Below are 121,896 nucleotides of genomic sequence, written 5' to 3'. Positions count from 1 at the left end.
ATGGTTTTCCCAGTCGGCCAGAATGTAAACTTCAAGCCTTCACCTCGTGGGTGATTGAAAACTGTTCAACCTTTTTAAATGGCTATTTTCTTTTCCAGCTTTTTGCTTTTAAGGTTTCAGTAAATCTTGGGGTGTCCAATCTCAACCAGGTCACCTTCAGGTACGTTGTGTTTCACAAGGTTCAATTTGAACTCCCATATTATTTGCATGTGGAGAGGGGCTTCACAACCCACAGGATTTACGTCCAGCCACAAAGAATCCCGGGGAACGCAGCTATTATTTCAGGGTGGTTTTGTGCCTGGGAGAAAAAAATTAGGGGTTCTAATACCATGTGAGAAGAGGAAAAGGATGGCGAACTAGCAGCGTTTGCCACTTTCAACCCCAGCCCCGTTCTGAAACGTTTAGTTCTAAACATGAATTTCAGCCCTGCCCAGTAACAAACTCTCTGGGAGGACAAAGAGAGTCCCCAGTTTTCAGTCACGGGTCAAGGAAAGGTGCGGGCGAAAAAATCTCACACATAACATGTATCTGCTGCGTACTAGACCGAGGATAGGTCCAGTAGTCTCAAAACCCCTCCCACATCGGATTCGGGTCTGAAGGAGGCATTTCCGGAACTAGCGCGCGGAGACGAGGGATGCCCCGGAAGTAGTTCCCTGTTGTCTTACGTAGGAAAGATGGCGGCGGTGCAGGTCGCGGGTTCTCTGTTGGGCGGACCGCCGCGAGAGACGCCTCGGGAACCACCCCTCGAGCAAGGTAGTGGGTTCCGCCGCTTGTCCGCCAGGCTCTGCGCCCTGCGCCCGGATGACAGCAGCTCCGGCCGCACCGAGATACACCTGCTTTTCGACCAGCTCATTTCCGAGAACTACAGCGAAGGCAGCGGCGTGGCCCCGGAGGTAGGCCCGCGGGCCCCGACCCCATCCTTCAGGAACCTTAGCTAAGGGCTCTCGCCCTGCCTTTCTGGCCTTTTCCCATCCTCCCTGTGCAGTGCTTAGTTCCAGGCTCTTTTTCTCCCTCCGACCGCGATACATTCTTTGCCCTCCTCTTTCTGAAAGACACTGCAGCGCCTGGCAAACGTGCATATCTCAAAAGCCAACTCGGTGACTTCTGTTCTGATAACATCAGAGGTGTCATCCCTGGTGCTACCTTCCCGTTCCCTTCCCGGCTTCATTCCCCTTGTTCAGAACACTTTGTGTATAAAATTTGCTATTACCAGTTCTTGAGTACGTGGTACACGGGCCACATACTCTGTTGTACCGTGCAGGGTTGCAGGGATTTTAGTGTGTATTACTAGTTCTGTTTTACTGATAAACATAACTGAGGCTAACAAAGGTTCAGTGTCATTCATATTGCTGGCAAAAGGCAGGGCTAGAACTGGAACTAAGTCTCCCAAAGTCCCAGCCGTTTTCTGTTTCTCCATGCTAGCTCCACCCTCTTTGCCTCCTCTTTGAAAGTACTTTAATATTCACTCACATCAGACTTTGCATACTCCTTACTGACCCAGTCACACCACTGTTATCTGGTGCCCAGAGGCACCTTAAACCTCACATTTCTTAAAATTAGTTCATTATCTTCATACACACCCTGCATCCCCCATCCGCCCCCGCCCCCCCCCCGCCCCCTCCCCAACACACACACATTGTCTGCCTAGCCGCAAAGGGACAGACATTGGTTCTTCCCCTTTCTTCTTTAGCCTGACAAAAAGCATTTTTTTTTTTTTGTCTTTTGTTGTTGCTATTTCTTGGGCCGCTCCCGCGGCATATGGAGGTTCCCAGGCCAGGGGTTGAATCGGAGCTGTAGCCACCAGCCTACGCCAGAGCCACAGAACGCGGGATCCGAGCCGCGTCTGCGACCTACACCGCAGCTCATGGCAACGCCGGATCGTTAACCCACTGAGCAAGGGCAGGGACCGAACCCGCAACCTCATGGTTCCTAGTCGGATTCGTTAACCACTGTGCCACGACGGGAACTCCCACAAAAAGCATTTTGATTTCATTCCTTCTAGATCCTGTCTAATCTAGATTCTTCAGAATCTGTCTCAGGGAGTTTCTGTCGTGGCTCAGCGGAAACGAATCTGACTGTATCCATGAGAATGCAGGTTCAATCCCTGCCCTTGCTCAGCGGGTTAGGGATCCTGCATTGCCCTGAGCTGTGGTGTAGGTTGCAGACGCGGCTCAGATCCAGCGTTGCTGTGGCTGTGGTGTAGGCTGGCAGCTACAGCTCCTATTTGACCCCTAGCCTGGGAAGCTCCATATGCCGTGGGTGTGGCCCTAAAAAAAAAAAAAAAAAAAAAAAAGAAACTGTCTTAGTCTCAGAAATATTTCTCAGTCCATCCCCTCGTTTCTATTCCCACGGCCAATGCATTGGCAGGATGAATCTTCTGGACTGTTCCACTGGGTCTCCTTTAACTTATCCCCAAACCATTCTTTGTTCTCCTGCTAGAGTGATCTTTTCCTTAGTGGGGGAAAAAAAAAATCAATTAGAAAAGTAAATCTCTGATTTGGAAAGATCTTCAATACATTCTTGTAAATGGTCAAAGCAAGTTACAGTGTGAAATAATAGGGTGGGAAGGGCTTGACATCATAGGTACCTTTATAGATAAATACAAAGAGTTCAAAACCACCTGCGGAAAAGTTTACAGTGGAATAATAGCATGTGTCACTAGGAGTAGTGTGGAATTAGGGGAAGAGTCGGGACTTTTGCTTTATTTGTACAATGCGTGCCTTTCCAGTCTTCTGTCTTGTCATTCCTGCTTTTGTGCCCCATGTGCCATCATTTAAAACTTGCTGTTCCTCAGGTGTTTCACCGGTAAAACATGTGGGTGTTCAGGTCTGCCGACTCCATTCCCTTCACCGTGTCTTTCAGTGCCTTGCCTGTCCGGCAGAGTTTTCATCCTTCACACCCAGATTCTGCTTAAAAATCACCTCCCTAATTACTGTTTCCCCACAGAGTTTCTTGCTTAATTCTTTCAGCAAGAAATTCACTATAATTGTGAGCAGTATTTCTGTCTCCTTCATTGGATTGTGCCTTTTTGAAGTTCAGAAGTATGTTTGTTCACTTTTGGAGCCCAAAGACCCAGCCTGCTACCTGGTACACAGCAGGTGCTCAGAGCCTTTTAATTCAATAAACATCAATAGATGAATAAATAGTGTGATTTGCAAATAGGTTATTTTTTTAAATAAACAGTTTATAATTTTACATTAAATTCATACAAGTGTCATTTCTGATTTTCGCGACGGCACTGCAAATTTAGTTTGCTTTCTCTTTAGTGTTTTTCAATTCAGTGTGTGCTTTTATGCTCTGGAATCCTTTCTTTGGTTATTTAATTGTACTGTCTCCACCTGTGTGGAAACTCTGGGGTCTTTAGCCTGGCAAAAATCATTTTGATTTGTTTCCTTCTTTTTTAGCACATGCTTTTTTATGTTATCATCCTACTTTCTGCCTCAGATTTCATCTTTCCCCATTTTGAGTCTGAATGTTCACTTTTATTTTCTCATTTGGCTGTGTTGGGGTATCTTCAGTTGACTAATGAGTATACTACCTTTTCATTGGCTTTTTTTTTTTTTTTTTGGTAGGATGTCAGTGCTCTTCTTGTCCAAGCTTGCCGGCTGGTACCTCTTAATCAGAATCATCTTGTCAGCAAACTGTGTCAGCTTATCCACCACTTGCTTAACACATTACAGGTAATCATGTAGGTAACATGTGAATTCACATCATGAATTTTGAGAATAAGTAAGTACCTTTGAAATACTACATTTGTGGTAGATATGTAATGCCAGTCTTTGAGGAAACTATGCACATGCAAAAACAAATGCTTTAAGAAGAGTGATATTAAAACAAATATAAGGAGTTCCCGTCGTGGCGCAGTGGTTAACGAATCCGACTAGGAACCATGAGGTTGCGGGTTCGATCCCTGGCCTTGCTCAGTGGGTTAACGATCCGGCGTTGCCATGAGCTGTGATGTGGGTCGCAGACGTGGCTCGGATCGCACGTTGCTGTGGCTCTGGCATAGGCTGGTGGCTACAGCTCTGATTCGACCCCTAGCCTGGGAAACTCCATATGCCACGGGAGCGGCCCAAGAAATGACAAAAAGACAAAAAATATATATATATATAACTGACCAAAATAAATATTCTGTAGGTTTGTCCATCAGAGGTATTCCTTTCTGTTTGGTTCAGGAAACCAGTATCATTCCAGCCCCCAGGTCTTAGAATTTTTTAGGAAAGATGTGTTTAACTAGGATATACCTTAAAATAAATTGAAATGTCCCCTACCTCTTTCTTACCAATATTTTTCCCCCTTTCCCAAACCTACCATTTTTTTGTCATCTACTTTTGGTCTTCATAAAACATAAGAAGTATGTTGGGGGCAAGGAGACAACTAGATAAAAGACCCTTTTATTTATATCAAAGTCTGTATTGTAGCTCTCCTCTCTTCAGAATTTTTTCCAACTTGCTAAATAAATCTAGTGTCTTTTAGAAACAGTTCAAAAATTGAGGCTGTTACTATAATGTACCACATGAGTATTTTAAGGTAGTTAGCACAAAACTTATCAACTAGCATTTTGTAATCTAAGATGCTTCTGGCTGCGAGAAATAGAAAAGTCAACTCAGAAGAGCTGAACAGTTAAGATGTGTACACACACACACACACATATATACATTTTACATTTCAAGCCCCAAGGGATGCAGCTTTAGGGATGCTTAATAATTAAGAGACTTTCTGGCAGCTTTCCATTCTGCCATTCTCCATGGTTGGGTTATTCTCAGCTAGCATCTCTCAGTTGTAAGATGCCTAAAATCCAGGCACCCCATGCAAAATAAATAACAGCCAGCAGAAGCAAAAAAACTATTTTCTGTCCATTTTATTTAAGCATGAGGAAGCTTGCCCCACAGACTCTCTAGCAGACTTTCCTTGATATAAGGCTGAAGAGACCTAGCTCATAGGAGAACCCCTCTACGGCAGTCTGATCAGAAGGGAATTACCATGAATGGCTTAAACCAGGGATTTCAACTTTCACCGAAAGAATTAGAATCACCTGGAGGACTTAAGCTCCCTGGGTGATTACAGTCTGCAGCTCAGCCCTTACATCAGGGTTTCTCAACCTTAGCAACCTTAGTTGATGCGGGATTGGGGTGCATTGGAAGATGTTCAGCAGCATCCTGGCCTCCACTAGATGCCAGTGACATCCCTGCAATTGTGATTATCAAAAATGTCTGCTGACACTGCCAAGTGTTCCCTGGGACAGAATTGCCCCTGGTAAAGAACCATTGTCTTAGCAGAATTAGGATTTACCTTTAGGTCTCATGTGGGGAGGTGGGCACCCAGATAAGATCAGTGCTCTACCAGCAAGGAAAGGAGATGAGTGCTGGCAGCAGTGTCTGCTACATGTGACTTCCTAAATGAAATAGGGCTATTTTGAAATTTAGGATTTTTCAAACTGATGTGGTGGCTTCTGAATGCTTTCTCTTCTCACCTCTATCGTCTTTTTAATACTGGCAGTTTGGACAAGTTCCTGATCACCTATGACACCCAAAGCCCTTAACCAACTTTCAAGCATTTGATGACAGTTTATTTCATTTGTCCATGAATTGGGACTTGGATAGCCTACTTTATCCTAATGAAATTATAAATTCCTGAAGGACAGGAGTATGCCATCTCTTGCTGTACTCTCCACGTCATGGCAGAGACATAGTAGCTGTGTAGCAGACGTGTTTAGTCTCAATGTATTTGTTGAGCATTTACTGTGTGTAAGGAAATTTAGTTGAATTATCATTTTTCAGTGGATTGAGTCTTACTGTCTGTGTATTTACAGCTGCCACTGTCTGGTTAGTTCAAGGAAAAGTTATAAGGACTTTCCCAGGTTCTACTTTGAGTGGAGGGAGTAAAGGGGAAGAATTGAGCAAGGCCTTGGGGCAAGGAGAAGGTCCTCTCAGTCAAACTTTCAGGGTCTTTAAAGGTGATCTTTTTGACACAAAAAGGTGGACACACATGTGCTCTCTCTCTTACATAGCTTGATTCAGGTGAGCATTCATGTCTGAAAAGGATTAAATATGATTTTAGAAATTGGATCATAAATATATTTTTCCTCTGTTGATAGGTAATTGTTGATGAACAGAACCTGGATTTTCTGTTGGCATATGCTATTTCTGCTATTCAGCAGTGTAGTTCCTGGACACACATGCAGATTCTTCAAGCTCTGGCAGCTCTGGTTTACTGCAATGGCTCAAAGTGTCAAAAGGTAGTTAAACTGTGTTCTGTCTTTCATTTGAGAGGTTGGGAGTGCAGGCTCTGAACCAGCAGGTCTGTGTTCAGGTTTCTGTCCTGCCATTAATTAGGTGTGTCCTGTCATTAATTAGATGTGTAACCTTGAGTCACCCTTAATTACTCTGAGCCTCATTTCCTCATGAGACTTCTGAGGATGTAGTCCCACTTGTAAAGTGCTTGGCATTTGGTAAATGTTAATTATCATTATTATTGTCATTATCCTTCAGCTCTGCAGCCAAGATGAAAGAGCTTCAGCAACAACCGAGGCTGGGAGTGCTAATCCTTACTGATTTTTTTTTTTTTTTTTTTTTTGGTATATTTTTGCATGCCTTTTTGAAGGATTTACCTAGCAGCTAGTCTTTCAGAACTTATATTTCCTTTAAAAAAATTTAACGAAATCTGTCTAAAAGGTAGTATTTTTCTAGAAGCTTTTTTTCAGCTGACATGGGCTGTTATTTTGTTTTAGTACCTCCCAGACTTGCTTGGCAAGGGTGGAATCTTGATGAAGTTGAGTGACTTGGCTCAGTCAGACCCTGAAGTTAGGAGAGCTGCAGTGCATTGTATGGCAAACTTATGTCTCAGGTATGTGGAATCAGTCAGATTTCCCAGTTGTAATTAGGTAGTAATTACAGTTCAATCTGTTTGAAGCCAGAGCCAAATTAGAAAAATAACCTACTTTGCATTTCTCATGGTCTTTGCTAATAAGATCATCTGATATTGTTTAAATTTTAATGTAGCATGTAAAGAAAGCTCATAAAAAAATGGAAGAAATAATAGACTAGGATCTTATTGCTAAAAAAATGGTAAAAATGATATATGTGCAGTATGTCAAGGTTTTGTTCTCTATTGGTGTAAATTCCAACCCTAGTAAGTCTTTTAGAAGGATATATTCATAGGACTTTAAGCTTTGTTGAGATATATCTCAACAAAGAAAGGCAAATTTCTTTTACCAAAAGAGAACCGGTTCCAGCTGCCCAGATCTGGATTCATGCAATAGAAAATGATTGGCACAGCGTTGATGTGTGCGGTCTCCATTGCAGTGTTGTCCAGTGGCTAAGAGGACAGGTTCAGCTGTGTGATTCTAGCTTGACAGCACCTGTCTGCATTATTTCCCTCTAAGAATCGAAAAGCAAAGAAAAAAGATTTCTGTTTCTGTATCCTTGTTTCACTACAAACTTAGGTAACTTCCCCCTGTGAAAAGCATTCTGCTGTTTTTTCCAGCCTCGTGCCTGTCCACGGCGATAATTAATTAATCCAGGTGCACTGTCTTCTATGATACAGGTTCATTCAAGGGTATATTCCAACTCCATTAGTCAGCAGTACTGCTACTTTTAATTCCTGTTCTTTTGCGAGGCCCATTGCAAAGGTAACTGAGTTTGGGTTGCTTTCTCTGTGTTTTAGTGTGCCAGGACAGCCATACTTGGAGGAGCCCTACCAAAACATCTGCTTCCAAGCTTTCTTGACTACTTTACAGGCTCCCAAATCATCTGCTATGGATGATATCACGTTTTGCATGGTAGGTGAGACTAGCACTAATCTTGTGATTGTTACAGATGGGTCTAGAAGCAGCAGTGGAATAAAAGTGGTTTATTAAAGAGTTTAATTTGGGGAGAACCCGAAACCTCAGCAGAAACAAATCTGAGGTTTCGGGTTCAATCCCTGGCCTCACTCAGTGGGTTAAGGATCCGGCGTTGCCGTGAGGTGTGGTGTAGGTCACAGACAGGGCTTGGATCTGGTGTTGCTGTGGCTGTGGTGTAGGCCCGCGGCTGTAGCTCCAATTCGACCCCTAGCCTGGGAACCTCCATATGCCTCAGGTGTGGCCCTAAAAAGCCAAAAGAAAAGAGTTAAATTTGGATGCTGTATTAGTTTTGTTTAAAGATATAGGCATAAGGGGAATGTTTATAACCCAAAAAGACTGAAGCCAAATCTTTCAGGTTTAAATTACAAGAAATTGTTTTTGCTTGTTTTGTTTTGCCATTGTTTGTGTTTTGCAATCCTAGGTTCTTAAAGAAAACTATTTTTTCCCTCCTGACTATAGAAGCAGTACAATTTCAGACTAGCAACTGTCTTTTATTTATTTATTTTTTTTTTGCTTTTTTTTTTAGGGCCGCATTCTCGGCATATGGAGGTTCCCAGGCTAGGGGTCGAATTGGAGCTGCAGCCACTGACCTACGCCACAGCCAGAGCAACATGGGATCCAAGCCACGTCTGCGACCTACACCACAGCTCACGGCAACGCTGGATCCTTAACAGACTAAGCAAGGCCAGGGATTGAACCTACAACCTCATGATTCCTAGTCGGATTTGTTAACCACTGAGCCATGATGGGAACTCCGCAACTGTCTTTTTTTTTTTTTTTTTGTCTTTTGTCTTTTTGTTGTTGTTGTTGCTATTTCTTGGGCCGCTCCCGCGGCATATGGAGGTTCCCAGGCTAGGGGTTAAATTGGAGCTGTAGCCACCGGCCTACGTCAGAGCCACAGCAACGCAGGATCCGAGCCGCGTCTGCAACCTACACCACAGCTCACGGCAACGCCGGATCGTTAACCCACTGAGCAAGGGCAGGGACCGAACCTGCAACCTCATGGTTCCTAGTCGGATTCGTTAACCACTGCGCGCCACGACGGGAACTCCCGCAACTGTCTTTTAGATGGAAGGGAAGGGAGTGGATTTCAACAATATCTTCAATATTTTCTTTTTTAAAAAAATTTGATGCCAATATGACAGTTTATTAAAAGATTTAAGTTCAGAGTGACCCATTTCAAAAATTACAAATAAGAGATGGCAGAAGTTTCTCATAGTCCCCTGTTTAGATAAAACCACTGGGAACAATTTGTTCTACATGCTTCCGGATTTTTTTTCTATATAAAAATGAGTATATTTATAATTTTTAAACGGGACCATATTTAATATGCTATTTTGCTACTCTCTCTTCTTTTTAAAGTTAATGTATCAGAAGTTCCCACTGTGGCTCAGCAGGTTATGAAGCCAACTAGTGTCCATGAGGATGCGGGTTCAATCCCTGATCTCGCTCATGGGTGAAGGATCTAGTTTTGCCCTGAGCTGTGGTGTAGGTCACAGATGTAGCTCAGATTTGGTGTCGATGTGGCTGTGGTGTAGGCCAGCAGCTGCAGCTCTGATTCAGCCTCTAACCTGAGAACTCCCGTATACCACAGGTGCAGCCCTAAAATATATATATATATATATATATTTATTCATCAGACATCTTTTCATGACTGTTGTACCTCATGCTTTCTCACTGCTGTAGCTGGGAGACCTTGGCCAAGTTCCTTCACTTCTTGAACCTACATGCTCCTCAACTCTGAAGTGGGACAAATGTAATTACCTTGTAGAGGTCTTATGAGGTGCATGTGAACTGAAATTCATTTACAGTGCTTTGGAAAGTGCTTGCTATTATTGTAAGTTTCATATGTAGTAGAGGGTTAGCTTTTTAATCGTTGTCATAATTGATGGAGAATTAAAGTTTTTTTTTCAATGTTTCTGCTATGGAGAAGGCTGTAGATCTTTTCCATATGGGGAATATTAAGAACAGAATCCTAGAAATGAGATTATTGCTCAAGAAGTTAATCTTGATCAGAATTACCCACCAGAAACCTGCTCGCACATACATTCCTCTGCCTTTAAGAGTTGCTAAGGTTACTGCATGATAGAGTTCCTGTTTCCTGTGTCTGCTGCCACATTTTTATTCCCATCATATTCTTCCCACTTAACATTTCTTTTTTTTCTTGCTCGCCATTAGTACATGCTCATTTACAAACATGTACGAAAAGACTACTCTTACTCAATAGGAGCACTCTGTTCTTCCAGAAAATAATTAGTAGTAGCTCATCAGCTCTCTTCTCTGAATCCTCATCTTCGCTTTTTTTTTTTCCCACTCCTCTGTTTAAAGTATTTTTCCCCATCATCTCAAGACTATTTCTGGAGTTCCCTGGTGGTCTAGCAGGTTAAGGATCAGGCACTGTCACTGCTGTGGTGTGGGTTCGATCCCTGACCTGGGAACGTCCACATGCTGTGGATGCAGCCAAAAAAAAAGATTTCTCTATCCTGCATGATACTAGAAAGTCGATCCCTGGATAAGGAAATTTCATTTACCTTTTAACTTGGTCTCCTTTTTCCCCTCTAGTTGTTACAAAATTCATTAAAAGGTATACAGTCTCTTCTAAATGGTGGGAAAATGAAGCTGACACAGACTGATGAACTTGGAGCTCTTTTAGCTGTGCTGAAGGTAAGGCATTGCCTGTTTAAACCCCAAGTCCTCACTGTGGTTAGCGTCTTTTCTATTTATACCCCAGACCCAAGGACCATTTTACATCACTACTGCAAGGCTAGCTTTAGGGTGTTGTATTTTAAGAGAGGAGAATTAAATGTTTATATTTGAACATAAAATTTAACATTAAGAACTGAAAAGAATAAATCTTGCTTTAGTGAATTTATCAAAATTCTGGGAGTTCTTGTGGTGGCTCAGCAGGTTAAGAACCTGACATAATGTCTGTGAGGATGGGGGTTTGATCCCTGGCCTCGCTCAGTGGGTTAAGGATCTGGTGTTACTGCAAGCTGTGGTGTAGATCACAGATACAGCTTGGGTCTGGCATTGCTGTGGCTGTGATATAGGCTGGTAGCTGCAGCTCTGATTTGACCCCTAGCCTGAAAACTTCCATATGCTGCAGGTGCGGCCATAGAAAGAAAAAAAAAATGCATCAAAGTTCTAAAATTTTATCTATGAAGTGAATTAGGAAGATAATAGGTTATAAAGCATGATCTGTAGATAACTTAAGTTTAGATTATCTTGACCCTGTTTGGACTTGAAAGAAGAACCAGCACTGCTTCTTTGCTCTCACTCTCATGTAGTAGGCAGGCCAATCAAGGCGTGTGTCATGAGGCTGCCATCCTTTGGCTTCTGAGCCTGCCAGTCAGTGGGAAAGTCATGTCAGCCTCTCTGGGGATCCAGCTGTGTCTTCAGTTCAGCCAGGAAACTCTGTGCTGGCCTCAGATCAAAGCCATGTATGAAAACCTAGCTTTATCATGAACTAAAATTTTAATTCTTTTCTAGTACCACCCCCACTACTCCCAAATAGAAAGAGAGCTAGATTTGGACATGGATATGCTAAATAAAAATGATAGATTGGTCAAAAAAATTATAGATAAAAAAATTGGATAAGACTGATTGGAGAAACTTTTTAAATTAATAAGTGAAAGTAGTAAGTAAATAAACTAAAATCTAAAGTTAAACCTAACCCAATCTGGCCAAAACAGATCCCTCTGGTCTAAATGAGATTAAACTCTTCTTTAAGCTCTAAACCTTCAGGGTATCTATTTTCTGTCCCATTTTAGTTTCCTTAATAACGCTTTTAAAAATGAATCTGTTCATCTCTGTGATCCAGAACGTGAATAATTTTGCTTTATGATTTGTTTCGTGTGTGTGTGTCTCCTTAATCATCGTCATTAGAAATCCATGTTCCATGGACTCCCTGGACTAAACATAGAGATGCCCACGGTATTATACCCCACTCCACTTCCTCAGTACGATGGACTACCACCCACCAAACCGCAGCAGTCAGAATCCAGCTCTTCTCGACCAACTGTGGTACATTTAACATCTATTTATTTATTTATTTTTTGATAGGCAAGAAATAGATTTATTAGGATGGAACACTTGTGAGAGATGCCAGTGAGCAGGCAAGGAAACTCTTAACATCTATTTAGATTTAAGTTGTGGATTGTTTTTAATTGCATCTTCATCCCCCAGAGGCTTAATTCTACAGGTGAACAGACTTTTTCTCCAAAAGGCCAGCTGGTGGAATTCCCATCGTGACTCAGTGGTTAACAAATCCAGCTAGTATCCATGAATATGCCGGTTCGATCCCTGGCCTTGCCCCGTGGGTTAAGGATCCGGCGTTGCTGTGGCTGTGGTGTAGGCCGGTGGCTATAGCTCTGATTTGACCCCTAGCCTGGGAACCTGCATATGCCGTGGGTGGGACCTTAAAAAGAGGAAAGACAAAAAAAAAAAAAAAAAAGAGGCCAGCTGGTAAATATTATAGGTCTCTGTTGCCACTGCCAAATTTCCCATTCTTTCCAGTCAGCTGTCATCTCCCTTGTGTTTCTGTCAGAGAAGCTAAAGCATACAGATGTATGGCTGAGGTATTGCACCTAGAAATGTAATGTCTAGTAAAAATGCTTATAATTAGAACTTTTTTTACTCACTTTCTCAACATTGATTGAGCATCTGCTATATCCCAGACATTGTGCTAAATATTAGGAACATAGACTCTGGCTTTAGGATTTTGGGGGAGAAGGCAAAAATGGATAAATAGACATCTACAGTGCAGTATTTTGATTTCTTTTGTCAGAATATTCACAGATTACTCTGAGAACACGTTCTAGGCACCCAGTTGAGGAACACTTCAGGGCAACCAATAGAAGAGTAAGGGGGTGCTTTTTAACAGATGTGTTGGCTAACCTGGATCTCAAGAATTAACAATAGTACAGAGAAGGAAGCAGAATGTTTTATTTGGAAGGAACAATAGGTACACAGGCATAACGAATGTGAGTGCACACAGCCCATGTGTTAACCAGCAGGCTAGAGTGTCAGGTGTGTGGAGGGGGAGGTGGGGCAAGTATGTAGCAGAGGCCAAATCCTGAGAGTCTTACATGGTATGCTAAGAAGTTATTGTGATCTTAGAGGTGGTGGAAGGCAAGAATCTGATCTAGGGAAGTGGTGTGATCCAATCTGAATTTCAGAATGATCACTGTGGTAGCAGGTAAGAGGGTGTGAGCTGGGAGCTTCGTAATCACAGGTAGAATTGATGAGCACCTTCCGTCCTCAAGGTCAGGGATGTGGAGAATGCAGAAAAGGGCACAGATTCCGAAGATGTTTGGGTGTCCAGAAGACGAAAGTAGGAAAAAAAGAAAGAAACTGGCTTTATCTACAAAGCCTCAGCGCCCCAAAACATGGATTGTATGTGATGAGCGTCTCTCCTATGCATCTAGAGTGGTGCTAGCTGTGTGTCCTACTTGGGAGAACCAAGAAAGTATTCACTCACTTCATATTCTGTAGACCTTAATCTCCTGCAGAACCCCAGCTGAGAAGACTGAATGCCTTCACCACTGTGTAAGGCAAGTAGCATTAGCCCAACTTAAACAGATGAAGAAAAAGCTAAATGATTTGCCCAGGGTCACAGAGGTAGAATTTAAACCCAAGCTATAAGTTTTGCTTCGTCCCATGTATTCCGCACCTTGTTTCTTAGAGTCCAGTAGTGTGTACGTAAGCATTTGGCATAGTGCCTGACACATAGAGTATCCAGTAAGTGCCACTTTTTTCTCTTCTCCTCTTCTTTATTCAGACTACATATTAATTATCAAATGAGAAGTTGCCAATAGCTATCATATATATGTGTTTTCATTTGCTCCTAAAATCAGAATAAAAAGAAAAAATCAAAAGTAAAACCGAAGAAAATCCAGCAAGGAGAGGAGGAGGAGGAAGAAGAATCCAGTGGTGAAAGAGAAGTGGCCCCAGTCTCTGGCTCAGGCAGACGGAACCTGCATAAAGGGGATGCTCAGTGCGCCCCCTCCCAGGGGGGTCAGAGTTTGCCATTAGCTGCAAGCGGAGCTGCAGGAAAAGATCGAGTCTCCTCACCCTTCAGTCCTTCCAGTTGGAAAAGGGTCAGCAGTAGTGAGTCAGACTATTCTGATGCTGAAGGAGGCATGCAGAGTAAAGTGAGGTAGTAGTATTTTGTTATATTTTTATGCCTCATCTTCCAAGTTGCGTTTATAAATTTATAACCTTGCTTCAACGTCTGTTGCATGAGATTTGTGAAGATTCTCATTTATGTGGGACTTTGCATTACTCTGCATTTGCCATGTTCTCTTGATCTGCCTTTGTACATGTGGTTCCTCTGCCTGAAATAGTCTTTCTTTTACTTTTTTTTGCCCTTTGCCTTGTTACACACTACTCATCTCCAGTATGAGCTCAGCAGTCGTATGCTCTGAGGCTTTTCTGATCCCTTGCTCCAGCTTAGGTACTCTCCTACGTGACTTACCTTTGCCTTAGTGGTGATCGTACTGTGTTGTAAGTATCTCTTAAAGCTATTCAGTAAGCTTGACAAGGACAGGGCTTAGTTTATGTCTGCCAGCCTCAGCACAGTGCCTGGCACAAACATAAGGATTCTTAGTACTATTTGTTGAATGGATGGATACTCTGTAGTAGCTCATTTAATACTGATTTCCTAATAACAAAATGTTGCCCTCCTATTCCCTATCTGGTTGTGTTTTTTAGTTGCCGACTTTATTAATTTGCTATATAAATAAATTGCTGTAACATTTTTTTCTTCTTTTTAGGGCCGAACCCACGGCATATGAATGTTCCCAGGCTAGGGATTGAATTGGAGCTGTAGCCGCCAGCCTATGCCACAGCCACAGCAACACTGAATCTGAGCTGTGTCTGCAACCTACACCTCAGCTCATAGGCAGCACCGGATCCTTAACCCACTGAGCGAGGCCAGGGATCAAACTAATATCCTCATGGAGACTAGTTGGGTTCGTTATTGCTGAGCCACAGCGGGAACTCCTGCTTTAACATGTTTTGATTGCATTTTGAAATAATTTTTAAAATGTTGGCATCTTTCAGACTTATTTGGAATGTTGAATTTCTCACTATATCATTTCAGGTGGCTGGAATAAATAGCATTTCATGCTAATGTTTTTAAAATAATTAAAAGACTTTTTTCTTCCTTCTTTTGGTTTTTAAAGGTCTTATCAAGCCAAAGTTCGCCAAGGAGCATTAGCTTGCTTTCTTTCTACTATAAAATCAATAGAAAAAAAAGTTCTTTATGGTTACTGGTCAGCCTTTGTTCCTGATACACCTGAGCTTGGAAGCCCACAGTCTGTGTCCTTGATGACTCTGACGTTAAAAGATCCCTCTCCAAAGGTAAGAGCATTTACATTCTAAGTATTTTATGAGGAAGAAAAGCTTTACAGGTCTTTCTTGTTTTCTCTGCCCTGTTGATCTTATCTGAAGAAGGGTCTTACTGATATTGACTCAGGCATGACTTGAGAACCACTAGATAGATGGGCAGGAGGCTAGGAAATGGACTAATGTGAATAACAAGTTGAGGGAGATCCCACTGAGTTTTTGCTTCCATGTTCTTCTTGAGCTCTGCTGAAGCAGCTATGCTTCTGTTTTTATAAAAATGTTGATTATCATGGTGTTTATAATAGAAAAATATGGCTTAAGTACTCACTGGAGTATCATGATGTATAATGGTTATGAAAAATGTGTAAGGCTTAGGGAAATGCTAATGATGTTTTATGGAAGTATAGGATATAGAATTATATGATCCTAACAGTTTTTTCTTCCAATTTTTCTATATTTTTCAAATCACATGCAATAGTATTACATAGTTTAGTGAGAAAAACTTATTTTTAACTTTTTTCTTTCTTTCTTTGTTTTGTTTCTGTCTTTTCAGGGCTGCACCCGTGGCATATGAGGTTCCCAGCCTAGGGGTCAAATCAGAGCTGTAGTCTCTGGCCTGTGCCACAGCCACAGCAACGCCAGATCTGAGCCACATCTGCAACCTACACCACAGCTCATGGCAATGCTGGATCCTTAACCCACTGAGCGAGGCCAGGGATTGAACCTGTGTCCTCACGGTTGCTAGTCGGATTCCTTTCCTCTGAGCCACAACAGGAACTCCAGAAAAACTTATTTTTAAAAAAGAAGAAAAAATAACTTGGTAGTCATGGGTAGCTGCAGTAAGGTAGCTGTGGCTGCTGAAGTGTTTGTCTCTTCTTGGGTATATTAACTCTTCTCCAGAAGTTAGCTTCTTACCCAAATAAGGACATAGTTTAGTATTTAGATTCCTGTTACGATACTTAACATTAAAAATGCATGTTGAATGGCATCTGGTGTCCTCAGGTCACCAGCCTATGCTCTCAAAGTGACTAGTTTCAACTAGGCCACTTAGTATTTTGTTTCTAGTTTTAAGATTTTTTCCCTTAAAAGCAGGGAGGAGGGCTAGCAATCCGTACTGCATTGGAACTCTCTTTGATCATCTTCTTGACTAGCTAATTACTATATAAGGAAATTTCTAAAGGACCCTTCAACGCTTTTACAGGGCAAAGAAAAATAAACTAGCCTCAAATATATTCCCTCAAAATGTCTTGTAGGGTATTTCAAAAACCCAATATCCTAAGTAGTTAAACCAGTAGAAATCTTTCACATTGACTAAATCAGTAGTGAATGAGAACCTAGGAGAAAAATGGAAAATGATGGTGGCATATAAATAAGTAATGAAGCTATTCCAGCAGTTGGAAGGAAAACTGCTATAAAGGTTGGGAAAAGTATATATATCTAGATAGATATTTATATTTTTGAAGACTCTCCAGCTGAGTGGAGCAGTTGTAAGTAGCTAAGGAAATGGAGGTGGTGCCATGGGGCAAGTAGCAGGCCAAGTAAGCCACCTGCACTGCAGCTGCCCAGATAAGGGGATTTGAGTATAGGGAGGTTATAGGGTCATATCTGATGAAAGTAGATTGAAATAATTTTCGTGATATTTTTGTCTTTATATTTTTCAAATGTTTATATCTGACTTTACCATGAGAAATTCCCCTTATTGCAAAGTGGTCCTCCTTGATTTGGGTACTTCTTAGATATGTTTTTGCTGTTTAACTTCATTGAATGTAGGAAATGTGCTGAGTGAAAAAAAAAGTATACGTATGTAGACCTTCCTTCTGGAGATGTCTTAGGTCCAGTACAAAAGCCACACAAAGGTCCTGGAGAAATGAAAAGCCAGTCATCATTTTTTTTTTTTTTAATGATTTTTATTTCTTTCCATTATAGCTGGTTTATAGTGTTCTGTCAATTTTCTTCTGTACAGCAAGGTGACCCAGTCACACACATACATATATACATTCTTTTTCTTACATTATCATGCTCCATCATAAGTGATTAGATATAGTTCCCAGTGTTAGACAGCAGGATCTCATTGCTTATCCATTTCAAAGGCAATGGTTTGCATCTATTAACCCCAAATTTCCAGTCCATCTTACTCCTTCCCCCTCCCCCTTGGCAACCACAAGTATGTTCTCCATGTCCATGATTTTCTTTTCTGTGGAAAAGTTCATTTGTTAAGTTCATATATTAAAAGTTCATATATTAAATTCCAGATGAGTAATATCATGTGGTATTTATCTTTCTCCGACTTAATTCACTTAGTATGAGAGTCTCTAGTTGATCCATGTTGCTGCAAATGACATTATTTTGTTCTTTTTATGGCTGAGTAGTATTCCATTGTGTATATATACCACATCTTCTTAATCTGGTCATCTGTTGATGGATGTTTAGGTTGTTTCCATGTCTTGACTATTGTGAATAGAGCTGCAATGAACATACCAGTGCATGTGTCTCTTTCAAGGAAAGTTTTGTGCAGATATGTGCCCAAGAGTGGGATTGCTGGGTCATATGGTAGTTCTATATTTAGTTTTCTAAGGTACCTCCATAATGTTTTCCATAGTGGTTGTACCAACTAATCATCATTTTTAAAAAAGATTTTTAAAAGAACAAAGTAATGGTTAAAATTTTTCAGTTTAGTGTAATGGTAAGTGAAATGATTATACTCAGTAGATTTTTAGCAGATACTAGATTTAAAAGGATGTAAATAAGTGTTGTGATATGGGCCCAGCACGTTTCCGCTGTGCAACTCTGCTAATGCCTAAGTGTTGTGATAATTGTCCATAATGGGCTTTGGTGCACACCTTGTGAGCCAAGGCCCATGCTAGAAGAAAGTGTCTTGTAGATGATGTCAGCGAGAGAGGCTTTTTAGAAAGACTTCTAGAAAATTATGTGCAAAAATTACAGTTACTGGTTCATGTGATAGGAATGTAACAGCATCGTGGATTGATCAGAGCTAGGTTAAAAGTTGCCACCACGTATAAAACTGGTCATCTTCTCAGGGGCTCATTGAGTATGGAGTGGGATAGTTTGAAGTTTCTCTTCACCAGGATGGAAAAGACAAGACAACAGTAGTGTATCCCCTTATTGGAGTGCACAGTGATGATGATTTTCAGTTCATGGCAGCTCTGATATGACCTGTGGTAAATTCAGTTGGAAACACAATCATCAGTAATATACTCAGAAATTCCCCAGAGAGAAATGGACGGAAGGCAAGGTGATTGGACTACTCTATTCAAAACACCCACAATGACAGAGATTACTTTTAGGAAACAGGAATGTAAAATGCTAGAATGGTTCACTGAGAAGGAGAAACACTTAGAAATTTCATTAGGTTTTAGTGGTGGAGGTACTTGGGAAATCGTCACCTGTTTACATGCTGGAAATGTGCTTCAGAAAGCCCATCCTGTGTTTGCAGGCAGCATGGAGCAATCAGTATAACAACACAACTAATTTGAGTTTCTTCCGTATGATTTACTCAGGTGCTACAAAGGTATATTGTGGGTACATAGCAGCAAGGCTTGATCTAAGGGATAGAGAGACTGCAGGGCAGACCTTCCTCTTGGTACCTTGAGAATTAACCAGATTTTCAGATTCCATGATGATTATTTTTTTATCGAGCTATGAAATGTGGAAACAAATCAAAATCTAGATAATAGATAGCATAACTAGGGAAGGGAATAAAGGGTTGAAATTTTTAGCTATCATAGAATGGTAGGAAATCAGGTTTTCTCTTATATGGCCAACCAAGAACAGGTGACCCTTGCTTGAATGTCTCGGATCTAGAGACCTTGACACAGTATTCACATGGCTCCACCTAAAAGGCACCCAGCTTTGGGGTTGTGATTAAGTGAAATTAACCCTGAACATATGTGAAGAATAATTAGTACTTGGATAAAACTGAAGACAAGCACAGCCAGGTACCCTGCATTGAAACCCCAGCAGTACCCACTTCCAGCAGTGACCTCTTTATCATACTCCCAGGAATATTCTGAGACCAAACATACACCAAAAAGGAAAAAATAAAGATTGAATGAGCCACTTCAGCAAACCTTTCTACTATATTCTTAAGTAGCAAAAAAAGGAAAAGTGCTTTCTTATTTCATTACCTTGAGCAAGCCTTTGGGCTGAATGAGGTAGAGCTACCTTCTAGTGAAACTGAGCACACTGATGTTGATAAGATTAAGAAACCTTTCATCCACCATTATAAATACTCAAACAATAAAAACTTAAAATGAGCTCTCTAGAGAGCTGCACCTCTTATGGTTTGCCATAAATCAGGAATTTTCTGCTGGAAGTGCTGATTATTAGAATTTAAACAATATGTAATTTTTTTTTTTTTAGGGCCGCACCCATGGCATATAGAAGTTCCCAGGCTAGGGGTCAAATTGAAGCTGCAGCTGCTGGCTTATGCCACAGCCACAGCAACGCTAGATCTGAGCCACGTCTGCAACCTACACCACAGCTTATGGCAACACTCGATCTTTAACCCACTGAGCGAGAGCAGGGATTGAACCTGCATCCTCATGGATACTAGTTGGGTTTGTTAGTACTGAGTCACAATGGGAACTCTAGCAATATATAGAAAATTGATATAAGAATAAATGAAGTGGAACCTGGGCCTGATTTAATGCCATAAATAGTATTTTTATAACAACAAAGATTCATTAAATGTCATTTAGAGGAAATAAATCAGAACCATGAGAAGTATAATTTGATATAGTATCATATTTCCATAAAGATTTTATACCTTGACAGTAAAAAAGAACTGATTTCAGTGATATTCCTTTTGTTTTCATCTGTGATAGTCATGAATGCCTTTTCTCTCTTAGGGTACCAAAATTAATCGAGCTGAAAATTTTTTACTTTTGAGTATTCATTTTTTTCTACATCTTGGCTCTTAATTTTATTTGGTTTGTGAGCTGCTAGAATTGTGATATTTAATTATGTTCTAAAGAAATGAGGGTTTACCATAACATCTGCCTTTTTCAGTTAAGATCAGCTAGCCGTCTAATCAGAGGTTGGTGGACTATGGCCTGTGAACCAGATCTGGCCCACTACCTGTTTTGATATGACCCATGAGCTAAACGTGTTTTTTATGCTTTTAAGTGTTTTTTTCTTAATCAAAAGTAATATTTTATGATATGTAAAAATTACATGAAATTGACATTTCACTGTCCGTAAGTAAAATTTTATTTCAACACAGTCACATTTAATTTCTTTATACAGTATCTGTACTAACGTAGCAGAGTTGAATGGTTGCAACAAAGACTCGTGGCCTGCAAAGTCGAAAAAAGTAAGATTTGGTATATATGACTGGGTCACTTTGCTGTACAGCAGAAATTGACACAACATTGTAAATCAACTATAATTTTAAAAATAAAATTTGGGAGTTCCCTGGTGGCTCAATGGGTTAAAGGCCTGGCATTGTCACTGCTGTGGCATAGGTTTGATCCTTGGCTTAGGAACTTCTGCATGCGGCAGGCATGGCCAAAAAAAAATTAGACACATACACACACAAATAAAATTTGTACTACTGGCCCTTTACAGAAAAGGTTTGCTAGCCCCTGATCTAACTACTTCTTGGATCAACTGATTTGTGCAAGAGCATGGCCAACTTCCTGACCTAAGTGTTTATGCTTAATTACAAAAAATCAAGCCATACTACAATATATATACTATATATATTATACTGTACTATAAAGTTCTCAAAACAATAATATTTAGTTTTTTGTTTGGATTCCACTCTATAAACATCTTGTAGAAATGATTTATTTCTTGATTACTTGGAGATACAGTTGGTGATTTTTCATATCCATCTAAGATTTGCTTCGTATTGAGTAAATGTTTAGATTACATTCCACAGTGTAAGTTCCTTACTTTTTAAAAATCTGACTGAAAGATTTAATTGGCATTTTTGGGTGAACTGGCCAAAGAGGATACAGTATTATTTCATAGGTCCTGCATTTATCACCTATATTTCATTTTGGTTAAATTGGCTTTTTTTTCTTTTCATTTCTTTTATGATTTTTTAATACCACAAAATCATCATGGTACCAATTGAAAGTAATCTTTTAATCTTATAAAGAAAACATAGATGCAGTGGCACTTTTCCTGTCATACACAGCAGTCCATTGATAAAGGTGCAGGTATTTCCCTTTCCATCCATAGGGTTATATTTAATAGTATTTCTTTGATTAGCAAAAATTCTTATTCAGGTAGGGTTATTTCCTATACCTAAGAATGTTCCTAAAAGTTGGGTCATTAATAGTGCCTGCCAAGCTGAGTATGTGCAAGGTTCCTAATATCCTATTTCATTAACCTTGAGCGCTCATGGATGCTTCAGGGTGGACCGTAAATCAGAATGTCCTCAGGAACTGTGATATGAAACAGACTCTAGATGTGTGTATTTTTTTCTACCCCTCAGGCTGTTTAATTCTCTTTTCAGTTGACGTTATGCTTGAATAAACTAGGCCTCTCATCTTTATTTTCAGGTTTTTATACTATGGTGTAGCTTAGACTTATTCCTTACAGTAAGAAAACCTAACAGGAATATGATTTAAGGTTTTTTTGGTTTTTTAAAAGTGTAGGGGTAGGGGTGTGAGTGACTTAGTTCACGGCTGGTTTTAGGACCTGATAATCTCATTGCCTTCATTCTTCTTAATTAAAATGATCCTAAATACTTTCAAAATAAAAAATATATATAGGAAGAAGGAGATTCAACTTCTGATTTTTAACTAACTAATGTGCATTATCCTGAAATTTCAGACCCGTGCCTGTGCCCTGCAAGTTTTATCTGCCATCTTAGAAGGCTCAAAGCAGTTTCTTTCCGTTGCTGAAGATACCAGTGACCACAGAAGGGCTTTTACTCCCTTTTCTGTAATGGTTGCTTCCAGCATTAAAGAGTTGCACAGATGTCTTTTGTTAGCTTTGGTGGCTGAATCATCCTCACAGACCCTCACTCAGATAATTAAGGTAAATGTGCCAAGTTAGCAGTGAGTTCCAGAGGCAGTTTCTCTGTTTAAATTTTGTGTAATGTTTATATTGCCCCAGAGTAAGAATATAACTAAGTAGTGATTTTAATTAAAGATATACTATTTGGAAATCTGTTGCTACTTGTCTGATCATACCTACAATCTCTGTATGTCCAAATAAATGATTTCCTTAAAATACTCCTTTATCTTTAGTATTAAGCTATACCAATGAGATTACATTGCTATTCCTGGGAGTGGGGGGTGCTTGTTTTTCATATAAGTAGACTTTTGTTTTTTAATTAAATGCTCTAAAATTTTATCTCTATGCTGTGGCTCAGTCAGGCCCATTGAACTATTCTTTTTGTGTTTTGCAGTGCCTTGCAAACTTAGTATCAAATTCACCTTATAATCGTCTGAAACTCAGCCTGCTGACCAAAGTCTGGAACCAGATAAAGCCTTATATCCGCCACAAAGGTTGGTGATAGTTTAAAACTGATTGCTTTTTTGTATCAACCAAATCTAGATAATTAGTTTAAAAATATTCAGAGCATTTTTTTAGCTCTAAGATATCTCTGTTTATTCTCGTAGGGTTTGGTGAGAACTAACTATTGCTAGAACCTCACTTTTGACCCCTGAAGCCCAAGGGGGCACCACTGGAAAGACGTGACCTGGAGAATTAACTGTAAAGTTTAATGCCTCTTCAATGCATCAGTGCAGTGACCAGAGTATCCCTTTAGAATTAGGATTGAGTGAAGGATTTGGGGTCCCGCTCTAGTGTGAAATAATTCATACCCTTTAGATATAGGTAGAGGATGGATGGCCAGTCAGATAGACAGACATCATCCTCTTTTGGGAAAGAAAAAGTGGAATATCAAACTTAACGTCTTTTAACATTATCTCCTCTAAAGTTGGAATAAAATTCCAGAACCTCAAATCACCGCTAACTAGTCTTATTTCCTGACGCTCCCTCATATAATATGTACGTGCTTACCTGTAGAACATTTGTTTTCCTTTAGTTTGTGAGCTTCTGGATCAGACCACATTCTGATAAGTTGAGTTTTTAGTTAGAATAGTAGAACTTGAAGGAGGCCTGGATTTTTTTTTTTTTGTCTTTTTGCCATTTCTTGGGCTGCTCCTGCGGCATATGGAGGTTCCCAGGCTAGGGGTCCAGTCGGAGCTGTAGCTGCTGGCCTACACCACAGCCACAGCAACGCTGGATCCTTAACCCGCTGAGGAAGGCCAGGGATCAAACCTGCAACCTCATGGTTCCTAGTCAGATTCGTTAACCACTGTGCCACAACGGCAACTCCGGGTTTCCCTTTTCTTTACATACTTGCCAACACTTTTTGTTTCTTCTCTTTTTGATGATGGCCATTCTGACAGCTGTGAGGTGATAGCTCATTGTGCTTTTGATTTGCGTTTCTCTAATGATTAGTGATGTGGAGCATCTTCTTAGGCGTTTGTTGGCCATTTGTATGTTTTTTTGGAGAAATGACTGTTCAGGCCCTCTGCCCATTTTTAATGGGATTGTTTAGTTTTTTTGATATTGAGTTGTATGATTTCTTTATATAATTTGCATATTAATCTCTTATTGGATATATCATTCGAAAATACCTTCTACCATTCAGTAAATTGCCTTTTTATTTTATTGATTTCCCTTACTATGTGAAAGTTTTTTAGCTTGATGTAGTTCTACTTATTTATTTTTGCTTTTTCTTTCCCTTGCCTGAGGAGACAAATCCCAAATAATGCTCCTAATACTGACATCAGAGTGTGCTGGAGTTCCCTCTATGGCACAGAAGGTTAAGAATCCGACTGCAACGGCTCAGGTTGCTACAGAGGTATGGGTTCAATCCCTGGCCCAGCACAGTGTATTAAAGGATCTGGCATTGCTACAGCTACAGCATATGTGCAGCCATTTAAAAAAAATAATAATAAGTGTATACTGTCTGCTTTCTTCTAGGTATTTTATGGTTTCAGGTCTTACATTTAAATCTTTAATCCATTTTTAGTTTATGTTTGTATGTGATATAAGAAAGTGGTCCAGTTTCATTGTTTTACATGTAGGTGTCCAGGCTTCCCAACACCGTTTATTGAAGGGGCTCTTTTCCCCATTGCATATTCTTGCCTCCTTTGTCGTAGATAAATTGACCATATAAGAGTGGGTTTATTTCTGGGCTCTCTCTTCTCTTCCATTGATCTATGTGTCTGGTTTTTGTGCCAATACCACATTGTTTTGATTACTATAGCTTTGTAGTATAGTTTGAAATCAGGGTATATGATAACTCCAGCTTTGTTCTTTTTTCCTCAAGATTACTTTGGCTACTCAGGTGTGTTTATGGTTCTGTACAAATTTTAGGATTATTTGTTCTAGTCCTCTGAAAAATGCCGTGAGTGTTTTGTGGTTTTTTGTTTTTTTTTTTTTTTTGGTCTTTTTGCCATTTCTTGGGCCACTCCTGTTGCATATGGAGGTTCCCAGACTAGGGGTCTAATCGGAGCTGTAGCCGCCAGCCTACGCCAGAGCCACAGCAATGCGGGATCCAAGCCACGTCTGCAACCTACACCACAGCTCACGGCAACACCAGATCGTTAACCCACTGAGCAAGGCCAGGGATCGAACCCACAACCTCATGGTTCCTAGTCGGATTTGTTAACCACTTGTGCCACGATGGGAACTCCCGTGAGTGTCTTTATTGGGACTGCATCGAACCTGTAGATTGCTGTGGGTAGTATGGACATTTTAACAATTTTAATTATTCCAATCCACAAGCATGGTATATCTTTCCATTTATTTGTGTTGTCTTCAGTTTCATCAATGTCTCATAGTTTTTAGAATACAGGTCTTTCACCTCCTTGATTAATTTATTCCTAGGTGGGTTTTTTTTGATGCAATTATCAATGGCATTGTTTTAATTTCTATTTCTGATGGGTTGTTATTAGTGAATAGAAATGCTGCAGATTTCTGTATATTAATTTTGTACAATTTCACTGAGTTGATTTATTCTAATAGTTTTTTTGGTGGAGTCTTCAGGGTTTTAGTATCATGACATGTGTATACTATATGACATGTATAGTATCTTGTCATATATAAAGAGTGACAGTTTTACTTCTTCCTTTACAATTTGGATGACTTTTCTTTTTCTTGTCTGCTGTGTCTCAGACTCCTCATACTGTGTTGGATTTAAGTGGCAAGAGTTGGTATCCTTGTCTTGTCCCTGACCTTAGAGGACATGCTTTCAGCTTTTAACTGTTGAGTTTATTAGCTGTGGGTTGTCATATATGACCTTTATGATGTTGAGGTATGTTCCTCTGTATCTACTTTATTGAGAGTTTTTTATTGTAAGAGGATGTTGAATTTTGTCAGAAGCTTTTTCTGCATCTGTTGAGATGATATATGATTTTTACCCTTTTTTTTAATGTGGTGCATTAGGTTAATTGATTTGCAGGTATGGTACCATCCTTGCATCCCTGGGATAAATCTCACTTGATTACATTGTATGATCCTTTTAATGTATTGTTGAATTTGATTGAGGATTTTTGTATCTGTGTTCATCAGGGATATTGGCCTGTAATTTTCTTTGTAGTGTTTTTAAGTGGTTTTGCTATCAGGTTAATGCTTGCCCCGTAGAATGAATTTGGAAGCATTATTTCCTTTTCAGTTTTTTGGAATAGTTTGAGAACAATTGGTATTAAGTCTTCTTTAAATGTTTAGTAGAATTCATCTCTGAAGCCATCTGGTCTTGGACTTTTGTTTTGGTGGAGTTTTTTTTATTTTTGATTTGATTTCATTACTAGTATTTGGTCTGTTCAGATTTCTTATTTCATTCTTGAAAGAGTGTATGTTTTTAGAAATTTTTTCTAGTCCAGTTTATTGGTTTGTAACCATTTGCAGTAATCTCTTATGATCTTTTGTATTTCTGTGATGTCAATTGTAACTTATTTCTGATTTTATTAATTTTATTTATTTTATTTTATTAATGCCTTCTATTTTTCTTGATGAGCCTGAAGGTTTATTGATTTTGTTTATCTTTTCAAAGAACCAACTTTTAGTTTCATGGATGTTTTCTACTGTCTTCTTAGTATCTATTTCTTTTTTTCTTCTTTTTCTTTTTCGGGCTGCATCTACAGTTTCTGGGCTAGGAGTTGAATCGGAGCCACAGCTGCTAGCTATGCCACAGCCACAGCAACGCCAGATCCGAGCTGCATCTTTGACTCTTGCCATAGCTTGCAGCCATGCTAGATCCTTAACCCACTGAATGAGGCCAGGGATCGAACTGCATTCTCATGGACACTAGTCAGGTTCTTAACCCACTGAGCCACAATGGGAACTCCTTAGTATCTATTTCATTTATTTCCACTCTAATTTTCTGTTTCTTCCTACTTTTAGTTTTGTTTTTCTATTTTTAGTTTCTTTAGGTATAAGGTGAGATTACTTGAGATTTTTCTTGTTTCCTAAGGTAGACCTGTACTGCTATGAATTTCCCTCTTAGAACTGCCTTTGCCTGTGTTCTATAGATTTTGAAATGCTGTGTTTACATTTTCATTTGTCTGAAGATATATTGAGATTTCCACTATGATTTTTTTCACTGACTTCTTGGTTGTTTAGTAGCATGTTGTTTAGACTCCACTTGTTTGTGTCTTTTCTGTTTTTTTTTTTTTTTTTTTTTCCTTGTAGTTGATTTCTAGTCTCATAGGCTGTGGCCTGCAAAGATGCTTGATACAATTTCAGTCTACTTAAATTTATTGAGACTTATTTTGTGGCCTAACATGTGATCTCTCCTGGAGGATGTTCCATGTGCACTTGAAAAGAATGTGTATCCTGCTGTTTTAGGGTGGAATGTAGTATAATGTGTCACTTAAGGCCAGTGTTTCCTTACTGATTTTCTATTTGGATAATCTATCCATTGATATATGTGCAGTGTTAAAGTTTCCCCTGATTACCAGGGCCAGGTGCTCCAGGATTGTTCCCCGTGAGGGTTGCTTGTGGCCTTCTGTTGTAGCTGGGCTGGGCTTTCTGCAAGTGTGCTAGTGTAGGGGGCTGGCTCCCACCATAGCTGGCTCTAAGTGGGGACCGCATTAGACTAGCATTGGCTGGATAGAGTCCTCAGGTGGACCCAAGGTAGGGTATGTGGTACAGTGGAGTCAGAAATGGTGCCTGCCAGTGCCTGGCCAGCTAGGTAGAAAGGGAGCCAAAGAAAAAAAAAATTTAAGTAGCACTTGCCATCTTCTTAGTATGCAGAGAAGGCTCCAACAGATCCCTGCCCCTCTCAGGCTCAAATCTTAAAATTAGTCACTGAATCGCCTTCATTTGTGATCAGGTGCTTTTCAAACTGCTATCACTGCACTAGGATCTGGAGCAAGTGGGTTTTGTGTACATCCTTTTAGAGTGGATTCTCCATTCTCTACAGCTCTCTGGCTCTCTCTTAGATATAAGTCCCACTGGTTTTCAAAGCTAGATGTTATGGGGGCTCATCTTCTTGGTGCAGGTCCCCTAGGCTGGGGAGCCCAGTGTGGGATTCAGAGCCCTTGCTCCTCAGGAGGATGTGAGGCTGTGAAATTCCTCCTGCCTGTGTTTTCAGCACTCAGGGTGACATGCCAGACCATGTCTCTGATCCTCTTGCTTGTCTCATTATGACTTTATCCTTAGTTATGGGAAATTTTTTTCTGCTAGAGTTGGGATCATTCTCAGAGATAGTTGCTCTGAATTCAGTTATTTTCCTGCATTTCCTGGGAGAAGATGAGCTCAGCATCTTCCTACTGTGCCATCTTGTCCTACCTCCTCACATTAGCCTTTTTGAATCTTGGGTAGTCCACTACCCTTTTTTTTTTTTTTTTTTCTTTATGATATTGATTTTGGAAGGGTCCAAGTCAGTTGTCTTCCAGATATCTTACTGTTGGATATTTTCTTTACAATGTTAACTTATACTTCTGTCCCATGTGTTTCCTATAAATTGGAAGTTAGGGCTAGAGGTTTAATTAGATTCAGGTTAAAAGCAAGGGAGCCATAATTATTTATTTTATTTTATTTTATTTATTTTACTTTTTAGTGCTGCACCTATGGCATATGGAAGTTTCCAGGCTAGGGGTCAAATTGGAGATGCAGCTGCTGACCTACATACACCACAGCCGCAGCAAGGCGGGACCTGAGGTGCATCTTCTGCCTACACCACAGCTCACGGTAATGCCAGATCCTTAACCCACTTTTCAAGGCCAGGGATCGAACCTGCATCTTCATGGATACTAGTCAGGTTCATGACCTGCTGAACCACAATGGGAACTCCCAGGGAAGCTGTAATTCTTCATTTCCTACAGTGATAATTATTATCCTTTTGGTAACTGTTCCCATGATGATAGGTTCTTACTGTTGCTGTTGACAGATGTTAATGTTCGTGTGTCAAGTCTAACACTCTTGGGAGCCATAGTGTCCACTCACGCACCTTTACCTGAAGTCCAGCTACTTTTGCAACAGCCCTGTTCTTCTGGACTCAGCAATAGCAGTTCATCCACTCCGCACTTCAGCCCTCCTGACTGGTGGAAGAAAGCCCCGGCAGGACCCTTTCTGGAGGAGGCATCGGTTAACACACCAAAGGGATCTTCTGAGCCCTGCTGGCTCATTCGCCTTTGCATTTCCATTGTTGTTCTACCCAAGGAGGATTCCTGTTCAGGTAGCGATGCTGGCTCTGCAGGAGGAAGCACCTATGAACCATTCCCCATGCGATTGGAGGCCTTACAGGTAGGAGGTTTCATTTCCTCATCTCTGAAGTAAAAGTAATCAGTCTTCCTTCATAGGGTGACTGCTTCCTGAGGAGTAAGTCTGACAATAATGTAAAACCAAGCCATGTGTCATTGGTGTTGATGGGAGTTATAGTTTAGGTGTGAATGCTTTGTTGGTTTGTTTGGGGGGTTAGGTGGAAGGGCTTGATTGTAAAATGTCAAATTTGTCCCTTTTTTTAATTTAATTTAATTTAATTTTATATATATATTTTTTATTTCCCCAATACATGATTATTTTTTTTTCTACTGTACAGCATGGTGACCCAGTTACACATACATGTATACATTCTTTTTTCTCACATTAGCATGCTCCATCATAAGTGAGTAGACATAGTTCTTAATGCTACATAGCAGGATCTCATTGCTAATCCATTCCAAAGGCAATATGTCCCTTTTTCTTACAAGCCACTTTAGTCACCTCAGGTATTGTATGGCAGGTAGGTATAATAGATTATATAATAATTCTGAAAGAAATTATGCAATCAATCTTTGATTTCTGATCAGAAAGTTAAGTGTTTAATTTTTTATAAACTTCTCTTTGGTTTTATATCTGCGTAGACGCAACAAAATATTTGCCCCTTTAGAAGAAGAAAACCATTTTAGATTAAAACATTTGCTTTTTGGAGTTCCTGTTGTGGCTCAGTGGTTAATGAATCCTACTAGGAACCATGAGGTTGTGGGTTCGATCCCTGGCCTTGTTCAGTGGGTTAAGGATTTGGCATTGCCGTGAGCTGTGGTGTAGGTTGCAGATGCAGCTCAGATCTGGCGTTGCTGTGGCTGTGGTGTAGGCTGGCGGCTACAGCTCCGATTGGACCCCTAGCCTGGGAACCTCCATATGCCACGGAAGCAGCCCAAGAAATGCAAAAAGACAAAAAAAAAAAAAAAAAAAAATTGCTTTTTCTATACTCAAATATGATCTAAGACACAGGTTGGGTCCTGGGGTCTGCTGTTAATTATCTGGTTAATATTAAACATGTCCTTTAGGGAGTTTCCATTGTGGCACAGCGGAAACGAATCCAACCAGGAACCATGAGGTTGCCAGTGTGATTCCTGGCCCCACTCAACGGGTTAAGGATCTGGCGTTGCCCTGCGCTATGGTATAGGTCACACACTCAGCTCGGATCCCACGTTGCTGTGACTCTAGCATAGGCCAGCAGCTGCAGCTCGGATTTGACCCCTAGCCTGGGAACCTCCATATGCTGCGGGTGCTGCCCTGAAAAGACAAAAAAGACAAAACATGTCCTTTAAACCTCTTTAACATTTAACTTTTTCAGCCTCAGTTTCTTTAGCTGAAACATTCAATTAATATACCTACCTGGGAAAAATTTCCCAAGCTTAAATGAGGTAATATTGATAACGAAACACATTTTATAAACTATAGACTTATCACCATAAAATTATACAATATACTTAATTGATTTTACTCATTAAATAAAGACTGTGGTTGTTCTTCATTTCATTCTACATCAGATCTCAGCTACTTTTTGAGTATGAGTAATTTCTGAAATACTGAAACACTTTTCTGGATGTTATTCTAGTCCTGCATCCAGGTTTTGGGGTTAATCCCCTATGTTCTTCACAGGTGTTGGCCCATCTGGCAAGGGGCTACTTTTCAACCACTCAAGTCTACTTGATGGAGCTTGGAGAGGTGATTTGCAAGTGCCTGGGAGAGGCAGATCCAGCCGTCCAGCTTCATGGAGCAAAGGTCATTTTCATTAAAAACCACATGCTTTTTTCTTCTCTCCCTTTTACGTTCTTCCCTCTGCTGCATGTCCATCACTTCTGTTTCTTCAGGAGGTTTCAGGTAGGGAAGTGATATATAGCTCATTTTTCAGCTGTACATATAAACCCAAAGAATATATTTGGGAGTAAATTAACAGTACATACCTGGTGATTTTGCTCCCAGAAAGAATGCCTCAGAGATAACAGTTACTGAGGAAAGAAAGAAAGTCAGTTGGAAATTATTTTTCCCCTTGATTTTAAGTTATCTCTAATGGAAGTGATTTTTTTTACCTCAATAGTTCTAATACTCGTCTCTGATAATCTATTTCTCTTATTTTGGCAGCTTCTCGAAGAATTGGGTTCAGGCTTAATACAGCAGTATAAACCGGATTCTACCATAGCACCCGATCAGAGAGTGCCAGTCGCCTTGGTAAGTCAATGCATGTTCATGGTTTTCTTTTTTCTTAGTGCTTCAGTCAGTTTTATTTTGAGGCTCAGTGATAAAGTGAAGCAGAGAGTATGGTTTCTTCCAGTGTCAGAAATTACGTTTTATAATCTAGGATAAATAGATTTTATTTGCATTTCAGCTTGCTCACAATTTGGTGGTAGGATTATGTGTAACACAGCCAGCAATGGAAGAACAGTTTTGTTTTGTTTGCACAAAACCTCAGCATGCCTGAGAGGCAGACTAGAATGGTGAGAAGAGCCAAGGATTTAGAATCAGAAAGCGTGAGATTAAACCATCTAATGAGTACGGGATTAGGAGCATAGTTTCCTGTTGTAAAGAGGAATAAATATCCTTGACTTTTGGAAGACTGAATGAGATGTGAAGATGCTGGCAAATAGTAGGTGCTCAATGAGTGTTAATTCCCTTAACTCCCTCACTGCCAGGCCCCTCCCCCCATTATTCCCATTGAATCCTATAACCTTAGGTTGCTTGTATTGCATCACTGTGCCAGTTATTCTTTGGAGGAGGAACCCATCAAAAAAGCCTTGTATTTAGTGCCTGAAGCAGAGTAAAGACCACATTGGTGATGTGTTTGTCCTCTGCCCTCATTTGCCTCTTCTTTTTCCCTTCACAATTTCTGCCATCCTTGCAGTGAATTAAGAAATCTGTTGATGACCGATTAAATTATCCAAAACACTTGGCAGTTTAGAACCACATCTGCCATTTATTCCCTGACATAGTTTCTGGGGACCAGGAATTGAGGGCAGCTTAGCCGGTGGTCCTGGCTCAGGTCTCTCATGAGGTTGCGGACAGGAGGGTGGGGGTGCAGTCAGCCGGCCTTGATGGGAGCAGAAGATCGTCTTCCGAGGTGGCTCACTCACATCCCTTGCAAGTTTGTCCTCGCTGTTGGCAGCAGGCCTCACTCGGTTCCTCCCTGTGCAGGCCTCTCCAGAAGGCTGCCTGAGTGTTCCCTTGACATGGGAGCTGGCCTCCTCCACAGCAAGTGGGTGAAGAGAGAGAGCAAATCAGAGCTGCAGGGTGTTTGTAATCTGGCTTCGGGAGTCCCTCAGTGTCATTCCCACAGCCCCTGTTAGTTACACAGGCCAGCCCTAGTCAGCGTGGGAGGGGATGGCCTCCTGACTCTTAGGAGACGAGAATCACTGTGGGCCGTCTTGGACGCTGGCGAGCACACCTGCCCACACTCTTCTGGTTCGGAGTTAGTGGGATCTAGATTGAGTGTCCAGGAGCTAGGATTGTGGAGGCGAAAGAACTAGCATGTGGGTACATGGCAGAACTCAGGATAAATCCATGGGCAGGAAGTGAAAATACCAAAACAATTCCAGTCAGACTTGCACACGGACGTGAAAGCCCAGGGTTTTCCTAAAGCATGGAGGAGGCTGTTAAGGGTGCCCTGCAGATGCCGACCAGGAGGGGCTTCGAAGTGAGAGAATTCTTCAGAGCTCTTAAAACAGAGCCAGCTGTTCAATTTAAGAATCTCCAGTGTGCACCCAGCACTGTGCTAGGGCCTTTTTACACACAGTCTTATATCTTATAACCGCACAAACTCTGCCTTGTTTTACTGAAGAGGAACCAAAGCTTAGGTTTCAGTGACTGGCCCAAGGCTGCAGAGAGGAAGCGGCAGCTGAAGGACTCAGCCCCAGCTCTGCCAGTGGATCCCATGCTCTTCGGACTTTTTGGCCTCTGGGCTGCCCTGGGGCCTGATCCCTGTGCCCACGAGGGAGCAGGCTGCAAGAGCCCTGGCTGGGTGTCAGTTGATCTGATTCTAGGCCAGCTCTGCTGCCTGCTAGCAAGTTACATTATCTCTTTGTGCCTTACGTGAAAATGGAGATAATGATAGAGTCTTCATTTTGTTGGGCTGAGGATTGAAAAATGAGTTGATAATGTGTAAAGCACTTAGAGCAATGCCTGACGTATGGGAACCTCTCTGGCTGTGGTTACTACCCTCATCTTCATCTTCCTGCCCATTATTATTGTCACTGTCGCTGCCTCACTACTGCAGACTGTACTTTCCTGATGAATGAAGTGGAAGCATTTAATTATTTTGCGTTCCACAGTTCTTTTCATTGCTATAGAAGAAGAGGTAGTAAAAGCATTTACAGTAAGTTACTGCTTCAAGGATTCAGCACCGTGGTCACTTGTGGTAGTCTTAGTGTCAAGCTGGTTTCATGTTGTCTCCTGGGCTGCAACTGTAACGTGCCCCTGTTGCAGGTGGTGATGTTCTGGACGATGATGCTGAATGGTCCTTTACCCAGAGCCCTGCAGAATTCAGAGCATCCGACTCTGCAGGCCAGCGCCTGTGATGCCCTGTCGTCCATCTTGCCAGAAGCCTTCAGCAATCTGCCGGTAACCTTGGGCGTATTTTCTTTTTTCTTTTCTTTTTTTTTTTTTTTGTCTTTTTGCCTTTTCTAGGGCCGCTCCCATGGTACATGGAGGTTCCCAGGCTAGGGGTCCAATCGGAGGTGTAGCCGCCAGCCTACACCAGAGCCACAGCCACTCGGGATCCAAGCCGAGTCTGCAACCTACACCACAGCTCACGGCAACGCCAGATCCTTAACCCACTGAGCCAGGCCAGGGATCGAACCTCATGGTTCCTAGTCGGATTCGTTAACCACTGCGCCACGATGGGAACTCCACTTGGGCGTATTTTCTCATCTTTAACTGGTGATGCTGAGCATGAGTGCTTGAGCACTAGACTTTGATGCTTTTTCATTTTGAACCAGTATTCCACACCATCTCTGAGGAAAAGGTGCTTGTTCTACTTGAGTGTGGGATGAGGGCCATGGGGAACCACACTTAAATCTTACTGTCTTGGGAGAGCATTTCCTCCCTGTGGCAGGTGGGAGGAGTGAGAGTAGCAGAGGCTTTGAAATCAGATTTCAGAAAGAATTCAAGCCTAAAAGTTGGAAAGACTTGGTTTAAGTCCTAGCTTTTCCACTTTCTACCTCTTTGCTTATCTTAACTTCTCAAAAAATTAGTTTTATCACCTATAAAATGGGAATGATGTGAGTAATAACATGAAACATGAAAATATTTAGCTTGGTGCCCAGCACACATAGCATTCAAACTGCTGCTTCCTTAAGTCCTTAACAGCATTTGCACCTGTTCTTATTTATATAAATCAGCTTTTATAAGGAAGGCAGCTTGACTGAAGTAGAAGAATGAAACCACCTGATTCACAGGATGGTCAAGGTTAAATGCAGTCATGATGCTCTGTGTGCCCTGTGCCAAGCGGGTACTCGGATGATAACTGGATCTGAGTTGAACCTTTGTTCTCTGCCAGGTTAGTGCTAAGGTCTCAGTTGTGTTCAGCTCCTGAATGTGAACTCAAACACAGACGTTGTCGAAGGCATTGACTTAGAGGTGTTTCATTTGCACTTTTCCTTGGCCAACCTTTCTCTTTGCAGAGTGACAGGCAGATCCTGTGCATCACGATGCTGCTGGGGCTGAATGACAGCAAGAACCGTTTAGTGAAAGCTGCGACCTCGCGGGCCCTGGGGGTCTACGTGCTTTTTCCCTGTCTCCGACAGGTCAGAGTGAGCCCATGTAGCTCTTCTGTGCCTCTTCATAGTCCATTTTATTATGCTTTTTGGTGGATGTAAATCTGAATTGGACAGTAAAGGAAACTAAATTGCTTTGTAATCTGGTTTCCTTAATTGCTACTAAAATATGCTAATGCCTATAGTTCATTTACTAGTAATTACTTAGCACACTGCCCAGGACTCCAGGCCAATAAATTAAATTAATGGATAATTGAAAATAATGGGACATTACCATATGATGATAATAATTTGGAAAGCTGTTAAAGTTTTTACTAAGAAGGAAATAAATACCTCCTTCACTCTTACTTGTGTCATTGAATCTCACTGAGAAGTGTGTACGTGAACAGGATGTGTTTTGGAAATATGTTTCATTGACAACATCTCTTCCTAAGGTGAAAATCAAGCTAAGCACGGAACCCACAGATGACTGTTACAGGCCAGGTTATAAGATGTTCCCAAGAGAAAAATCCGTAGGCTCCTCGGTGCATGGCCCATACCAGGATCCCCTGGGATTTTCATGAGTGTCCAAATTGTAATATTTAAGAACAGTCAGTTGCCTAAGTAAATGAATTTTGATTCCCAAATAGAAATTTGTAGAATAAACTGCAAATAAATTTGGGAGTTTTCAAGATAGCAATGTGAACTTAAGTAACTTCAGTGTTTTGTTTATCTTATAGGATGTCATATTTGTTGCAGACACAGCAAATGCAATATTGATGTCACTTCAAGACAAGTCTCTTAACGTCCGGGCAAAAGCAGCCTGGTCCCTGGGCAACCTGACGGACACTCTGATTGTCAACATGTAGGTGACTCAGCTCAGTTCCGCTTGGTGACTTCTGAGGCTGTCCTAAGATGTTATCTTTGATTCCTACTGTAAAAGAATTAGTAGTAATTCCCCTGTCTTATGTAGTCAGTCTTCCTGCTTTGTGGTGTTTTATATTCCTTCAAGTAATGTTAGTAAGCTTTTTAAATATACATAAAAAATAGTGTATGCTGATGTAAGTAATATATCCACATTATAGAAAATGTGGAAGATATAAAAGTGGAAAACCAAAACCTTAGTAATGGTTGCCTTACTTTTAACATATTGTATTTTTATTTTTTTAAATGATATATTCACATGTTAAAAAAAAAAATTCAGACAGCACAAAGGTATATGCAGTGTAAAGCCCTTTTCCCCTAGTTTCCCTCCCGAGAGGCAACTGCTCTTATTCACATACAGGTATCTTGCTTTTTGTCTTATGTGTAAGCATTCTCTTGACTTCCACTGACTTTTTATAGATGATTATTTATTTTTACACAGTCGTCACTATGTGATGATTCATTTAATCATTCTCCTGTATTTGAACATTTATGTTGTCTTAGGCTTTTATGTGCCTTGAACATTTTTGTTCATGAAGTCACCACTTTGAGATACCCTTTTTGGTTACAAACCTAAATGTGGACCTGTTGGGTCAAAAAGTATAAACTATAAATTTGTGGTAAATCTAAACAGATTTGTGTAGCTATTTTCCTGAAGGGTTGGGTTTTTTTTTTTTTTTTTCCCCTTCCTTTCAGGGCTGCAACTGAGGCATATGGAGGTTCCCTGCCGGCCTACCTCACAGCCACAGCATCACAGGATCTGAGCCGCATCTGCAGCCCTCACCACAGCTACACCTGAGCAAGGCCAGCGGTTGAACCCGCATCCTCATGGATACCAGTTGGATTCGTTTCCGCTGCACCAGGAAGGGAACTCCTAAAGTTTTTATAGCTACACTGAATGAATATATTTGCATATGTAGATATTTAAGTGGGTTTTACCTTTTAACATGCTTTGCCTGCTTTGGGTGGAACAGGGAAACACCAGACCCAAGTTTCCAAGAAGAGTTTTCTGGCCTCCTGCTCTTGAAGATGCTGCAATCGGCTATAGAGGCATCCAAGGATAAAGACAAGGTAGAGCAACAGCAAAGCCTAGTCTTTCTCAGTTAGATACCTAGTGTATTATAGTTTTGTCCCATCAGATTTTTTCCCTGTTCAGAGATTAAGAGTATATTCAGGGTGTATAGGGTACACGCCACACTTGTGCAGTTTCTTTCCTGTCTCCTAAAATATCAGTGCCTTTTGTAAGACTACTCCGTGATATGTCTGTATAGCTATTTTTTTCCAAAAATCTTTGAGTAGAATTGACAAGTTGGAAAGATAAGCAGCTTGGCTTTGAATATTCTGTTACTCTATTAAGTTGCAAAAGTGTAGACCTGGGCTTTAGGGTCAGACAGACATGGTTCAAATCCTGGCTTACCGCCTTTAATAGCTGAGTGACCTTTGGTGCATTATTTAACTTCTCTGGAGGTGAGTCTCCTCATCTGTAACATGAGCATCATTACATATACCTCATTGGACTTGAGGATGCCTTTTCTTATAGCACCTAGCACAGTACCTGACCCATACCAAGCGCTTGATTTAGTGCAGTGGTTCTGAACACCTGGAAATCCCTCCCTCAGACTAATTCAATCAGAACTTCTGGGGTAGAACTTGGGAATTGTTTTTTAAAACAGAAAGCTCCCCCAGATGATTGTAGTATGCTGCAAAAGTTGAGACTCTAATCAACTAGACTCTCAACAGCAGAAAAGTGTTGGGCTGGAATTATGAAACCTAGCTTCTCCTCCAAGCCATGCCGCAAACCAATAGTGTCCTCTTGCCCCTGGGCCTTACACACCATTTCTGTAAAACAAGAAAGATGGACCTCTCTGAAGTCCAGGGTAACACTAAAAAAATCAGAGCAAGGAGCTCTCTAGAAGCTCACCTCTCTGATGGCTCAGAATGTTAACCACACAAGACCTTGCAGAGCTTTGAGAACTTGCACATTTACAGGCTGCATTTTTCATTATGTTGGGCCTCATGGATTTTTTTTAAGTTGAAATTAATACTTTCTGAAACATCTCTTTAACAAAACAGATTTCTAATTTAGAAAATTAGAACATAACAGATTTTTTACATTTTATTCTAGGTAAAAAGCAATGCCGTCCGGGCCCTTGGAAATTTGCTTCATTTCCTGCAACCGTCTCATATAGAAAAACCCAGATTTGCTGAAATTATTGAGGAGGCCATCCAGGCCCTAATTTCTACCATTCTAATTGAGGCTGCCATGAAAGTCCGATGGAATGCTTGTTATGCAGTGGGAAACGTATTTAAAAATCCCGCCCTTCCCTTAGGTAAGGATGTCCCCATCTTCTCTCTGGTGGAGACCCTCCTTGGACAGCAAACACCAGTCTACATGGATGTTTAAAATGTTTGCCACAGTATTGTTTACCGTGGTATTTTTGAAAATAGAAACATACTGACACCCCAGTTTAGAGGACTGGTGAGAGAAATTACGGTGTATATATTCAAAAGGATATTTTGTTTCCATTTAAATAATTTACAAAGAGTCTTTGATAATCTGGGAAAATATTTCTGATGTTAAGCAAATTAAAATGGGATTTGAGGAGTTCCTGTCATGGCTCAATGGTAGTGAACTCCATTAGTATCCATGAGGACGCGGGTTTGATCCTGGCCTCCTCAGTGGGTTGAGGATCTGGTGTTGTCACAAGCTGTGGTGTAGGTCGCAGACACAGCTTGGATCTGGTTTGGCTGTGGCATAGTCTGGCAGGTGCAGCTCTGATTCAACTCCTAGCTTGGGAACTTCCATACACTGCGGGTGCAGCCCTAAAAAGAACAACAACAAAAAAAAATGGGATATGAAAATTGTTTCTACAATATAATTTCAATGAGTAGAAAAAAGATGAAAGGAAATTAGCCTTCTTATTAACAGTGGTTGCGTCTGGATGCGATGATGAGTAGGATTTTTTCTGCTTTTCTAAATGTTCTACAATGAGCATGTATTTTAACAATCAGGAAAAAAAGCAAAGGGAAGAACTGACATGGGGGAAAGAGGATATGGAAATCCCATATGAGCCCTTGGTACTGAAGTGGAATGTTGCATATATGGAGGGATCTGCCTCTGAGAAATGACACACCATGAGCCTTGATACATCATCAGTGTCGACAGCCGCTTAAGGTGTCTGGATCGCAGCCTCCAAGTCCTGTTCACTTGAAAGGCCAGCATTTGCCTTGTATATTTGTCTGTAGTCCATTTACTTTTAATTACGTAGCACACTGCCTAGGACCCCAGGCCAGTAAGTTTAAATTATTCGATAATTATGACAAGATTTGAAACATAAGGATGTGTTGTTCCCAAAGAGGTGAAACTATTCTGGGCCAGCAGAGCAGGCATCCAGTTAGGGAAATCTGGCTCAGCTCCCTTTCACTGCCAAGAGCATGCAGGTGGACCAGTCAGCTGGGAGACTGCAGATGTAGCCTTGTGGCTTTTTGCACTGAGGTAACAGCCTGAAGTGATATGTGGGGTTGGAGCACTTTGAGCTGGGTATTTGCTGCCTGTCTTCAGAGGCAGCAGAGAAGTTGGGAAGGGCTGGGAAAGCTGGGGAAACTGTTTTACTGTTCCCTATCTTAGGAATAAGAGCTCTCAAATGGAGTGGGGAATGGTAGCTCTGATGAGGAATAAAGCTCACTGATTTCCTGGGGCCAACAGGAAGGGAGAGAAGAAAATCTGAGCATCATCTTTCCAAAATTAGAAAATTGAGTGGTCAGTTAATCTGAGTGCTCTGCTTCCTAGTCACTGCACAGTATTTTCTTTTTCCTTGCAATGAGTGGCTTGCTTTGTCCAGAGCAGGGTCTAGATGCTAATCTGAGTGATGAAATATTCTTTTGCCGGTATGGTCAGGGCTGGACATACAGTTGTGCACTTTGCACACTGCTCAGAAACAGCCAACCCAGACCCTCCTCCTCCCACCAAGCCATACCTCTTCAGACCAGCATCTTCCCAGAGGAATCTCTTTCCAAGTCGTCAAAGGCCCTGCTGAGAGCAGCAGACGTCCTGAGTGCCTGGCAGGCTTATCTAGGGAAAGAGGGAGCTTTGAGCGTCAGAACTCAGCTGCTTACCTGGGATCCCAGTTTATCACTCACCACCCTGATCTTACAAGGTTATTGTGAGAATTAAATGAAAACATAAAATGACTAACTTGAGCACTTCTATAAATGCTTCTTTCTGCCCCTCTCCCTCTCCCCCCACTTTTTTTTTTTTTTTTAATTTTTATTTTTGGCTTTTTAGGGCTGCACCTATGGCATATGGGAGTTTCCAGGCTAAAGGGTCGAATCAGAGCTACCGCTGCCAGCCAACACCAGAGCCACAGCAATGCAGGATCTGAGACGTGTCTGCCACCTATGCCACAACTCGCAGCAACGCCGGATCGTTAACCCACTGAGCAAGGCCAGGGATCGAACCCGCAACCTCATGGTTCCTAGTCGGATTCTTTAACCACTGCGCCACAACGGGAACTCCACCCCACTTATTTTTAAGCCTTCATTTATTTTAACGACTGTGGATTCTTTCTAGGCACAGCACCATGGACCTCCCAGGCCTACAATGCCCTGACATCAGTTGTGACCTCATGCAAGAACTTCAAAGTGCGCATCAGATCTGCTGCTGCCCTTTCCATCCCAGGCAAGCGAGAGCACTATGGCTCTGTTGACCAGTATGCTCAGATCTGGAACGCATTGGTCACTGCTTTACAGAAGAGCGAAGATACCACAGACTTTTTGGAATTCAAGTACTGTGCCAGCCTACGGACCCAAATCTGCCAGGCGCTGCTTCACCTCTTGAGCGTGGCCAGCGCCTCAGACTTGTCCTGCATCAAAGAAACCCTTGAATTGAATGGGGACATGGTCCAGTCCTATATCCTACAGTTTTTAAAATCAGGAACAGAGAGAGATGACACCGGAGCACCCCCCAGCCCGCAGGAAAGAGACCAGATGGTCAGAACAGCCCTGGAGCACATCAGCAGTGTCCAGGCACTGGCTGGCGATACATCCAAAAGGGCCATCATGGGCTTTTTAGAAGATATCCTGACCGTTTATTTTGACTCATCTGGATCACAAGTAGCACTCCTAGGATTAACAAGTCGGTGAATATTCCACCAGGCTTTCCAGGTGTCACGTGGTAACAGGAAGACCTGAGCTTAAGCAGCAGATGTATGGGATTTAATCTTAGGGGTGGAAACAGTCCAGCCACTGACTTTTTAGAATGAGTTAGCTGCTATTTAAATTTTTCTCAAGGGCTCAGTTGCTTTAGAGAGCGGTGTCGCCGCATTGGCCGTGATCATGGTTGTTGGAACCTCTGACCTGTGCAACCAGGAACCAGGGAGTTGGGTTGTCGCGTGGGCCGAGCAGACTGGAGGTTTGTGAAGGGTGTTTGGTCTCAGAAGAGTTTTCTTTTTAAAAGCAAAAGGATTTAGGAATTAGAATGTTGTATATTGTATCGCTGGGAATTGTTTTTCTTTTATAATAAACTAATGTAAAGCAGTGTGCTCGTAATCTACTGTTTTTATCAAGTTGCATTTACAGAAAGCTGCGATTGGAGCCGTAACATCAACTTCTATCTGAATTTGCTGAGTGTGGTCCCGTATGTTCAATTTATGGTTGTTTTGCTACCTTTGAATTTAAAAAAGGATTATTTGATTAATTTAGATGATACCAAGAGGAGTTTTTAATTTTTTTTTTTTTTTTTTTTTTTCTTTTTGGCTGCACTCTTAGCCTGTGGAAAGTTCCGGCGCCAAGGATCAAAGCTGCACCACAGCAGTGACCTGAGCTGCTACTTAGTGACAATGCTAGATCCTTAACCTATTGCACCATAGCAGGAGCTCTGGTTTTAAAATTGTTCTGATAATGCCCAAGCTTATAAAAGTAATTTCTCACTCAAAAATTATTTACATTTAAATTTTGCCCTCATGTCTTGAGTGCAAACAATTTATTGGAAAGAATTTCAACCAGGAATTTAGAGATATATAGTAAAAGATTCCACACTTATATTTAATGTGGGATAAATACAAATCAAGATATATAGAGTAGGTTTTGGAGTTCCCGTCATGGCGCAGTGGTTAATGAATCCGACTAGGAACCATGAGGTTGCAGGTTTGATCCCTGGCCTTGCTCAGTGGGTTAAGGATCCGGCATTGTCGTGAGCTGTGGTGGGGGTCGCAGACGTGGCTCGGATCCCGTGTTGCTGTGGCTCTGGCATAAGCTGGCAGCTACAGCTCTGATTGGACCCCTAGCCTGGGAGCCTCCATATGCCACGGGAGCAGCCCTAGAAAAGGCAAAAAGACAAAAAAAAAAAAAAAAAAAAAAAGATATATAGAGTAGGTTTGGGCAATATATTGTTTAACTGTAGCTATTTAGCTTAAAATATGTACTTAAGAGCATACTTATGTCCTCGGTTTTTCTCCTTTGCCTTTAAGTTTCTCTTCTCCCTCTGTGTTGTTTGTTCAGAAAATGCTGTTTGAATGGAGACAGGGGAAGGGAGCACTTGCATAGCTGAAGGCTAGCTTTTCTCTTGGCAGAGTACTAGTTTCCAAAGAATTCGACTACAGGCACAGTAAAAACTACCACAGAGAACATTCCTTAGACTTGCTTTCCTTCGAAAATGATTCTGGACACAAATTGTTATAGAGGCCATGGAACTGAGTTGAACCTGCACTGACCCTGTAGTGAATCTTGGAACTTCCTTCTCATAAAGGAATATATTCTTAGTAACAGCTTGTTTACTTATTTACATAAAAGTAAAAATATAGCCTATGTAACTTATTGCTGGTTCTTTGGGCTTTCACTGGTGGATTGCTTTCTTTTTTTTCTTTTTTTTTTTTTTTTTTTTTTGCCATGTGCCTGGGGCATGTGGAGGTTTCCAGGCCAAGGATCAGACCTGTGCCACAGGGACCCAAGCCGCAGCAGTGACAATGCCAGATCCTTAACCCACTGAACTGCCAGGGAACTCCGAACTGGTGGGTTTCTTGATAAAACATTTGTGAAATGACTTTGGATGGTTTCTCTTGATGATTGACTCTTATCTTTCGCTTACCCTGAATAAAATCTAAATTTCTTTTTTTTTTTTTTTTTTTTTGTCTTTGCTAGGGCTGCGCTCGTGGCATATGGAGGTTCCCAAGCTAGGGGTCTACTCGAAGCTGTAGCTGCCGGCCTACACCACAGCCACAGCAACGCCGGATCCTTACCCCACTGAGCAAGGCCAGGGATTGAACCCGCAACCTCATGGTTTCTAGTCAGATTAGTTAACCATTGCGCCACCACGGGAACTCCGTAAAATCTAAATTTCCTTGTAAACCTTTTGTTTCCATAAAGGTCTCCAGGTTTCTGAAAACAGATGTTAATGTTCATATGCAGGGAAAAATCAAGGGTAAGTGCTTCTAAAAATTGCAAGTGTGGGCATGGGCTTCTTTCCCGATGGGATACTGACTCTGTACTCCCTGCAGCCTTGTGGGTGAACACCCAGCCCGGGAGCTCCTCTAGACACCCGGGCTGTGGCCTTAGTACAGCTGCCAATGTGAAAGGAAGCCAGGCAGAGAAGAAAGGGCCAAAACTTACCTGATGCAGAGACAGTAGGAAGTCTGGCTCTGATTCAGAATTCGAATGCAGAATGCCGGGTTCTGAGCTTTGTCTTGATATTTAAAAGAAAAACCTTGGAGGAGGGGTCAGCTTGGCACAGATGTCTGGAGCTTCATTCAGTTGAACTGACGGCATTAGGAAATAGCACTGATCTTCCTCTTTGAACCTTCCCTGTGAAACCCACTAATTCCTGCCCACTTCTAGAACAGGACGAAGACACACATTGTAACCTCTTTTGTGGAATTAGAGCTACTAGGGCCGGTGCCCCGAGGTAATCAGAGGGCAGACAGAAACTTCCCACAGAACACCAGGGCAGCGACTTCCCTGATTTTGATATTTGTACATGAATCCAAACCAGGAACAGAACCTCAGCATCTTTCCAACGTGAGAGCTAAGTGAGTTCTAGTTACTCAGATTCATTCGGCCTTCACCTCGGTGGTAAAGCGCCTAGGCTTATGTATCCTGGCTCTGCTGCTCTGTCTGTGAATATGTCAGTTGACCTCTTTTGTGCCTGGTTTGCTCATCTGTGAAAGGAGGATAATGGTGTCTACCTCCTGAGGATGTTGTAGCACTGAAATTTGTTAGTATATGGAAAGTTCTCAGAACAGCTTTCAGTACTCAGTAAAGGTCAGATATCTGTTTTCCTTGAATTTTCAGAGCGCTAGGCAGAAACACCGACAGCACACCATGCGCTTTCGTGATGCCAGTTAAACAGCTGGACTCCCTGACTGCACTTTTAGGTGAGGTGTTAAGCGTGGATGCCTCGGGAACCTGGACCCAGCAGTGTGGGAGGGGCACTATGAGAAACAGCCCCCCATCTGGCCCCCACGGATCCCTGACAGGCAAGGGGAAAGACGACAAGAGTTAAGAGGACCATATGCTTCCCAGGGGAGTCGTAACCCCTTTTCTAGTTCTGCCTCCTGGTCCATCCCTGAGGGCCAGAAATTACAGAGGCAGTTTATGCAAACTTTGGAATTACTCCTGGTTTTATTTTATTTAAAAAAAATGTTTTTTGTCTTTTTAGGCCTGCACCGTGGCATATGGAGGCTAGGGGTCAAATCGGAGCTGTAGCCTCGAGCCTATGCCACAGACACAGCAACATCAGATCCAAGATGTGTCTGCAGCCTATACCGCAACGCCAGATCCTTAACCCCCTGAACAAGGCCAGGGGTGAACCTGCATCCTCATGGATACTAGTTGGGTTCGTTACTGCTGAGCCGCAACAGGAATTCCCACCCCTGGTTTTTAAAGAACAACTCTGCTGCTTAAATAAGTATGTCCCTTGGGGAAGTTACTTGACCTGTAATCTGTAAAATGGGGCTACTCATAGAGTTTCAGGTGTAGGTCACATCATATGTGTAAAGCATCTGGCTCAGAGCTGGCACAGAGCAGGTTCTCAGCAATGGTGCCCTCATTACGTTTAGTGCCCTCCCTGGACTTGAGTTAAGGGGAACATCGAGGAGGATTTGGGGGAACGAGTGTCTGTCTGCTTCTAGGATGGACCTCGAATTCTCAGGTCTAAACTAAAGGGCTTAGCTCCAGTAATTGGGGACACTGTGTTAGAGTTGGGGCCCAAGTCTCAGCTAATGAGATTCATTTGCCATTTCGTCCAACACTCCTGAGGACTGTCACCCTGCTTTTCAGTAACAGCAGCTCACACTAATAGGGGCCAGGAGCAAGGTGGTGGTGGTATAGCTTCTGCGGGGACAGAATTCTAAACGAGCAGCTAGTGTGCTATCAGTGGAAAAAGCCCTTCCTTGAGAATTACTGCTCTACCATCTAGTCTACAACGTATTACGACTGACTAGGAACACGGTGGGTTTTTTTTTTTTTAATTTAGAAGTTCTGTTAACAAAATATTAATAGCTCAAACAAAAAAACTCAAATGGTCATTTTTATGGATACTGAAAAAGCATTTGATAAAATTTAAAGTGTCCTTTTCTGATCAAAATTCCTTTTAAAAAATAAAGAAAAAAGATGCTTCATTAATAATCATAAATCATTTCTATCTTGACAGTGACTTTGGTAAAAAAGCCACAACCTAGACAAGCAAGCTTGTCATCACTACTGTTACCTAACATTGCATAAGATTTAATAGTCAATGCGACTAAATACACCAGAAGTAGAATTTTTCAAAAATTTTTTTCAAATAGATTCCAAATTATCATAATTTGTAAAACACCAGTCTGAAAAACTGAATTCACAGATCATTATTTGTAGAAAATCAATAAAATCAACTCATAAAATAATAGAATAAAAAGTTCTGTGAGGTAGCTGTTTACAAAGTAAAGATGCCAAAATCAGCCGCTCTTCTACATGTCAACAATAACCAATAAGATTTCCTTATGTTAAAAAAAAAAAGTCCCTTATACAGGTTATTTTTTTGATTTTTAAAAAAATAAATCATGTGTGTAACTAGGTCACCATACTGTACAGTAGAAAAAAAAAATTGTGTTGGGGAAATAACAAAAAAAAATTAAATAAAACTAGAAATTAAAAAAAAAAAAGGATCCCATCACAATCAATAGTAACAAAAATAATGGCATACCCAGGAATAAATTTAACCAAAGGCTATGCAAGGATTTTGTGAAAAATTTAAAAATTTTTGAAGGACATTAAAGAAAACATAAAAAAAAATGAGACAATATACCATATTCCTAGATAGAAGGACTCCATGTTATAAAAAGACCATGTCTCTCTGAATCTATAAGCTTAACTAGATTCCTATTAAAATCAAAACAATATTTTAATGGCAAAATTCTAAAGTTCATCTGGAAAAATGAATGCAAAAGTTCAAACCAAGGATTTAGGGTTTTAGCCACCACACTGAGAGAGGAAGGGAATTTCTCCCTCCTTTAAGAAGCCCTCAGCGAGCATTTCCAGCCTTTGTGAATGCTCTGCCCAGCTCGTTATATAAAGCCCACCTCTCCTTCTCCTTGCAGGGCTAGCCCACCCGGTCTCCCACTGAATGCAGCTCTAGCGCCTGGACTCAGTGCGGGAGCGACTGTCTCAGAAAGGAAAGCAGAACAGGAGGATCATGAACAAAAAGGAGAACTCGGGGCACCACCAACCCGGCAGTAAGTTTACCGTTTTTTTCCCCCTCGGTGTCTCCTGGCCTGGACCCCAAGCAGACAAACCTGGACCTGCCTGTGCAGGCAGAAAGAGCCCCAGAGAAGTGCTCTATTTCCAGTCCTAGGATGGGGCAAGAGGGCCCGTGTAGGGCACAGAGAGGGAGGGGACTCCCTGTTTGTTGCTTGTCTCCTCCCCACCCCCAGCCCCTCAGGATCCCGCTGCGGCAGGTGCCCAGAACTTCAGGGAGGGAGCCCTTGTCTCTGAGCAGAGGAAGTGTGGCCCCAACAGCAACAGTGTGATGCCCGTTCCTTTCTCAATGTCTGGGCTTTCTCGTTGACTTCTTATTCATGTGAAATAGTTTGTGAACAGAGCTATGACACTGGAGGGAAATTCAAAACGTTGGGAATGAAGGAAGAGCAACAGAAAGGGGGAACATTTGGATAAATAGACTGTTTTTCTCATCTCAAGCTTTTTATAACACATATAATCAGTTAAAACAAAAGTTATTGTCTAGATGGGGTCTTCAGTAGATGTAATACACATGAAAATTACCACATAAAAAGAAAGGGTAAAGAGATCCATGTGGTGGTAAGTTTTCCACATTTCACTTGAAGTGATAAAATATTAATCCCAAACAACCTATGAAAAAAGTTAAGTAGGAGTTCCCCTGGTGGCACAGCAGAAACGAATCTGACTAGTATCCATGAGGATGCGGGTTTGATCCCTGGCCTTGCTCAGTGGGTCAGCAATCAGGCCTTGCCATGAGCTGTGGTGTAGGTCAAAGACATGGCTCAGATCCCCTGGGGATGTGGCTGTGGCTGTGGCGGAGGCTGGCAGCTGTAGCTCTGATTTGACCCCTAGCCTGGAAACTTTCATATGCCATGGTGTGGGCTCTAAAAAGCAAAAAAATAAAAAAATTTTTTTAATTAAAAATATATTTAAAAGGTCTAAATATACGAATTAAAAAGACAAAGATTGTCAGAGTGTAAAAATATCCAAGACCCAACTATACGCTATTTATAAGAAAGTCGTTTTAAATAAATAGTACAGGTTAAAAATAAAAGGAAAAGCGCAGATACTAATCGAAAGAAATTTGGAGTAGCCACATACTATCAAGCAAAATAGACTTCAGAACAAGAAAATTTACCAGGAATAAATAGGAAAATTGCATAATGGTAACAGTGTCAAGTCACAGAGAAGGCGTAACAGTCCTAAACGGCTATGAACCAAACAGCGGATCTTCAAAATATATGAAGCAAAAGCTGATAGAGCTAAAAGGAGAAATGGTGAGTCAGCAATTGCAGGTAGAGACTTCGGTAGTCCCGCCTTTCTCGGTAACCAGCTGAACAAATAGACCATGTTCTGTATCATGAAACAAATCTGATTAGATTTTAAAGAACTAAAGTCATACAAAGTATGATCTCTGACCATAATAGAAGCCAGAAATCAATCACTGGACAACCTCTAAATACTTGAAATCGAATAACATGCTTCTAAGTAATCCATAGGTCAAAAGGGAGACGTCTCAAAGGAAATTGGAACATTAGAACTTAGAATATACTTTGAACAAAAATGAAAATAGAGCATATCAAAATGTTTAGGTACAGCTAAAGCAAGGCTTTGATGGAAATTTATAATATTTGGCACTTATTTTACAGAAGAAGAAAGGTCTCAAATTAATCATCTAAATTTCAAACTTAAGAAATGAGAAAAATAAGACAAAAAAATAAAACAAAAAAACCCTAAAGCAAGCAGAAGAAAGAAAATTATGCTGAGTGAAAGAAGCCACTCTCAGAAATGTTACCAACTATGATTCCATTTATATGACATTAGGGAAAAGGCACAACTATAAGGATGAAAATGGAATCAGTGGTTTCCAGGCGTTTGGATGAGGACAGGAATTGACAACAGGGAAGCTCGAGGGAATGTGGGGGGAGCGATGGAATTGTTTGGAATCCTGACTGTGGTGGTAGTTACATAAATCTCTACCTGTGACGAAACTTAGAATACTCCCCCCAAAGTCTACACTTGCTAATTGTTAAAAAGTCTCTCCCCTCTCCCCACATATACTCTCTCTCTTGATCTCTCTCTTTTTAAAATTGTAGTTGGTTTATAATGTTGCACCAATTACTGCTGTACAGCATAGTGACCCAGTCATATATATATGGTCTATCACAGGCGATTTTATATAGTTGCCTGTGCTGTACAGTAGGACCCTGTTGTTTATCCATTCTAAATGTAATAGTTTGCATCTCCTAACCCAAACTCCCAGTCCATCCCTCTCCCTCCCCTCTCCCCGCTGGCAACAACCCAGTGTCTGTTCTCTCATCTATGAGTTTATTTCTGTTGTGTTGATAGGTTCATTTGTGCCATATTTTAGATTCCACACTAGTGATATCATAGGGTATTTATCTTTATTTTTGTGACTCCACTTAGTATGAGAATCTCTAGTTGCAGCCAGGTCGCTGCAAATGACATTATTTCATTCTTTTTTATGGCTGAGTAGTATTCCATTGTATGTATATGTACCACCTCTTCTTAATTCATCTCTCAATGGACATTTAGTTTTGATCTTTCTTTCTCACGGCATAGACTGTGTCTGTACCATTGGGTACCCACAGCCAGCACTGTGCCAGTATCGTAGCACTAAGTGTATTTTTTAAAATATAGTTTAAAATTTGGGGGGGGGGGTTCTATCTTATGCCTAATTATAATGGTACTAATCAACTTTATTGGCTGCTTTTTTATTTGCCAAGCCCAGAAAAGATCCTAGATGCATTACCTTATTTCATTTCTAACAGGCCATACTGTTATAAAAAGAATATATTTTGTAGCTCCTTTTATTACTTAAAATTTTTAACTCTTTTTGGTTCTCTTTGATTGTTGATGTATAATATTATATAAGGTACAACATAGTGATTCACAACTTTTAATGGTTATACTCCATTTATAGTTATAAAATACTGGCTTTATTCCCTGTGCTGTACAATATACCTTGTAGCTTATTTATTTTATACATAGTAATTTGTACCTCTTAATCCCCTATCCCTGTTGCCCCGCCCTCCTTTCCTCCCCCATCTGGTTACTACTATTTTGTTCTCTTTATCTGTGAATCTGTTTCTTTTTTGTTATATTCACTAGTTGGCAAACATTCTTGAAAGCACCGGTCTCTGAAACTCAAATTGTAAACTATAGCAATGAAGCAGGATGGCCAGCAGGTGGAGACAGAGAACACAAAATGATTCTGACTCGGGGCTTTTCACAAACTCTCTCAGGTTCAGGAACTGCAGCATTTGGATTTCAGACTGCTCTCATTAGAACAGTGGTGCTCAAACCTGGCTGCACATTGGAATTACCTGCGGAATTTAAAAATACAGATTCTGTGTTTAGTGGTCTAGGGGGTACTTTCGCCATTGGGAGGTTTACAAACTGAGCCAGTGATTCTAATTACAGCAAAGTTTGAGACCCACTGCTTTAGAACATGAACCAACTGGAGGCTTCAAGCTGTCATGCTCCAGAATCACCTGGAGAGGAGTTCCCATCATGGCTCAACAGTTAGCAAACCCGCCTAGCATCCATGAGGACGTGGGTTCGATCCCCGGACTTGCTCAGTGGATTAAGGATCTGGCATTGCCATGAGCTGTGGTGTTAGGTCGCAGACACAGCTTGGATCTTGTGTTGCTATAGCTCTGGTGTAGGCCGATGGCTACAGCTCCATTTCGACCCCTAGCTTAGGAACCTCCATATGCTGCAGGTGTGGCCCTAAAAAGACAAAAAAAAAAAAAAAAAAAAAAACACACAAACAAAAAAGAATCACCTGGAGAACTTGTGAAAAACAGACCCAGGCCATTCTAGTGTTCGTACTTTTTTTTTTTTTTTTCCCAGGCTAGGGGTCTAATCGGAGCTGTAGCCGCCGGCCTACACCACAGCCACAGCAACTCCGGACCCAAGCCTTGTGTGCAACCTACACCACAGCTCACGGCAACGCTGGATCCTTAACCCACTGAGCAAGGCCAGGGATCGAACCCGCAACCTCATGGTTACTAGTCAGATTCATTAACCACTGAGCCAAGCCACGAACTCCCCTGTTCATACTTTTGAGAACCAGATATACTGAAATGTTGGTATCAACTTGAGATAGTTACATATAATCAAGGACTAAATAATATATATCAGAGCATCAAATGTTTTAAAAAATTTTGTAGGAGACACATTTTAATTGAGAAAATACTAACCATGAACTTAATTCTTCCCCTGGAAATGGAGTAATCAGCTGGGCCACCCCTAGACTGTCTTGTGTAACATAAGAGCAGGTTCCTAACACTGGGCTGGGGAAACCCAGCCTACATGTGGCGTCAGGTTCCAGACCTTTGCAGTCATGTTTGGTCATTCCCTGGCAGAGCATCAAGAAAAAGCAAAGCTGCTCAGCCAACTGGACCCAGAGCCTTCATGAGGTCGGCTCCCCAGTGCTTTTCCATTTTCTTTCACCAACACATTTGCATTATTTCAATATCAGAGCCATCATAGATTCATTTTCTAAATAGCATTTATTGATGTTTCCATATTTCACAAATAATCTTCATTGTGGAACTTTAGAAAAAACCCAAAAAATAAGTATATGTAAGTAAAAATGACTTGAGATGATCACTGCTGTCATTTTGATGTGTTTCATGATAAATGATACATATGATACATGTCTGCACCATGCAGGTAGACTCACACACACTTCAGTTCTGTGTGTGTGCACGTGAATACCCTTCCAGATAATACTGTGGGAAATTACAAAATTGTGGTCACAACCCGCAGCCTTTTTTGTGACCTGCTGTTTTAGTTAAATCTATATCATGAGCACTAAATACCCTTCTGAAATATGACTTTAATGATCTGATAATAGTCTGTAGTATCGATATTCCATAATGTGTCCGGTTCTCCCTTGGACATGGTCCTCCGATCGTTTGTTGCTTTATATGCACTGTTTAATAGATGCTAGAATTCTATCAGGATGTGTGATATGAGGCAGAGATGCAACTCGGTGCCTTTCCAAGCAGTCATCCAGGCGTCTGCACCACAGATTGAGTAATCACGCCGTGCTTCCTCGGGTTTGATGTGCCTCCTTGCTCAGGTACTATGGTCTTATGTTCCTGCAGCACTGAGTAGGAGCTTCCTGTCTTTTCATCCCACTGCTCCTCCATCCTCGTGCTAGTCCCAAACTTCTTTAATTGTTGGGCTTTGTAGCAGGAAGTTCAGTAGCCAGATGACCAACCAGACAAGACAGGTTCTGCCCTTGCTTTCTTGACTAGACAGGGCTCACCTCCACATTTCACTTGGGATGCACTGATTCTCAGACGCAGCTAGTTGTTACTGCACAATTAGTATCGACATTTAAAACAAACACCTTCTATGTAAGAGGAAATGAAAATAAGCTATAAGAGGAAGAAAAGAGTTTTTTTCCATTTAATGAATGTCCATAAAGTATTTTTTCTTTATTAAAATGTTTTATTCAAGTGTAGTCAGTTTACAATGTTGTACCAAGTTCTATGGTACAGCAAAGTGACTCAGTTATGCATATATACATATTTCTATATTCTTTTTTTATATTCTTTTCCATCGTGGTCTGTCACAGGCAATTGGATATAGTTCCCTGTGCTGTACGGTAGGACCTTGTTGTTTATCTGTTCTAAATGTAACAGTTTGCATCTACTAACCCAAACTCCCCATCCATCCTTCTTGCTCTCCCCTCCCCCTTGGCAAACACAAGTCTGTTCTCTAGTCTGTGAATCTGTTTCTGTTTTGTAGATAGGTTTCTTTGTGCCATATTTTAAATTCCACACGTAAGTGATATCACATGGTATCCGTCTTTCTTTTTCTGACGCACTCTGTTTAGTATAATAATCTCTAGGTCCATCCATGTTGCTGCAAATGGCATTATTTTGTTCTTTTTATGGCTGAATGGTATTCCATTGTCTATATATTACATCTTCTTAATCCATTCTTCTGTAGATGGATATTTACGTGGTTTCCATGTCTTGACTATTGTGTGAATAGTACTGTAATGAGCATAGGGGTGCGTGTATCTTTTTGAATTATAGTTTTGTCCAGATATAAGGCCAGAAGTAGGATTGCTAGATCGTATGATAGTTCTGTATTTAGTCTTCTGAGAAACCTTCATACTATTTTCCATAGTGGTTGTACCAATTTACATTCCCACCAACAGTGCAGGAGCGTTCCCTTTTCTCCACACCCTCTCCAGCATTTATTTGTGGACTTACTAATGATGGCCATTCTGACTGGTGTGAGTTGTTACCTTATTGTAGTTTTGATTTTCATTTCTCTAATAATTAGTGATATTGGGCATTTTTTCATGCACCTATTGACCATCTGTATATCTTTGAAGAGATATCTATTCTCTTCTTTTTTTTTTTTTTTTTTTTTTTTTGGTTTTTAGGGCCGCATCTGTGGCATATGGAGGTTCCCAGGCTAGGGGTCTCTTTGGAGCTGCAGCTGCTGGCCTAGAGCCACAGCCACAGCAGTGCCAGATCCAAGCCACATCTGTGACCTACACCACAGCTCGAGGCAGTACCGGATCCTTAACCCACTGAGTGAGGCCAGGGATTGAACCCACAACCTCATGGTTCCTAGTCAGATTCATTTCCACTGCACCACGATGGAAGCTCCCTATTTCTCTTCATTTTTTGGTTGGATTGTTTGGGGATTTTTTGGTTGTTGAATTGCTGGAGTTTTTTTGTATGTTTTGGAGACTAAGCACTTGTCAGCTGCATCATTTGCAACTGTTTTCTCCCATTCCATAGGTTGTTTTTTGGTTTGGTTTCTATAAAGCCATAGAGCTTTCTCGGGCCTGGGCTCTGGCCATCCTCATTCTGTGGACTTCTTGCCGTGTCAGGAAGGCCTGGTCCTCCTTCTCTGTCTCTGGGTCACTCCCAGTGTGCTGACAGCTAAGATGAGGGGTGGGTCAGTGGTCTTTCTGAGAATGAGACTGTGAGCTGATGCTGGGACATGAGCTCTGCATTTCCAGGAGGCTGCCTGGTACCTGACTCAGGGGCTTTGATCACCCTCTACCCCCATGGCCCACAGTCAGCCGCTCTGGCCATCCGTCCCCGCTGACCTCCAGCCCTCGGCCCAGGCCCAGACCTCCAGCCCTCGGCCCAGGCCCTTACCTCTTCCTGAAACAGCAACAACAGTCTCCAGGAGGGCACTCCATCACTGGCAGGTTTGTGGGGCTTCTGGCTCAACCCATTCCTCCAACAACTGCCGGCCACCAAGCTGATTCTCTGGGCCCTTCATCAGCCCCCTCATATGGCTCCCAAGGGCCTTCATGGCTGCTCCCCCTCCTACATCATCACCAGCCCCCACTTGGGCTCCTGTGCCCCGGCCTTCGTTCTGCCTGCAGACTGCGCCTGACCAGCCCCTCTGCCCAGCGAAGGCCTCGGCAGACCCACGTGCCATGTCCTCTGGGCCCCTTTCCTGAGTACTGCGGAAGGGGGATGTTCGCGGTGTCAGCTCGCAGGGTGGGCACAGGACTGAATGCCGCAAGCGCCTAGCAGAGTGCCAAGCGCCGAGGAGACCCAACCCAAGGCCAGCTCTTCCCTTTCTTTTCATTGTGATCCTGCTATCGCTGACCTCACTGGACCACAGCCGCCCATTTACGTGCCGTCTTCCGGCTGGACTGGGAGCTCCTTGAGAGTTGGTGTCATGTCTCCCCCACCCTTCTTCCCCCCTCCCCCGCTGCCATCCTGGTGCCAGGCCACTCCTACAGTTAGCTGTCAGCCAGGGTCTGTGAATAAACTAGGGAGGTGTTAAGACCCCTATTTTACAGTCAGAAAACTGAGGCCTCCAGAGGGCAAGGTGACCTGCCCCAGATGGCACTGCCAGTCAGGGGCAGAGCGGGAACTGAGCTCACGTCTGGGAAGCTCGCTGGCCCACACTGTTCCTCCTGCACCGCTGTCCCCTGGAGTGTGCAAAGGTCAGGTATAGGAGAAATGAAAATACAAAGAGGAGTTACTCTCAAGTGTGTTACTTTTTGCTATATTTGGATCCAATTTTGCCAGCCGTGGTTTTCTTGATAACCCAGGCCCTGAGAGGAAGACTTCATACAGCTTTGCACTCAGGTGGGGTGAACTGTGACCCTGGAGCTGACGGCAGCCTGCAGGGCCACCCAGTTCACGCCAACCCCACCCTTTACTTCAAAGGGAACCAGGGGTTCTCTTGTGGCTCAGTGGATTAAGGACCTGGCATGGTCACTGCAGTGGCTTGGGTCACTGCTGTGGTGCAGGTTCGATTTCTGACTAGGTAACTTCTGTGTCCACAGGCACAGAACCTCGAACTTAAGAGGGAAGCGCGTCACCACAGTCACATGGCTGACAGCAGAGCCAGACTCCCTGCTCAGTGCTCCTCTTATTCAGGGAAGTAAAGCAGCATCAGTATAGGCCAAGCAGCAGAAAGGATCCTGGTTCTTTACAGGGCACGTGCTCCCTGGAAGCCTCCAGCACCTGCAGCCTCCAGCGAGTCCCCCCAGAGACAGCACAGCCTGTGCCAGGAGCAGAGGGCCAGGAAAGCTGAGCGGGCAGGGCCCCTGGCGCCCCACCCAGAGGGACATTTCAGTTTGTGCTCTCTGCTGACGGTTGATGTGCTGAGCTCTTTATAGCTTCTCAAGAACAGGGCAATTAACTTCTCGAGCCTGGAGTTTCATGGCCAAAGACAGGACACGGGACGTTCCACCCCACCAGGGCCTTTGCAAGTGGATTTGTATGATTTATCTCTGCATTGGGGCACTTTGCCTTTAGCTGCAGAAGGACTGTCCCACCTGGTCCCCCCTTACCTGCCAACACCTGCTAGTACCAGGCCCATGGCTAGAGAAATGAAACACACCAGGCTCAAGTTGGGAAATGCAGTTGGATGTATGGTCCAGGTGGGGGTGCTGAGCAGGGCTGCTGGTGCCCAGGATTATTCCTGGGACCCAGGAGGGTACAGCTGGGCAATTGGTAGGATTGTCTCCCTGGTCCCCGGCCCCATGTGGACCAGCAGGCCTTCACCCCTTCACCCCAGTATTCATCCCCCTTCCCACCAACACAGACAGACATCTCTTCTGTGCATCAGGCAGCTACAGGCTGAGGATACAAAGATGAGTGACCGAGCAGCCCTGGCCTGGAGGAGCTCTAGGCCGCGAGAGCAGGGTGCACAGTGTGACCCTCAGTGTGGGAAGGGAAGGCTGCCAGAAGAGAGACTTGCTCAGCGCTGAGCCGGGTCCACAGGGAAGGCAGTCAGGGAACGCTTCCCAGAGGAGGAGGAAAAGGTGGGAAAAGGCTCTTTTGTTTTTGTTTTTGTTATTTCCCCAATACAGTTTTTTTTTTTTTTTCCTACTGTACAGCATGGTGACCCAGTTACACATACATGTATACATTCCTTTTTCTTTGGGAAGGGGCACAGAGGTGTGGCGAGTGGGCACAGGGAGGAAAGTGCGTGTGGCTCAGCGTGGCTGGGTGTGCTAGTGAGCACCCTGAGTTGGGAGGGGAAAGGAGGCGAGACCAGGAGGCAGCCAGATGGAGGCGGGCATCCTGGGGTGTTCGGATTTCACAGCAAGGGAGCCAGAGAGCGGTTTCCAGATGAGTGCCGGTAACATGGTCAGATCTGCTTTAGAAAAGGCACTCAAGTGGCAGGTGGTGATTGGTGGGAAGGAGGCACCGCAATTCCCCCATCCCTCTCGGCTGTCAGGTAACCACCTGGGGAGCTTTCAAAAGGCTGATGCCTGGGTCACTCTCCACAGAGGCTACAGTAAGTGGTCTGGGCTGTGGCCTGGGCCCTGGGGTGGTGAAGCTCCTTCTCCCTATGACTGATGTGCAGCTGAGGGGTCCAAGTGAGGAGGCCTGGACCATGGCAGTTCAAGTGGGAAGCAGAAGGGCAGCTTCCGGAGAGGGAGGAAGGCGCATGTGCAGGAGGAGGAGCCACAGCCTGCGGTGGTTGGTCAGATGTGGCTCCCTAGAGAAAGGGGGAGAAAACAGGCTGGCAGCTCCTCAAAAGTTTAAATGTAGAGTCACTTATGACCCAGCAACTTAGCTACACACCCAAGAGAAATGAAGACATGCTCACGAGAACACTCGTATCCAGATGTTCATACAGCTCTGTTCAGGACAGCCCCAGAGTAGAGACAGCCCAAATGTCCCCCAGCTGATGAAGGGATAAATGAGATGTGGTAAATCACTAGGACAGAGTAATATTCCATTGAGACGGGAATGCTATGCGGACACATGCCACAACGTGACTGGGCCTTGACAACATCATGCTAAGTGAAAGAAGTCAGCAGCAAAGGAATCACACACACACTTACTGTTTGATTCCATTCATATGAAATGTCCAGGACAGGCAAGTCTGTAGAAATGGAAAGTCGGCTGATGGTTGCCTGGGACTGGGAGGGGAAAGTGAGACTGGGAGCTGATGGCTCGGGGGTGGGGGAAGGTTGGCGGGAGGGATGATGGAAAGAATTCTGAAACCAATGGCACTGATGAGAACACAACTGAGTACTAAACGCGATTGAAGTCTACACTTTAGGATGGATTATATGTGGATTATAATCTCAATAAAGCTGTTAGAGAGAGAAGGGGGAGGTGCGAAGAGTGCCAATTTTCCTCTGAGGAAGACAGGAGCCCGGAGAGGGTGTGAGCAGAGCAGTGCCATGGTCTCAGCCACACGTACAAGATGCTCTGTAGTTCTGGTTTCTCAGCCTCGATGCTGCTGACATTTAGGAAGCAATAATTCCTCATTACGGTGTCTGTCCTGTGCCCGTGGGATGTTTAGCAGTGTCCCCGATCCCTACTGGTGCCAGGAAGAACCCCCTCCACTCTTGTAAGACAACCAAAAACATCACCAGGAGTTCCTGTCATGGCTCAGTGGAAACAAATCCGACTAGTATGCATGAGGATTTGGGTTCGATCCCTGGCCTTACTCAGTGGGTCGGGGATTTCATGATGCCTCGAGCTGTGGTGTAGGTTGCAGATGCAGCTCTGATCCTGTGTTGCTGTAGCTGTGGTGTAGGCCGGCAGCTGTAGCTCTGATTCATCCCCTAGCCTGGGAACCTCCATATGCTGCAGGTACAGCCCTGGGAAAAAAAAAAAAACACATCTCCTGACACCGCCAGACATCCCCTGATGACCAAAAGCTTTCAGTTGAGAACCACGCGCTACTTGAGGTTGTGGGAAGAGCATGTACAGGGAGTTGGGGTGTTTATGAGACCTTTATGTGGAGAGGTCTCCTGAGCAGACAGGTGGGGCTGGAGCCCCCCAAAAAGTCTGGCAGCTGTGCTCACCTTGGACTTGGAGGCCATTGAAATGAGTGTCACAGAAAAAAAGGAGAGGAATACCCAAAGAGTTGGTTCCATTTAATTCTGCTTTTTGAGCAACTATTATGCTAAAGGTATCAGGACAGATACCAAGATGAGTACAATGAGCTTCTGACCCCACCTCACAAGCACTGAAACCTCTCATTCCAGGCAAGAGTGGAAGAGCTCTACAGAATGCTCTAGAAAAGGAAGGGTAATTCCATCTTGTCCAGGAGAGAAATGCCATCAATAATCAGTATATTTCTTGACTATTTCCTGTATTTTAGGCACTTTCACTCACATTGTCTCATTTATTTATTTTTTTTATTATTATTATTTGCCTTTTTTAGGGCCCCACCCATGGCATATGGAGGTTCCCAGTTTAGGGGTCTAATTGGAGCTACAGCTGCTGGCTACACCACAGTCACAGCAACACCGGATCCTTAACCTACTGAGCGAGACCAGGGATCAAACCCGCAACCTCATGCTTCCTAGTTGGATTCGTTTTCGCTGCGCTATGATGGGAACTCCCTCACATTGTCTCATTTAATCTTTAAAAAACAAAACTGTGAAGTAAATATCCCTCTCCCCCCACTTTTTTTTTACAGATTAGGAAACTGAGGCTCAAAAAGTCTAACATATCCATGGTCACTCTGTTGGGGACAAAACTGGAGTTAGAACACAGGCTGTTTAATGCCAGAGCCCAGTGCTGGCTTCCAGAAGCTAGAAGGAGGTGGGACTTGAGTTCAGCATTGCAGAATATGTTGGGTAGCATGGGGGTGAAGTGGGACAGTGAAACACAGCTGGCAAAGATGATGGCTTAGGGATGGCTTGGAAGGGGAAGGAGAGAAGGGGATTTGGGGACTGGAGGTTTTCTTGGGACACAGAACTTGTTTTAGTGACCAATGTTCCAGAGCAGAACACGGGAAATCTAAGGCACGGCCAGTTGAAAGGAAGGGGCTCTGATATTGTGGTGGGGAAATTTTCATTTTAGTCTGTTGGCACTGAGGAGACAATGAAAACTTTGACATAGGAAAAAAGGCCAGATCTGAGCCACATCTGCGACCTAGGCCACAGCTTGCAGCAATGCTGGATCCTTAACCCACTGAGTGAGGCCGGGGATCGAACCTGCATCCTCACAGATACTAGTTGGGTTTTTAGCCCGCTGAGTCACAACAGGAACTCCCTGGGGACCCTTTTGAAATTTTTTATTTTTCCTAAAAGTTTACATCACGTTACATTCACTGATATGGCATGACAATTATCAAGACTAAACCACATCCCAGAAGGCATCTGGGTGTAATCATAAGGTGCTCTTGGTGTATTTATAAAAATCTAGAAAGCAAACCTAGAAGATCTTTGTGGAAGTTAGATTTTTTTTTTTTTTTTTTTTTTTTTTGTCTTTTTGCCTTTTCTAGGGCAGTTTCCAAGGCGTATGGAGGTTCCCAGGCTAGGGGTCTAATCGGAGCTGTTGCTGCCAGCCTAACCACAGCCACAGCAACATGGGATCCAAGCCGTGTCTACAACCTACACCACAGCTCATGGCAACGCTGGATCCTTAACCCACTGAACAAGGCCAGGGATCGAACCTGCAACCTCATAGTTCCTAGTTGGATTTGTTAACCACTGCACCACGACAGGAACTCCTAGATTATTAATTTTATCTGAATTTTTATAATAAATCATGAGCTGGTTTTTGTGCAGTTTATATGGTTCTGCCAAGAACTGATTGCTGTTCTGTTTCCCAGGCAAACACTGCAGTGTGTGTGGGTCTTGGTGGGGTTGGGGGGTGGGCAGTATTTCTCAGCCTCCCTGACAGCTCAGGAGCCATATCTTCAGGAAGCCTTTCTTAACCAGTCCTACGCCCTACCCCTCAGGATCCATGCGGCACCTGTGCACAGGACAGCTCTATCCCTGCAGGTCTATCCCCCACCTCTCCCTGCATGCATACACTTAGACATGCAAGAACACCACCCTTTCCAATGAGACACATGAGTATTTTATTCACCTTTGTATCCCCAGTACCTAGCACAATGTCTGACACATGATAGGTGATTAATAAATAATTAAAACATACTTGTGGAGTTCCATTCATGGCTCAGTGGTAATGAACCTGACTAGTATCCATGAGGACTCAGGTTTTATCCCTGGCCCCGCTCAGTGAGTTAAGGATCCAGTGTTGCCATGAGCAGTAGTGTAGGTCCCAGACACAGCTCAGATCTGGCATTGCTGTGGCTGTGGTGTGGGCCAGCAGCTGCAGCTCTGATTTAGCCCCTAGTCTGGGAACTTCCACAGGCTGCAGGTGTGGCCCTAAAAAGAAAAGAAAAAAATACTTGGAAAACTATAGGACACTGATGAAAGAAACTGAAGATGACACAGGTGGAAAGATATACCATGCTCATGGATGGAAAGAATATTGTTAAAATGGCAATGCTGTCCAAGGCAATCTACAGATTCAGTGCAATCCCTATCAAAATGCCAATGCCATTTTTCACAGAACTGGAACAAATAATTCTGCAATTTGTATGGGACCACAAAAGGACCCTAAATAGCCAAATTAATCTTAGAAGTACAAAAACGGTTTCATGCACCCTGTTTCAAACTATGCTACAAAGCTACAGTAATTAAAACAGTGCAGTACTAGCACAAAAACAAACACATAGATCAATGGAACCAAATAGAGAGCCCAGAAATGAACTCACATTTATATGGGTAATTAATCTATGACAAAAGAGGCAAGAATATACAATGGGGAAAAGACAGCCTCTTAAATAAATGGTGTTGGGAAAACTGGATGAGCAAAAAAATTAAACTGGGCTACCTTCTCGCACCATACACAAAGATAAACTCAAAATTGATGAATGACTTAAATATAAGACCTGATACCATAAAATTCTAGAAGAAGGAGTTCCCGTCGTGGCACAGTGGTTAACGAATCCGACTAGGAACCATGAGGTTGTGGGTTCGGTCCCTGCCCTTGCTCAGTGGGTTAACGATCCGGCGTTGCCGTGAGCTGTGGTGTAGGTTGCAGACGTGGCTCAGATCCCGCGTTGCTGTGGCTCTGGCGTAGGCCTGTGGCTACAGCTCCGATCTGACCCCTAGCCTGGGAACCTCCATATGCCACGGGAGCAGCCCAAGAAATAGCAACAACAACAACAACAACAACAAAAGACAAAAGACAAAAAAAAAAAAATTCTAGAAGAAAACATAGGCAGTATTTTTTTTTATATGTCTCCTCAGGAAAGGAAGACAAAAGCAAAAATAAACAAATGGGACTATATCAAACTAAAAAGCTTTTACACAGCAAAGGAAGCTGTCAACAAAATGAAAAGGCCACCTCCTGAATGAGAGGGGATATTTGCAAATGATATATCTGACAAGGGATTAATATCCAAAATGTACAAAGAGCTCATACAATTCAACAGCATGAAAACAAAAAACACAATTTAAAGATGGGCAGAGGATCCGACTAGACATTTTTCCAAACAAGATATACAAGGCCTGTAATCGCATAAAAAGATGTTCAACATAACTAATCATCAGAGAAACGCATATCAAAACCACAGTGATACACAATCTCACATCTGTAAGAGTGGTTTTCATCAAAAAGACAAGTAACAAGAGTTAGCAAAGATGTGGAGAAAAGAGAATCGTCATTCACTGTTGGTGGGAGTGTAAACTGCACAGCCACTAAAACTGTATGGAGAGTCCTCAAAAAATTAAAAGAGCTGCCATACTATCCAGCAGTTCCATTCCTGGGTATGGATTTGAAGAAAATGAAAACAGTAGTTTCAAACGTATATACACCCCTATATTCATTGCAGCATTATTAACAATAGCCAAGACATGGAAGCACTTAAATGCCCATGGATAAACAAATGAATAAAGATACACACACACACACACACACACAGAGGAATATTACTCAGCCATAAAAAAGAATGAAATCTTGCCATTTGTGACAACTTAGATGGTCCTAGAGAGTATTATGCTCAGTAAAATAAGTTGGACAGAGAAAGACAAATACTGTATTATTTCACTTATGTGTGGAATCTAAAAAACAAAACAAATGAACAGATTTAACCAAACAGAAACAGAGTCATAGATACAAAGAAGAAACAGATAGTTGCCAGAGGAGAGGACGTGGGGGAGGAGAGAAGAAGGTGAAGGAGATTAAGAGGTACAAACTTTCAATTACAAAATAAATGAATCACAGGTAGGAAATGTAGCATGGAGAATATGGTCAATAATTATGTGATATCTTTGTATGGTGACAGATGACAACTAGACTTATCCTGGGGATCATTTTGAAATGTATGGAAATATTGAGTCACTGTCTTATATATCAAGAACTAACACAGTGTTGTAGGTCAATTATACTTCAACAAATTCGTAGAAAAGGAGTTCCCGTCGTGGGTCAGCAGTAACAAACCCAACTAGTATCCATGAGGATGGAGGTTCAATCCCTGACCTTGCTCAGTAGGTCAGGGATCCAGCGTTGCTGCGAGCTGTGGTTGTAGGTCGCAGATGCAGCTCGGATCTGGCATTGCTATGGCTGTGGCGTGGGCTGGCAGCTGCAGCTCCAATTAGACCCCTAGCCTGGGAACTTCCGTATGCTGTGAGTGTAGCCCTATTTTTAAAAAAGAAAAAGAGGAGTTCCCGTCGTGGCGCAGTGGTTAACGAATCCGACTAGGAACCATGAGGTTGCGGGTTCGGTCCCTGCCCTTGCTCAGTGGGTTAACGATCCGGCATTGCCGTGAGCTGTGGTGTAGGTTGCAGATGCGGCTCGGATCCTGCGTTGCTGTGGCTCTGGCGTAGGCTGGCGGCCACAGCTCCGATTAGACCCCTAGCCTGGGAACCTCCATATGCCGAGGGAGCGGCCCAAGAAATAGCAAAAAGACAAAAAGACCAAAAAAAGAAAAAAGAAAAAGAAAAAGAAAACTATGGAAAAGAAGATCAGATGGGTGGTTACCAAAGCAGAGGTGGAGGGAGAGGGAGACTTGGCCAAAGGCTGTCAAAAGGAACAAACTTCCAATTATAAATAAGTACTAGGAATATAAGATACAACATGATAAAAATAATGGACACTGTTGTATGTTGTAAATGAAAGTTAAGGAAGTAAATCCTAATAGTTCTCATCACAAGGTAAAAATGTTTGTTTCTGTTTCTTCAATGTTGTATCCATACGAGAGGATAATACTCACCAAACTTATTCAACTGAAATCGTTTCTCAGGGTATGTAAGGCAAATCATTGTTTCACACCTTAAACATGCACAGGGTTGGAGTTCCCATCATGGCGCCGTGGTTAACGAATCCGACTAGGAACCATGAGGTTGTGGGTTCAATCCCTGGCCTTGCTCAGTGGGTCGGGGATTTGGCGTTGCTGTGAGCTGTGGTGTAGGTCGCAGACGTGGCTCAGATCCCGCATTGCTGTGGCTGTGGTGTAGGCTGGTGGCTACAGCTCCGATTAGACCCCTAGCCTGGGAACCTCCATATGCCTCGGGAGCGGCCCTAGAAAAGGCAAAAAAAAACCCAAAACATGCACAGGGCTGTATCTATCAATTAGATCTCATAAAACTGGGGGGGGGGGGGGGTAAGCAGTAAATAAACAAAGCAGTAACTGAGTTATTTAGCCACTATCCCTTCTCATTAACTCAGCTTCTGTCATTTAATGTGCATGAGAGTTCTCAACAAGCCCCTGAGTCTTTTATTTCTTTCTGTGCCCAGTAAAGTACAAAGGACAGTGTCAGTATACATTACCCTGGGCAGTCTTTTGAAGTGGTGAGGAAACTGGAATAGGCATTAGGTGACATTAATTCCAGTCCCAGCTCTGCAGGTCCCTGAGGCTCTCTGGGCCTCTGTTTCCTTTTCTCTAAAGGAAGTGAATGATGCCTGGCCCAGCTGTTTCAGGAGGAGTGTGTGGGGCTGCAGAGAGAACCTGGGCTTTCCAGTATCAGAACCTACTGCCAACTGCGGCTCTTCCATACTCTTACTGTGTGATCAAGGAAAAAGTGCTTAGCTTCTCTGAGCCTCATTTTACTCATCTGTAAATTGAAAAAGAAATACATATATAATATGTAAATGTGCAGTGCTTGGCATCTACCAGATGTGCAACAAATGTGGGATCCCATCCCAGCTCAAAGTTTTGCTGTGGGGATTAAAAAGTAAGGCTTCTCTGTCCATCCCTATTCAAACAGTGAGTCCCCAACATTCCACCTAGTACATATCCCCCCCCCCTTCCCCTTATTGTTTATCACTGTCTCACATTTTTATTATTTCTCTGGCTTATTGTCTCATTGTCCCTTTTCTACACTTGAATGACTATACCATCAGGAAGGGGATTTGTGTCCGGATAGTTCACTCATACCTGAAGCCTAGAACAGTGCCTGGCTTGTGACTCTCTGTTGACTGCATGCACTGGCAGTGCTTTGCATGTGACACTGTTGTGTTATCAGGGTCCTTTTCTTCCACACCTCTGAAGCCAGAAGAGTGCACCTGCAGTAGGCATGCAGCTGTCAGAGCTGAGCCCCTGCAGGAAATGGTCCAAGCCGAGGCTGTGGTGGAGACAGGAGACAAGGGAAAGGCTTGTAATGAGAGGCATGAAGCAGCTACACAGTCAAGAGCTGCTGGGTGATAACGGGGGGGTCTTCTGGGCAGCCCTCAAGTAGAATAGCGTTCCTTTCTCACTCTCCACCTCACACTTCTAACCAGAAGGTTTCCTCATTTCCATGGTTTATTAGGGCGGCATCGGTTTCCACTGGCCAGTCTCCATGATCAGTGCACTCAGTATGGCAGTCTCTCCAGACCCTGATCTTGATGAAACGCTCACCCTTCAGTTTCATGTGCCCAACACTTGGGTAAGAGGCACTCTGGGCTCTGATCCCCATCCCAGGCTCCACAGGGGATAATGGAACAGAACATAGGCTTAAGGTCAGGTGACTCTGGGTTCAAATCCTAAATCCACGAATCTAAGCACTTATCTAACCACTTATCTAAGCACCAGCTTTCTCATTTGTAATGATAAGGATAGACATCTTTTTTCTTTTTTTTTCTTTTTTTTTTTTTTTTGCCTTTTCTAGGGCCGCTCCCATGGCATATGGAGGTTCCCAGGCTAGGGGTCCAATCGGAGCTGTAGCCACCGGCCTACACCAGAGCCACAGCAACGCCAGATCCGAGCTGCGTCTGCAACCTACACCACAGCTCACGGCAACGCCGGATCCTTAACCCACTGAGCGAGGCCAGGGATCGAACCCACAACCTCATGGTTCCTAGTCAGATTCGTTAACCACTGCGCCACCATGGGAACTCGGGATAGACATCGTCTTGCAAGGTTGTTGAGAGCTGCAATTCTCAAAGTGTGTTCTTTGGAACATCAATCCCAGGAGATGCATGAGGATGGGTTTCCTTGTTGAGTGAGCTTGGCAAATCTTGAATATCACACCCCCATCTTAGGGATTCTAGAATAACATTAGACTAAGCAAGCTCTGAGAAACCTGTTAAGAGACTCCATTTAACTTTGATGAACACAGCCTTTTCCAAGCAACAGAGTCCTCTTTGCAAAGAATGCAAAGTTGCTTCCTGCAGAGCCAGAGTTCTATGTAGTGGACTTTGGGGAAATCTGTTTGCTGGGATTTAGTGAGATGCTAAACCTGCAGGTCCCGGCAGGCACTTGGCGGGTACCCAGGAAGAGGGGGAGCCTGTTACACGTCTTCCCTAAAGTCAGGATGTTTAATCAAACCTCTCATAGCTGAGCCGAAGAAAAACAGTTAGGCTGTTGCAACAAGTAATTTTCCAGAAAACGGTTGTTGATCTCTACACAGAGAGGGAATCACTTAAGGTGGAGTTCATTACGTGGAAATAGGAGCACTTGCTGTTGGGGAAGGATTGGTCAGACCTGCACCAGCAGGAGATAGTGAAATTGGGTAACTGGCCCACAATGGCCAAGTCTGAACTCTTTCCAATAAAAAGCCCACCTTATATACACAAGCCCCAGTGTGTCCCATCGTGTGGGGTCAGGTCTGAGTACCTTCAGGTCCCACGCCTTTGGAAAAAATTAGCAATCTGTATCCCAAAAGCCTTAAAAATCTTCCCACCTAGGAATGCTTGCTTCTGGAATTACTGTAAGGAAACCATCCCAAATGTAAGCAAAACGAAATGCATAAAGCTATCCATCACCACATTTTAATGGACAAAACTGGAAATCACCCAGATGTCCAATAGTTGGGGAGTGGTTAAATCCGCTATGGGGCTTCTCTGTGTTAAAGACCTTATGGCCATTTAAAATGTGTATGAAGAGGAGTTCCCATCACAGTGCAGACTAGGAACCATGAAGTTGCAGTTTCGATCCCTGGCCTCACTCAGTGGGTTAAGGATCCGGCGTTGCCGTGAGCTGTAGTGTAGGTCGAGGACTCAGCTCGGATCTGACGTTGCTGCGGCTGTGGTGGAGGCCAGCAGCTGTAGCTCCGATTAGACCCCTAGCCTGGGAACCTCCATGTGCCACAGGTGCAGCCCTAAAAAGCAAAAATAAATAAATAAATAAATAAATAAGTAAGTAAAATGTATATGAAGAGTTTTGAATGGTGTGCAGACACACTTAGGTTATAATGTTAAGGAAATAAAATGGGCACAAAAATATAATATATACATTATAATAACAGCTATGTTTGGGCACTGAGGAAGAAAACCTTTCCAACATATCGAGTGGTTATTTCGAAGCAGAGATACCAGTGATTTTTCATTCTGTTCCATGTGTTTTTAAAAAAATCTTCTTTTATTCTACATGTTTTTGCATAGTTCCATGCTTTATACAGTAGTTATCAGGAAAAGGTAAACACTTATTTGAAAAGAAAAAAAAAAGACCAAAAGCTGATTTAACCAGTAAATCTAAATGGTATTATAAGCACTATTGTTATGTCAGAGGAACCTCACCTGTCTGAATGGTGCCAGTTTGGGCTGGGGAGTGCCACCGACCAAACCCCCCGGAGAACCTGCCCTGTGCTGTATCTGTGTAGAACACACACACTTTTACTTAAGAATTTTATTGAAACCCACTCGGGTTTTGTGTTTGTTTGTTTTTGTTTTTTGGCCACGTCTGCAGCATGCAGAAATTCCCAAGGCCAGGGGTCAATCCCAAGCCACAGCAGCGACAATGCCAAATCCTTAATCATTGGGACACCAGGGAACTTCTCCACTCAGTTTTTTAACTTAAATACATGTATTTTAGAATAAAATTTTAACTCTCTACATGGAAAAATAATATCACTTTCCATTCATGGAAAGTAACTGCAAAAATAAATGCAATAGAGCAAAAAACCAAATGCAATAGAGTAAAACAATATTATCACATTCTAGACCAGTAAAGATTCTGAGCTTGAGCCCTTATTTCTCTCTGTTTGATAAAGAGTAAGGGCAGAGGGGAAAGTGTTATCAGGGAGAAAGGGACAGGTTAGCAAAGGTTTAAGAGTTATTAAAATGTCCTAGCCCAACAACAGACGCCTTAAAGGAATCCGAAAAATTGAAAGATCATTGAACTGATCTTCTCTCTGGAGATTTTGATTTGTTTGTAATGATTTGCCCAGGCAGCCCTCAAACTGCCCACTAGACCACATCCTGGGGGAGGGTGCTGGACAGTATTCCTAGCCCCAGTGGGTCTCCCTCACTCTGTGGCTACTTGTCCAGCTGATTTTAAGGTCAAGGACAGGTGTTTCCACCACCACTGCCTTTCCATTCCTCTTGCAATTCCAAAGTCCCACCCTTGTTCAAGCCCTCGGTGTTTCCATGCAGGACTCCAACACCTTCATCGTTTATTTGCAAAGTATGTTTGGAGGCTTGTAAAACCATAAACTTGCTGATGCGGTGCCAGTTCTGACCTGAAACAGGCCAGACAAGTTTAAAAGGGAGAAAAGATGCCACCAGGGCTGGGAAATGGCGGAGGCCAGATAAAAGCTTAGGACACTTAAATTCGCTCATTATACAGATGAGGACACCAAGGCCTGAGAGAAGGGTGAGACAGAGGGTCAGTGACAGAGCTGGGTTAGAATCCAGGTCCCCGAATCCCAGTCCAGTGTCATCTCCCCACTGCCCTCCATCTAAAGTTTGCTCAAAACCTAAGTCACTGTTTGCTTTTAGCACGAGAGGTTTGCTTACTTTGGAATCCCTTTCTAGGACCAGAAACTAAAATCGTGGATCAATAAAGAAAAGAAGCGTCCACCTGCAAGTGTTTCTTCTGGGTTCCTTGAAATGTCAGTGACCTCACGTCTTGCTCTCCTGATTGACCCCCCCGCCGTGGGCTTGCTTGGCTCAAGGAGGAATCACGGATCTGTGAACTTCGGCAGAAGGTAGGGACCTCCTCTCACTCATTCAACCAACATCTAGAGAGACTCTCCATCTGTTGGTGTCCTGGTCCAGCTGCCTCCTTCACAGAGGAGACCGACTACAGGGAGGAAGTGAGGCACGCATAGAGTCGCCCAGCTAGTAAGCAGCAGGAGCACAAGTCTTCTGGACTCGAGGCCAGTGCTCACCTTTTTTTTTTCCCCTTTTTTGGCCTCCCCATGGCATATGGAGTTCCAAGACCAGGGCTCGGATCTGAGCCACAGTTGCAACCTAAGGTGCTGCTGGGGCAGTGCTGGATCCTTTAACCCACAGTGCCAGACTGGGGATTGAACCTACATCCTGGCACTGCAGCGACACTGCAATCCCATTTCGCCACAGCAGGAACCTCTCACTTAAAAAAAAAAAAAAAAAAAAAACTTTACAAAATAAAATTTGCTTTTAAACTTGGACAAGCACAACTCTGGCATCAAGAGCATCGATGTGACCCTAAATAAAATGTATTTATGTAATCCACTCATTCAGCAAATACAGATTGAGTGGCATGTGCCAATATGTGCTGCCCGGGATGCAGAGGATGATGGCCTGGAGCCCTCCAGGTGTGAGGTGAATCTAAAGTGGGAGCCACCAGCCTGGTGTGGGTTTTTCTGGAGCCTTGTTCAGCTACACGGGGTCAGATGCTAAGGGAGCAGGGAGCCAGATCTAAGCAGGGTTGTGGTTTCGCCAAAGGAGCGTGATGAAGGAAGGGAGAGAGAGAGTCGAGGGTATGTAAAGAAGTGATTAAGATGAAAAATCATGGGATTTAAAGGTGAATTTCATTTTCAAAACTTTTTTTTTTTTTTTAAACTTCACCAAATGCATTTGGAAACCCAGTGGTGATGCCCATTCAGGTGATAGTCATCTTTGTCGGGAAGCTGTCTTGAGGGTGTTTGCCTGGGCGGATTCGACTTGGAGACGGTGGAGGCCCTACTTGATTTAAATTGTTGTTTGAGCCACTGCTCGACCTGAGAGCCTCAGGATGTTCCTTCCGGAGGAGGAAGGAACATTTTGAGACAAATCTAGGGGTCAGTCCAAAGCTCAGGAGCTGCAGCTCAACTTAGAAAGCCCTTTTAGAGCGTTACTTGCATAAGTCAATAGTCGGCTTCCTATTTCAAAGAAGACTCTGTTTGTTCTCAAGGCTCCCTCGTGTCCTGGGCACCCAGTGGGGTGCTAGAAAACACAACCACTCCTCTCCTGACGTTATTTTGAAAGAGCCAGGCCAGCTTGGACCCTTTAACCAATAGTAAATGAAATACAAGCCAGCCCACTGCCCCCTCTCGGTTTTGGATTCTGTCCATCCTCTGCCTCATCATCACTTGCTCAGGATCCGGCCTCCTTTCCACTCATCGTGGTGCCCATGTGGCCGATCCGCATTACCCGGATTTCAGTGATGTCAGCAGGGGTAATGATTAAGTGGAAACACCCTACCCCATTCAAACGTCTCCCTTTTCCCTGGCGAGCCCCATGGCGAGCCAGAGAGCCACGTGCCTCCCAGAACTTGCGGCTAGGGTGCAAGCGAGGTAAGATGAGCACACGAAAATGCTTTTGACTTGAATCAGGTTCACCCCACCCCCCCCACCCCCACCTTCCAGCAGCTCCCAGTGCCGGCCTCCTCCCCACTCGGATGCCACAGTCTTTGGAAAAAAACTCAGAACAGATATTTCACTACCAAGTGGCAGCAAACAATACCCGAAGGTCTAAGCACCACAGGAGCACGTGCACATGCGTAAGTGTTCCAAGATGCACGCTTGCCATGTGTTCTCTTCACGGGAGTTACAACCCAAAGAGGAACATTTTAATAATGCAGAATTCTAGAATCCTAACTGACGTAGGATCTGGAGGAGGCAATCCAGAACACCGTGACCTACTTTAAGATTCCAGTTCCTGGGTTGCCTTTGACAAGAGGACATCCAAACAGTGAAGAATGGTTGCCAGTTGTTGTTTCAAAAAAAGAACAACCAAAGGAAATGCAGCCCCGCCAACACACACACTCTTGCCCTCACATTCCCGATCCCTAGAAGAGATTTAAAAAAGAAAAGCCCAAGAAATTCCAGGCATGAACACCTCCCCAGATAAGACAGAAATGGAAGAAAACCAAACTTTTAAAAGTAAGCATTTTGATCTTCATGCAAACATGGAGTTAATCTTGGGACAGCTAAGCACAATTACACAGATGAATTCATTGTGTGAAATGGTCATTGAGCGTAGAGAATGTTAGTGCCAGTTCAGAGTCCAAGCTCTGTAGGGGTCATACCTGAATCTGCTGAGCTGAGCACATGGAAACCTCGGTGTGCATTCAGGCTTGACCACTCTTTTTAATTTATTTCAGAGTTGCTCACCGGGGTGGCTTCAGGAAATGCAAATCAAATGTCCACAGTGGTGTTTGAAGACGGCAGGGTTCTGATGCGTATTAAACTGAAAATATAAATAAAAATCTCTGGGCCTATATTTACATGCATAAAGTTGTTCTTAAGATATAATTCTTTACTCTTCCATTGGCTTTTGTTCAGTTTTGTGCATAGAGAGAGGACACGGACACTAGACTGGGCATGACGGCAGCTGGGTTCTAGTTCCAGCCCAAACTGGCCAGGAGTCCTGGGGTACCTCCTTCCTGACTCTGGGCCTTCACACCTGCAAGCTGAGGAGTTTGAACCACATGGTCTGACTCTGTAGTTCTGAGGCCACGTTTCAGTGGAAACACCATTTCACCTCAAGTATTTTATTTTAAGCAAATGGGAACTGCTTTTACAATATAAAATGCATATGACTGCACAGCTTGATGGGCCTACCAAACCCACAGACTTAGGGCCAGAATTGTAAAGCACTGAAGTTCCCTTCTCCAACCAAGAGAAAATTCTAAACTCATCAATATCCTTGGCCATAGTGAATGTGTGAAACTCAGCACCACAAAGAAACTGCCTTATTGAGAGGATTCTCTCCCTGTTTATAACCATAAACTATTTGCCTGAAAGAGTCCTTAGCAAAGCATGTAGGCCCAGAGAGGTTAAGAAACTTTCTCAAGATTCTCAGGCAGCCAGAGGGAATCAGAACCAAAATGTAGGTCTCCTCACTCCTAGCCTGGTCAGGACTCCTGCATGTGGCCCACAGTTTTGTTGTTTTTTGGGTTTGTTTGTTTGTTTGTTTTTTGTTTTTGTATTTTCCAGGGCCACACTTGCGACATATGGAGGTTCCCAGTCTAGGGGTCGAATCCGAGCTATAGCCGCCGGCCTACACCAGAGCCATAGCAACGCCAGATCCGAGCTGTGTCTGCGACCTACATCACAGCTCACGGCAACGTCGGATCCTTAACCCACTGAGCAAGGCCAGGGATCGAACCTGCAACCTCATGGTTCCTAGTCGGATTCGTTAACCACTTGAGCCACGATGGAAACTCCGTGCCCCACAGTTAGATGGTTTGACTTTCAGAATTTTCCTTAACCGTATTCACCTAAACCCTTCACAGGAGATGGAAATGTTACATTTTATTTTTTTAATAGATCTTGTAATTTGCTAGAGAAATGATTATTGATGAAAAACTCATAGTTGCCTAGTCTGTAGGCCAGTCTCACAACAGAAATGGTGACGGTCTTCGTTCTAGGTTGTTGCCGCTGCCTCATCAGAAGCAGAGGAAGCAGAAGACAAGCAAAGGAAAGGGGGTCCCCGAGCCCCTTAGGCCTGAGAGGAGCAGCCTCCACTGGAGACGTGTGTGCTGACCTCCGAAGCTGGACTCAGAACAGGTCCTGGCGTGCTCCTGGCGCTTGGGCATGTGGGAAACAAGATGGAAAAAGGAAACCAACCCAGGTATGTCCCACAATGCCCACTGATCCTGCATCTTTGGGAAAGGGACACTCATTTCTGACGTTCTCAAATGCTTGAGCTGCCAGCACACTTGTCTCCCAAATCAGAGCTTATGCACAAGGCACCACACCTCAGATGCACTCGAATTCAGTGACCGTGTGTGCTCACGTGTCCGCTGGGGAGGGATGGCAGGGCCCAGAGGCCAGGAGAGGAAGTGCCAGCTGAAGCCCACGGAAGTTACACTGGGTCTGAGCGGAGCTAGCTCGGCCTGGTGGAAATGGCGCAGAAGCAGGGGGGGCCCAGTTTCAGTGCTGTTGAGCCATATGACCTGGGCAGAACTTACCCTCTCTGTTTCCTCATCTGTGAGGTGGGGAGAGGCATACCCCCCACCTGAGGGTATTGTTAGGGGAACTGAAGCAGAAACCCCCCTACCTTAGCGGGATCTCTATTGAGAGATGCTACCACTTCCTGAGCACCCTCTAGCTGCCAGGCACCCATTAGCTCATCTTATCTTCACAGCTGAAAGTGTTTTCACCCACGTTAGACAGTGAAAGATGCGGGACCCAAGGTAGGATGTCGCCTTGACTCCCAACCCTCCCCCACCAAATCACAAATCAATGTCACCGTCATTTGTGAACAGTGACGTGGCACGTGGTCCACTTGTGTATCCTTTGGCATCTGTGAGACGAACGTCCATTTTCCTCTTTTCCTTCCCCGTTCCCACACTACCCCTGGCGTCCTCTCCCATAGCTGACACCTATCCCTAACTCCTCCTCAGTAGGAAAAGCAGCTTCCAATGTCAGAAAGAGGATGGGCCACAGCGGACTTGGTGAGACACCCTGTCTTCCAGCCCACGTGTCCCCCTCTCCCCTTCGCATACACACGGTCACCCACATAGCCAGTCCTGTCCTTACACTGGGAACTGCTGGCCATCAGCAAGGTTCAGGTGCAGAAGGAAGCACCTGTCAGGGGTCAGCCTGGCTCTGCCACTCGCCATGTGACCTAAGCCATTCTCTCTCCAAGCCTCAGGCTCCCTGTTGGTAAAAGGACAGATCTGGCTGAGGTGCCTCTCCAGGGCCGCTTCAGCTTGGCCAGCGTATGATGAGAGTTATCGTCCACCAGAACATGCTGCTTTTTCCAGCTCCCAAACATAACAAGGATTCTTCCATTCATTCTGGGTAGTTTGGACTTTTTAAAAAAATATCTTACTTTACCAGGTTTTTGAGGTCCACTGCCACTCAAAGGCCAAAATCATCCCAGTGTCAGCAGCTAAAAGCAAATCAGTTCAGAAAGCATCTGTGTGTCTCATCTGAACACAATTTCTGCTTTGAACCTCATGCCAAGTCTGGGGCTTATCAGCCAGACTGTGTGAATTACCATATGAAGAATGTTCTTGGATCATATTTAAAAGAATCCTCTTTTCAGTTTAGAAAATAAAAACACCCCAGTCCTCCAGAAAATACATACAAATTTTTGTCTAAATGTCCAGAGCCATGGCCATCTTCTGAGATATAATTATCTCCCCCTGGAATAAAGGAATCTTGTAGCTACGAGGGAAGCTGAGAAGCCAGAACACTCTGCTCAAGACTACAGTGAGGCCACCACAGACGGTTGCCCAAGTCGTTCACTGCACAAGCATGCTCCACGAATGAGCGGGGAGGTTGGAGGCTGCCTGCCCTCCACTAGCCATGCCGAGTGTCCAGCGTGAGATGACATCAGTTCACAGGGAGGTGCACCTTTTGGGAACTGACAAAGGCACTGTTGATGCTAGCAGGCAGCCCTCAGCCTGGAGAAATAGGTCTGCTTACATCGTCTCCCAGAGGCTCATGGCAAGAGGACATAGCAGAAAAGCAGAAATGAAGGCGAGCTCATGGGGTGGGTGTGAGAAGCAGCTCCATCTGGAGACCCTCTTAGTTTCTGCAGGGGTTTGTACCCCGAGTCCATCAGTCGGCTTCCAAAGGCACACTGGGAAAACCCAGGGACTGCTCCCCACCTTCCCTCCCCTCCCCTTCCTCCACCACCCCTCATTTGGGGCTCAGCTCAGCCTTCCCCGGCCTCCCGGCTAATGCCGGAGTCCTGTTAGATGTTCTCAGAACACTGTTTTTCCTTTATCAGGTTCACATTGCACTTTGCAGTGAGATGTTTGCAGGTAAGTTGCTTCATCTCTGTCTCCCTGACTCCACTGTCTGCTGTGTGAGGCAGGATGCACTGGGCTTTGCTCTCGGATCCCCTTCACAGCATGTGAGGTACAAAGCAGGGGCTGGGGGCGGATGGAAATGGTGTGAATGAAAGGGCCTGTGTCTTGCACTTCTGCAGCTCTTCCTACCAGGCTAGAGGGCAGTTTGGACACAGAAACAGGCAGTCTTCATGACCTAAGCCTTGTGCTCAGGCCCACAGGATAGAGATTAGAAAAGACCCCAACCCTGGCCTGGCATCCAGAAAACACAGGAAGACAAATACAAATGCAGCTTCCCAAGCTCAGGCCACGCGATCCGGCCATGCAGGATTTGTATGTGTAACAAGGTGCCCCGGGTGAGGTCAGGGTTGAGAACCCACAGCTGTGGTTGCAGTGGGTATAAGGAACCTTCGATACCAAAGAGGAGGAGCCGAGGGCCAGCCTGAAGGCTCCTGGAAGGCTTTCTGGTGGAAAGATGCCTCAGCTGTGTCTTGACCAAAGTGAAAGGAGAGAAGGGCATTCCAGATCGAAGGAACAGCATGAACAAAACAGAGACAGGCCCCTGCATGGCCACGCTGGTGGGCCAGGGCGGTGGGATTGAACCACGATGACAGGAACCAGGCTTCTGGTGAAAAATCAAGCACAAGTCACCCACTATTCAGCTGAGCTCCCAGAACCTTCTAGGGAGGTAGCCCACGTCTTAGCAACCCAAGAAAAATTCTTCTGCGCCCCCTTTGAATGTATGGCTTCGTTCCTATTTTGATTCCATTTACCTTCTCTTTATCTTCTTTCTCTAATGAGACGGTGGCCTCATGGAATAGCTTTCCTGGCCCAGAGCCATCAGGGCAGTATTGCCAGGGCCTTCCTTGATAAATAGGTTGGACTTAAGAATCCCAAGTTGTGGGGATTTTGAACATTTATTATGTAATGATTAGTGAATTTTTGTTAATTTTGTTGGGGTACAATAATGGCATTATGGTTTTGTAAAAGAACACTTTCGGGGGGGGGCTTTTTTAGGGCCACACCCACAGTTTATAGAGGTTCCCAGGCTAGGGGGTTGAATCAGAGCTGCACCTGCCAGCCTACACCACAGCCACAGCAACGCCGGATCCTTAACCCACTGAGCAAGGCCAGGGATGGAACCCGCAACCTCATGGTTCCTAGTCAAATGCGTTTCCACTGCACCACCTCGGGAACTCCAGGAACACCTTTTATTGAGATGCACACAGATGAAGGTGTGAGATGCCATGACACCTTGACATCTGTAATTTTCTTTAAGATTGTTCAGCAAGTATATAAATATGGCAAAAAAAAAAAAAAATCCCAAACTATCCTGGCTAGAAATCAGAGAAGGCTGAAGCTGGCAAAATGGCAGCACCCGCAGCCAACATCTAAGGCCATGTGTATCCAGTGTGGCAGGAAAGGGTCATTTTACTTGATCTAGTAACGATGTCTGGAGTGCGAGGGTCAGGCCCCGGGGACCTGCCACATCCGTTTTCACCTGTCTTCTCTGGGCGCAGAGTGGGGAGCAGGGGCTGAGGTGTGAATGACAGAGGGATGCACGCGGGATGGGCGGGCAGACCCTCAAAGACCTGCCTGCCCTGCAGTGGCCGCAGTCCACATGCTGGGGCTTCAGGCTATAGGAATTCTCTCTCCTAAACCCCTGCCCCAGGCTCCCGTCCATCCTTCCACATCTTTCCATGGCCTCCTCTCTCCTTACTCGTCCCCTCCTCTCCTCCCCTCCCACACGGTTTGGTCAACGGGCCTCAGCTGGGTTGGCCAGCCAACGCTCCCTCTTAACTGGACTTTTCTACTGAGCTGGCTGTGGCCTGGGCAGGTTTTCTAAGTCCAGCGATGGTGCTATGGACAGGAAGAGAGCCTTCTTGGCACATTTTCCCTCCCTCTGGATCAAGTGGCCTCTAGCAACTGGTGCGGATCTGAAGTTCTCAGCCTGTGCACCAAGCTGCAGAGCAGGCGTCTTCTGAGAAATGCCCATGCCACAGTTCAGTGCCACCCCGCCGGAACCTGAACTATCTTGTCTGCTGTCCAGTTACAAATTAATCTCTCGTCATCAGTGATTAACTTATTCGAGCCACAGGAGCTGCTGAACCAAAACAGCCCCTTGGGGTGAAAGAGTGTCCAGCGTCGTGCGGTGTGTGGATCTGCCTGTGACCCTCCTCACGCCGGCCCTTGTGCTGTGTCAGCAGGGGAGCAGGGAGGCCCGGACAGGGTCTCGCTCTGGGCACGTCTGCTCTGGAATGCTCACGGGGCTTCTCAAAGTGGAGGTCCACAGGGCCAAGGGCTAGGGTTTGTTTTTTCAGTGTGTTTGTCTGCCAGGAAGGTTTTAAAATGGGACTGGGGTGGGCACATCCTCTGGGGACAAATGCCACCAGAATTCAGCAGCCTGGGACTGAGATGGAAGAACAGGAGGCCAAACTGTGGAACTTGCTGGATATTCAGGGGACTCATGGATCACCTCACAGTGGGAAGAGGGCTTGGAGAGCATTGGTTTGAACCTCCTAATCCTACAGACACCAAGAAAGAGGGCTTGCCTCAGGGTCACGGTCACACAGTAGAGCCAACAGGAGAGAAAGAACACATGTTGAAAGTTCTCTGATGGCCTAGAGAGTTAAGGCTCCTGAGTTTTCACCCCTGGCTCTGGTCACTGCTGTGTGGCTCAGGTTCATTCCATGGCCTGGGAACTTCTACATGCTGCCAATGTGGCAGGAAAAAAAAGAAAAAGCAAGAGAGGACTTTAGATAAGTAATGCAACTCTTTATTTTTAAAAAAGAAGAAATAGGGGAAGTTCCCATTGTGGCTCAGCAGTTAACGAACCCAACTAGCACCATGAGGACACAGGTTCAATCCCTGGTCTCACTCAGTGGGCTAAAAGGATCCAGCATTGCCGTGAGCTGTGGTGTAGGTGGCAGATGCAGCTCGGATCCCATGTTGCTGTGGCTGTGACGTAGGCTGGCAGCTACAGCTCCAGTTGGACCCCTAGCCTGGGAACCTTCATATGCCGCAGGTGTAGCCCTAAAAAGACCCCCCAAAAAAGAAGAAGAAATGCATGTCAAGTGGTATTTATATGTCAGATAAAGGCTCATTTCACCACCGTGAAGATAAGCAACAGACAACTCTCTCTGGAAAAAGACCAGGGACTCCGTCCATACTCTGCCACATTTGAAGATCTCCAAAGTAAAGTTTTCCTGATTTTTCTGAATAATCCTGAAAGATCTGGTCTCACTTCTTAGTTCCAGAGCTTTCCAGAGCACCTTTAAAATGATGCCTTCATTCATCTCTGGGCAGACCTGTCACTCCCATCTAACCATGAGAAAACCACCACACAAACCCCAGCTGAGGGCCATTCTACCAAGAGCCTGACCAGTTCTCCCAAGACACCGTCACAGATCAGAGACGATGATAATTAAATGCACGGTGGTGTCCTGGATGGCATCCTGGAGCAGGAAAGGGCCCGTGACGGAACAAGTGGCAAAATCCGAATAAAGTGAAGTTAATAGCGAGGAAGCAGTGCTGGCTCCTTAGGTGGAACAAATGTCACAGTAAGATGTTAACAATGGGGAAACTGGGGGATGGGCGCATGGCAACTCTACGATCTCGGCAGCTTTTTAATACATCTAAAACTATTTTAACATTAAGCATGTGTTTAAACATTTTTAAACAGTGCCTTTCCATTTATCTCAGACCTTTATGAGATGTTGCCTCCCAGTGTCCACACTGCGGTCGGTCGGGTGTGGGATAACAAGCATCTGAGAGAGGAGAGCAGGAACCGGGAGGCGGTGGGGGAGGGATGGAGGAGGGCGAGGCAGGAGAGAGCGAGACCAGGGCGGGAGACTCAGGTGCAGACGGCAGAAGTAACTGTAACCATCCAGCCCCCGATGGTTGTGTAAGCAGAAGGTGGTATATTCTTGACCATAAAAAGGGATAGAGCTCTGATGCATGCCACTACGTGGATGAACCTTGGAACCAGCACCCTAAGTGAAAGCCAGACACAGAAGACCACATTATTATTATTATCATTATTGTTATTATTGTCTTTTCAGGGCTGCACCCGAGGCATAGGGAAGTTCCCAGGCTAGGGGTTGCATCAGAGTTACAGCTGCCAGCCTACACCACAGCCACAGCAACACAGGATCCGAGCCACGTTTGCGACCTACACCCCAGCTCATGGCAACACAGGATCCTTAACCCACTGAGCGAGGCCAGGGATAGAACCTGTGTCCTCATGGATGCTAGTCAGATTCGTTTCCGCTGAGCCATGACAGGAACTCCAGAAGACCACGTTATTGCATGATCCCTTTTCATTTACATGAAAAGCCTGGAAAGGGCAGACCCGCAGGACAGAGAGGAGATTCGCATTTTCCAGAGACTGGGAGAAGGGAATGGCAGGGGATTGCTAATGGGCACGGGGCTCACTGCCAGGAGGATGAGATGTTCTGCTGCTGGGTAGTGGTGATGCTTACACAGCCTTGTGGATATGCTAAAACCACTCAACTGTCCACTTTAAAAGGGTGTGTTTTATGGTGTGTGAATTCCATAATAAACTAAAAAGTAAAATAAAATGAAAACGTTAAAAGTAAATACCACCTAATCTGTACCTTGAGGCAGCTCCCGGTGTACTGGGGAGACAGTTTGGTCCAGGTGAGTATGAGCCTTTCCCCTGTGTCTGTTAGGTCCATGGGGGCAGGAGTTTTATTTGATAATTTTATTTACCATTGTCTCCCAGCACCCTGCACAGTGCCCGGTCCTAAGAGGCTCTCAAGAAGTACTTGCTGAATGAAAGGTTGAGTGTGTCAAGTCCTATGACAGTTATAGGTCCCAGAGGAGGAGCTAAAGGGGTCCAGAGAAACCACAGGCTGTGACATGTGACATGGACAAGGCTGACCGTACCACAACGCCACAAAGATTTTCAAAGCCTTCCCCAGTGGCTAATCCAGGCGATCCTGACTCCCCAAGTAGAGTCCAGCAGGGGCACCTCCTTCCAACACACTGCCTACTCTGCTCCCCGGGACCCCATCCTTTTGGATACTCCAGACTCAGTGCAGAAGCTGAGCCAGTCTGGACCCACTCTGCTCCGCCCAGGGAGCTCGCTGTCTCAAGAAAGAGGTGTGAGTGCACACACTCCCACAAAATGTCTAACCGCGGAGTGTGAGAAGGAGAACAGAGCCAGGGCCAAAGTCGAGGGAGTGGGTCCCCGAAGGTTTCCCGGAGGAGGTGATAGCGTGAGGGACCTTAAAACATGAGCAATGGATTGGTTCTGAAAGACGGTTTCTGGGTCGGTATAGCTCCTCTATTCCTTTCACAAATCGTGGTTTGTTTTCCTATTCCTCCTTCCAAGGAGGGCTCCATAGAGCCTTAGAGAGGATTTAATATCATCACCAAAGCCCCAGTAAGCCCCCCCCCCCCCGAGGTGAGCTACCCAGAGGTAAGTGTCTTAAGAAATGGAAACTGCTTTTTGACTTCTTGAGACAGCCAAAAGGAAGTGAATATTTTTTAAAGTCTGGTTTCAAGGGCCTTATAATGCTGGGTGGCTGAGACTGGCAATGAAGTGTCATTGACATGTGAGTGACTTGGCAGAGGACTCTCCATCACAAGCCCGAGCCCAGAGGAGAAAGAAATCTGCAGAACTATGCATTGCAGTCTTGGCAGGATATCAGAGCAGGAAGAGCAAAGGCTTTGCAGTCAGACAAAGCTGGGTGTGAAAAACAGCCATGCCGCTCACCACCTGTGTCCTCTTAGGAGCGGCAAATCCTGCGCTTCAGTCTGCTCGTGTGTGATATGGGGATGTAGTCCCTGGCCACCTGGGTTGCTCTGAGTTCAAAAGGATAATATGTGTGAAGCATCCTGATCAATGTCTGGCCAATAAGAGATCCTCCAGAAATTGCAGGTATTTGTTTTCATCATTATTACTGTGGTAACTATAGAGACGCCTTGTCAATTTGGAGAGTATTTGAAATTAAATTTCCATCCCCAAACTCTCTCTCACCCTCCAGTTTATTCTAAAACCTATTCAAAGAACAAACTGAGCTTCAGAATTTTCACCTGGGCTAAAGTGCCAATGGCGTTTCTATACCATCTCATAATGGGTATCTGTTATGAAATCACAGAACCACAGAAACTGAATTGGAGACAGGGAAGCACCTCTAGCTTTCAGCCCTCTCTGTAAAACTAAAGAACACAGAGATGGCCTCAGTGGATATGCTGAGGATGAGACTATGTCCGTAAAACATCTCAAGTTTTCCAGCGAAGGCGTTCCTGTCGTGGCTCAGCGGTAACGAACCCTACTAGTATCCGTGAGGATGCAGGTTCGATCCCTGGCCTCGCTCAGTGGGTCAGGGACCCGGCACTGCCATGAGCTGGGGTGTAGGTTGCAGACACGGCTCGGATCTGGCGTGGCTGTGGCTGTGGCATAGGCCAGCAGCTGTAGCTCTGTTTCCACCCCTAGCCTGGGACCCTCCATATGCTGAGGGTGCCGCCCTAAAAAGAAAAGAAAAAATGTGAAGTCCAGTTTCAGTGCCCATCTCTTATTGTCTTCAGTTCTGCCTGCTGCACTACTTTAGAAAGTAATACTACTTGGAGGTATAAACTCACACAATTTAAACAGAAGGAAAAAAAGAGAAGGAGGGGGAGGGGGAAGGAGGAAAAGGGAAGAGAGGAGGGGGAGGCACTGGAACTGGTAATTTTAAAAACACTCAGGTGATTGCAATGTGCTGCCAGCAGCCCATTGGATGGGGCCAGTTCCCTCTGGCACTTAGCCGATACCCTCTTGGTGAAACAGCAAACTTCCTCAAGTCTCCCTACAGGCCTGGTTGTGTTTAATAAAATTGCACCAGCCTGACATTTGTTGTACTTGAGCGATGTGGCTGGATGCCACGTGCTTATTGTAAAGCAACTACTAGGAATGTTAGCAGCCGCAACAGATCAAGGACAAGGCTGTGTATTTGCCTTCAGGTGTTCATGGAGGAGGCAAGGCCTCAGCCCAGTGAGAGTTGCTGCTTCAACACTGGCTGATTTACCAGGGATTTCAGATAGTCGCTGGACATGCAAAGCTGTTGATAGGATTACAGACACCACATCCAAAAGAGTAAGTCAAAAGAAAAAAAAAATTTTTAAAGAATTTTAAAAAGTAAAGCGTAGTTAGTTGTTCCTTGTCGGTTTTCTGGATTCCTGTTTTCAAGTTGTTTCTTGGTTTCCTCGTTGTTCATGTACCACTAGGTGGCGCACATTACAAGATGTTGGCCCTGAGGTGGGGCTGCATTTATCATTATGTGGTGACTAGAAGGAAATCAGAGGTAAGGTTGCCAAATTTAGCAAATAAAAAGTAGAAGACTTTGGAGTTCCTGTGGTGGCTCAGTGGAAACGAATCTGACTAGCATCCCGTGAGGGCGCAGGTTGGATCCCTGGCCTCGCTCGGTGGGTTAAGGACCCAGTGTTGCCGTGATTTTGCATCCTGCGTTGCTGTGGCATAGGCCAGTGGCTACAGCTCCAATCCAGCCCCTAGCCTGGGAACCTCCATATGTCGAGGGTGCAGTCCTGAAAAAAAAAAAATCCCAATTAAATTTGAATTTCACATAAACATTATTACATGGGGCATGCTCACACTAAAAATCTACTTGTTTCTCTCAAATTCAAATTTAACTGGGGGTCCAGTATTTTACCTGATGATCTTAATCAGAGGGGGACTTTAGGGAATAAGTAGGTAATCTGTGGCTCTCGGCTTTGTCAAAACTAGAATTTTTGGTGGCATATTTGAGTGGATCAAGAGACTCAAAGTAATGTGAAACCAGCCAGCATTTATTACCCTGACAACCATACTGTGACACTGTCTTCAGGAGCTAAAGTACTAATGGTTAACCCTGGTTTGCCCCGCATGAGTATATGTATCCAGCTGTTTCTGCCCCACTACATCTGTCTTAATCAAGGCAAAGTTCTGGAATACTCCAGCAGACTCTGTTGCTTCCTTTGGCAATGGCTTGAGTGTGGCCTTACCCTATGTCTTGTAGCTCTTAGAGTAAATTGGACCCACGTTGCTTTGAGGGGTACAATCTCAGTGTGCAGTTTGACAGAGAATGGCATCGGTTGTTTGTTTTACATGTTGAATTTGGTGGCATACGTGAAAAGGTTAGGGCCATACCTCCATAGCTGACATCCCTTGGCCAGCCTCAAGTTGAATACCTCATCGAGAAGAAAGCAGGAACTTGACCTGCATCCCTGAGCTCTTTCTTGACACAAATTGGCCAATCTCCCTTCTTGACCACAAGCTTTCTCCAGGAAGGGACCAGCATCCTGCAGAGAGAAAAGCTGCAGGGCAACCTTGAATTTGACAAGCACATGATTCAACATGCACTTGAAGTCCCCAGAATCAGTGCTGCACCCAAGGAACTTTCCAGACAGACTGGTTGTCCCAGTTCTGTAAGCCAAGCTCTGGTCCACTTGGTCTCCCCATATGACAGTTGAGTCCCTAAGGAGAAGAAGAAAGAAGGAAATAGAGAAGCTCAGAGTTTGCAAAAGTGAGTCTTAAAGGCTACCCAGCTACAGCCTACTCTGATATCTGACTATTCTCTGCTGAGGTGGGGGAGGAAGGGTTAATGATCAGACATTTGTCTTAAACCCACTGTTAAGAGCTTTCTTCTTCTCCTGCAAGGTGACTGTTTGCAGGACTAGATAACATGGGAAAACACTTAGATAGCAAAAGCAATTCTTTTTTCCTCACCCCCCCAACTCTTTTCTAGATCTATTCTTTTTAACAACTTTATTGGTATACAAGTCATATTTAAAGTGTGCAATTCAATAGTTTTTAGTATATTCACCGAGTTGTGCAACCATCACCACAATCAATATTAGAACATTTTCACCCCAAAAAGAACCCCCCTACCCATTAGCAGCCATGGCACCATTTCTCCCAACTGTCCCCACCAGCCCTAAGCAACCATTAATCTACTCTCTAACTCTAGAAATTGGCCTGCTCTGGACATTTCATCTAAGTGGAATCATATAATATGTGGTCTTTTGTGTCTGGCTTCTTTGACTTCGCATAATGTCCTCAGGGTTCACCCATGTTGGAGCGTGTCAGTACTTCATTCCTTTTTCTGCATTCATGTTGTTTATCTGTTTATGCACTGATGGGCATTTGAGTTGGTTGTTTTGGCTGTTGTAATGTTGCTATGTACCAGCTCACAATCCGTAATGGACTCTCCTACAGATCTTGTGACTACATTGAGGTGGGTCAACTCTCTTGCTTCTAGAAACTCAGAGTAGAGAAGTCCTATGCGGACGCTGCTTCCACCACAAGAATAAAAAGAGAATATTCACTTTTGGAGAAGGGACCCCTGGGAGCCAGGGACCTCCTCTTGCAGATACGTGACAACTTATATGAGTTCATGGGCTCTGGGGATCTTGGAGAAGATCGTGAGGTCTTCCATCTGCAGAATGGGTTCCTGATGCCTTTGCCTCCTCCTGGTGGTCCTTCATTAAGACATCCATGTGGAGGGAAATTTGGGTCCGAAGGTAACACCGTATTTATACAGCCTCATCAGAATAGTCAGACAGTGACATATTTGGAAAATTTTTGCTCTCTGAGATATCCTGAATTCCTTAGGTCAACACGTGGATAAGGATAAACAAAAAACAAGCTGGATTTTTGAGATTTTCCTCACAACCCCCAGGGCCTAATGGTCCTGGAGAGGAGGCTGAGCGCTCCTCCTTGGGAGGGGAGGAATCAAGATTGACCAGAGTGGGAGTTCCCATCGTGGCGCAGCGGAAATGAGTCTGACTCGGAACCGTGAGGTTTCGGGTTGGATCCCTGGCCTCACTTAGTGGGTGAAGGATCCAGCGTTGCTGTGAGCTGTGGTGTAGGTCACAGACGTGGGTGCAGCCCTAAAAAAAAAATAAAGCAGGAAAAGAAAAAGATTGACTGGAGAGAGTTATCCTCCCTCCCTTCCTGAGAGGTTCCCACCCCGGAACTCTGCCTATCAGCTGGGATTCATTCCACACACCTTCCTGAGTGCCTTCTCTGTGCCAGGTGCTACAGGCAAAAAGACCACATTGCTTTGCAAGTGAGGAAACCGAGACTCGGAGTTCCTGAGACAGCAGAGCAAGCGATGTGGCAGAAATTTTAACCTAAGCAGGATGACGACAGAGAAGCCATTCTGGAAACTTCGACCACGACGAAAATATTCTACTATTCTCAAAAGGAGATAATTATCTAGTGAGGAGAACAGAGAATAAATAAACAATTAAATAGACACAGATTGGTACCAGAGGTGAGTAACACAGAGAAATCCGGGGTAAAACCAAGAGACTGAAACCAGAAGTGGGGAGGAGGGGCGCACAAGGTGGCCAAGGACGTGCCCCCCAAGATAATGAGGTTTGAAAAATAAGGAAGCCTCTACCAGGGAAAAGAGCGGAAGAAGAGTTTCCTTGCAAAGAGAGAGCAGCAGGCACAAAAGCTCCGGAATGGCCCACAGCTGTAAGAAGTCCCTAAAAGGTCGCAGAGGGTGTGAGCCGCCATCCAGAGCGGTGAGAGACAGGCGGGGGCCAACAGCAAAGGGACCTTCCCATCACACTGAAAGTTGGATTTGATTCTGAGATTTATGGGGAACCATTGGAGGATTTTAAACTGAGGGGAGAAGGTAAACCTCAAATTCTGCAAAGTTTACCCAAGCAACACTTGTGGAGCAGGGATTGGAAGGGGCACAGGCAGAAGCAAAAAATACTCACAAACCTCTTCCAAGCCTGCCATGGCCTGCGCAGTCTTCCCAGGGGGAGGTGCGCTGCTCTCACAGCTGTGCGCCCTCCTCGGTCTTCCGGGTCAGCCCCTGGCATCCTCTTCTTGTCCTCGCCATGCAGGAGTAGACCACCGTGTGAAAGTCCCAAGAAAGCTTGCTTTCTAGGGAAAATTTGAGTTCTTGTGAGCCTGAGATGTCTAGATTGTGCCCTCACTCTTGACAGAGAGGATTGCCCTCAGCACTTTTGTGGACACTGCTCCCTTGTCCCTTGGAGATGCCAGTCTGGTTCCCTCTCCTGTGATCTCACATTTGAAAGAATGATCGCGTGCTTCTCTCTCTTGAACATTGTATTTCAGCCTTACCAGCCTTCCTGTCAGGTGCCTTGAACACATCAAGCTTTGACCTACCTACTGACTCGTTTCCTCTTCCGGGAATTTTTTTTTTCCCAGCTCCACTTTAATTGTTTCATTACTCAGGTCTGAGCTCAAGTGTCAGCTCTGAGAGGGCTTTCCTTACCAACCAAGCTAAACTAGCAAATACTAGATGCGCAAAAAAGATCTAGCAAATTAATTTTTAAACGTTAATTGATCAGCTAATTCTAACTAGTATTCTGTAGACATATTTCAGAAAGGAATTAATATTTGGACTAGGCTCAATTTGCAATGTAATTCAATTGGGAAAAAAATGAATCTCAAATTTCTATTTCATGCAAGACACAAAAATTTATTGAGATGACTTATACATCTAAATGTAAAAGAAAAACTGATAAAATATTCTAGAATGAAACATAAAATGTCTTCATGACCTTGGAAGATGAAAGATTTTTAAAGAGGTACATGGAAGGTTTTAACCATTAAAATAAAACAATAAATTGGACTAAATTTAAAACCTGACCTCATCAAAAGACATAGTTACAAGAGAGAAAAGGCAAGTGAGAAAAAGATATTTGCAATACGCAATATAAAAAAGGACTCATTTTTAGACTATACCAAGAACTTTCATATTTAATGAGAGAAGACAAATCAATAGAAAAATAGGCAAAAGAACAGATACTGCACAAAGGAAGATATCCAAGTGGCCCACACATATATGACAATCAGGCTCAATTTCACTGTTCATCAAATAAATGCAAATTAAAAACATAAAGCAATGCCACTATGTATACAGTCTTAGTCTATTTGGGTTGCTGTAACAAAATGCCATAGACTAAGTGGCTGATAAACCACAGAAATGTTTTTCTCACAGTTCCGGAGGCTGCAAAGTCCCACAGTCTAGGCACAGATTTAGTGTTTGATAAGGACCCACTTTCTGGTCCACAGACTGTGCTTTCTAGCTGTGACCCCCCCAGCTAGAAGAGATAAAGAATCTCTCTGGGGCCTTTAATTCCATTCATGAGGACTCTGCCCTCATGACCTAATCACTTCCTAAAGGCCACATCTATAAGTGCCATCCCATTGGAGATTAGGTTTCAACATGAGGATTTGAGGAAGCCACAAACATTCAGGCCATAGCATTCACCAAAATGGCTACAATGGAAAAGAGAAATGATACCTAATGTGAGCAAGTGTTTAGAGCTTCTCAGCCTCTCATATTCTATGGTAGATATCTGTATTTATCAACCCCTTTGGAAGTAGCCCTAAAGCTAAACATATGCATATCCTATGATTTAGCGGTTTCAGTGGTAGATAAATACCCAATAGAATTGTGTGTACATATGTTTTGATGATGTTCATCAAAAGATATTTACCAAAAGAATGTTCACAGCAGAACTATTAGTAATAGCCTAAGATGGGAAACTACCAAAAGATGGGAAACTACCAAATACTCCCTCAACAGTAGCATGGATAAATAAATTGTGATATAATTATAAATTTGAATACTATTTAGCAATAAGATGTGAAAATTAATAAAGGAAAACCTCACAAAAATGGGATCAGGAGGTCAGAAGGGGAGGCTTCACATATGTACCTCTCCACCTCAATACAGATCCAACAGGAAGAGATGTATTTTGCATCTCTAGCAGGAAGTGATACTACTTTACTACCACCAGCAAGAGAAAGGTTTTCTCTTTGACTGGCAATAGCTCAGCCAATGAGAGCTGTCAGAACCCAGCCAATGAAAAGCCATTATACTTCCAACTCCCAGTTTCCACCAATGGACTTTTTGTTTATAACAGCCCCTCCCAAATTCTCCTTTCTCCTCTATAAAAGAGTTTCCTCTGCTTGGCTTTATTGGATTTGCTTGTGGTCTGCCATAGTTGCATGTCCCAAATTGCCATTCTTTGCTGCTCCTGAATAAACCTGTTATGCTGGTTAAATAACTAGCTATTTTATTGTTTTAGGTTAACAGAGAATAAGTGAACTATTATTATGTGTGAAACATGAATGAATCTCTTAACATATACTTAGGAAAAGAAGCAATACACAACAGAATTTGTATTCTATGATTCCATTTATAAAATTCAAAAACAGGCAAAACTAATCCATGGGTTTCTAAAAGTCAATGTATTAATTCTCATTGCTTTCTTTGGGGGTGGGTGGGCAGTGGGGGACTGGGTAAAACTGGGAGAGAGCACCAAGGGGAATCCTGGGATGATGGTAATGTTTTAGCTTTAGATCTAGGTTCTGGTTACATCACTGTATTCACTTTGTGAAAACTCATCAATCTTATGATTGTGCATCAATCATAAGTGCACACTTATGATTTGTGCACTTTCCTTTATATATGTTATTTTTCAGTTAAAAGTTTGCCAAAGAATCACTGTGGGGATTAAATAAGATAATAAATTACTCAGTTCAGTGCCTATGACATGCACCCATTAAATGTTAATTGTTAAATTTCATAGGATAGTGACCAGTGACTATGATGAGCTGAAGTGAGACACTTATTTAGAAGTACAGTAAGTAAATTTAGAAATTGGACCATATCCATTAGGATGGCCATTATCAAAAACAAAAACAAACAAAGCTAGAGAATAAGTGTTGGCAAAGATGATGAGAAATTGGAAACTTTGTGCAATGCTGACAAGAATGTAAAATGATGCAGCCGCCATGGAAAATGGATGGCAGTTCCTCAAAAAAATTAAACGTGAAATTAGCATATGGTCCAGCAAGTTCACTTCAGAATATATACTCAAAAAAATTGAAAGCAGGAACTTGAGCAGATATTTATATACCAGAGTTCAAAGCAATATTATTCATAATACCCCAAAGGTAAACAACCTAAATGTCCATCAACCAATGAATGAATAAACAAAATATATATATGTACAATGAAATATTATTCAGCCTTAAGAAGGAATGAAACTCTGACATAGACTACAATATGGATGAAACTTGAAGACATTATGCTAAATGAAATAAGCCAGACACAAAGAATATTGTTATTAAAAAAAACTCTCCCCACTGTTCTGCAGTACTGTCTGTGTTTGTCATAAATTAATAAATTAAGTGACCTATATGTGTTGGTCTGGTTCTAGACTATTCTATTAGTCTATTTGTCTATTCTTGGGCCAAAATATCACACAGTCTGAGTTACTGTAGCCTTACAACAGGGCCTGTGATATGAAAATCTGATCCTTCCTGCTCTGTTCTTCAAGATTGTCCTGGCTCTTCTTGACCCTTTGTATTTAATATATATTTCAGACTCATTGTGTTTATCAATTTCCATTTAAAAAATACACTGGGATTTGATTGGGATTACATTGAGTCTATTAATCAATTGGAGGAGAATAATAACCCTTTGAATTAGGAACTATTATTATCCCCATTATAGAAATGAGAAAACTGAGGTTTGGAAGCTTAAGTAACTTACCCAAGATCACATGGCCGGGATTTAAACCCAGTGCTGCACTTTTCTATGTCTGACTTCAGAGCCTTCACATTGAACCATTGCTTCCAATAGACCGAAGTATTACTGCTGCTTGTATCAACCACAAGTAGTATTAAGCCTCTGAGGACAGAGACTATGTCATCCACGTTCATATCTCCTTAGCTCCTAGATAGCGCCCAGGATTAAGAAACTGCTTAATAAATATTTATTAAATGATTGATTAAATGAGTGAATAAGAAGAGTAAATCACTAGCTTCTGAGCTTATATCATATGCTGACAGCCAGGTACATTTGTATTTGTTCCTTAGATACGAATATCGGCAATGAACAAACAGACATCAGTTAAAACATGTTTTTGTTTTGTTACATTTTAACCCCTAAGAGCCTGAGTAAGTGAGATTTTGTCCCTGAAGATGACATCAAAGGACAAGTGTTGGTTGGGAGCACTCACTGTCCTTGGCATTCACCTAACTGCCATTTGGTTTCCTCTAAGCGTCATATCCAACTTGTTCTCATTTTGATCCACCTGCCAGGACTGAATTGGAATAGCAGCCACAGTGCCATATGATCAACGTTGCTAGGCACAGGGAGTTTGCAGGATTTGGACTTCTCTGCATCGCTTCTCCCTAACAGCACCCTAGTTTCCTTTATTGGAATCATCTCTTCTGCACCAAACAGAGTCTGATAGGTCCTACCTACTCCTAGCCATGAGGTGGACAGGTGACCCAAGCTTGACCAATCTGACATTCCTTTCCTGGGATTGGAATTTTGAGCAGAGGGCAAATAAATAAGCAGGGATTGGCTGCAGTGCCTTAAGCACTGACCTGGCAGCTCTTCCAAGGGGATCATTGCTGAGGTTTCCCAACCATGCTTACTGGTCTCCTTCAATTCTCTAGCCCCCCACATTAAATTTCTTTTCTGCCCAAGTTAGTTTGAGTTGCAACCAAGAGATTCCTAACAGATAAATCTAATGCCAGAAGTGGGATGTTGCAAGGCTAAGCAGAGGCATGTGGGTGAAGGGAAAGAACTGATAGGAGAAGTTAGTAATTCTTTTTCAAGTCAGAGTAAACAGCTGGTTAACCTGTTGCCTCTTAAGCCTTGAGATTCAGACTGTGTGCTTCCCAAGGCTTTAAGATGAAAGGATATTGTAACAAAAATTTCAAATTTTGGAGTATGCTGATAACTTCTTCAGCAAGGTCTTCCAAGAAAGAGCAGATTAAACTGAACCTGATCCATTCAAAAGTAAAAGAAGATCTCTGACTGTCATTACTAACCATGGCATTAGCCAGAAGCGGATAAAGTGGGATCCCGTTAACTTTTTAAGGGCGTCATCTTGCCACAGAAGGCTCGAACTTGGCCCACAGTGGTCTGTGAGATTGATCTCCAGGCGCCTAAACTCACATCATAGGAAGTGAGCCACTAAAACACTGCATCCCCGAGAAGGGCCATCCTCCATGATGCACATGTCATATGGTCCATGAAGGACAATTCATGGAAGACATTTTCCCAAAGAGATGAGCAGGAGCCACAGAGGGCAAAGGGCAAAGGGGAGTCTTCCAGAGGCCAGGACTGTGGGAGATAGATACTTGCTGCTGGGGCAGGATATCCGTGTGATTTCTGGTAGAAATGACATGGGCTGTGGGTAGGTGAGACCGAGAGTTGTTTCCTGTACTGCGTTACCCTGGTCTCTCCATTACTGTTTACTGAGTGCATGACAGTGATTCAATTTACCATTTAGTCTCACTGGACCACACAGGACCACACGAATTCCATTTATGAGTTTCTGTTCCGGAGAACCAGACTGGCTTGTCCTTTCAGGAAAAGAGGTTGCTTGTATTTGTGTAAAGAGTGGGTGTATTTGAAGGCATATTTATGGGGCTATGGGTGAGTGTGGATATTGAGTAGGCGAAGGGGGCGGACTGTACTCGATAGATTGTTTTTGCAACTCAGCATCCACTCACTCTTCTGATAAAATAACTCCTCCAAATGTGGTTTGATTGGCATCATGATCCTGCCCCCATATCCAGGGATGGGCCTTGATCCTCATCAGCCAATCAGCATATCTTATCCTTTAAAGAGAGCCAATGAAATGTCTGGAAAGAGAAGGGTCCCTCACTCCTCTCTCCCCATCTCTCTTCAACAAAAGTTGCTGGAAAGAGGACCACCCTTCCTCTGGATGGCATCTTGTTAAGATATGGGGGCTGTAGTCACTGTGGGAGATGGGGAGGCTCTGGCCCTTGGTGACACTGTTTGAATCTAAATCTCACCTGTATCCATCCCCCCTCAGCCCCTTTCAGTTATGGAAGCCAAAATACCCCCATGTGGTTTAAGCCAGTTTGAATTAGGTTTTCTGTGACTTGCAGCATAAGGAGTTCTAATAGGTACAGCCGAAGTTTGGCACTTTTATCTTTTATTAATAAAACCTGTTATTTATCCAGAGGTTTATGGCTTCCAAAGCATTTGCATAGACAGATTTCTTGATCTGTCACCTCCCCTGTGGAGTAGGCAGACCATACGTCATCATCTTCTTCTTACTAGATGAGGACATTGGGATGAGCTTCCACTTTGCCCAAAGACAGCCAGCCAGTAATCAGAGGAGCTGGAGTTTGGACCCAGGGGAAAGTCTCCTGTTGCCACAGGAGTTGCTCCAAAGCCATCACAAAAGGTAGCAAGGAAAACAAGACGGGCACGAACCTCATCCACCTGGTTTCCTCTCCACCTCACCTTCTCAGCAGCGAGGGTAGATGTCAATCCCTGAGCCCCAGCACACTGGCCCCTGTGGGAGGGGAAATGACTTGGTTTGAGATAGCTCTGGTGCAGTCAAGCGGGAGGTCATTTTCCCTTGTGGTTTCATTGATTTTTATGACAAGGGAGTCTGTGATCTTAGTTGGAAATATTTATGCTTCAAGGAGAGAAACTGGGGGGACTCAGTCGTGTCTGTAGGCCAGTTACTCCCAGGGACCTTCTTAATTTAGGGACTCCTCCCCCCGGGCCCCCCCTTCCTCTGTCCATCTTCCCTTAACACAGGGCAGGGCTGCGTGGGTGATGTATTTATGAGACTGGCGCTCCAGAGCCCACGTGGAGGAGTAAATTACAAGTGAATGCACCTCCAGGATGGGGCAGCCTCCCTTGCCCTGGCGGCACTTCAAAGCTTCCTGAAAATTCCCCGAGGAGAACAGCCAGTCTCAGCCAGGCTCTGTGCAACCTTCTAACGGCTTTGTCGGACACCTGTGCATGGATTCTCTGCGACCTGCAGGCTTTCACCCATTTGTTCCCACACAGTTCTCGGACAGTTAGCCACACCCCTTGGCAAAAAGAGGCATGGAGACCCAGAGCCAAGGCTGTAACCTGCAGGTGCCGGGCTGGGACTTCATTTACTCATCCATCTGTTTACAAAAGGCCAGGATTGTGGCTTCTCTGTCTTTGAATTCCCATCTCTCGCACAAATTATGAGCTGGGACTCAATATCTGTGGAAAGAGTGGACCATTTTCCTAGTCTTTATGCCAAATGTGCTTCAAGTCCAACGTGAATTTCCATTTTCTTAGGCCACAGAGAACAAGAATTGAAGATGCTCACAGACATTGGATAGTGTCCAAACTGGCTCCTCTAACTTTCAGACAACAAAATAAAAACACTTTATGTTAGTAAAATTGCTTACAATTTACAAAGCCTTTTAACCTATATCCTGCTGTTAATCTCTACAGCAGCCCATGGAACTGGCCTAGCGATGCCCATCACAGAGATGCGGAAACTGAGACACAGAGAGGTTGGGTAATTTGCTAAAGTCACACAGCTGGTGACAAACACAGGACTCAAACCCCGGTCTTTTCATTCTGAGCCCAGTATTCCTTCCACTGAATCATTACAGGGGGTATATTTTTGTCCTTACCTTCGGAGTGGCCCTGGAGGGGCTACTGGGAAAGGAGGAAGATGAAATCAAGGCGGAAAAGTCCCTGATTTTGCCTGGGGCAATGGAGCAGGAAGATGAGTGTTGTCCCCGTGCTTCTCCCATTTCCTGACTACCTTGTAAATGCCACTCTCCTGCCACACACTTACCTGCTTCCAGGGGAAGAGTTACAGGGAAGCTGAAGCTTCAAGCCCCTCCCTTGTCAGGCCCCCCAGTGGCCCTGGGTAACAGGTGCCATCAATTCACTACTCAGGACCTCGAAATGCCCTGAGCTCCTCTATAAAGGAAACGTGATAGAAGTTTTCTAAACTCAACAGCAACCCTAAAAAAGTGCCTGACACTATGAATAATGAGTTGTGAAGCTGAATAACAAGCTCTCAATAATGAAAACCAAATTTTGGCAAGACTGAATTATCTTTCTCTTCTGACTATAGAAAATTTTACAAAATTTTGTCAGGTTTAGGAATGAACAAAAATGTACAGTCAAAATGTAGGACAGAAGGTATTTCAAAGAGGTATGTTTAGGTAGTTAAACTTTTTAATTGGCATTTTTCTGGGTCTTGTGATATTTGTGGTATTTATCAGCTTTTAAAATGTGTTGTTTTTTGTCATCTCTAAATAAATCTTCATTGTGTGTTCACATGTTCATTTTGTCCTAAATGTAATTTTGCATTTTCTTAAAGAGTGCTCTGTCAAATTATAAAGCATGGTGCCCTATACCATTTGGACGTGTCCCTGGATTGGTCATCTCTTAATTATAATGGTAACTCAGTGAAAGAATTACTATTGTTATCTTCCTTTTACAGATGGAGAAACTAAGGTTTAGAAATGATCATTTTGTCCCAGATCCCACGAACTAGAAAGAAGCAAAGCCTTGTATCAAACCCAGATTTGACTTGAAGCTCATGTTTTTCCTCCTGCGTTACTACCAAAACCAACCTTTGTGGGACGTCATCCACAGTCCAGCCCTTTAATGTTTTAGGAAACAGTGGTTTTTAAATATGCGCACAAATCCTTTGATATTTTTCTCTCCCTAATTCCCCTCCCCTTGAATGAGACTAGACTTGGTGACTTTCTTCTAACAAATAGAATATGGAGAGATGATGCGTGACTGGGGTCTCGAAAGGCACCATGGCTCCCTGTTTGCTTTCTTGCTCTTGGATCACTTGATTCCAGGGAAGCTAACTGTCATGTCATGAAGACACCCAGACACCCAGGAGAGGTCCTATGGTGAGGAACTGAGGCCTCTAGCCAATAGCCAGGTGATGAGTTATCTTGAAAGCAGACCCTCTGACCCCAGTCAAGCCTTCGGATGACCACAGGCCTGCCACCACCTCAACTGCCATCTCATGAGAAACCCTGACTCATGGCAGGGGCACTATGGCCTCAGGAATCCAGCCTCAGAGCTAACTGTCCCCAGTCATGGCCCTCGCACGCATCCTTCAGGTGTAGAAACAGGCTGTGCTGCATTCTCTGTGACCAGAAACTCGATCCGCAGGCAGTGGACCAGGTCTGAGGACACCACAAAACAGAAAAAAAACACTTGGTCTGAAGGAAAGGGATGCACCCAGAGAGGCTTGGGGCAGCCACTCCGTGTGTCCTGCAGGGAACCACCATGCCGGAGCTATTCTTGCATGGGGACAAACCACAAGGCTCCACACAGACAGACAGACGTGACAGTGGCTCAGGGACTGCCCCGTGCAGCGGCTAGGATTTGTTGAGGATGCAGGAGCCTAACCAAAAGCGAGGGCCTTTATGGGAAGGATGCCAAGACTGGGGTTTGAAACAGTCTTCTCTCTGCCCTCCCATGTCCTCATTGTCAGGTCAAGCAGGCGGCACTCCCTTTGCAGGGTCTCCAGGGCCAGGCTCGCCAGTACTGAGCAGAGTGGGAAGCACCCCAGGGAATCAGTTTTGTTTTCCCCTCTCAGGTGAGCTCTTCTGATTTGAAACAAGGAAATTTCCTTGCCTATTTAAAAAAAAAAAAAAAAGGTCTACAGACACTCCCTTGGGCTGACAAGTCTACCTGATTTGTCGCTGGTACTTAGGGATTATCTAGAACATTTGGACCATTTTTGTTTGTCTGGGACCAACGGGGTTTCCCAGGATATGAGGATTTCGGTGTTAAAATGGAGACAACCTGGGCAAATAGGACAGTCAGTCACCTATCGGCATTTAGATAAGTGGGAAGCCAGGTAAATACAGATTTTTTTTTTTTTTTTTGGCCCCGCACGCAGCATGCAGAAGTTCCCTGCCAGGGACTGAACCTGCACAATAGCAGCGACAATGCAATCCCTAACTGCTAGGCCACCAGGGAACTCCCAGAGTTAAAAAAATAAATAGGAATTCCCATCGTGGCGCAGTGGTTAATGAATCCAACTAGGAACCATGAGGTTGTGGGTTCGATCCCTGGCCTTGCTCAGTGGGTTAAGGATCCGGCGTTGCTGTGAGCTGTGGTATAGTTTGCAGACACGGCTCGGATCCCGAGTTGCTGTGGCTCTGGTGCAGGCCGGTGGCTACGGCTCCAATTAGACCCCTAGCCTGGGAATCTCCATATGCTGCAGGAGCGGCCCTAGAAAAGGCAAAACAACAAACAATAATAATAATAATTAATTAATTAATACTGGCGTTCCCATGGCTCAGTGGAAGCAAACTTGGCTAGTATCCATGAGGACACAGGTTCAATCCCTGGCCCTGCTCAGTGAGTTAAGGATCCAATGCTGCCATGAGCTGTGGTGTAGGTCACAGACAAGGCTCAGATCTCATGTGGCTGTGGTGTGGTGTAGGCCAGCAGCTCCAATTCAGCCCCTAGCCTGGGAACTACTATATGCTGCAGGTGCAGACCTGAAGAAAAAAAAAAAAAAAAGCAAAATAAATAAAGATTCATTGATGATGGTTGTACAACTATAAATATAATTTAAAAATTTAATTATAAAAAATTAAAAAGATTAATGGCAGTATTTATCACTCACCATCAGGAGAGCATATCTTAACAAGAAATAAAACCCTTGGGCCTGAGTTTCCCCACGGAAGCCCAGTGCTCTCTCAGGGGGAAGGACGGAGTTCTGTTCCCCAGACTTGTCCTCTTTGCTTTCCAGTCCATTCCTTAGCAGCACTGGCAAATGATAACGCCCCTGGAAGACTGGGCTTTTTCTAGAAAGACAAGGGGAGAGGTAGGTTGTTCCGTGAGTAAACATGCCTGTGAGGGAAAAAGCTGTTTAATTTAAATGCTATTAGCAAGGCTCTCTGAAGGACACCTGATTTTCACAGGCTTTCATTCTTCTTGAGTATGATTATCCAGCTACAAAAGTCATTGCACAAGGAAAGTAACTTCTTTTTTCAGGCGTTTAGGTTCATTTCTCTCAGGGGTATTAGAAGTCTCCGCTGTGTCGTGACGGTGGGAACTCGATCTTAGCCAGTCCTGGAGTCCTCATCTTTTCTTCAAGGTTGTGTCTAAGTTCAGGGCTGGGCTGGGGACGCGGGCAGAGGTCCTCAGGTGCAGGGCAAGGGTGGGGGTGGTGGCATCTATGACCAAGAGCAAATACTTCTTGAGCATTTGTGCGGCGCCAGACACTAAGTGTTTTGAATGCATTCTCTCTCTTTATCTCTCATCAGTACCGGTCTGCGCTATTTTTATCCCCATTTCACACTCGAGGCACAGAGCAGGGAAGAGACGTACTCAAAAATGACAGCATCCCAGACAGAGCTGAGGTTTGAAACCCCACACCCTGATCCCAGAGGCAGCTCACATCCATTGAACGAACGTGGATGGATCGCTGCTACCTGACCCAGGCCCTGGGGATGGAGCAGTGAGCGAAGCAGACAGAGCCCCCCTGCCCTCTAGGGGCCCCCCTCCTGCCTCTGTGCCCTGAGATATCCACTCACCACTCATCCTGGGCAGCATCTCCCCCAGATGGCATTTTCCCTTGTTCCCACTCAAGAGGACTCCGGGTCCAGCAAGGCTGTTTTACTTCCACACAGCTCCTAGGGAGACAGACATCCATTCTGCTATGTGCTCTGTGCTGGCCACAGGGCTCAGACCTCTTCTGCTTCCAGGCAGTGCCCAGGGAGCACCTGGCCAGGCCCCATCAGCACATCTAACACCTACACCCGTGGCTTCTGCTCTGGGCTCTGATCCCCAGGGCCCCCTGGACATCTGGCTCAGGTGGGAGGAGGAGCTGTTGCTCCACGGATCAGGGGTCCATGCTTGCCTCTCTCCCCACCACTTTCTGCTCCCCACCTGGGACAGGGTGGGAGGGTGAGTGCAGGGCAGGAAGCTGGCTCTAACTTGCGTAGTTTATTCCATGTCCTGAGTTACTTCACAAGCCATGGATTTTGAGTTTCAAAACCCTAAAGCCTTCTCTGCTAGCTACAAAAAAAAAAAAAAAAAAAAAAAAAAATCCCTCCCCTCCAAATGGATGTATGTGGCTGATGCCCCGTGGCAGAAGGGTCAAGCAAGGAATAACTGCAATTATCAAGGGGACAAAACCAGTCATTCACACTGCACGTTAGCGGCCTATCATCATCTCTACATCTCAGGCCCTGTAAATAAGCATTTTTTTAATCTTTTTTTATTAATTAAAGTAGAGTTGATTTACCATGCTGTTCCAATTTCTCATGCACCACTAATGCTCGCAATACCTCTTTGGCATACACCCCTCTTTGTCCCTCAGTTTACTCACTTGTAAAGTAGAAATAATAGCAACACTCACCTCCTAGATGGCTGAGACGAGAAAAATGAGTTTTAAAAGGTTTCAAGCACTCTGAACAATTTCTGGCAGAGGATGGGTCCCTGTAAATTGTAGCCCTTATTATCATCCTAATAGTTATTTGTCTTTCCCTTGACATATGACAGGTTAAGGACAATAATTTAAAAGTTTATTGCTATATCCTTAGCACACACCAGAGTTTGGCAGGTCATAGGTATTCAGGATATGTTGAATTTTTAAGTTTTTATTTTATTGAGGTATTGTTGATCTGCAATGGTGTGTTAATCTCTGCTGTACGGCAAAGTGATTCAGATATACATAGATTCTTTTTCATATTCTTTTCCATTATGATGTATGTGTTATTTTCATATCCTTTCCCATTGTGGTTTATCACAAGACACTGACCTTAGTTCCCTGTGCCGTGCCCTGTCCTACAACAGTAGGACCCTGTTTTTTATCCATTCTGTATATAACAGTTTGCATCTGCTAATGCCCAACTCCCATTCCCTCCCGCAATCCCCTCCCTTGGCAACCACAGGTCTGTTCTCTATGTCTGTGAGTCTGTTTCCATTGCACGAATAAGTTCGCTTGTATCGTATTTTAAATTCCACAAGCGTATGTGACTTGTGATGGATGGAAGGAACAAGCTCTTGTGTTGTGTTCTCTGTCTCTTAATTTAAAGAATCAGGTTTCATGCAGTGAGTGACTTCTCCCCACCCTCCGTCCTTCCCCTTCCTAGCAGATGATAGTCCTCAGAATGTCAGAGCTGGAAAAGACCTGGGAGGCCCCCGTGGTCTAACCTCGGTGTACAGAGAAGGCGAGGGCACATCCGGTGCCTGTGGTCAAGGGTTAGCAGCAAAGCAAGGCTTTCCAATCCAGGAGACGGGGGTGGGGTTACTCACTTCTTGCACACAGCGATTTGCCCAGAAACAAAGCGCATCCCTTCACTGTGCTCATCACTCACGGACAACACTTGTCAGACACTCCAGGCTCCAGGGTGGGAAGAGTACAACCCACGATGCTAAATAGATCAGGGTTCAGGAGTTCCCGTCGTGGCGCAATGGTTAACGAATCCGACTAGGAACCATGAGGTTGCGGGTTCAGTCCCTGCCCCTGCTCAGTGGGTTAACGATCCGGCGTTGCCGTGAGCTGTGGTGTAGGTTGCAGACGCGGCTCGGATCCTGCGTTGCAATGGCTCTGGCGTAGGCCAGTGGCTACAGCTCCGATTCGACCCCTAGCCTGGAAACCTCCATATGCCGCGGGAGCGGCCCAAAGAAATAGCAAAAAGACCAAAAAATAAATAAATAAATAAATAAGTAAATCGATCAGGGTTCAGACCCCAGCTCCAGCACTCAGTAGTTGTGCACCCTTCAATAAATGAAGCCTTGGAGTTCCCGTCGTGGTACAACGGAAACAAATCCGACTAGGAACTATGAGGTTTCGGGTTCAATCCCTGGCCTTGCTCAGTGGATTAAGGATCTGGCATTGCTGTGAGCTGTGGTGTAGGTTGCAGACATATGCAGAACCTCCATATGCCGCGGTGTGGCCCTAAAATGGACAAAAAGACAAAAAAAAATTAAAAATTAAAAAATTAACAAAGCCTTGCTTTCCTTATTTATCAAATGGGGATGTTTGGAGTTCCCATTGTGGCTCAGCAGAAACGAATCTGACTAGTATCCATGAGGATGCAGGTTCGATCCCTGGCCTTGCGCGGTGGGTTAAGGATCCGGTGTTGCCATGAGCTGTCATATAAGTTACCGATGCAGCTTGGATCTGGCATTGCTGTGGCTGTGGTGTAGGCCAGCAGCTAAAGCTCCAATTCGACCCCTAGCCTGGGAACCTCCATATGCCACGGGTGCGGCCCTCAAAAGACAAAAAAAATGGGGACACTTAACCAGAGTCTGCAGGTGTTTTGCAGGGATTAGATGAAGGACTTTGTGACTCTTTCTCTCGCGGAGTAGAAAGACCTGTTGCAAATCGTAGACAAGACCCTTATGCTCTGGTAGATTATAATCAAAGATAGAACTGTGTGTCTTTCCAGGAATGAAGGAACTTGAGCAGAGATGAGCTGAAGGGAATGCCGCTGGAGAGGGAAGGGGACCTGGGGAAGGTTTATGGAAGAGGCCATCCCGGTTTCAAAGGGGAGCAAGCAGACAGATGCCAGGGCGGAGCATGAAGCTTTTTCAAAGTGCTTTGCCGAGAGACCCCCGTATACAGTAGCCTCCCTCACTCTCCCACCCGCTCCCAGCTTGGCTTATGCAGGGCGTTCACAGCGCTGGCACAGGCTTGTCTTTCCACAGTTGTATCCCCAGTGAGAATGTCTGCTCCACGTTTCATGTTCATGCCATATCCCCTCTTCCTAGAACAGCATAATCATGGTTCCCCCCCCCAAAAAAATTGTTGAACAGATAAGGAGTGACAAATACAGAGGCAGAGGCTGGGTGATCTTGGGAAGAAAGGGACAGTCGGACTGAGGAGAGAGACTACGTTTAAAATATTGAGGGCCGCGGTGGACGGGGCTAAGGTGTGAAGGCTGAGACGCGGTCCTTTCCGGAGGTGGCGGGCGAGAAGGCCTCGGCTGTGGGGCTGGTGGAGCAGCTCCCCTCTCTGGAAGGCCCGCATTCCTGACCTTTGGCCGGCCCCTTTCACTCTCATACCAGCCGGTGAGGCTTGAGGGATAACCTCCGCCCACCCAAGACTCTGGGTGCCTTAGGTTAATCCTTTACACAGGGCTCAACTGTAGTCACAAGTCATCCTCCACTGCATTTGACTGCGGTGAGTGTTGGCCCAGTGAGAGCCGAGTGTTAGAAAGACAGACACTCAGAGCCCACAGAGAACATGGTTGAATCACCAAGCATCTTGTTTGTGTTGGAGGCTGAGGTAACCTCTAGGAGCCTTTGCCCATAAAACTGTCTGCAGTATTGAAAACATGCTTCAGAACAACTCCCTAGTGGCCAGGAATGTCCCCTTCCAATGTGGGATGGGACGGAAAATATTCTGCAAACCTGAATGGTCCACCACGAGTGGCCTCGTTTTGCGGCTGTACAGTAGGGGGCGCCGTTGGTACAAATTGTATCAGTTACACATTGACTCCATTATTCTGATGACGGTCTGGCTGTGTTTACAGCTTTGCACAGACACTTGGCCCTGGTTCTTAACACTGAATAGGGGACAGGTGTGCCAGGAGACGAACGTGGCTTGCTCAAACACTTTAAAGGATAACGTTTTCCTGGTTGGCACCCTATTGACGGTAACTAGTTTTCTGCTTACAAAATCTTGTTCACGGTTTTCAGGTCTCACCATCTCAGACTGGCTTTTCTCCTAAAGAGGTGATTTATGTGACTTGCCCTAAGGATCCATGTTTGGTGTCCCCAGAATCCCTGTATTAAAGAATGTCGAGCTGTCTGAATTGGGGGAACCCAAGTCCCAATCACTGGCTTGAAGAAAACCTAGACAAATTAGGGCCAAGCCCAAGAGATGAACTTACCAGGGCTTCAGGGGTAATTATTTTGGAAAACTGCTCTTGGGTTCTCCTGTCTGCGAGACAGTCATTCAAAGAAGAGAGCTGCACCCTAGGAATCACAAAGAGGGTGTGCGTGAGAGCTTCCGAATGCAGGATCTTGTGTGGGTGTTTACCTGCTTAGGGACAGGGCAGCAGATCTGCATTTCTTACAGACTAAGGGATGAATAAAGGCGCCCTCCTTACCTCCCTCCAACCCTTCACCCCCTTCTAAGCAACAAGCCCCCAAGTCTGGCTCAGCTTCACCAGATCCTACCTGGGCCACTTTGGGATGCCCAGGTCACGACATGGGTCAGGAAAGTACCAAGACTGTTGGGAACATGCAGATACTCTGATCTTTTCTGGAATCTTGGACCTTCCTTGTCCTCAACAATCTTGCTTCTGGTTCTATTCTAGCAAAGGAAGGCAGTGAATTCCCACACAGTTCCGGGGCTCCTCGTGGCTCGAGGACTTAGAGATTAGGCATCCAAAGGCTGACTCGGTGTCTTAGGATGGCCAGGAAATCCCTCATCCTCCCTCCACCCAACTCCAGCGGATAGAGGTACCAGAGAGGGGCCGGGAAACAAAGGTGGCTTTCACCCAGAGCCAGCTGAGAGGGGACGACGGTGGCGGGGTCTGCAGCCCCAGAGCAGGGTGCCGTCCTGTGACTCTGAGCTCAAAAATGTGTGAAATTTCTTTTTGCTGGGTATTCTACATCAAGCGGAACCTGTTCTCAGAGAAACATTCCATTTCACAGACCCTAATGGCTTTCCTCTGTGCCGATGCATTAATGAGGCTCCGGCTCGTTCTAATCAGAAGGAAGCCATGCAGATAATTGCCTGAATTTTTAATTCAGGGTTATGATAGGGGAATCAAAGTCACACTGCAGTTGCTGAGGCCGCCTCTTGTTCCAGGCCATTGACTTTTGCAATTTTCTTTGATTTCCCCCCTCCGTCTCTTTCTCCCCCACCCCCACTTCTCTCTCTCTCTCTCTCTCTCTCTCTCTCTGAGGCTTGGTAGAGACTAACAGTTTCGGGCTGGGGCGGGGTTGGAGGAATAGGGGCAACCTTGGGGTCCTACACAGTCTTTCTTCTTCCTGCTCCTCTTATTAACTATCCCCCCACCCCGCCCTGCCATGAAAGGATGGATGCTCCCTGCACCTGTCACCCCAGGGCCGGTTCTGGGAGAGTGCCTGGCCACTGGCCTCCCCACTCAGGGTCTCCGTGCCCATGAGCAAAGACAGGAAATTTGCCGCAGGAGAGGATCTCCCTTGGTAATTTACTTGTCATTTCATCTCAGGTCCTTGGAGCAGGAGAGAGAAATGGAAAGGCCAAGGGGAAAGAAATCAGGCAGCAGGGGCAACCTAATGACTTGATGGTGCTGGGACCCAGTGCAGGTGGGAAGCTGGAGGAACCCAGGCCTAGGGTCTTCCCTGAACGCACAGCAATAATCCCTGGGTGCTGGAATTCTAAAAAACTTACAGATCTCTGAGAACCGACAGGTGGTGGAAAGCGGTGCATACCAACTGGTTGGATTATGAGCCTCCAAACTGGCAAGAAGCCAGAGGCTGGTACAGAAGGAGGCTGCCTGGTGTTGGGTGGTCTTCTTGGAGTATCCAGGGCCTTGGAGTGATAGAGAACTTGCTAGGGTGAGAGTCAGCTTTTCTGGCTCAACCCCAGCCAGGCGAGCTAACCTTTCCAGGAAAGCAACTGTTCCTGTAAGAATGTTTCTTCTCCCAGCATCCTCCAGTGCTGGCCATACAACAATGTGTTTGCACTGGAAGTCAGCAGCATGATTCTGTCCCTTCCGGCTGGGGTGCTGAGTCGCTGAGTACCAGTCACGTGGCCTCCAAGAGCAGAATTTATTTCCATGTCTCTGTTTCTGTATACGTTCAGGAGTCTTACTTTCAAGAGAAAAAGAGAAAGAGAGATGTTTACTCCATGGCCGAGCATCTTGTAGGTACCAAGACCCTTTTGCCGTCATTCCACTGAATCCTGATGAGTGCCTGGTGAGGCAGAGAGGACCGCCTCTACTTTACAGATCAGGAAAATCAGGTTCACTGGAAAGAAATGGCAATTTCGCCACCACCTGCGCCGGGAAGTTTCTTCTGTGGAATCCTCTGGATTCTTTTTAGACTTGTGTTTTCAGGGCTTGGTAATAGCACTGCTAATGCAGTCTTTCCAACTGCAGGCTGTAGGCTTTCAGGTGTCATAAGGAGCAGTTAGCTTTATGATGCTGGTGGAATTTGCCCTCTGTGGGGGTTTTGTTTCCTCAATAAAATGTCACCTCATGCTTGAAGAGCACCCCTCTCCCAAGCATGCCCAAGCAACCTTCGGTATGCTCAGCCATCATCCACTGAGGAGCAGAGGGGAGAGGACTCCTTACGAACATTCCATCCCACTTAGACCGGTGGACCTTATCTTGGCTCTGTGATATTTTAAGATGCCACAGAATATCTTCAGAGATATTTGTGAGCTTCTGATAAATGTGGTTTTTTTTTTTTGCCAAAAGTCACTCTCCATTTCTTTTAATTAAAAAAAAAAAAAAAAAGGGCGGCATGAGCTTTGAAACACTGTTACACAGAATTAGGGTCTTATTTATTCAACCATCAGCAAACATTTAATGAGCACCTATTATGTGCCAGGCTGTGCCAAGCACTGAGGATGCTGAGATATAAGACTGAGTTTAGCCCAATTTATTGGGAGTAGATGGATGAATAAAGACCTCCCATGCAGGATAAGAGCTGAGGCCAAGGCAAGTATGAACACCGACAGGAATCCTGAAATCAAGCTAATAAGATGATGGGTAAACACCAACAAAATTGAGAGGAACAGAAAGAGCCCTTATTCCTGAGCCCAGAGTATAGATCTATTCAGGGACTTAAGATCTCGTTCTAAACTTGGGTCCCTTCCCCTCTCAAGAGCCATCTTTCTCTTAGCTCCCTGGAGACCCAGGCTGCTCCCCAGGTCCTGTGCATTCCAGCCCCAGCCCTGTGAACTTGGAGTTAATGATTAAACTGGGCATCGGTGCCATTGCTTCCTTGGGGTGAGCTGGGCTGCTCAGCTCTGGAAACTGCCAAGTCCCTGGCTCTGCTCCAGGCCAGGATAGGCTAGAGACACAGCCAGCCCGACACCCAGAGGCAGCTCTTTTTCAAAGTCGGCTGGAGCCTCAGCAACACACAGTCACCCAACCTCCCACTACACACCCAGGGCACCGTGGTACAGGAGAAGGGGAGGGGAGGAGAGGGCGCAGAAGGAAGGGGAGCCTTCAGTCCAAATCCTGGGTCTGTTACTAATCAGCTGGGTGACCTTGGGACAGTCCCCTTACCTTTTCTGAAGTTCGGGTTCCTCATCCATAACAAAGAAGGTTGGACCAGAACGTGCCACGTTCTCTCACACGTCCGTGCCTTTGCACACGCTGCTACCTTTGCCTGGTACGCCCTTCTCATCCCCTTGACTTGTTACTCATCCTTCAGGACACAGCTGAAGCGTCACTGACTTCAGGAAGACTTCCCCAGCTCTGCCCCACAGGCTGATAAGTGCCCATTTTTTTCAGCCCCGTAGCACACCGTGTTCCTCTTTATCCTGACACTTAGCCCATTGCTATTATCGCTTTGTCCCCACACCCTAGTCCCCGCTAGACTGTGAGCTTCTTTTTGTTTGTTTGTTTTGTCTTTTTGCTTTTTCTAGGGCCACTTCCCGCGGCACATGGAGGTTCCCAGGCTAGGGGTCGAATCGGAGCTGTAGCCACTGGCCTACACCAGAGCCACAGCAATTCGGTATTCAAGCCCCATCTGCAACCTACACCACAGCTCACGGCAATGCCAGATCCTTAACCCACCGAGCAAGGCCAGGGATCGAACCCGCAACCTCATGGTTCCTAGTTGGATTCGTTAACCACTGAGCCACGACGGGAACTCCGAGGAGTCGCTTTCTTGAGGAAAGAGGCAGAGACATACATGATTCAGTCTGGGAGTTCCCATTGTGGCTCAGCAGGTCAAGAACCTGACATAGTGTCGGTAAGGATGCGGGTTCCATCCCTGGCCTCGCTCGGGGGGTTAAGAATGCAGTGCGGCCACGAATTGCGGTGTAGGTCACAGATGTGGCTTGGATTTGACCCCGTAGCCTTGCCTGGGAAGTTCCATATGCTGCAGGTGAGCCATGACGGGAACTCCAACTGTGAGCTTCTTGAAGACAGAAGCTGTAGTTGACTTATTTTTCTTTATGCCGCAGGTATGGTCCTAAAAAGCAAAATAAATAAATGAATGAATGAATAAGTACATACATAAATAAATAGAACTTCCCGTCATGTTGCAGCAGAAACGAATCTGACTGGTAACCATGAGGTTGTGGCTTTGGTCCCTGGCCTCACTCAGTGGGTTAAGGATCTGCCGTGAGCTGCAGTGTCAGATGCAGATGCGGCTTGGATCTGATGTTGCTGTGGCTGTGGCGTAGGCCAGCAGCTACAGCTCTGATTTGACCCCTAGCCTGGGAACCTCCATATGCAGGTGCAGCCCTCAAAAGCAAAAATAAATAAATAAATATTTTTGTATCCCCAGGGTATAGAACAGTGCTTGACATCAAGTGTGTGTTCAGAAATTTTGTTTAAGACAATTAGAGTCGTTGTGATAACTGATATTTATGAACTTATTACTACCATTTGGGTTTTTTTTTTTTTCTATCTTCTTTTTCATTCTACCAAGTTGACCGTGTTTTCTTTTTCTTTTTCTTTTTTTTTGGTTTGAAAGTTTTACATTTTATTTCCATTCTTTTTGTAGGAACCCTTAACATTTTAACATAAATTCTTATCTTAATGACCATAAATTTTACCAATATCTCTAACTTCTCTCCCACGAATATAAAATAAATCTAACTTCTTTTCCCACATTTTAACTTGTTCTTCCTAAATCCCTATTGTGTCTTAGTATTTTTAGTACTTTCATTTTTTTTTAATTCATTTTTTATTTTTTTTAGCACCACACCCACAGCACATGGAAGTTCCCAGGCTACAGGTCCAACAGAGCTGCGATTGCCAGCCTACACCACAGCCACAGCAAAACCAGATCTGAGCCGCATCTGTGACCTACAATGCCAGATCCTTAATCACCGAGCAAGGCCAGGGATAAAACCTACATTTTCATGGATACTAGTCGGGTTCATTTCTGCCGAGCCATAATGGGAACTCAGTTTCATTTTATTTTATTTTTAAACCCACTAAAATTAACAAAATTTTATAGCTAATGATTATATAGATACAGCTGTATGCTTACATATATACTTTATTTTTGCCCATATTGCTTCTTGCAATACCACTCTTCTATCTGGGCTAAATTCTCTTCTTGAAGGGTGTCCTTTAGTAGTCCTTTCTGTGAGGGTTTGATAATAATCTCTGTCTGTGCCTGAAAATATTATTTTGCCATCTCTCTTGAATATAAATCAGTACAAATTTCTACATCAGTGGTTATTCTTCCTTTGTGCTTTGAAGGTTATTTCCACTGTGTTCTGGCACTTTTTGTGGTTAATTAGAGGTCTTATTTCAGCTATATAGGAAATGTGTATTTTTCTCTGGTAGCTTTTACTATTTTGTGTTTTGTTTTGTTTTGGTCTGTATTATTTCTGCAGCTTCATTATGCTGATATGTCTGAGTGTATAGTTTTTTTTATTTATGCTGTGTGGGACTCAGTATACCCCTTCAGTCTAAGGACTCATGTCTTTTTTTTCAAATTTGGGAGCCAGCATCTCTTTATATACTACCATTTCTTTTTTTTTCTCTTTTTTTTTTTTTTTCTTTTTTTTTTTGCTATTTCTTAGGCCGCTCCCACGGCATATGGAGGCTCCCAGGCTAGGGGTCCAATTGGAGCCGTAGCCACCGGCCTACACCAGAGCCACAGCAACGTGGGATCCGAGCCGCGTCTGCAACCTACACCACAGCTCACGGCAATGCTGGATCGTTAACCCACTGAGCAAGGGCAGGGACCGAACCCGCAGCCTCATGGTTCCTAGTCGGATTCGTTAACCACGACAGGAACTCCCTATATACTACCATTTCTAAATTTTCTCTAGCTCTCTATTAAAAGTACGTTGGACTTTCTCATTCTGTATTTCATGTTTCCTAACCTCTTTCTATGATGTATATCTCTTTATTTATCCATGTTTCATTTGGGTGATTTCCTTAGGTCCAGAGTTCATATTACTAATTTTGTCTTCCTTTGTAACTATTTTATCATTTAGCCAATACCTTAAGTTGTAGGTTTCAATGGCCTTATTTTTCATTTTTATAAATTCCACTTTTTCAGATTTACTTATTTTTTTAAGATCCCACTCTTAGTCTCTTACCTCTTTTTTTAAAAAAGAAAAAATATATATACACACATACATAAACATACATATATATATGTATGTATGTATGTATTTGGCTTTTTCTGGCTTCCTTTTTTTTTTTTTTTTTTTTTTTTTCTCTCCTATTTTTAGGGCCACACCCATGGCATATGGAGGTTCCCAGGCTAGGGGTTGAATTGGAGCTGCAGCTGCTGGCCGAAGCCACAGCAACAGCAATGTCAGATCTGAGCCATGTCTGTGACCTACACCACAGCTCACAGCAACAACGGATCCTTAACTCACTAAGCAAGGCCAGGGATCAAATTTGCATCCTCATGGATACTAGTCAAGTTCATTATCACTGAGCCACAACAGGAATACCCTAAATATTTTAAATACACACACTTTATAATCTCTTTTAGAATATTCTATTATCCACAGTTTTGTAGATACGAATGGTCCTACTTATTATCTCTGTTAACTCTCCCTCATGGTGCTTTAGTTCCTAGTGGTTTGTAACTTTTTATCTTGGACTCATCTTTAGCAGGGATTACTTTTGTGCAGTTTCTCATATGCTCTGGTGATTTTACTGGTTTGAACTGGTACTTATACTGCCCCACCTGGATATTATAAATTTGAACTCCACACTGACCTATGACAAAGATTGGGTTTACAATTTCTCATGAGTGTCTGTTCTTTCATCCAGAGTCCCTGGTGGGTATTATGCGTCCTTGTAAATTCCCTAGGCTGGTGAGCAGTTTTCCAGTTGCATTTGTGTATAAGGGAGAACACTTAGAATCCACCCTACTTCCTCACCTCTCTTTGTCCTCAGAGTTTCTGTTCTGTGCCTTCACTTAATATTGAAACTTAGCCTCCCCAGCACTTAAAGCCTATCTCTGAGTCTGAGACTCCTGTCAGCCCTCGTGGTCTCAGTGCCTACTTACTACTCTAGCTTTGAACCCTTCTTATCTTTTTCTTACAAGCTCAACAATGTATTTGGAAAAGTAATTTTTTGTTCTACTTAACCCAGATCATCTATGAATTTGTAGAGAAACAAGTCCACATCAGTCCGTCTGTCTCTTTAACCAGACATCGCCAGAAATTTCTTTATGTGAATGAATGATACCCAGGATTCCTCCTCAGGTTCCAAAGTCTATACTTTTAAATGTACTCAAAAGAGAAACCCAACATCAGAAATAGAAACCCAAGAACATTATTTATTTTCCATATCTTTCTGCGGAAATAGACACAGGGTCCAGTGACTCCAGCGGACACTTGTTTTTGCATGTAAACCAAGGTTCTCTCCCTGTTACATTTGGTGGCAATGGACAGAAAATATGCCTCACTTTTTTTGTTCTTTAAAATGAAAGCAATTCCATTGATCCAACTCGTGGAGTATTAGAAGACCTAAAGAATTGTTCTAAAGAACTTTCTGTATATTATAATTTATTCCCAACAATGCCAAAGGTCAAAAGTCAAGGCACATCACTGATAAACTCCTCTTAATGGGCCTTAGATGTGCACAAGGCTTCTGGAGGAAGACTGAAACACGGTCCTCAGAAAATTCCCATTCATCCCTGAGCCGCTGAATACTTCTACAATCTGCCTTTCTAGAATGAAGACAGGATAAAAATTTGCTGCATTGTAGGACTGCCTTGAAACTACCCAGCAGAGAGCCACATTCCTCCATCCCACGGGTGTATTTGTCTTGGCTGTGAAGATCGGTGCAGTTTGGTTCAGTCCTACAGATGTTGATGGAGCTCTTGCTGTGGCCCATGCACAGTGCCACGCCTGGGGACACAGAGATGAACAGGACAAAGTCCTCACAGTCTGGATGATTTCAAACGTGAAAATGGGAAATAGAAACTTTTCTGTGCTTTTTTTCCATTTCATTTTCATGTATTCACCTACTTGGAATCCTTGGCATTTCTCCTGGACAGTACTCCTTCCTCCTGAATAGTGGCAGCATGCAGCATCTGTGGACCTCCCTTCAGGGTAGCTTGTAGGGTACAGGGTGTCTCCACCAGCCTTTCCTCATGAAACTCACTTTTCCTTTGGAGCCACAGAAGGGCAGAATTGTAGGACAAGCTAGCAGGAACCTCCTCTTTCTCCAAAACCCAGAGCCCCTTCTCTGCAGACACCTGCCGCTTTCCCCCCTGTATTATCATCATTTGCATATTTGTCTCATCTCCATCACTGGAAATGAAACCCCTTGAGGGCACGGCTCATGCCTGGTTCATCTTTTATAGCTCTGTAAAGTTCTGCTTAAAATTAATTCTGTCTGATTTCATCTAGCCCCAAAGCAGTCGAGGCCAAAGCTGTTAAACTGCTTGCTAAAACTTGCACACCAGGAGAGCAGCAAAGAGAGTGACAGCAACACTCGGACCCCTGCCTTCATTATACATTCAGCAAACATCTGTTCTCTAATTCAGTGCTTCTCAGACTTTACTGCACCACAAATCACCCAGGGAGAGTTTTTAAATACACATCCTGATGAAGGAGGTCTGGAGGTGGGGCCAGAGGCGCTGCATTTCTAACAAGCTCCCCGGCGATGGCAGGTAATGTTCAATGGACCACGCTTGGATCAGCAAGGGTCTAATGCCAGATAGTTCCTGGGTCATGGGCACAGGCCATGCAGGCTGGAGGTAAGAGGCTGGAAAAGAGCAACACCATTTAAGAAAGACAGACGCAGGCTCTCAAAGCTCAGAGCTCAAAGGCTACAAGAAAGTACGGACAGGAAATGCATGCGGTTATGGTACAGATCTGTCTGTTCACAGCATCCTAGGTGATGGGAGAAGGAAGAACCAGATATTTCTCTGGGTTAACCACAGGAAACGTCTATGTAGTTCCCTGCAGGCAGTCACTTCTCTCTCTAGTGACTAAGGGCACCGATCTTTTTTTCTTGAGTCTTCAAGCAAAGGTGTACCAAGGCCACCTCCCTCATGGGTCATGTGTGCTCATGAGCCCAGGGTCCCTCATCCTCTCATGTACCCTGAAATGCTGCTGCAGAATTGGGGCCTTAACTAGACCAAGTCATTGAATCAGATTGTATTGATCCAGACTTCAGCCTCTCAGATTCCTCTGATGCCACCTGCTTTTGAGAAACCGTCCTAGACAGGCTGGGTGGGAATGCTTGAATTCCCAGTAAGGTGTCGGGAAGAGAGGAAAGTTGTGATGAGAAGGGGCCATCTGCCTGTTGGTTTTAATACATATATAGCTGCTAGTGTTCTAGAGGGAGAACCCCTTAACTCAGCTACTCTGACCCCATGAACCTATGAGGTTTTTTTCTTAAAGAAGGAAAAAAAATAAAACCAAAAAAACCTTGTTCCAGTAATAATCTCATTTACATTTAATTACATTGCCTGGGGCATTTTTCTTTCACTGGCAATGAATGTGGCCTATAAACAACGTCTAGGGCCCTCAGGCCATAGTCACTTCCTGCAAGAGAAACTGAGATGGGGTCCCCTGAGCCAGTCCAGAGCTCTGTGGGTACCCAGAGTCTGCCCCGTTCCTCACTGGGATGGGCATGCCAAATCCAACAGCCAGTTCTCCAAAGGGCTTCTTGAAATACCCTGGGAAAGAGAACAAAGACGAGGAAGTAAGTTCCTGGAAGGGGCCACCCAAGAGTTGTTGCCAGAAAGACGCAAAGCGCCCCACTCTCCAATTCTATGGGTTTAGCCTTTCTTTCTTAAAGATTAACAGGGGAAAAGCTACAAAACTGAGCAGAGTGCCACAACATCCACAGGCCCCAAATGCATGGTCAGAAGCAGAGCGCAAGTGTGGTAGCAAGCCTCAGCTGTAGCATGGGGCGGGCAGGGCGTGGAGGGGCAGCTCCTTCAGAGACAGGTGGAATTTTGAAGGAGGGGCACCTGAGCAGTTGCCTAAATCAACAGTTGCCTAAAGCAGCCACTTTGTTTACAAATGGGGAGACCAAGGCCCAGCCAAGGGAAAAGTTGCCCCAAGTTACTGTGCAAATACCCCTAGGGTATTTTAAATGTATTTATTAAAAATATAGGGATGATGGAGTTCCCATTATGGCTTGGCAGGTTAAGAACCCAACATAGGATCCCGGAGGATACAGATTCAATTCCTCGCTTCACTCTCTGGTGAAGGATCTGGTATTGATGCAAGCTGCAGCCCGGATCCAGGATTGCCATGGTTGTGGCATAGGCTCTGATTCAACCCTAGCCTGGGACCTTCCATTTGTCGCAGGTGCAGCCGTAAAAAGAAAAAAATATATACACATATACATATAAATGTGTGTGTGTGTGTATACGGATGATTCCTTTGGCATACATCATAGAAAATGTCAGAACTGATTTACAAAAGTTCAAAAGCTATAAAGCAACCTCAACCATCCTTAAATTCCTCTTTGATACTATAAGATTCCCTGGATTCATTTGCGGTGGCGGGGGGGAGCTTCAAATTCATGAAAAATCTATGTGACCCTATAAGTCAGTGGTGGGAAAACTACCAGCCCAGTCTTTTTTTAATGATTTTTATTTTTTCTATTATAGTTGATTTACAATGTTCTGTCAATTTCTATTGTACAGCAAAGTGACCCAGTCATACATAGTACATTCTTTTTCTCACATTCTCCTCCATCATGTTCCATCACAAGGGACTAGACAGAGTTCCCTGTGCTCTACAGCAGGATGGTCCACTGTTTTGCATACCTATGAGTTGAGAATGGCTTGTACATTTTTGAATGGTTGAAAAGAAAACAAACAGGAGTTCCTGTCTTGGCGCAGTGGAAATGAATCTAACGAGGAACCATGAGGTTGCAGGTTTGATCCCTGGCCTCGCTCGGTGGGTTAAGGATCCGGCTTTGCCGTGAGCTGTGGTGTAAGTCGCAGATGCGGCTCGGACCTGGTGTTGCTGTGGCTCTGGCGTAGGCTGGCATCTGTGGCTCCGATATGACCCCTAGCCTGGGAACCTCCATATGCCGCGGGTGAGGCCCTCAAAAAAGACAAACAAACAAAAAAGAAAACAAACAAAAATGACATTTCATGACGTGAAAATTATATAAAATTCAAAGTTCAGGGTCTGTAACTAAAATGCTGTTGGTATGCAGCCACTTTACTTTGTTTATATATGAACCATGGCCGCTTTAACACTATAGGGGCCAAGGCCCGCAGCTGGACAGATACGGGATGCTCGAAGCCAAAAACCTTGACCACCTCGCCTTTGACAGAAAGCGCCTGCAAGCCCTTCACCTAGAGAATAAAGGTCTGGAGCAGGTTTTGGAAGTGACCCCCAGGCGTTGCCATCGAAAGCCGGAAACTTCCAAGGGGGGGACATGTCCCTCATGAAGAATAGTCTCCAGCAGCTGACAGAGGCCCGTGCAGGACGAAGACAGGGACTCATCCCCTGTGTGGAGGGAGAGCTGTCACTCTCCCCTCTGGGCCCTCCCCGCCTTCACCAGTATCAGCCCTGAACCTCCCTCCATTAGAGTCTGTGACGGTCCACACCCTGTGTCCCTGGAAGACCTTTGCAGCTCCTGTGGGGGGGGTGGGGTCACAGATACACGTCCGTTCCAAGACTTTGCTGTACGGTGTCAGGAACAGGAATCCGAGATTAGAAATAAAGGTATCCAAACTGGGGACTTGTGCTTTGACCGGATATTAACAGTGTCAGAAAATAGGAAGAACTCTAGAGTTTCCTCCTCCGGGACACTGCCCCTGCCTCCCTCTGAGCCCCTTTGAACTTTGAGCAGCATGTAGCCTCATATGGTAGTTAACATATTGCACCGTAAGTGGTTCTCTGTGTATCTGTCTCCAGGAAGTCAGGGACCTGATCTTTTCATCTCTGGATGCCCCAGGACCTAGGACTCCACGTGGTACAGAGTAATACGTACATTTGCTAGGGCTTCTACAATGAAGTATCACTGACTGAGCAGCTTAAGCCGCAAAAATTATTTCCTCGCAGTTCTCAGGCTGGAAGTCCAAGATCAAGATGTCAGCAGGTCTGGGTCCTCCTGAGGCCCCTCTATCTGGCGTGTAGACGCCCCCCTTCTCCCTGTGTCTTCTCATGGCCTTCTCTCTGTGAGTGCATCTCTCTGGCTTCTCTTCATCTTCTCATAAGGACATCAGTCATATTGGATTAGGACTCCACTCTTACGACTTCATTTAAATTTGCTTTTTTTTTTTTTTGCTTTTTTTTTTTTTTTTCAGGGCCGCACCCACAGCATATGGAGGTTCCCAGTCTAGGGCTTGCAGCTGCTAGTCTACACCACAGCTTGTAGCAACGCAGAATCCAAGCTGCATCTTCGACCTACACCAGAGTTCATGGCAACACCGGATCCTCAACCCACTGAGCAAGGCCAGGGATTGAGCCCACATCCTCATGGATGCTGGTAGGATTTGTTTCCACTAAGCCACGAGGGGAACTCCTCATTTAATTTCAGTTACATCTTTAAAGTCCCTATCTCCACATGGAGTCATGTTAGGAGTTCTAGAGCTTCAACATGTGAGTTTGAGGGGACACAGTTCAGTCCATAACAATGCATGCCTAATTTTTTTTTTTTTTTTTTTGGAAAGAAAGAAGGAAGGATAGACGGAGGCTGTGCACTAAAATATTTACCAATGGCAGAGCAGGCTACAAATGTAAATATTTGACTATCATGCAGTCGAATAAACCAGCCCCCTCTTAACTTCCCCTCTCCTCCTGAAACTAACTCACGAGCCGCCAGACATCAGTTATGTTGAGTTTCATGCAGTGAACACGAGAAAGGAGCCTTTGCTATTCTGGTCTCCCCCTGGGTATTGACCTCAAAGCAAAAGAGTCTCCAGCTTCACGCAGTCGTCTTAGATCTGTGGGGCAGTAAGAAATACACTTTATTTCATAATCTGGGGTGTATGCTTCCCAAAACAATGATATTACTCTGCAATACACTCTGACATTTTCAAGCAGATTCTTGTAAAAATAACTGATTTCTGTTTGTGAACCAGCAAATTGATTTTGTAACCCATTAAATGGAAAAACCTTGCTATTTTCCTGACAAAGGAAAGCAGAGAAGGATCCTCTCCCTCGTTAACAGGGAAGTCTAACCTTCCCTATTAAACTTAACATTTTACAGAAGGGTTCTGTAGACGTTGCCTCTGATTTTACAGCAGTCGTGGGAGGTACACTTTATAAATGAAGAAACTGATGGTGAGGAATATTAATGAATTATGCCCAAGGTCTGATTCAAATTTAAAACTCTTTCATATGTCATAACGAATAGTTTTATTTTTGTAAAAAGAGGGAAATTTTGCCCATTTTTCTCATCTTTATTTTAATGTCATAATTGACTATTCTTACCTTACTTTCTCATACTAGAAAGTTTTAAACTTTTGGATAATTTGATTCCTGGTTAGATGAAAGCAGCCTCAAGAACTGGAGTTCCTGTCATGACGCAGCAGAAATGAATCTGATTGGGAACCATGAGGTTGCGGGTTTGATGCCTGGCCTCGCTCAGTGGGTTAAGGATCCAGCATTGCTGGGAGCTGTGATATAGGTTGCAGAGGCAGCTCGGATCTGGCGTTGCTGTGGCTGTGGTGTAGGCTGGTGATTCGACCCCTGACCTGGGAGCCTCCATATGCTGAGGATTCGGCCCTCAAAAGACAAAAGACACACACACACACACACACACACACAAATTTATAAAGCCTATGTAAAAATACTTTTCTGATGAATTAAAAATAGGAATAAATTATATACAATTTGGTAAAATGTAGAAAAGTTGAAAAAATAAAATCATCTGAAATCTGAATACCCAGAGAAATTCATTATAGAAATTTTGGATATTTCCTTCCATTTTTTTTTTTCTGATAACAGCCATATTTTCAGTACTTAATTGACATCATACTTTATTTTATTTCTGAATATTGTCCCAGAGGTCTTTTTCCATATTATTTTTTTTATTTCTTTTTTTAAAAAATTGTCATAAACTTTTTATTTTTTAATTTATTATACTTGATTTACAATTCATATTATTTCAAACTCCTATTTTTAATGACCCCCAAAACATTTCATGGAGTTCCCTGGTGGCACAGTGGTTTAAGGATCCAGCATTATCCCTGCAGCAGCCCATGTCACGGCTGGGGTGTGGGTTTTGTCCCTGGCCTAGGAACTGCCACATACTGTGGGCGTGGCCAAAAAAAATGTCATGATGTGAGTGTGCCACAATTTCCTTAACCAGCCCCTGTCGTTGAATACTTGCTTGGTTTCCAGTGCTCATCTTTGTAAATCAAACTTAAGAAATACTGACCTAAGTACTTTTCAGTGCACACGTGTTTTTCATGGATCAGTTCCAACATCTACTAAATCTTTTTTGGAAATGAGAGCCAGATGGAGACCTTCAATATAACCAACTCAGTGTCTTCAACTTAAACGTGTGGATTTCTGCAGGAGTTCCCACTGGGCCTGTAGAGCAGTATAGGTGGATGATGGACAAGGCAGAGCCACGAAGACCATACTCTTGAACTTGGGTATTCAGATCCTCTTAACACTTAGAAATGAAAGATAACTAAAGGAGACTCTGGTCCCGAGGGCTGTGTTCCCATTAGGCATCAATAGCATGGTCCCCACGGCAGGAAGTCTCCATGGAGGGAAGCATCAGAATTTGGGCAAGGAGGAGTTCCCGTCATGGCGCAATGGTTAACGAATCCGACTAGGGACCATGAGGTTGCAGGTTTGGTCCCTGCCCTTGCTCAGTGGGTTAACGATCCGGCGTTGCCGTGAGCTGTGGTATAGGTTGCAGACATGGCTCGGATCCCGCGTTGCTGTGGCTCTGGCGTAGGCCGGTGGCTATAGCTCCGATTCAACCCCTAGCCTGGGAACCTCCATATGCTGCGGGAGCGGCCCAAAGAAATAGCAAAAAGCCAAAAAAAAAAGAATTTGGGCAAGGAGAGGTGATTTGCCCCAAATTACACTGTAAGGTAATGAGATAGCCGGGCCTTGAACCCATATCAAGCAATCCTCAACTCAGGGGTCTCTCCACCTGACTGAAGAAGTGGGGTGTAAGTCATAAAGCATAAATGAAAATATCACGGCCCTGAACTTCCCATCCTCCAAGTGTAAAAACAGTACTTGTGCACTGAGGTTTTACTGCTTGGCTAAAATGGAGGAGAAAAATCAGCAAAGCAATAGCTTCAAGGTATTATAAAAATCAAGAATAGATAAGTGGGAGTTCCCATTGTGGCGCAGCAGAAACAAATCCAACTAGTATCCATGAGGATGGGTCATTCCCTCAATGGGTTAGGGATCTGATGTTGCCATGAGCTGTGGTGTAGGTGGCAGATGTGGCTCGGATCCTGAGTTGCCGTGGCTGTGGGGAAGGCCAGCAGCTGTAGCTCTGATTCGACCCCTAACCTGGGAACTTCTATATGCCACAAGTGTGGCCCTAAAAAAAAGTAAAGAATAGATAAATGGAGTGACTACTTTTAAGAGTTTAACTCCTCTTGGAAAGAACAAGAGATACAGCAATTAGAGGAAGAGAATTATCAATAACGGCAAGATTTCAGTGGACATTCTGTTTAGGCTTTAAGCCAGAAATAAATTTGGAAAGAGTCACATTTTAATATCAAGCACTTGAGCCCTACTGGAGGGCATGCTTTAACAAACACCCAGAGAGTAAATATCTGCCTTTGGTTGGTCTGTAACTATGCCCAGCTTAATTTCCACCACCTCCACACTGTCTTGCCCATTGCTGGCTTCCAACATCAAAATGCCACTAACTGCTGCATCTTGGTTCCCAAAGAACCTGCCTACTGTTGAATGGCATTGCTAGCATCACTCATCCCCTCACCCTCCTTTGCTGTTCCCTTTGGATCAAATACATTGCTAACAACTCCGTGAATTGGTATGGGCTTTCTAGAAGGTGAGTTGACATTGCATATCAAAAGGCACCAAGATGCCTATCCTCTTGGCCTAAACAATCAAAAGAGAAGTCAAAAGAAGACAATTTATAAAAGATATCCATCGTGGTATTGTTTAGAACTATCCAACAATAAGCTAAACCACAGCACATCTCTATTAACAGCTGCCACCGGTCCAAGAAATTCTTTGATCTGCTTCGAAACGTCATAGCAACTCTGTCACAGATGCGGAAACCAAGGCTCAGAGCATCAGGCAGGCCCTGAATGGCTAGTAAATGGCAGAACCAAGTCTTGTACTGAAGGCTTTGTTCCACGCATCCCCAGGATTGCTTGGGTCCGAGACAGCAGTGCAGTGAGACTCAGGAATGAATGGCAATGCCACAGCCTCCACGATTAGCGTGGAGACCTGCAGCAATGCAGAAGAGGCCTTTCTGAAAGAGCATTAAGGGAGCAGAGAAGGATTCCAAATTAAACCTACATTTTGATTACAATTTTCATAAAAATGTGTGTAAAAACCGAAAGCAGCCACAGAGGAAAGTAGTTGGGCTAGCATTTAGGGGAGGAAATGGGTGGATGCTTTATTTGTATTTCCTTTTTTTTTTTTTTTTTTTTCCCATACCCAAGACATGCAGAAGTTCCTGGGCCAGGGATCAAACCCATACCATAGCAGCAACCCTAGCCATAGCAGTGATAATGCTGGATCCTTAACCCTCTCGGCCACCAGGGAACTCCTCTATTTATATTCCCTTAAATGTTGTCATGCTATTGTCTTAACAGTAAGCCTTAAAAAACAAAAAAAAAAAAAAAAACAAGCTGACCTGGCCACTGGCTGGAGCTTTATAGATGCACGTGGGTGTTTTTCTCTCTCTCCTACCTTTGAGTAACTTCGCCACCACCCTGCTGGTTTTCTCTCGGTTTCATGATGCCTGCACCTTGTTGAAACCACAATTTCCCCTCGGGGGATTGCTGAGTTCTCAGGAGGGAATCACGGGGAGGGCTTTTTCAGTCGAGGTGAGAGGATATTGGAACATGACATCACTATTCAAATGGCAAGGAAGAGAGGCCGGGGGGACCAAACAAACTCACAGCCAAGGAGAAAACCAGCGGGCTTTTATGGCTCTGTTTATGGGAAGTGCTCCACCGACTGAAAGGTCAGCAGCTGACGTGTCCAATGGCACTGGAGCATTACATGAAATTGCAAAAATAGAACCTTATAAAAATTCATAAGCTCACAAAGCGCCCACTTGACCAGTGGGTCTGGGGTATGGTGGCCAGGATGTTGTCAGGCCCTGGAAAAAAAAGGAAGCCTAATAGCTGCATCCTGGGAACTAGCACTGTCCCAGGCCCTTCTAGTAAAAAGATGCTGGTGGTTGGTACTATGCATGGGGTGCTGCCCACACACATGCATTTGCTGGAGCCTGACTTCACTGGTTCAATCCTATGCTAGATACAATTAGTTTATCTTCCACTTTACAGATGAGGAAACTGAAGCTTAAGGAGATTTAAAACTTGCCCAGCTGAGATTTCAGCCCAGGTCTGCCTGACACCAATCGCTGTTCTCCATGGGCTCTCTCTATGCCACGCTGCCCAATGGCCTTGACCCCTTCCTCTCAATGACCATGTGTGGCAGCAAGAACTGTCACCTTCATATTGAGGACACTGCCTTTCCTTTAGTCACAGGCAGCACTGCCCCAGAGCCCCCACCACCACCACCACCGTGGGCGATCAGATCTGGGTGAAAGTTCACTGAGTTTCCTGCCTTTTCAGGAAAAGAAAGAGGCCTCTTTCTATGATGGAAAGAGTGTGCCTTGGAAGGGAAAGAGATCCTGACTCCCCTGTTTGGCATCTTGAGTAAGTCACTGAAAGTCTATGAGTCTCAATTTTCTTATCTGTGAAATGGGGGACCACTCCTAAGTGGTGAGGATTGGAGTCCAACCCAGTGCCTGGCACATGACGGGAATATTTTGGTTAAAAATCTGTCCCTTGGAGTTCCCGTCATGGCTCAGTGGTAACAACCCGACTAATATCCATGAGGATGTGGGTTTGATCCCTGGCCTTGCTCAGTGGGTTAAGGATCCGGCATTGCCATGAGCTGTGGTGTAGGTCGCAGACATGTCTCAGATCTGGCATGGCTGTCGCTGTGGTGAGGCCGGCGGCTGCGGCTCCAATTCCACCCCAGCCTGGGAACCTCCATATGCCGTGGGTGCGACCCTAAAAAGCAAAAATAAATAAATCTGTCCCTTACTGATTCTGGAGGAACCTCTACTGTCCAGGTCCCTCCTCTTCAGTGACACTGCTCTGAAAGAATAGTTGGCTAATCCCCTCCATAAAAAGGCCCCGGTTACCTAGGGTGTACCTCCAGGCTGCCACCTTTGGCCACTTCCTTTCCCTTCACAAGCTTTGTGTCCCCCAAAGGCATTTCTGTCTGCTCTGGTGGGCGTCCTCTGCTTTCCCCAGTCTCCTAAGACATTTGTCCTGCTCTTCACTGTGATGTCCGGTTTCACCTGTCTTTTTTCAGATGCACTAGCTGCTGCAGGTCTTGCCTCTCCCCCTGTCCTTTGTGTACCCTGGGGTCTGCAACTCAGAAAATTCCCCTAGGTACCTCTGCAAGGGCTGTGACCGTATCTGCTCTCCTCACCTTCTCACCCCCCGCCATGGCCTGAGCATGGTAACTGGCATACAGTCGGTGCTCAATAATTGTGTGGTAAATGAATGAACGATTAACAAGTTGTTTGTGTGGCCTGAGTGGGGAATGAGTCACTCTGCAAACGTTTGCTGAGGACCTGTTGTTGGCCATGGCGGAGAGTCACAGAGAGAAGGTCTGTCCGGCTCCCTAGGCGTCGGGGCTGCTAATGTGCAGCACCTCTGATGCTTGTTTTATACGCATCCTCTCATTTCATTCGCAAAAGGACTCCACACATGCGAGTGAAGACACCATTTTATGGGTAAGGCTAATTTGCCTGCTACCCAGCTAGGTGGGGAGTCTACCCCACGCCCTGACACCCAAGCCTGTGTCACCTCCTTACACAGGGAGACCACTGAGCATAGGGGTCAAGTGCATAGGCTTTAAATGTCAGGCAATTGGGATTCATAGCATGACTCACCTCTCACCAGAACTGGAAATTCTGACACCTCATAGCGCTCTTCAAGCCGGAGTTATCTGTAAAAGAGGGATGGGACTATTTCCCACCTCAAGGATTGTGGTGAGAATGAAACAAGACAATTGCAAAAAAATACAGTGAACCAAGCTCACAGCAAGTCTCTGGCAGCAGCAGGAGCCGGAGCAAGGACAGTAGTAGCAACCACCGCAATAGTGGGGATATTAATAGTGGTAGTATCGGTAGTAGTAGTAGGTGCAGTGCTGGTATCAACAGTGGTAGTAACAATAGTGGTGATAGTACCAGGGGCAGTATTAAGAGTGGCAGTAGTAGTAGCAGTACTACTGATAGAACTGGTAGTAGTGGAATGGTAGTGGCAGTAGTGGTCATGGTGGCAATAGTGGCAGCAGCAAGGGTGATAGTAACAGCAGTAGCAATAGTGGTGGTAGTAGTAGCAGCAGCAGCAGTAGTAACCGTGGTAATAGTAGTAGTGCTAGTAGTAATAGCGGTGGTAGCACTAGTAACAGGGGTGGTAGTAGTAGTGGTGATCGCAGTAATGGTGACGGTAGTAGTAGAAGTGGTGGTGGTGGTGGAAATAGTAATAATAGTGATAGTGGTAATGGTGGTAGTAGCAGTGGTAATAGTGGTGGTAATGGTGAGAGTGGTAACGGTGATAGTAGGAGTGGTGGTAGGGTAGTAGTCATAGTAGTAGCAGCAGCAGCAGCATTAGCAGTAGTATCCAGTGATTTTATTTGTTTTTTTTTTTTTTTTGGTTTTTGTCTTTTTGCCTTTTCTAGGGCTGCACCCACGGCATATGGAGGTTCCCAGGCTAGGGGTCCAATCGGAGCTGTAACCACCGACCTACGCCAGAGCCACAGCAACTCGGGATCCAAGCCGAGTCTGCAACCTACACCACAGCTTACAGCAACGCTGGATCCTTAACCCACTGAGCAAGGCCAGGGATCGAACCCTCAACCTCATGGTTCCTCGTTGGATTCGTCCAGTGATTTTAATTTTGATGTACCCAGAAGCCAAGGCAGAATCTGAGGAGGTCAAACGGGCCTGTGTGCTTCCACATTAACCTGGAGACTGAGTGAGGACAGGAGTGGGAGAGGGCGGAATAGAAACCCAGCACCTAAAGGTGAGAGGCCAGGTTGTGCTCACGCCCTGAGAACCCACCATGGGAACTACAGTTCCCAGGCATAACCACAGAGACGTGGCACCCACAGCCCCCTATAACCACAGTGACGTGGCACCCACAGCCCCCTAGGGAAACACCTGGGTAGGGGTAGGGAGCACCCCGAGGACCTGGAAGACTCCTGGTACATCAAGGGGAGTGGCTTTAGGCACCATTTTGTTTCTGGCATTTAAGGCAGACCAGCGAGCAAGGTTGCACTCGGGAAATCGGGAAGGGCCCAGGCCAAGGGGGAACAGAGAAGTGGGGGGTGGGGGCTGGGGCGTTCCAACCGACGGATACCCCTGGGACCAGGTTCACTTGTGCCCCTCACTCCCAGCTGGGCTCAAAGCAAATGGGCCCCAACTTCTGAGCAGTTCCCCCTTCTTTCTCACTCGTCTGGACCCTCCAGTGAGAGTTGAGGAATCACCCGTCTAAACAGATGTGGTGGCCAGAGGATGAAGAGAGTTTAAAAGATCTCAGAATCGTGTAGAGAAGCCACATCCACACACAGAGGCCTCGAGAAGGGCTGTGGACGGCACCAATGTGGCTTTGGAGCAAGATAGACCTGGGTTCAGATCCTAGCTTCACCTTGCTGCTGTGAGACCTGGGACAAGGGATAGCATTAGCGCTAACATGGACGCACTGACTGCAGATTAAATGAGGCAACATCTGCAAAGTCCTTGGCGTGTGCCCAGGAGTAACGACAGGGACTGTTCAATGAAAGCAGCTGTTCTTACCACTACCATCACTATCACATCGGCACGAGGATAAAGAAATTGCTTTTAGGTCCACTTCCACAGTCCTATCAGTTATATGGTCT

The 121,896-nt window shown here is 44.3% G+C and overlaps 1 protein-coding gene and 1 long non-coding RNA gene across 8 annotated transcripts; both read left to right on the top strand.

The window, feature by feature from the left end:
* Positions 1 to 658: 658 nt before the first annotated feature.
* On the top strand, positions 659 to 41,100 carry HEATR6 (HEAT repeat containing 6). 5 transcript variants are annotated; one of them, XR_014821369.1, is made up of 21 exons: positions 659 to 893; positions 3,573 to 3,680; positions 6,098 to 6,238; positions 6,731 to 6,846; positions 7,666 to 7,780; positions 10,406 to 10,507; positions 11,729 to 11,866; positions 13,699 to 14,000; positions 15,028 to 15,205; positions 21,995 to 22,201; positions 22,575 to 22,674; positions 23,935 to 24,041; positions 28,578 to 28,933; positions 30,557 to 30,679; positions 31,040 to 31,126; positions 33,374 to 33,508; positions 34,570 to 34,692; positions 35,382 to 35,506; positions 36,540 to 36,636; positions 37,691 to 37,895; positions 40,136 to 41,100. XR_014821369.1 is itself a non-coding variant. In XM_021067375.2 (20 exons), the coding sequence occupies exons 1-20, from the start codon at positions 675 to 677 to the stop codon at positions 40,705 to 40,707; spliced, it is 3,549 nt and encodes a 1,182-aa protein (XP_020923034.2). In that variant the 5' UTR covers positions 659 to 674; the 3' UTR covers positions 40,708 to 41,100. The 5 variants fall into 5 exon arrangements, 4 of the variants coding, with proteins under 4 accessions (XP_020923034.2, XP_084841238.1, XP_084841240.1 ...); XM_021067375.2 differs by lacking the exon at positions 23,935 to 24,041; XM_084985112.1 differs by lacking the exons at positions 13,699 to 14,000; positions 23,935 to 24,041.
* A 1,825-nt stretch (positions 41,101 to 42,925) lies between these two features.
* On the top strand, positions 42,926 to 81,037 carry LOC102163283 (uncharacterized). 3 transcript variants are annotated; one of them, XR_014821379.1, is made up of 7 exons: positions 42,926 to 42,982; positions 43,849 to 43,931; positions 46,134 to 46,268; positions 67,758 to 67,930; positions 71,560 to 71,762; positions 72,977 to 74,894; positions 80,399 to 81,037. It is a non-coding gene; the product is annotated as an uncharacterized LOC102163283 (long non-coding RNA). The 3 variants fall into 3 exon arrangements; XR_014821378.1 differs by lacking the exon at positions 80,399 to 81,037 and having other exon boundaries at positions 73,875 to 76,732; XR_014821377.1 differs by lacking the exon at positions 80,399 to 81,037 and having other exon boundaries at positions 73,296 to 74,250.
* The last annotated feature ends 40,859 nt before the right edge of the window (positions 81,038 to 121,896 follow it).

Source organism: Sus scrofa, chromosome 12 (assembly GCF_054392235.1).
Source record: "Sus scrofa isolate SSC_HxYL_T2T_F1_AM1 chromosome 12, Sscrofa_HxYL_maternal_Yorkshire_Landrace_v2.0, whole genome shotgun sequence".
NCBI classification, from domain to species: Eukaryota; Metazoa; Chordata; class Mammalia; order Artiodactyla; family Suidae; genus Sus; species Sus scrofa.
This window is presented reverse-complemented; position numbering and strand designations above follow the sequence as displayed.

What these genes read in the sequence shown, in the direction of transcription:
- HEATR6 (XM_021067375.2), top strand. Translation starts at nt 675, where the DNA reads ATGGCGGCGGTGCAGGTCGCGGGTTCTCTGTTGGGCGGACCGCCGCGA. An exon ending in TAAAAGATCCCTCTCCAAAG is followed by an intron (nt 15,206 to 21,994) that starts GTAAGAGCATTT and finishes CTGAAATTTCAG; the next exon opens with ACCCGTGCCTGTGCCCTGCA. An exon ending in TGCGATTGGAGGCCTTACAG is followed by an intron (nt 28,934 to 30,556) that starts GTAGGAGGTTTC and finishes TGTTCTTCACAG; the next exon opens with GTGTTGGCCCATCTGGCAAG.